Below are 121896 nucleotides of genomic sequence, written 5' to 3'. Positions count from 1 at the left end.
ATAAGGGGATTAGTGATGATAATACATCAATGTAGCCTAAAACACATTTATTTAGAAAACAAGACAAAAGAAGAGGATTAAACAAGTTACAAGTTAGAAAGGAGTTGATTTTGCTACTAAAATTATGCTTAGATAATGGTAAGAATTAGCATTATCACGCACGAACCTCGTGAAATTTATTGGAAAGGCACATGAACCTCGTGAAATTTGCTGGAAAGGCGCACAAACCTCGTGAAATTTGTGGGAGAGATGCACGAACCTCGTGAAATTTGATGGAGAGATGCACAAACCTCGTGAAATTTGTTGAAGAGGCGCACAAACCTCGTGAAATTTGCTGAAGAGGTGCACGAACCTCGTGAAACTTGCTGGAAAGGCGCACGAACCTCGTGAAATTTGCTGAAGAGGCGCAACCTCTTAAAATTTGCGAGAGAGGCGCATGAACCTCATGAAATTTGATGGAGAGATGCACGAACCTCGTGAAATTTGCTGGAGAATGTACAAACCTCGTGAAATTTGCTGAAGAGGCGCATGAACCTCGTGAAACTTGCTGGAGAGACGCACGAACCTCGTGAAACTTGCTGGAGAGGCGCACGAACCTTGTGAAACTTGCTGGAGAGATGCACGAACCTCATGAAACTTGCTGGAGAAGCGCACGAACCTTATGAAATTTGCTGGAGAGGCACACGAACCTCATGAAATTTGCTGGAGAAACGCACGAACCTCGTGAGATTTGCTGGAGAAACGCACGAACCTCGTGAGATTTGCTGGAGAAGCGCACAAACCTTGTGAGATTTGCTAGAGAGACGCACGAACCTCGTGAAATTTTAATTATTAGCATAATATTAATTCAAATAATTATCATATTAAACTAATATTTCAAAAATACTTTAAAGTTTGAAAATTACATACACATTTTTTTTAAGAAAATTTATTTTATTGTTTTCTTCTTCCACCATTAATTATTATTTTTTTATTCTTTATTTTTATTTATAATTATTATTTTCTTATTCTTTATTTTTATTTATTTACTTACCCGGACGAAATTGAATGTTTAGAACAATTATTATTATTATTATTGTTATAGAAATTAGAATTCTATTTTATTACATTCAAATATATTGAAATATACAAATTTATTGACTTAAATAAGTTCTATGAACTATGAAAATTTTACATTAAGCAAGACTTTTTTTAATTGTGTACTTAATAAATTAGAGAATTTAGTCTCTTAATTATATTATTTATGTCAGGTTTAGCATTCAACAATGGATTTGGTTAAAAGATGAATAAATTCATTTTTAGTAGTTAATTAAAATAAATTTAAGTTTAAATTATTTATTAATTTATTATACTGTATATTGTCCGATTTAAATGTACGTGTAAAAAAATAATTGTAATAAATACTAAACGAAATCACTAAATTAAGTTTTTAAAACTATTTTTATTGAAAAATATATTTTAAATCTAATTTAATTTTACAAAATTAAATTATAAAATAAATTTAAAATATCTAGCGAATATTTTATCCATAATCTTAGTCTATATCCAGGTGGATTTGGGTTCATTTACAGTATTTTATGTGTACCTTTTCCTCCATTCCTAAGCTTTCTTTCACTTTTGGGAGATTCTAAGTATTACCATCTCCTTTTTTCTTTTCCTTTTGTATTTGCATACTTCAAGTTCTAACAAACAAACACGGATGCTTTCTTACCTACTAAGTGATCAACATGCATGTTAAGAAGTAAAAGAAGTAAAATAGAAAAACTCGTAACTCTCTTTCAGTCATGAATATATACACTCAATTAATTAAATATTATTATTAAAAATGTTTATCAGTTCATAATTATGTCAATCAAATTATTTATAATTATGCTTATAAAATAATGTTTATAAATAAATTAAAAAATATATTTCTAATTAACGATAAATGATAAAGAATTATTTGGTTACCAACCGTGAGAGTATGGAAAATGAACAATTATTTGAATGAAGATACTGGTTCCATTTTAAAGTTTTTGGATATTGGTGAGGAGCAGGTACTTGATTTCTTGGTTAGCTAAGCCATGAAGAGAAGAGTATGAAGCAAGTTTCTGTTAATTCCTTACTACCATCAAACTTTAACTGTTTTCTCTGTTTAAGGTTCACAAGTTCGTTTAACAGTGCAGTACTAATTAAACATATTAGTTATCCTTTTGTTTAAGCAAGAAAAGAAATAGAGTAAGAAAAATTGACTAAACAAAAAAACAATTAGGTAAAAAATAGAAAAAAATAAAAATCATTTGGATAAAGAGAAAACAAATCATAAGTAATAAAAAAATACCGTTTTATATATATGAAACCAATGTAATCACACTTTTTTTTGCATAATTAATTAATATTTTTTAATCTTAATATTTATAAAAATTGTTTAATTTTTTGTTATTTAATATAGTTCCAATATTTATTAGAAGAATTGAATGTGTTCTTTTTTATTCTATCAACATTATAGGATAAGAGGTGTCTATATCATACTATAAAAAAGAGGTTAACATCGGAATTAATTTTCTATAACAAATATTGTGATTATTTTGAATAAAAATAAATAAATAAATAGTACAAATATTGAAACTAAAAGACAATACATCAGCGTATTGTCACATTATAATAAAAAAAGTTTTTTACATATGTTATTTTCGACATTTCACGTTCAATCCAGATTCAACATCTTATTGGAAGGTGTCGGATCTCCTCTCTGGACGTTAATTTGACGTCAGACCCCTCTTAATTGATGTCCATTTCTTTTCTTATTTTTTTTTTATAATATTACCACACCTGAAATACAAAAAAAAATTTCAGTACATCATAAAATTGAATATATTATGAGTTTCAAGCAATGGAGAATGACCACTCAATGCCATTGCGAAGATATGGGAACTCGTGCACAAAACTATGCATCATAAGCCAAAATTAATCGGTGCAAATGAAATTTAATTGGTGCAAACAAAATTTAATCAGTGCAAATGAAATTTGATCAGTGCAAACTAAAGTTAATCGGGACAAAATAAATTAACTTGAAGAAAATCAATCAAACATACCTGATAGCAGCTATTTTGAATGAGAACGAAACAAAAACCTAAACGAAAACGCGAAAAAAAGTTAAACTCACTTTTTGAGGTTTTGGGGTTTAAAAGGGCATTTAATGTCAGCCCCTTCCACCACCAACATCTAATTGCTAAAAAAATCTATTTTGGCGCTACTTTGGGGTATTTTCGCAGTTTATTGACGTCCGGGGAAGGGAATTCGACGTTTGTTGTGTATTAGGCATCGGCCCCTTCTATGAGCGACGCTTAATGTCTAAAAAAGTGACCTTTCAAATCTGATTTTGCAGAGGATTTGACTAATCTAGCGGGTCGATGTCTTAGTCTGAAAAAGTGACATTTCAAATATGATTTTGTAGAGGATTTGACATCTGATATGGGGAGCCAACATCTATGTTGTAAAAAAAATTAATATTGACACTTAAAATGAGATATTTTCGGACATTTTTAACGTTTGTGAAGGGGAGCCCACGTCTAATTTGAATTAGACGTCGGGGCCTGTAATTGACGTTTAAAGATAATAAAATAGTGACTTTTCGGTTCTGTAATCATTTTTAAATTAGATTTTTTTTCGTTAGCCATTAAATGCATGAGGTTATATACTATTTCTGCACAGTGTCATGTTCTAACTATGAATTATGTAATTAGATGAAAACCAAAAGGTGAGGCAATGAGTGGGTTTAATTAATGTTATTTCTCATAACAGGGTTAGTTATTTAGTCTGTTTCTTTTATTGCACATTGAACTAAGATTAATTGTACACTTAGCTTTTGTTGTGGTTGTACAGAGCAATGCAAGTTGGTATGATACTGGTTTGGTCTTTGTGGCCAATGTGCTCGGTGGGTTCGTGACTGGTGGGAGAGGGTTCATTTTTTCAAGTCAGAGAACTGGGAATATCTAATTATGTGTTATACAAACTATCATTGTTAGATTATACCGTATCTAAATTTTTATTTTAGCCAAAGATAAATTAATTTATAACATATCTAATAAAATAGTATAAATTTTTACAAAAAAGTTACCTATGTTTTAGTCCTTCAATGTAAAATTAGAATTTATTTTTATTTTAAACTTTAATATATTTTAATTCTTAAATTTTGAAAATAAATGAATATAACTATTTTAATTTTATGTTAAATTATTTTTAAGTGTTAAATGTAAGGGCCGCACGTTCTCAGTGGGAGGGGGGGCGACAGTCATCATGCTTAGAAGCACCAGCCGTCCCAATATCAGAAGTGGGCTTCTATTTTATTGCTAATGGGGAGCAGCACTCAGAGGGTCCCTTTCCTTCAACCTGCACCGTCCAAGAGCAACAAGGGAGCTGAGGCATGGCTTTAAAACTACAGAGAGGAGAAAATAGAGTTTTGGGCTGCAAAAATCTGAAAGGTGAGGTTGAGAGCTCTGGAATTGCAAGGAGACCGTGGGAGGGAGATTCAAAGATTTTGCAAAGGAAGTCTTCAAGAGGTAAGGGGAGCTAGATCCTTTTCTTTAGATTGTATGAATCATGTATGTGTTTAGGGAAATCTATAATATAGCTTCATTCATGAACAAATTTCGTACTCAGAGTGACCTGGTTGTATGTAAATCTGCATGAGTGGTTGTTAAATTGTGTTGTTGAAGAAAATCTGGGAAGAAGGGGATAAAAAATTGGAGTTTTCTGGGTTTCTGGACTCTGGTGCGTTTCTGCAGAATTTCTGCAGAAACGCGCGTACGTCCAATTTTGTGAATCAAAATTGCACGTTCGTCCCAACAGTGCTCGACCAAATAGTGGTCGGCCTAACGTTCGTCTGGTGAAACTAGACGTTCGCCCAAATTGTTGAGCGTTCGGTTCTTAACGAACGTCCGCGTTCGTTCATCTTAGTATGGGATGCTCGTCCAAACAATAGTCAATGAGTTATAACGTTCGGTTTTAGCGTTCCGTATTTTGGTATATTGAGTGTTCGGTTTTTGGCCATAAATGAGCGTTCGGTATTAAGTGTTCGGTGTGGATCTTGGACGTTTGTCCTTAAGATATATGTTGAACGTTCGTCCTTAAATGTTATAGGTAGGGTTCGTCCATAAATGTGATAGTGAGTGTTCGTCCAAGTGCTTTTGAGCGTTCGTCCAAACAGTGTTCGTCCAAGTGCTTTTGAGCGTTCGTCCAAACAGTGTTCGTCCAAGTGCTTTTGAGCGTTCGTCCAAACAGTGTTCGTCCAAGTGCTTTTGAGCGTTCGTTCAAACAGTGTTCGTTCAAGTGCTTTTGAGCGTTCGTCCAAACAGTGTTCGTCCAGATAGTATTCGTCCTGGTGATATTTTCTGTTATGTTTCCTCTCATCCAGTAAGTTATGTTATTTAAATATTTCGGTTACAATTTATGAATGCATGTTCATGTGATCCAGATTGGTTGAAAGGGTATGGTTATAAGTGGTTTATGATGTACATTGTTGATCCAAAAGAAATATCATGAGATTTAAAATGGTAGGATTTAATCGGAAATTAAGATCTCTCGGTGGAATCGGTTAGTGTATTGAATGAATGTAAGAGGCTTCCATATGGGGGGTTATCCCTAACACTCCAACGGTCTTTCATTCTCACTTAGAGAGGATTGACGCGTGTGGTGGGAGTAGTGGGAGGTCCTAGGGTAGACGCTATCACTGGAGGTCTATCCCGCGGTAACGGACTAACCTTGTGTATGGTCGGGTGGAACCCCTCGGCAATGGCTTTGCAAAGCAGTAGAGGCCATCACAAGTGCACAACCCGCCCCAGCTCTACATACATTCTATGTCCGGACGTGTCTAGAGTCCTAACTTGATAAGATGATTGTCTTGATGAGTTTTATGAAATAAATGCTAGATTGACTGAAAATGAATTGTATGATTGTTTGAGACCTAGCTCACCCTTGCATTTGTATGTGTCCGCTTTTCCCCCTCGCGATGATCATCCAATCCTTTGGATGTGAGCAGTAGGTGATGATGACCTTTGGAGCAAGCTTTGGAAGTTGAGGAAGACCCAGCTCCTAGTGCTTAGGATTTCTAATAGCTATTATGTTAAATAGCTCTTTATTTTGAAAGACTTCTAGCCTTCATTTTTTTTTTTAGCATAATCTGTGTTTTGGAGAATTGTGAACTTGTACTTAAGTTTTAAAAGTTTTCCAGCCAGACTTGGATAACTGTACTCCTTAATTCAATCTATTGTGTACTCTTAACTGCTTTCTATTATTATAATCGATGCATTCTATGTATATACATTGTTATATATTTTGGGATGTCACATTAAACGTGATTTTTAACCGATATTAAAAATAAGAACATGTGAAATTATATAAATGAAAAAAAAAAAACTTAATAATTGTGTTCGGCTGAAGAAGAGTATAGGCTGTGTTCAACAGTACATGTGTACGGGCTAGCACATGAAATAGAGAACCAATTATTTTCTTACTGGACCTCAAAACGGTGACATCAGGTGAAACTTAATAATTATTTGAGAATCTTTTTTAGAAAAATAACTACTTAACAAATTATTTTATTAATATAATAATAAAATTTTAAATTTATATACTATTATTATATTAATAAGAAGTTTGGTAAGTTGTAGTAGTAAAACTTAATGTCCATGGGTAAAGTAAGAAATTAAAATGTTATAGCAATTACAGTTCTTAAACCAACTATAGTTTTCATTCATGGAAGAAAATAAACAACAGATATGAGAATTTCATGACGAATTTTACAGTAAAGAAATAAAGCAAAACTGCAGTGTGACTAAAGGACACAGTCCCTGCAACTAAGGGAGGGAAGGCCTAAGTTTAGTCTTAAACTGGGCTTGGGCAGATGTTTCTTGCTACCTTATCAAATTTCTTTGGGTATTGTTTCATCCACCACCATACCTTTCTCCCTCCACCTCCTCTTTATTATTTTATTTCTTTGTAAAATTTTATTTTTAGGGTTATTATTTTTTAATTTTACTCATTCACAACATATTTCACTAATAACCTATTCTAGTCTCGTACATGAGTAAAATATTTTTCTTTCATTTTAACATTATATTTCTTCCTCTCTATCTTTCGTTGTGAGATACTACTATTATTTCTATAAGATTAGATAAAATCTTATAGAAATAATAGAAATTTACATTCAATTATGTCTTCACATATCAAATAGTTTCTTTTCATATCGATGTGTACGACATTTTTCCAGCAATTAATATATATGAGACAAAAACTTTCATTTACAGTTTTTTCTTTAGTATTTCATTTTTTTTAATAAATGCTATAATAAAAAGAAAAAACTGTAAATGAAATAGAAATTTAGAAAATCTATGAACCTACAGTAGTTTCCTAGACAAAATAGAAGTCAATTCACAACAAAAATGAAAGAATAAGTTTCTTTTATGAAAGGAGAGAAATATGTCTCAAGATCCGCTAGGTATAAGAAGTGAAAGAGGGGATCATTTGTTTCTTGAACAGTTCTGAAAAAAAATTTCTATCGAATTTTGGAGTCATAGCAGATTTTATGATTGATTACTTGGAAGATTTTTAAGAATAAATAAGGAATAAGTTGCAAAGGTTGGTGGTGGCGGAAAGAATTATCAAGCAGTCTCTTTCTCGTGGTGCAGTGTCGCTCTCGTGGTGCAGTACGTGGAGTGGTGCAGTGCGTGGAGTGGTGCAGTGCGTGGAGTGGTGCAGTGCGTGTCGTGCTTCCTCGTATTCGAATAAACCTTGAAATAAAAATCCTAAAATAAAAAACGTAACATTTAAACGGAGGTGACATCCTTCAACGGATGTCGACATCCTTCAACGGATTTCAACATCCGTTGAAGACGTCACCTCCGTTTAAAGGTTTCGTTTTTTATTTTAGAGTTTGTTTTATTAGGGGACATTCGTTGAAGGATGTCGCCTCTGTTGATGTATACTTTCTCACGTTGGTTGATGCTCTAGACACTCCTCGATGTTCCTCCAATCCACGGCGGCGACGCTCCTTCACACCAAGGCGGCAATGGAAGCTTTCAAACCAAAAAAAGAACTGGAAAGAAAAAGGAATGGAAGTGCGGGAGGTGGGGAGGTGAAACGAAAATGGGGAAAAGGAAAGATAGTTCTGTGGGTGGGTGTTAGGAAAGTAAAATTAGGGTTTCAAATTATTTAAAATAGGGTAAAAGTTAAAATCTTTTTAACTTAAGGATATAATTGTATTTAAAATAATAAGTATAGAGTGGTGATGGAGGGAGCAACACCCAATTTCTTTATGCATCTCGTCAAAATGCATTGCATCAGTTTTTTTTAGGTTTAATAGGTTCAGAGGTCCCTATATTTGTGTGTTCGTTTCAATTGGGTCCTCCAATTTTGGAAGTGATCAATTGGGTCCTTAATTTGGTAAAACTGAACCAATAATGCCTTTACCGTTAATTTTAGTGGACGGCGTTAAATTTAATGTATCGTGGCATGCTGAGGAATCAATTAATTATGACGTGGTGCATAGGGGTAGAATTTATTTTATTTTAAGTTTAAAATAAAATCCTTTCTAAGGTAAGAACCTGGCTCTCACACTCTTCTTCTTCCAGATCCCCTTTTGACTTCAAACCTTCCTCACCTTCTTCTTCTTTTCCATTCTAAACATATTATTTTTATTTTTCTCAAACCACTGTAAGACATTCCAACAAAACAACACCAACTCCTCCATTAATCGGTAACCTCCTACAGATCGATTCTCTTTAGTTTTTCACTTTTTGTTTTATTTATATATATATATATATATATATATATATATATATATATATATATATATATATATATATATATATATATATATATATATATATATATATATAAGCAAACCACACCATCTGAACAGAGATTGAGATTGTGACAATGGACGAAAGCGTGAGCGGAAATCAGCGAAGTGTCTCTGTGCAAAATGAGATGGGAGAGGAAAACAGCGAAGGAAAATTATATTTTCTTAAACCTCGTTTTGATGTTGCAGCCAAAAACCATGGTCATAGACAGTTTTCTTAAACATTGCAGCCAAAATCACGATACCACAATTTTTCGTAACCTTGCTTACCCACACAGGAAGATCACAGACCCAATTATCAAAAAAAAATTGAATCGAAATTATGACACTTTCTCTCCAAGTTTTCAGCTTTAGTGAGAGACAATGGAATTGAACTCCCTAGGAACGAGAAATTCCACTGCAAAAAGGGAAAGTGCAGAACTTTGAATTGGGAGAACCCAGAAACAAAATTTGAACAGGAATGGGACCTAATTGGGAACGAGAGAGTGGATTGAGAATTAATGGAAATTTGGGAGAGGAATGAGACAAATGATCGAAGGAAGAAGAAAGGAAATTGGATGAGGGTTCTGAACTGGAGATGAAAGGGTTATATATTAAGGGTATGGTGATTGATGAGTGAAATTTGATGAAGATGATGGGGACTGGATTTCATTACATGAGAGAGAGAGGTAACAGAGATTGAGAAAAGGCTCAAACGGTGCCACCAGGAAGCCTCAACTTGCCACCTATTAAAAAAGGTTAACGTCGTTAAATGTATTTAACGAGAAGGCTATTATTAAATTAAATTGACCAAATTAAGGACCCAATTGTTCAATTTTAAAATTGGAGGACCGAATTGAAACGAATACACAAATATAGGAACCTCCAAATCTATTAAACTTTTTTTTATAATTATCCACCCATCCTTCTCTCCAAAAGAGTTATATTCAAAGATTAAAATAACAGCATATCCTAAAAGATATAAACCTGGAATGCACTCGGAGAAGGTTATTAAACTTTATAGAATAAAAGATTAAATATATTTTTACTTTTTTATTTTTTAATAAAAATTAAAATTAATTTTTTTTAAAAAGTTTGACCTAATTCTAGAAACATGTAAATTTAGTTATTTTAATAAAATATTATTAAATTTATTGAATATTTTAAATACGTTTTATGTTAATATTTGAGTTATTTATTCTGTTAGATATATTTTCACTTTAATATAAACTAAAATATATGTTTAATACATAAAATAAATTTAATTTAAAAAATTAAATTTATGTATTTCTAGAATTAGAAAAAATGAATAAAATTTTAAAAATAAACTAATTTTAATTTTTTTTAAAAATTAAAAAATAAAATATATATTTAACCCTAAGATAAATCTTGTGAAAAAGAATACTCACTGCAAACTCATTCCAATCAAATAGAATGGAAACAATATTTTGAAATAACAATTAACTACATCCGAAACAATATTTTGGAATTTGTTTCCTACCTTCAATTATTATGGATAATGTTTTCGGAACAGTATTTCTAGACTGTGATTTCCAACAAATATACAAGAAAAAAATACTTGTGACAAAAATATTTGTGTTTACTGGGTAAAATTGGTGGTATTTATAGACATTTATTATTCCTGAAAGTAAGTATAAGATATTTTAATATCTATTTATAAATAAATCAGATATAACTATCATATTATTTGTATTTTCAGATATTTATTATTTATAAAAAATTGAAATAAATTTTAATTTATATTTTGTTAAATTAAATTTAAAATTAATTTATATTTTATTAAATTAATTTTAATTAAAATTAATTTATATATTATTAAGTTAAATTTAATTAACATGAATTTTTATTTTTATTATATTTTATATTTTATATTTTTTTATAATTTTATTTAAATTTTACTTTAAAAATTTATACAATATATTTTTTTTAATATCTACGATATCCACGTATACTTGCGATTTTAAAATATTTGCTGTTTTTTTTAAATGTGTATTCAACTAATAACGAAATGGGTAAGAAAATAATTTTTTTGTTAAACAAATAGATACCATCCATATTCAACCCAATCCATTATGATCCCTAATTACCATTCAAATTCATAGGAAAAAGCATACTCTATACCTCAATATTATCTTCTAAAAATTGCCCACCTCTTGGAATGACCAACACCAACACTCGTTGTAGCTCAACATTGTCAAAACACACCAGAAAATGGAACACCTCCATGAAGACACAACCACACAAAACTTTCACGATATCTCCTCCGTAGAGACAAATTTGTAAAAAAGCTCTCAAGTTTGTAACAGAACTTTCAAGGACAAAAATCGAAATTAAATAAAATGATGGGTGTAAAAAGAAAATGATAGGTGCAGAAAGCAATTGTTGTAATTGTTTGGCAGGTTATATCTGCACCTTCATATATTTTTTCCTGCAACTCTATATTAAATGAAATTCTTATTTTATACTTTCTAATGTATAACTTAAAATTTAATTTTAACATTAAAATTTTAAAATCTAAAATGAATAAAATTGAAAATTTATTAATATGAAAATGTAGAGAGAATTTTAAAAAATGCAGAGAGTCACTCCCTGCATCACCACAATCTTCTCCTTGCACCTCTCCATTTCCTATTTATCCTTGTTAAAAATTTATATCGTGTGGTTAAAAAAAATTAACTTTTCACCAACGGATATGAATATGCTTCTTCCTTCAACCACGTCAAACATATTCACAACAACTTACTTACCTAAATATACAAAACCTACTTAAATATACATATAAATCAAATTACCTAATGCAAACAAGCATATAAATTAAATGAAGAAAAGAAACTAACGTGGAATGGAGAATGGAAGAAAAGGAAATGGAATCAATGAAGGAACGGAGAAAAGAAAAGTCTGTGGGGGAGTGGGGAAGAGAAACGGATATGGAAAAGAAAATAAATAAGAAAGAGAGAAGTTTGTGTGGGGATGGGGTGTATGTGCGCCGTAAGGAAATTAGCTTTTAAGTAGAAGTATAAAAGCTAAGGATAAAAGTAATAAAATTTTAACTTAAGGGTATTTTTGAAAAACAAAATAAAATGAGGAGGTATAGGAAGAAAACTGTGGTGGTGTAGGGAGAAGGTCTCAAATTTATAGAAGGACAAGATAAAGCGGCCCAATTGTTTCACTATAATGCAACTTACAATATGTTTGAAAAAATATACTTTCATATCCTTAAAAAAAATCCCTCTTTATACTTCTTAGAAGTCTTTATATTCGAAATTTCGATAGCCTTTACAAAAGATATAGTATCAGAGAGAGATAATTGATGGTAAAGATTTGGAAGAGTGTGTGAATTGCAAAGAGGATTTGTGTTAAAAAGAGCATGAATAGGATATTTATACTTGTTTTAAAATGCTCTTTAAATGTTATAGTTAAATAAATAATAAATTTAAATTGTGAATTAATGACAGTGTAAGAAACTTTTCGGAATTAATGTTTTTTTTTTTTGAAATTTATTGCACTTTCAATTCATTTTATATCTTCTCTAGTCAAACCATTCAACTCAATTTCTCGTAAGTCTGAGCCCAAAATCCATTAATACAAAGCAATTAAGATGCGGGAGAAAAATTTATTGGAGAGGGAGGGACAAATGTAATACTTTCTTCCAAATAAAAATATTATATGTTAATAAAAGTTTTCATCCTCTTCTACAGTGTGTTCTTTTCTCCAATCATAATGAAAATTTCTCTTTCAAACGTTTTCTCAAACGCTAATAATTATAAAAACATTACATATTACATTTTTGTTTTCAAACATTTGTTTGTAAAAATACTTTAATGATATTGATAATTTATTTTATTTTAAGTTATACAAGTTAATTATCGGAGATAAAAAAATACATGTATGTAAGGGATTTTACTTATAGAAATGTATGTAAAGTATTTTTGTAAAAAGTTAATTTTTGTCATTTAAAAAAAAAACAGCGTCACATGTTTAATGGCTCACTAAAGTATTTAGTGATATAGCCCTCCATTGTAATTATATGGAGATATAGGCATATTAAAAACAATCAACCATAAGAACCTATTCAATAACATATGGAAAGTATAAAAGTTAAAAAAGTAATTTAACGGGAAAAAAATCTTTGCATTTCATTCAAGTTAAAGCACAAAAAATTGAAAGATAAAGGGACCCAAATTAATCCACAATTTCAGTGTTTGATTTAATCTTCTTTACCTCTCCTTTTTAGTTTTGGAAAGAACTTATTAAATCAACTACAATTTTAAAAAACTAATTAAAAATAAAATTAGAAATGAAAGGTTTGAAAGAAACCTATTCTTTTATTTGTCCCTTAATAATTTTGATCTCCAATTTGCATAGTGTTATTGTTTTTTTTTTTTTGCTTCGACAGATTTGTTAAATATTTAATTTTTTTGGGTGGGTGTCACGGTCCCCTGTCTGTCGCAATAGAGATTCGCGTGTGTTTTGAATAAGATTTATCTGTTTTAATGGCTATTTTTTTAAGTATAATTAAAGCTCTCACTTTATTTGATAATCTTCTGAATAAAAGAAGATCGGGCATGTAATCGTTGTTGTTTAAAGTAAAGAACCACTATTATCTATTAATGATGTCGTAGGGTCGTAGTTTGATTTTCTTTAAACACATTGTTAAGTTAAACTGTCAGTGGACATTACAAAATATGAAAAATAACTCTTTAATTAGATGGGAGTTAAGAGTAATAATTACAGTTGAATAAAACTAGTTACAGTTTAGATTCGTAAAATTTAACTCTTTCGATGCGTTTTCATCGACACTTGACAAAATCAACATGTTCTCCCGTTCGCAATTGGTAGTGTCTCCCCCACGTTACTACTTTTGTTCATACGTGAATGAGAATTGATGATCAATACTATAAAAAGACAAAAAAACAAAAAAAAAATAGAGAAAAAATTGAAGCAGATGGGCCCCTTGACCCAGTGGCCTATTTAGTGTAAAGGCACCAGATGGCCCAATAATAAACTGCCGGCCCATTATGCCCCCACCTCCTTCTCTCATTCCCTTCACAAAACTCAACTCTCTATTTCCCCCCACACGCACACCTCTTTCTCTCTCTCTCTCACGCACAACACAGCAAACTCCAACTCCATTATTATTACTGTAGTTATTGTTAGAATCATTAGCGACACAATGCACTCCTCCGCCGAGGACGACTCCGACAACCCTGCCACCACCGCGGGCTCGGAGTGGACGTTCTCCGCCAGGAACCACGCACCGTCGTCGGACCCCTGCTGGGAAGCCATAGAGCGCGGCGGCGGGACCCTGGGATTGGGTGACCTCCGGTTTGTGCAGCGAGTGGGGAGCGGCGATATCGGAAGCGTGTACTTGGTGGAGCTGAAGGGCTCGAACGGGTGCCTGTTCGCGGCAAAGGTGATGGACAAGAAGGAACTCGTGGCCAGGAACAAAGACACGAGGGCAAAGGTTGAGAGAGAGATTCTGCAAGCGGTGGATCACCCTTTTTTGCCAACTCTTTACGCGTCGCTCGATTCCCCGCGCTGGTCTTGCCTCCTGACCGAGTTCTGCCCCGGCGGTGACCTCCACGTCCTCCGCCAGCGGCAGCCCGATAAACGCTTCCACCACGCCGCCGTTAGGTCCGTCTGTCTCTCCTTTCTCTTCTTTAACTCTCCCTATTTAATCTGCATGTGATCCTGTTACACTTTGAAGCGGCGTGGGAACAAAAATGATCACATGTCGGTCGGAACTATTAATGGTTACATTACATGAGATGCAGAAATTAGTTGACACCTTAAATATGTTTAGTGTTGAATTATGCGATACTTTTTTTGTGTGTGTTTTTTATTGAACGCAAGAGATTGCAATTTTAGATGATGAATGAACACATGCATGCAGAGAATAATTTGGTCGAGTAATTTGTTTCTTTCATTTATACGTTGTTATAATATAAATCGGTGCGTAATAAATAGAAAGAAAAGTTAATAGGTAACAGTTACTGTTTGAGATGTCAGTGGGATTTGTAACTGAATTAACAATGGGTAACTGGGTTTGTTGATGTTTCATACATCAACGCTAATGTAAGGAAAATGAAAATTTATAATATAGTAGTGGAGAGGGTGGAGAGAGAGAGAGAGAGCGCGCATGTTTATTTGGCTTCTTTGGATGAGTTGGTGATGCAGTTTGTGATGGGAAAGTTGGGATAGGTCTTTGGGTTTGAGTTGAGTTGGTTTAATCTGCTCATAATTTCATTGGCTGTGGGCCATTAGATTCAATTCATGTCTCCTTTGATGCCTTTGATGGTGAGCCCACGAAGGCTTTTGGTGTGTCCGTCGTGCACCAAATAATAATTTAGTGCCTCCCCCACTTAACCAGTAACCATTATCGGATTGCCAAAGTAATACTAATAATAAACAAATTTTAGAGCATTCCTATCTCGTCGTTTCTGAGCTTGAACAGATTTAAATACTTTTAGGATGGAACCTCCATCTTAAACTATTGCATAAACAAGTAATTCAGCTTTTGGATGTAGTCAAAAGGTTTTATTTCTCTAAAAATTACAGATAGTGCTCGTACGTCTTCATCAAAATATATTTGAAAAATTATGCAAAAATAGAAGTTGATGACGTTTTGCATGGTCAAATTTTAAAATAATGGGTATGATTATTCAAAAGTGGACCCTGCATGATTTAATTATTGGAGAAATTGATGGTAATAAAATTATGATGCTGATATACCAAAATAATACATGCCGATAATAACAATTCCACCATGTTATGTTGACTTGAGGGTTGTGGTTACAGGTTCTACGCATCTGAGGTTGTGGTTGCGTTGGAGTACCTACACATGATGGGGATAATATACCGTGATTTGAAGCCTGAAAATGTGCTCATAAGATCGGACGGTCACGTAATGCTCACTGACTTTGACCTCTCACTGAAAGGCGACGACACAACATCAACGGCTCAGATCGTGTTCGATCAAGATCCACCCTGCAACACCTGTTCCAACGACCATTCCAAGAACCAATGCGCCCCCGCCATGTCATCCTGCATGCTGCCAAATTGCATTGTGCCATCTGTCCCATGCTTCCACCCGAAACGCGGTCGTAGCAAGAGGTCATCGCGGTGTGGGTCGGTGGAGATCGTGGCGGAGCCAATAGAAATTCGGTCGACGTCGTTCGTTGGGACCCATGAGTACTTGGCGCCGGAAGTGATTTCCGGGGAGGGTCACGGTAACGCCGTTGATTGGTGGACACTGGGAGTATTCATTTTTGAACTGTTCTACGGGATGACACCCTTCAAAGGGGTTGAGCATGAGCTAACCCTAGCGAACATAGTGGCACGTGCCCTTGAGTTCCCTAAGGAGCCAATGATCCCAGGAGCAGCTAGGGATTTGATCTCACAACTGTTGGTGAAGGACTCAACAATGAGACTGGGTTCAACAATGGGTGCCCTAGCAATCAAGCACCACCCCTTCTTCAATGGAGTTAATTGGGCATTGTTAAGGTGTGCTACCCCTCCATACATCCCTGCATCAGACAAGTGCAAGGAATTGGTTCGACTCTATAATTGCACAACCAATACCGTAGACTTCTATTAGAACTCTCTTTCTCCATATATATTCATATATATATATATAAAATCCCACTTTTATATATATATATATATATATATATATACATATGACCATCCATACAACTCAAACTGCTCATATACAACTTCAACTCAGACAACTGCTGTGGGATTTTACTAAAACTACAAAACCATGTTTGTGTAATTAACAGTTGCGTTGGTGTAATTAATTACAGTTATAAAACTGGAATTGGTGTAATTAACAATTTTATTTAATTTATAGAATGGGGAGGATAAATGATTTCCAGTTATTCATTGGATATATGCCATTTCGTCTTTGACCAAGGAATTAGATTCCATGTTATAAAAGTAAAAGACGTAGACATAATTATGGAATATAAAACCTATCATCATTAATATTTTACTTAGTTTGCTTTTTATAATGATGTGTCTGATAATATGAAAGGGAACATAAGAAGATTCGAATATAAGAAAGGCAATTCTTTCTCACTTCCTCTTGTTCGCTTGCCCACATCAATTATTGTTTCTCAACAGATGCTGTTGTTGGTTGGTGGGCCAACCATTTCAACCGCCAAATGTATTTTACTTAGTTTTTTTAATCTCGGTTTTTTTGTTTTGATTTAGATTCACGGTGTCTGTGGTGGTTGCAATTCTGGTAAGAAAAAAAAAAACTACGCAATGAAACTGCAAAGTACAAACTTTTCTGAGTTATTGGTTGAAATTGAATTAGGTATCGTATTCGAATTAGTTGAATGTATAATACTATATTTAGATATCAATGGTTTTCAATAGAAGAAAGTATTATTATTTTCCTAAATCACATTTCGAATAAAGTATTGTTTGGAAAGAAAAGAACTACTTTTCATAAAATTAGTTATATTGTTTACACAATAATTTATATAACATGCATTTTCTCTTTATATTTCGTAATATATATTAATAACTTCATCTATACAAATGTTATACGAAGAAATTGTATAAATTTAAGAATAGTAAAAATTCAGCAAAAAATAGCCATGGAAAGCACCATTTTTTTCTCAGCCTGTGATTGTCCTTCCAGAATCCTGCGGTTCTTCCATTGAAGACTGTAAATCATTCTTTTGTGACGTGAAAACCACTCCTCTCCATCAACCATAAAAGCTTTGTTTTATCACTCTTTTAAAATAAAAATAATTATGACCTATTCTATTATTGCGGTAAGTTAAAGGAAAAAGAACTAAAGTGAAGGACTAAAGAAATAAAGAACAGTAGTCGTTCCAGTTATCTAAATATTATAATTTCTCAAGAAATTTTTTAACAGTAGCTTATGATTTTATAGTCCTAAAACATCTTATACAAATTCTTGGATTATACTTTTTGGACGTAAAGCCTTACGAATTTCATTCTTGTCATAAGAGCTAAACATTCAATTTCATCCAGTATTCTGTTGTGTTATCTTACTGTGTTAAGGTATCTGTTGCTAAAAATAGTCAGTTTTTCTATATAAATTCGTGTTTCATTGCTAGAAACTCATCTTAAACTCTATTTTCTTTTGGCACATAATCAACCTTTCTAATTACTGTTCAGCCATTGCTATCTCTAAATGCGTTAGTCCAAGAGTGGAAGGCGAGTCCTTAAAATCTTGAAAAAAATAAACTGGTTTTAGTTGACAAGAAAATCAGCCAGCAAAATTTTTAATCTATTACCAATTTATCGCTTTATACATTAATTCTTGTAACATATATAGATTAACTGTTGTTTTAAAGAAATATTATATTTTTATAAGTTTCTCAAATGAATTTTTTTTCCAAAGCCAAAAAAAGTTTCGACAGATATTTTCCCAATAATTATCATTTCTGAAATTTGGTTGGCCGTTACATGCATGAAAACTTTACATAATTTAGTCGAATAATAGAAATTTGTTTCATTAGAGTTTTCCGTTGAGATTTATGTTTATTATGAAGCGTCTTTTCGTCTGTTAAAAGAAATAACAGGATAAGATAGACTTTGTAGTTGCATTATTTGTTCTTTTTTTTTTTTCTGAAATAGATCACTCTTAAATTTTATTGACCTGAATAAATTATCAGGAAGGTTTTTTTTTTTAAACTAGACCCAGTTACTGTTTAAAGAAAATTTCGTTTTTATTACTGTTTAAATCATAATTACAATATTTTATTATGATAATTTTTCTATTACCATATCTACAATATATGTAAATTATCTTATTTATTATAATCATTTTTAAAAAAAAATTATTCTCAATTAATATATAAGTTTTAAATTAAATATATTTTTTAAATTTATATTTATAAAAAGTTATACATGTCTACAAAAGTAATTTATTATAAATAAATATACAAATTTATAAAACTAGAAAAAATGTTACTATGAATTCGTTCTTGAGAAAACAGAATTCTATTAGTAAATAACCTGAATATATATATATATATGACGAAAATTTAGTCTTTCGAAAAAAAATATACTTAAACAATAAAAAGGTCTTTGGAAAAAAAATTCTTGATCTCAATTCAATAAAGTTCAAAATATGTCTCTGAGAAAAAAAAATAAAGTCTACAACATTTGCGTATGTTCATTGAGTCACCATAATAAAAGGAAATCTATTACTGTTCAACAGCACTACAAAAGAATAATATTTTTATTTTTTATTTAATTCTTCCTAAATTATTGTATATTTTAAAATAAAAGTATAGTTTTATAAGTGTTAAGTGCGAAACAAAAGTTGAAGTATTCTTACATTATCACTCCAACAACGATACTTGACAATATTTTTTTTATAATATTTTAATACCATTATTCTATAATTGGTTCATGATTATTATTATTATTATTGATTGTAAAGTAATTTTGAATCAATTATACGTAAATAATATTAATGTTGTCAAAATATCATTATCCTAATAAGAAATCATTGAATTTTTTCTGTACTCATGTTTGACATTAAAGCAAATATAAAACATCTTCCTTTACCTTTACACGTCGGCCCTTTGTGATCGAACCTCTCGATAATACTTTACATTTTTTTTTTCCAGTGGAATACGTATATAGGAGAGTTTAAGACCGGTTCAGTAGCTACTAGGACGTGAATGCATAAACTATTTCTGGATCTGGAGCTACAAGCATTATCATTTTTTCTGGTATTTTCCAATTGTATTGATAAATCAATTTAATATAAATTAAGTATAATTTTTTTTTCAGCAGTTCTGCTATTTTTTTACTGTTTTGCTTGAACATCCTCCATAAATCACACTCTGTTCGCGAGCTAGCATAATATGCAACTTAGGTAAGAAAATGGACCATAAAATGTTTTTAATTGCTTTTAAAGGAGAATATCAATGTGAAAAAAAAAACATAGTTCCACTGACGGATGACTTTGGAAATATTTGCGGTTTGTATTGATTGACAGAAAGAAGAAAATGAGTGGGAACGAAGACGAAGGAAGTTAAAACCACACTAATACAGTATCACAGATGAGAAAAACAGTAATATACAGCAGTCTGCTGTGACACGATGACGAGTTCATCGTTATTTCGAGTCCACCAAATAGTATTTCATTCACATAGCTACTTCGTTCTCACATAATAGAGCCAAGTGTTCTAGGAAGCAGTTACTGTGCTAGTTTCAGATGCTGGTGCTTCACCTTCCCAGAAGGTTGTCTTCTTCCCTGTTTTGGACACGGTCTCCAGAACTGTGTCTGGCTGGACATTTCCCTTCACTACCACCTTCTTTTCGTTCAAATCAATGTCATATGATTCCACACCTGCAAATAAGATCCCACTTATTATTCTACAACATTAGAAGAGGAACTATGACTGGTATGCTGTCATGACAATGACTTCAATCCATAATTACAATTCGTCTTCGCATGTATACTTCATATTCTTGTACCATGGGAAATCATAGAAACATGCAAGCTTTGAAACTAGCATTATATAGGGTCTGTTTGGATACGAGTTAACAGTGCCTTTAAGACCTTTTCTATCGGAAATATAGAACTTTTATTATGTTAGAGAAGGTGTTGATTTAAAAAATCAAAAGGCTTTCTTTTTGCTTGGTGAAATATTCAAACATGTTTCAAAAGTGGATTAAAGGATTATTAGATAAGTTGCCACTTGGCATGAAGAAGAGAAACAGCACATATCACCATGAAGGGAATTTCAAGAAAATCATTTCAAAGTGCTCCGAAGCTAAATCATAACACCCAAAACAAGTACATATGACGTACATAAAATAAGGCCAGAATATGAAAACTGTATTTTCAAGATCATAAATAGAATGAATTACGATAAAATATCGCCTAAACAAGGCTGCCAATGTTTCTATATGTAAACAACGTCAAATTCAGTGTTACATTCTAGTAATAGAATCACTAAAAACCTAAGCAAGGGACTATTGATGATTTCCATGAATTAATCACAAACACGAAACCCACATGATCAAACAATCAGAGTCTAACAGGACAGAGAAAATTAAGACAGAAGAGTATCAACAATAACTTTGAGTTATTTAACCTTATCCCTGAGCTAAAAGTATCATCCTAAATTGATCTAAAGGATAATAAAAAGCTTAATCGATATTAACAAGATTTATCATCATGTATTAATATGTTTTTGTATTTGATATGATCATGTAACTTTTTCCACTAACCCTGTTTATAATAGTAACAATCCAAGCAAATTAGGGGAACCAACAACAATTCATGATAATATAAGGATATATGGTAACCATTACAAAGAGATAATGAATTAAGAGGAAAACTAATCCAAGAGGATAGCTTAAGATACATTGATACGATACTTCATGTCATGCTGGCAACAGAATTGACACAAAATAACAAAAGGCACAGAACTACAAAGCAAAATGGTTGTGTAAGATAAACATTTTCAGGTCGATATTGAGAATACTAGAGAAAGTTTGCACAAACAGTTAATTAGAATGCAGCTAAGAAAAATATAAATGCATTTTCAATCCAACGTATTTGATTACCATCCAATTTTCCAAGAACTCTCTTCACTGCACCAACACATCCTTGGCATGACATATCAACTTTGAGGACGACGGTCTGTACTCATAGTGAAAAAGTTCAGATTAAGGGGGAGAGGAAAGAACAAATAACCATCTTAATTCTTAAACCCCCAACACCCCAACATAGAAGAAATACATTTATGCTTTGAATTTAAGAAACAAAATAACCAATTAAAAAGGAAAAACGGGAGTGGGGGCATGGAGGACGAGAGCAGAAAAGGAAATCAGATACAGATATAGCAAATTTCATCCATTTCATCTTTGCTGCTAAAGGTAAAAGTAGCTGCATAAATCACGTTTATTCAGGTTTAAAGCCTGAAAATACAAATTGAATGCTACGTTTACAAGCTTTAACAGAAAACAGAACGAAAAAGTTTGACCATGATTGCATCGGACAAAGACTTTTAAATGCGTGAGAAGATCCTTCATATATAGTAAAATCCCACATAAACTATGATAACATAGCTGACAGAAAACAAGAAAAACACGCTGAAAGCCAAAATTCTAAGCAAATAAGAAAGGGCCGATCATATATAGTATTAGATTTGAACTTTGGGCAAAATAACACATAATACTTCAATTCAGCTGTTCCCGAGATTAATTGATAGAGAATATAATCAGGAACGTAGAGTTCAAAAACAGATATAGAGATGAATGCAAAATTCTGCGATACTTGACAGGAAAAGCAGTGGTTGATGAACATCAAATGCATGTATAAACAATAATTCCAGATATCTGATAAATTTTGAGCTATAAAGTCTAGGTCAAATAAGGAGAAGGGAATCAGAAAAGGGGGGATTACAGAAGCAAAATTGAGGGAAAGAGAAGAGAAAGATAAAATTGAAATGGAGAAGGTGTAGATGTACCTGAGACATGATTAGAGATGAAGGACAAAAGAGGAAATGAAATAAATGAGAAGAGGGAAAATGATAGAACGGATAAAATGGGAAGAGAGGGGGGAGTGAGTTGCTTTTATAGGGAAATATGGAAGAAAGGTGAAAAGGGAAGGAAGAAAGTTGGGTGGTGTGGGTTAGGTTGGGTAAGGTTTAGTTCAATTGACCATAGCTCCTTCTTCTGTTGAGCAACGTCAACTCTTACGCATTACGTCTGTCGCCACGTAAACTCCCAATGCTACGCTTCTTTTTTTTTTTTTATCAAATTGGTGTAATTTTTATTTTTTAAATTTATTAAATGGATAACTTTTTAAAATATTCGAATGCGTTAAGGTGCTCAATTTCATTGTGAACACAACTTTAATTCAAGATATTTTTTAAGTTAATTAAGATTAATTTAACATGATTTTATTCAGAGTATTTTAAGTTGAAATTTTACTATTTTAACGTCATTTTTACAAAAATTAAACTAAAGTTATGTTATTTTATCACAATTTCAGTTTAAAATACACTGAACTAAAATCATTCTATATTTTTTAAGTGTTTTTCATTAAAGTCATGTTATTTTTATGCAACTGTTTCACAATCAAGTCATATAAAGATGACACAATTTATCTATATACGTGTAATTCCTTTTAAAATTGTCTATTTTGATAACTTTGACAAAAAAGAACATTAGTTTGGTAAAAACAACCTATGAGTCTGTAATTTTTTTTACAGAGGTGTCTTTTTCAAACTGAAAAAAGTAAAATAAAAATCTTTTATCAAATCCTTAATATAAACATTTTTAATATAATTATATTTATTAATAAAATTAATTAGTTTATTTTATTAAAATATATCAAAGTTATTAATTATCCATATTACTCTGTACTACACTGTTATATAAAGAGATTCATTTTTAGTGTTAATGTTTTTTTTTCAATTTTACTCTTTAGTAATCACTTTTTTAAATTAAGTTGTTACTCAATAAAAAAATATTTCTTTTTATTTTATCTTTTTAACCAGGCTTAGTTTCACTTTTGATATTTTAATTTGTTTTAAAAACTAAATTAGACCCATAATTCTTATTTGGTACAATTAAATATTTTAGTTTCTAAAATATATTCAATTAAGTCATTTTTATTAAGTTGAAGTTAAGGTTGTGTTTGTATATATTAGATCTAAGTTCATAGTATTTTTATTTTTATTTTATTTTTTGTCATATATCATCGTGCCACATGTTGGTATAGTATCAGGTATAAATGTTAGTGTCACAGACAATATTTTGTATTTAATTTAGTTTTTAATTTAGTTTTTAATTTAGTTTTCATATTTAAAATTTTGACTCAATTTAATTCAAATGATTTTTTTTCTAAAATAAAACTAAATTAATATTTAAACTTATTTAAATTTTATATATTTATGTTAAATTATACATGTTAAAAAAAGTTTATAAAATTTATACACAAACCACTCTATCTAAATATTGAAATTAATCTTATTTTATATCTTTAATTTTAATTTCTTTATTTTAAACTTATAATTTTTAAAACTATAACAAATATAAATATAAAATGACACTAGTAATTTTTTAATTTTAATATTTTAAATAATTTTAAAAATGTAGTTTTTTTGTTAACGTATTTATAAATTTAATAAATTTAATGTGACATAATTTAATGAAGGGTGAAAAAGGCCAAATTTAGTCACGGTAACCCCACAACACATTTTTCTTTTGTTACTTGTTATTTCATATTCATCTATTGCATCATTAACATAAAAAGTCAAATGCACACATGAAAGTTAAGTTATGATGCAAATGTGTGTTTTAATTTCAAATGTTATTTTTATTTTTTTTAATATAATGTATCTTACATCACTAATAGTTTTTATTTTCAGTGGAATTAATCATGTCATTGTCACATTGTTTACTTTGAATTTTTCTTAAGGTATTTAGTAATTTAGTTATATTATTAAAATTCTTTTGTTTTAGTTTTCTAATAAACTAATTTTGTTGGATTTTATAATTAGTGTTATAAGTAACGTGAAAGTTGTGAATGTAGTTATTATGTCATGCATTACGTGCGTATTATAGCATGTGTTAGTATTTTTTAATTTGTATTTCATATATTCTCAAAGAAAGATTAGTAAGAAATTAACACAATTGAAGAAATTTGATAATACGAAGTTATATTGAATATAGCCAACTTTTTTTAAATCACACATATTACATCAATTATGAACTATACCAATGAAAACATATTACTTTGGGTTAGAAGTGGACTTTAAGTCTAAGTCAACTCCACAAAACCGGATAGGTTCTAACCATGACTCTGATTCCATGTTAGAAATGGACTTTAAGCCTAACTCAACTCCACAAAATCGACTTGTAGGATGAGGTTTGCACTCACTTATAAACTATGAATTGGTCTTATCTCTAGTCGATGTGAGACTTCCAACACTTTGGTTTGTAGATACAACATATGTAATAATATGTTTCTCGTAAGGAGATATAATATCGATTGCAACACAGAACCAATGTAATGTTTTTTTTTTCTTAACTTACTTATACATCAGTTAAATAGGTTAAACTGAGTTAAAAATGATATTGTTATGCAATCAATGTAATAGTTTTTGTATAATTGATATAAAATGTATTGTTTGTAGTAATGTATAAATGGTATGATAAATTAAAACTTTATACAACTTTTTATATTACAAAAATAAATAATTAAATTATGAATTTTAGAAAATGTTTTGAGTGAAGTTTCTCTAAAGCAAAAACTCTATTCTTTGTCTCTATTTCAATGATTGAAACTAAATATGTTAGATACATTAGGTAGAAAACAAAATTACGAGAAAATTAAAAATTTTAGCTTAATGTAATCAAAACATCAAAGACTTACTTCTTAATTCATTCAAAATCAACAAGAATAAAATTTATTACCAAATCTAACTCTAAGCAGTCTCTCTCATGTTAGAGAAAATAAATGTTAATTCTATAATCAATCATGAAAAAAACGAATTAAATCAAATTTTGATAATTCGGGATAAAGTTTTAGAGGAATGGAATAAAAACGAAAGGTATCTGTCTAAATTGTTTTACTTTATTTTGGTTTGTCGATAAGGAAAAGATACGAATTAACTTATAGGACTTGCAGGTTAATAAGTTTGATTCAGATTTATAAGTCAACTCACATAAATTTGAAAGAAATAGAAATAGAAAGTCTTTAATGATCTTTCAATATCAACTTTGAGTATGTTGTAAAAATAAGAATATGCAAGTATAAAAAAATAAGACTAAAAATTATTATTAACTACAAGTAAGAAACAATAAAAATATATATTAAAACGAATATTTAGATTTATGCATATACATATATAATATTAATAAAATAAATAATCAATAAGAATATTTAATTATATTCAGCACATAAACAATATTATAAAATAAAAAAAAATTGAAGTTATATAATGAATCAGACTAATCCACACTTAATTCATCATGGAAAATAAACCTGTGTAAATTGACCTACTTATATATGTAACCTATTTTTACAATTTTTTACAGCAAACTTGCGGGTCAATCTACGACAATGTCATCCATAGCAAATATACGTTTTGAAAATATGTGTAGTAAATGCGCTTCTGTATAAAACATCTAATCCTAATACGTAACGCATATGTGCATTAAATGCGTCTCTATACATTATTTACTTCTTTAATAACTCCTTTTTGATTTATTCTTTTGTCTGCTTTAGCAAGCATAATCAATACTTCTCTTTCACCTCCATAAATTTTATTGTCTATTTTCTTCTTCTATTTTTTAATATTTTGAATGAATTTATTAAAAACTCACAAAATTCACATTTACATTAACGTCTTTTATCAAAAGTCACACTCACAAAATTATTAAAAACTTAATTTTCTTAACGTATGCAAATGTTTTTTGAGTTAAAAAAGAAAGGTTGAAAACAATGAAACGTATAATATTTTTAATTATTGATTATTATTACAAAAATTATTTTATTTGTTTATTATTGTTAAAACTTAAAAGGCATTAATTGTTTTGAATTGTATCACTATTTTAATTTAATCTACACTTATATATTGGTTGTGATATAAAAATGAAAAATAAGAGAAATTAGATGGATTGCAAGAGCAATTAAAGGAAGATTGGTTTTATTATTTACTCATTTGTTAATGGATTCTTGAAGAAATCCAGGCTAAGCTTAATTATTTTATTTAATATTTTTTTATTTTTAGTATTAAATTAATTATAATTAAGGGTTAAATATATTTACAGTCCTTAAATTTTAGTGAAAATTTAAATTAGTTCATTCTTAAAATTTTGACCTAATTTAGTCTCTTAACTTTAGAAATGCGTGAATTTAGTTATTTTAAATAAATTTTGTTAAATTTATTTAACATTTCAAATGCGTTTCATGATAATATTTGAATTGTTTAGTGCTTTCTAAAAATAAGAGACAAAATTGATTCAAAATTTCAAAGAGGAGAAACTAATTTCAATTTTTACTAAAAGTTGAGGGACAAAAAAAAGTTTAACACTATAATTAATTATAAGAAAAAGCTAAAAAGTAATATAAACTATTTGAAAGTAATAAATAATTTGAAAAGTATATACTAAAAACATATTTAAACTTTTATATGCTACTTTATCATTATCTCAATACCTAGGTGTAATGTTTGTACAAAGCTATGTTGGAATAATTTTCCAAGAACTTAGAGAAACAAAATGAACAACAATGTAGACTTGATACAATCTTCTAGGCGTGAATACACACTTTCCTAAAAACAATATTTTGTCTCTTATAAGAGTGAAGGGATCACAAAATCCGTTTTTGATATACAAAAAAGAAATACAACGATAATACTCACTCTTAGTATTAACGTCAAACAAGAATAAAATTATCACGAATTGATTTTTGAGTGTAGAGAAAAAGTCATATATATCAACAGAACACACAGTCCCTTTATATAGATGTTGATCAGTTTCAAATCCAAAAGATACAAATTCTGATTAGTTACATTTCTTCATAAATGATTGTAATTTTTCATGGTTGTAACTCTTCATAAATAATTGAAACTTTTCATTACTTGTATTGTAATTCTTCATTGGTTGTAACTCTTCATAAATAATTGTAAGTCTTACGTAAATTTGAAAACTCTATGTGATACTCTTAAATTCCAACAAGCTAAGGATAACATAACATAAATTCCTCAAAGATCAAAGTTTTGTCTCAATAAGGCTTCGGAGAGAAGAATACAAGATCGTATATACTCCGTACCAACCATTTTGAGAAAGGTGAGCTCCCTCCCAAAAGAATGAAAACTCTGGTTTTTCACACAAACCGTATTTCTTTTCTCCTTTCTCATCCACACTTCCACAGTAATATTCAGTGCTCACTCCTTCACAACATGGTTGAAGTGGATTCATCAATGTTGGGTCGTCTGAGTGATGGAGAAAAAACAAGTCACCATCAAGAGATTTTATTTTTCTTTTAAATAATAATGTAATAAAAAATGAACAGCTTCTGCAATAGTCATTTTCTTTGTCTTCTGTTTTCTGTAAGAAAAACAAGGTACTGCATGACAAAGTAAGTCGTCTGATGCCATCACAGTACACATTTCAAAACAAAAAACTCTAGGCAAAAGGTTTTAACAATTTAGCATTGCTAATTGAAACTTGCAAAACCTTTTGAAACAGAAGGAGAACTTACCAGAACGCCTTTTCTGCATGGTTGCAAGTACAGAGAGGAAAGAGTTGTATAGGTCCAGTGTCACAAAGACTGGTTTTCCCAATTCCTTGTTAAGTTCTTGAGCAATTTGGAGAAGCATTTGACTGTGATTTTGGGAGATGAAATTGAAAGGTTCAAGGCATTTGTTATAGGAAGATGCCGCAGTTAGCAAAGGCATGCACCCTATAGGCTCTAATAACCCCACTGCTATCTTATTTATTCCCACGCTGTGGATGCGTCTCAGATTTATAGACATTTGCTGGATAAGTGATGCAGTAAAAACTGGTATGTCCTGCCACACAGAGAAATGTGAGAAACATGCTTACAATTTTAAAAATGAATATATACATATAGCAGAAGGGTTATGCAGAATTCGGAAAACTGATACAAATTTAGTCAGTTGCAGCGATAAAAACTAGGATTGGATCACCAAACCGTGCAACAGAGGTTATGTATAAAAGAAATTAATTAGCTGAACCACTCACTTGCATGCTTCCTTGTTTTCTTTGTAGAAATGTAGCATAGTCGTTTCCAGCAGAATTGACTAGAGCAACTGAAGACTCAAGGTCGGCTTTAGTGTAGATTTTTTGTTGGATTAGCTTCTCAAACCAGTCAATTTGGACAGTCATGTTTGGTTCATTATCCAAAGTGTTGAAAATACCAGTTCCTCCATGAGCAAAGTTTATACCATATTGTAGGTTCGAGGAATTTCTAAATACATAAGGTGTCGGGGATTTTATATTCAAAAATGAAGCTGCACGTATCATGATATATGTATATATAACATATCAGTAGAATATAAGAAATGACCACATTAACATAAGTACAAATGATGCTCTAAAATTAGTTAGTAATCTATGACAGAAATGGAGGGAAGATGAAGTACCAATGTAATCTGTGAGGACACATCCATCAGAAAACCTTCCAGCAGGTGTACCAGGGAAAGTAATTCCACTAGGAGGCTTATAAGAAATTGAGTTCACCAAATTCCCCGTGTCAACATAAGAGTCTCCAAAAACAAACAGTTTTACCTCACCTAACGCTTCAGCTCCTTCGACTTCTACAACAATATAACAGTTATATATGTCAACAACCAGAAAAAATGAAACCCTCTTGATTGTGATGTGATGTGTACCTCTTAAAATGAAGAAGAAGAAGAAGAGAAGGAGCAGAGTGGTCACTGATGGAATTTGCTTCGCCATTGATGATATGTTGGCTGCCACGGACATGGCAAAGTATAAATGTTTACTCTGCAAAGATAACACCATAAATATATATAGTTGCATACATTCATATGGATTGCAGATTTATGAGATACTAACTTGAATCAGATTAATTAGGTGCCACCTCTATACTTTTGGTGCGAAAAGTGATTTGAGGCCTAGCTAGCTAGTCAATGTAATTTTACCCACAACTTACCATTTTTTGAAAAAGAAAGGAGTGGCAGATGAGGGAAAATTTATTGATCACTCTGAATACAAGTGCTTTTATACAAAATGTCAAATATCAAAGAACCCTTGCACCCTCAATCTTACTAAAACAATTAGGTTTTACTATAGTTCAAACGGTTGTTGAAACAAACTGGTCGGCCACCAGTACTCAACAATCTCAATCCACCATGTGCAGTAGCACTGGACAAGACCAAAGCTTCATGGACTAATGACTAACTGGTTTTGTCTGTTCATCAACAACTGCTAATTTGTCAGGAACAGTGGGGATTCTTGGATCTTCAAAAGAGTAGTTTGGAGATGAAAAATAGATGTGCAACAATTTTTTAGGGGCGAATAAAAATAGATGCCATTTGAGATTTTCTTTATATTTAATTTTTGTTAATACTATTTGGGAATTTTTATTTATTTTTATTGTTGCTAACACCTTGTAACCCCTAGAAATATTTTTAAAATTAAAAAATAAAGCTATAACTCTTTCATTGTTTATTCTTAAAACAATACTTTATTACAATCCACCAACGTACATTATTGGTATAGCTTTTTATGTACTTAAAAGACAATTGGAAGAAAAAATAATTACATCAATCATACGTTATGAGTTGTTTGATCTGATTTATTTGGTTAAGTTGAACAATGTCATGTCATCTTCAACCAAACAATATAAGATCATAAGTTTTCTCCTTTTTTTTCACTTTTTTTCTTCCCTTCCAAATGAAACATTAGTCCTAAAAAATGGTATATACATGGATTCCACTTTTAACGAGTACAAACTAATTTTGAAATCGTGATCCAAGCTTATAATTAGACATATAGGATAGGATGTGTATGAAAAAATTTATGTAAATACCATTTAAGATAAAAATTAAAAAAAGTAACTTCTTTATAAATTAAAATGAATTTATGAAATTTATTATTCATTAACTTCATCAAAATGTGGTTTATTTATAATATTATATATATATATATATATATATATATATATATATATATATATATATATATATATATATATATATATATATATATATATATATATATATATATATATATATGAGGTTTGCTAACATACCTAAGCTCTTTTTTCAGTTGATATATTTTAGCAAAGTGTATCAGATTTTAGTAGACAAAAATACTCTTGTATATTATGGATTCTAAGTTTTAAGGTGAAAGGTATTTGAATAATTTTAATTCTCAAAACTAAAAAAAAATTCAAGAAACCCAGAAACTCACTTCTCTCATCCCTTATTCCTCTTAACCCTTTCTCTTTCAACTTTAATAAGAAAATAATTGATGATGTTGATGTTGATTTTTGATTGAAGGGCTCTATTATATCTTTTCCTTCTTATTGTTATTAAATTTCTAAAAAACTAAAAGTCCACAATAATTTCAATAATTTCTTCAAAACTAAAAAAAAAAAAACAAGAAACCTACACAAAAACGTTAGCATCAACCCAAAATAGTTGCAAAGAATTTAGTTTCTTAATACCAATTTTGATAAAATCATAGAAATGAAAGCAGTAGAAGTTAAATTATGAGCGTGATGGTAACAAATTTATTAAGTTTAAATTCCAATTTGAAATTTAGTGTGTTTTGTTTTTCTTAATTTCACTTTTGTATCAATACAATTCTTCTTGAAAACTACATAATATTCTGCAATCTGCTCAAATCTAGAAGATCTGTAATTTGTTAGAATATTTTTATTCTTTTTACAAAAATGAAATGAAAATATGTTTATCAATATGAAACATTCGAAAGGGAATGAGCAATGATCTCTATTCTGAATAAGGGGACAAAGTCAACAACAACAATTTTCTTTGTTCATAACTCTCTTCAATAATTTGTTCTTGTTAAATCATTTAGTACGATGCGCAGAAACTTCATTTTTTGTTGTGTTTTGACGTTGGTTATATGCTGAAAAGTATATTCCCAAATATTATTTTCAGTGGAAAATATGTTTTTAAATTTATTTTTAAGAGCTAACTTCAGAAATCCATTTTCTAGACAATGACTTACCCTTCCTAAATCCCCTTTTCACATTACGATTTTTCTCTTAACACAACCCTCCAATAAAAAATCAACATCAATATCATCAATTATTTTGTTATTAAAGTGGAAAACAAATGAACTAACATAGTAAAACAACAAATTACGGTGTCGCGGGTTATTGTGTGTGGGGGAGAGAGGATGGTGATGAGAGAAAAACAAATTGGATAAGTGAGGAAGGTGAATTAGGGTTAGGTGAGTGTTTCTGATTTTTTCAGTTGGAACTACTATAAGGATGATAGAGAGAAGGTTATAGTGGGAGAGACGAAAGAAAAAGAGTTGAGAGGAATGAGGGATGAGAGAGAGGTGAGTAAGGGTTTGAGGGTTTCTTGTTTTTTTTAGTTTTGAGAATGAAAATTATTCAAATACATTTGACCTTAAAACTTAGAATCCATAATATATGAGGATATTTTTGTCTACTAAAACCCAATACACTTTGTTAAAATATACCAACTGAAAAAAAAACTTCACTTAGGTTAGCAAACCCATATATATATATATATATATATATATATATATATATATATATATATATATATATATATATATATATATATATATATATATATATATATATATATAATAAAAACTACCTATAATAAAATTAACAAAATAATTTATATTTTTATTTTATAATTATATTTTTAGAGTTTAATAGTACTTTTTATTTTAATTATTATTATAATAATAAATCTTTTATTTATTTTTTCATGGTAGAAAAGTGTTGGGAAATCCAAGTATATAAATTCATAAACTCATTTTCTTAAGATATTTAGTTAGAGTGATGTTAATTTACTGTGTGAGTTGAGTTCTGTTTCATTGATGTTATATCTCTTTTGTTGATATTCTTTTTTTCTCAAAAATTCATTAATTGTATTATACTCGAAGATTTGTCTTGATGGTCGAGAATCCCTATATTGAACGTCTCTATGATGGACAAGCATCTTTCATTGATGTTATATCTCTTTCTTTGATATTTTTTTCTCAAAAATTCATTAATTGTATTATACTCAAAGATTTGTCTTGATGGTCGGGAATCCCTGTAACGTCCCAAATTATATACGTCATATATATAATATAGGACGTCACTATGCATAATATGTGAAAGCAGTTAAGAATATTACGGATTACAGTCATCCTCAATTTTAGCTTGAAATTTTAAACTTAAACGTAATAGATTATTTTAACTTACCAATAATAAATATAATTCCCATTTCGACTAAGCGGCAACGTTAACTCCCTCCAATGCTGTCTCCAAATGAACCTCCTCGTCATCTGCTCACATCCAAGTGGATGATCATCGCAAAATAAAACGCATTTCTAGTTAAAACACATACACATATTATCAGAGTATACTAGATATACAAGATCATGTTATCCCAAGCACACCACATGCAAATACATACTGTTGAATCACACTATACACATAACTTGTTACTCTTTTCCCTTAACTTAATACACTTGATACTTGACTCGTCCGGACTGGAATGATTACCGAGCTATGGCGGGTCTTGCACTCGTGGTGGTTTTATGGAACTTGAGCACTACCGCTCTGGCACTACCGCCTGGTGAAACTTTGGGGCACTCCCGCCCGGCCACAATCACGAGGTTAATCCGTTATCACTCACCTTGGGTCATGTGGAAGCACCCAAGACTAGGACCTCCTGCTACTCCTCACCACATGGTTCAATCCTCTCTACATGAGAAGAAAGACCATTGGAGCTTCAGGATGACCCCCAAGACTGAGCTACCATGCAATCATTCCATACACAATAAGGGCACCACCATGTATCTTCTCCTTGAAGACCATGGAATTACGTCCAATAACATACACCACCATGACCTCACTAGAGATTCATGGAATTACGTCTAATAACCATACTTGTAAAACCATACTTTCCATTATTTTGAATCACATACGCTTTCACTTTATTACCCACATGATAATGCATACATACATCCTTAAAGCAACATAGAATAATTCATTCAAATAGTATAATAACATGAATAAAACATCAACCGAATACATAATGATCAAACCAACAACATCCATACTTGCAATTTATTGAATACTATAAACTTTATACGAACATTAGTGCATTACGTGTACTACAGAGATTAAGATTTGTATGTTGAGGAAACACTTAGATTTTTGGGAGGAAAGAACCTGACAAGGCATTGCCTTGCTCCTACGTATCTCCATTTACGGTGGAGAATCAAGGCTTACGTAGTTCTACCATAGATTCTTTAATTAAAATTTGATATATTTGGAACTTTCAGAATATTTTATATCTTTTATATTATTTATTATTATTATTTTTATTTTAATAACAGGCTCATGAAATGGCCTAAAAGAATGTACACTTGGAAAATGGAAAATTGGTGTTATAATACGAAATGGGCTAAGGCCCAACCTTTATTTCAATCATTGTAGCGTATGAATTTTAGGGTGCAGATAACAAGAGGCAATCTGCCTCAACCAAGTTAATAGGGTTTAAAGCCCAATTACCCTTTCACTTTCGGCAGAAGCTTCTCAGCATAAACAAGGGGTCTTCCCTTCATCATCTCTGCGGCAGCCATCTTCCTCCGAGGAGACCAACCGTCGCGCGTCCCATGGCCGGCCAAGAGCATCGCCGACGAAGATAGCAGTGGCAACGTCGAAGCCATCACCGGCCACAGTGCCAGGTTCGCTCCTCTCTTCTCCTTCTGCGCGCGAGAGGGAAAACACTCAAGTTCCACCATGACGCATCCTCGTCGCCGCTAGCTAGCCCAGCCGTTGCTGCCGGCGTCCGCGTCATGGGAACTCGCGCCGTTCGCGACGGCTTGAAGAAGAGGCGCGGAATAGAGATCGTTGATGGCGTCGGGTTCCAAGGCTGGTACACGATGGACGATAACAGCCGTGTGTATGATGATTTGGGTTCAGAGTTGATGGTGGTGGAGACCGGCGTTGAGGGTGGAGGAAGAAGATATTGATTCTTGAAAGATGTTAGATTTATGTTTCATGCCATGAATTGGTAACTCTCTGTGATATAAAATGAACTCTTTTCTTGATTATCATGTGATGAAATTATGATTTTGTTGAATGGAATAGAAAATGAGTGAACTGGAGTGGTGAAAGGAAATGTTGAGTAATGGTTACAGTAGAATGTGGATTAACAGGGATAGAAGAAATCAATAAAGTGATAACATGCACACAATAACAAAGCCAAAATATGATCCAGAGCATCAGCATGCATTTCACCCCATAATCACATCATAGTTACCTACCTTTTGAAGCTTCCTTAATTTCTTCCTTTATCCGCAGCCCCTCCTGGAAGCGTCTTGCTCTTTTGAGTAACCTCCTTTCTCAGCTACTCAACTTCCCTCTTCTCTATCTCTCTTCCTTCCCACTGAAGTTTTTTTCCTTTACCGTAAACCTCTCATTCTTTTATTATTCTTCATCCGTCCCCCCAAAAGTTCCACTACGATGTCTTTTCCATATAAGACAATAGTCCGTGATCTAAAGTGTTTAAATGATGATAATTGTTCATGAAATTGCACATTGGCTTCCACGACGAAAGTGGGTGGGATGTCGTTTGAAGAAGGGTTTGATAATCATCCAAAATCAATTTATTTTATTTTATTTACAATAAAGTTACAGAATTGGTTGTTGACAGTACTAGATTAACCCAAGCTTTTACAATCCCTATATTAAACGTCTTTCTGATGGACAAACATCTTTCATTGATGTTATATCTTTTTCGTTGATTTTTTTTCTCAAAAGTTCATTAATTATATTATACTCAAATATTTGTCTTGATGGTCGGGAACCCTATATTGAACGTCTCTCTCATGGACAAATATCTTTCTTTGATGTTATATCTCTTTCGTTGATATTTATTTTTCTCAAAAGTTCATTAATTATATTATACTCAAAGATTTGTCTTGATGGTTGGGAATCCCTATATTGAACATCTCTCTGATGGACAAACATATTCCATCAACGATCATACAAGTAAACAGTATTTCTAGTTTGAAATGTTTTTCTTGATGAGAAATTATCAATATGAAGAGCCTCGAACTTTAAGAAAAAATTAGCTATTGTCTAAAGATTTTAATTATTATTATAATAATAAATCTTTAGACAATAATAAATCTTTTATTTATTTTTTTATGATAGAAAAGTGATGGAAAATTCAAGTGAAATCTAAGTCTCACATTAGTAAAAGTGAAAAAGTTGTGCAATATATAAGAAAAAAATTTCGTTCTTTAAATTCATAAACTTATTTTTTTAAGATATTTGATTGGAGGTGATGTCAATTTATTGTGAGTTAAATTCTGTTTCATTAATATTATATATTTTTTGTTGTTTTTTTTTTCAAAAATTCATTAATGATATTATACTCGAAGATTTGTCGTGATAGTCGAAAATTCTTATATTAAACGTCTTTTTAATAGACAAACATGTTCCATTAACCATCATACAAATAAATAGTATTTCTGGTTTGAAATGTTTTTCTTGATAAATTATCAATACGATGAGACTCAAATTTTAAGAAAAATTACCTATTGTCTACATATTTTAGGTTAGAATGGTATAAAAAATAAATATAAGACATGTATTTTTTTAAAAAAAAAAGTGGAGTTCATAGAAGGTGAAAATGGTTTTCTTTTCATGATGATGGGAATTATAAAACTTACAGACTTTTCCAACATTCTCTTTTACAAATTTAAGTGTTTTTTAAATGAATATTTCATATTAAAAACTAGGACAAATTCATGGCTAAAAGTCGTTGATAATTATGAAAAAACGAGAGTATCTAAGAATTTCGGTCACAATCTTGTCGGTAGAAGCCTCATCTCTTAAAATAATAACAACCATTAATGTTTATGATCTATCACTCCATAATACAGACATGTAATTTAATGTTTTACTAAGCTCAGCATGCTAAAACACGTCACTATTAATTTTAAGTTCTCTATGTAAGTTGGGCAAGAGAAGGTTGCAACATTGTGTATACTGCAGACCAACCATTTTGAGAAGGGTGAACATTGTCCCAAAAGAAAGAAACTTTTGGGTTCTCACATAAACTATATTGCTTTTCTCCTTTGGCATTTACAGTTCCACATGAATCTCCCAAATTCTTTGCGTCACAGCATGGTTGCAATGGATTCATCAGCGTTGAGTTTTCTGCATAATTTAAAAAAAAGGAAGACGTCATCAAGACAATTTATTCCTATGTTAAGTAAATGCTTGCACAAAATCAATTAATGCTGTCTGTCATTATTAGTGTAACACGAAAACAAAGATCAGAGTAGCATCAAATTCTTGCTACATATTTATTAAGTACAAATTTGTTATAGTGTTCTTAACAACTAAGCGGATCTAACTTTGTGTTTCCCACATAACCAAATAATACAGAATGTGTTGTTAGCATTTCTTTAACAATAGAGAACTTTTAAAAGTAAATATTAAATTCTCTCCTGAAAGTGCTTTTGTGAAAAGAATGAGAACTGACCAGCACGCTTTTTCTGCATTGTTTCAATTGTAGAGAGGAAGGAGTTGTATAGGTCCAGTGTTATGAACACTGATTTTCCTGTTTGGTTGTTGAGTTTTTGTATGGCTTCGAGCAGCTTTTTGTTGTGATCTTGGGAGACTAAGTTGAAAAGGCCAATGCAATTGGTACGAAAAGATATCGCATTTAATGTAGGCAAACACCCAATTGGTATTAATGATCCAACTGCTACCTTATTTATCCCCAAGCTGTGAATTCGATTCAGATTTACTGACATTTGCTTCACAAGTGATTCCATGAAGGCTGGCAAATCCTGTAACACATTGCAAAATAATAACCATAATTATTTTATTGGAAACACATTGCAAAATGAAGAACAGGAACACCAAACTCTGTGCCAAAGTACAAACATAATTAACCACTTACTAAAAAGCGCCCAGTTTTTAGTGCATTTGTATAATCATTACCACCAGCATTGACGAGAGCAATTGAGGATTGAAGATCAATTTTGGTATAGATATTTTGTTGGATTAGTTTCTCAAGTGAGTCGATTTGGACAGTCATGTTTGGTCCATCAATGGAAGTGTTGAAAATACCAGTCCCTCCATAGGCAAAGTTTATACCATACTGCATATTAGACGAATTTCTCAACGCATATGGTGTAGGGGATTCAATTTTCAGATAGGAAGCTGCAACCAACATGATAACAATCAAAATAAACACAGCTCGAAATTAAAACATTTCATACAACAGCAATGCACATAGATTAAATTTATATAGCAGAGTTTGGTTTTATTGTAATGTTCTTTCGACATTTGGGCAGTCTAAGTGAAATGATCCATCTGACGAACACAACAAATAGCAAATGAATCAAAAAAACATCTGGGGTGCAAAATTTTAGAGAACAAGTCATGCAATTAACACTGAAATATCTCTGATTCAAATCCAAATATGCCCTGTTAACTCATTTTTGAGTGTTGTTTTTAATTTTAAAGTTATGCAGAGAGAGATGAAAAAGGAGTATTACCAATGTAATCAGTGATGATGCGACCGTCACAGAATCTCCCTGCAGGACTACCAGGAAAAGTCATTCCATTGGGAGGCTTGTATGATTCTGAATGCAAGAAATTCCCACTGTCAACGTAGGAATCCCCGAAAACAAACAGTTTCTTTGCAGTGTTGGTGTCGTATATCCCATATGACTTCTTAGCCCCTTTCACTTCTGCAACATTGACATGCATATATATATATAGATGTGATTACCAACCGATATTAAACTTAAAAGGGAATAGATTCTGATTGTGATGTTATGTTACCTACATACCTGAGAAAATCATGAAGGAAAAAAGGAGAACAGAGATTATGGACACAATTTGCTTTGCCATTGATTATCCTTAGCAGGTGAGGAATGTTAATACCTTCTATTTAGCTGGCAAGGCAAGGTAAAGTATAAATACTCAGAAGCTGAGACAGATTTAAGGTATGAACTGGGTTATTGGAATTTCTAACCTCTTTTATTTTATTAGTTTTAAGAAAAATGATACTTTTTTTATACATATAATATATTCATTTCACATTATCTTTTTTAATTTTTTCTTTTTTTTCTAATATAAAAATTCATTTTTTTTTTATAATCATTTTACTTTTATATTCATTTTACATTTATATTGTTTATCAACAAAAGTGTGTCATTCAACCGTTATTTTAATTTTAAATATTTTAAAATATATATATATATATATATATATATATATATTACTAGAATAATATATTTTGACACATATAAATTTTTACATTCATTTTATATTATTTTTCTTTTATCTTTTATTCTCTTATTTCTTAAAAAAATATAAAAATTTACTTTTTTATAATCACTTTATATTTTTATTATGTATTAAATAAATGTAAAAATAGGTCACTGTACCATTATTTATTATATCACTCTAAAGATAATAATATTTAACTGTAGTTTATCTATCTTAAGTATTACAGGTTATGAAATAAAATAAAAGTGATTGTATCTTAATAATTTACCTTTTCTGGTAACAAAAATTAGCATCTTAAAAATTTATATAAAATAACACTTACAAGTGTCTTTTTCATGATATTTTTCAATTGATAAGCTTTCCTACTCACAAAAAGTACGTTTTTCTTTCTTGGGAATACATAAACTTCCAATGGGTACACATTCATTATTATTCTAAATAACATTAATTGATTTATGAACATTAGTTATTTGCAATTATAGTTAATAATAGGGAAGTTTAAGATCTCCAAATCAATACGAACCACGGCTTTGTGACAGTGAGATTTGATACTTTGATTTTACATACTTTATACGAGGATGTCTTTCGGTTCTTCGTTTGATGTGTTTAGGTAAATCAACAAATTTGTCAATCACATGCTTAATACTTGAAAACAATATATATATATATATATATATATATATATATATATATATATATATATATATATATATATATATATATATATATATATATATTAAAAAAAACTATGAAAAATTAATATATTTGATCTTATCACTAGAAAAGTTTGGTTAAAGTTAAGGTTCGTTAAAGTTATGTTTTATATCTTACGTTATGTCTTATGTGAGTTAATTTCTAGCGTTACGTTTTATGTGATAGCTTCTTCCTGTTTACATTTTAAATAAAATTGTATATGAGAATGATATGTTATGTGATTGCTTAACATGAATATGGAAAACATGACGAGTGAGAATCTAATATGAAAGTTTTTTTTCTATTTTTTTTTTCAAAGTATTTGTTGAAAATCCAGACAAGAGATATAGATAGAAACGTCACTTTACAGGTTGATTTTATAAGGTTGAGTTAGATTTAAAAATTCACTTCTTAACACATGATATCAGAGTCTGGTTAGAGTTTATCGTAACGAGATTTGGGGTGTTGCTCCCTCCACCACCATACATTTCTCCCTCCACCTCCCCTTTATTATTTTGCCCTTCAGTAAAATTTTATTTTTAGACTTATTATTTTTTAATTTTACCCATTCAGAACCTATTTCACTAATAACATATTCTAGTCCCATACATGACTAAAATACTTTTCTTTCATTTTAACATTATATTTCTTTATCTCTTTCTTTCGTCGTTGTGAGATACTACAAGTTACAAAAGTTGGTGGTGGTAGAAAGAATTATCAAGCAGTCTCCCTCTCGTGGTGCATTCGCTCTCGTGGTGCAGTGCGTGTCGTGCTTCCTCCAAGTGCGTATTTGAATAAACCTTGAAAACAAACCCTAAAATAAAAAAAGTAACCTTTAAACGGAGGTGACATCCTTCAACGAATGTCAACATCCGTTTAAGGTAAAACAGATGTCGACATTCGTTTTTCCTTAAACGAATGTTGACATCCGTTGAAGGATGTTGACATCCGTTGAAGGATGTTGACATCCGTTGAAGGATGTTGACATCCGTTGAAGGATGTTGACATCCGTTTTTCCTTAAACGGATGTTGACATCCGTTTTTCCTTAAACGGATTTTGACATTCGTTTTTCTCTAAACGGATGTTGACATCCGTTTTTCCCTAAACGGATGTTGACATCCGTTGAAGGATGTCACCTCCGTTTAAAGGTTATGTTTTTTATTTTAGGGTTTGTTTTATTAGGGGACATCCGTTGATGTATACTTCCTCACATTGGTCGACGCTCTGGACGCTCCTCCACACCACGGCGGCGACACTCCTTCACACTATGGCAGCAATGGAAGCTTTCAAACCAAAAAAAAAAACTCGGAAGAAAAAGGAATGTAAGCGTGGGAGGTGGGGAAGTGAAACGGAAATGGGGAAAGGGGAAAAGAGTTCCGTGGGTGGGTGCTGGGAAAGTAAAATTAGGGTTTCAAATTATTTAAAATAGGGTAAAAGTAAAAATCTTTTTAACTTAAAGATATAATTGTATTTAAAATAATGTGGAGAGGTGGAGGAAGTACAGGGTGGTGGTGGTGGAGGGAGCAACATCCTGAGATTTGTATGGACAAATTATTCTACCCACTATCGGGCTACTATTAAACCATTCATTAATGTCTAGTCACACGCTCGAGATGTATATACTTTAGCGTGAGGGGTGTGTTGAAAGTCTCACATCAACTAAAGATATGAATGCAAACCTCGTTTTACAAGTTAATTTTATGAAGTTAAGTTAGACTTAAAATTCACTGCATAACAGGATTATAATATTTTTAATATCTTATTTTCAATGTATTTCTTAAATATAATTACTTGTTGTCATTTTAATGTCTGAATATATTTTTTTTCAACATTTTAATTGGTATACAAATTATTAATAAAAACGTTATCATCCACTTCTTAACAGTATTATAATATTTTTAATATCTTATTTTCAATGTATTTCTTAAATATAATTACTTGTCATTTTAATGTCTGAAATTCTTTTTCAACATAGGTATACAAATTATTAATAAAAACGTTATCATCTTTCCTTTTTTTTTCATATTTTCTATGTTGCTTTCACACAATTTATAATTCATATTAACTTTTGTATCATAATTTTTATATTAATTACCATTTAAAGTTTAACATACACAACATCAAGGTGTGTTGAGTCATTGCTTCTGCACTCAATATTGATTATGAAAAGTGCTAGCTTAGCAATTAGCAAATTAGTTAGTAATTAATAATGAAAAGTTATTGGTTAAGAAGTGTTGAGCCATGAGTGAATTAGAGTGGATCACAACAGTAATTTCAACATTTACATCCAACTATTTAATTTATTGTTAATATTAGTCATAGGTATTTATTGTTGAAAGCTAGTGAAACAAAACCTAACTTTTTTTTTCTTTCAATTCTCTCCCTTCAATTGGATTTTCTATCTTATCCTTTCTTATCTTCTAATTCTTTCTTAAGGAAAATAGATAAGCGTAATTCTTGATAAAAATATTTATGTTTAACTTAACCTTCCATATATGTTATAATTTTGCATCAATTTAGAATCACTAAAACACTTTCTTGCCTTTTAAAATGAACAAGTTGAATGTGAAATTAGATATTGATTTGAAAGAAGTCCAATAATATATTATAATATCTTTAATTTATCATAAAAATTTATGATATTTTCTAATAATAGTATGAGTTTATGCCTAACTAAACTAAAAAAATGATAACATTTATTCATATTTGTTATTACCTTGGTGAGTTTAGCTATCCAATAAAAAATATTAAAATATTAGTGAATGTGTCTCTTCTTATTTTCTAACGAACGATAGAGGGAACTGAAGAGGACCCAAATCCTTGTTAGCATGCAGAAATTAGTAGTTTATGTAAAATGTAATTCTAATTAATTTTTCTTCCATGTATAGATATTGTGGGTTAATGTTATTTGAAGCTTAAAATAGAACCCAACATCAGGCGCAACGTCCTAATAAGAACCATATTCCAACGCATATTTCAATTTTCCGACTTTTGATGTCAATATTTTGGGTAAGTAATTTATTAGATCCATTATAATTTAATTAAAGAAAAAAGAAATATAAATGATTTTTATGAGTTATTATTATTATTATTATATAATAATAATAATGATATCCTTAACCTTATAATTTAACATCCATAATATATCAGAGTATTTTTGTCTAAAATCCGATACACATTACTAAAATGTACCAACTGAATTATATGTTTATTTACGTGCAATAATATATATTTTATTAACCACATATATATTATTAACCACAATATTTATATGTATCCAATAATAATTATAAAGATTATCCAAACTACACATAAAAAGGCCTACTAAGGTTATAAATAATTTCATTTATAAATTTAACATCTTATTTACGTGCAATTTAAGTTGTTGAATAATTATTTTTGTTTTAAATTACCTTTAATTGATACAAAAATAATTAAATATGCTTATAAGTATGACCATAACATAAATAATAAAAAATATTTATAAATATGATTTTGTTTGAATAAATTAAAAAAAAATCATTAAAGTAGTATACCCATATATACTAATTCTGAATTTATTAATTAAGAAAATAAAATGAGCAAAATGACACAACTTAAGAAAATAAAATCATATTTACAAAAAGGCTTCACAGTAATTTCAAATATAAAATTATCCAAATATATAGTTTTTTTTTAAATATCAATTTGAGTAAATTAAAAAATAGAATATCATTTTTTTCAAATATAGAGTTAATTTGTTTAAATTTCACATTTTTTTTACATTTTAACTGGTGTTGAAAGTGGATTTCTTCCACGTTCGGTTTAATTGAAGTCTTAATCGAAGCATTAAAACATTGAGTGAATTTTTGGCACGATTAATTAACTGGTTAGAAATATTTTAGCACAGTTCCAGAGAGAACTTTCTTGGTTTTTACTTTTTATCAGGGACTATAGAGAAGAATGGGAGTTTCATTTTCTGAACTCTTATTTTGCATATATTTTTAGCATACCCTTCGTATAATTGGAGTAAGAAAGAGGATATTAAATTAAATAAAGTCAAGTTTTATTTTCTCCTTATAGAAGAAAGGGATTGGTCTCAAGAATAAAATTTGAGCATTAGAAGCCATTCAGAATAGTAAAAGTAATTAGTCTAACATGTATATAATTAAGATGGGTTTCTCAACTAAGTACTTGCAATAGGGACATTAAAATAACATTTCAAATCAAGCTAATATAGACAAAAGAGATCTTTTTACTTTGGTTCCTCATTTGTTAACTAAGTTTGCTTAACCGAATTAACAGTATTTGATTAACAAACTTATTTTAATAACATGATATTTTGTAATATACTATTTCAAATAGTGTTTTAGTATTAATCATTTAGCTTCTTGCATTTTGCCTTTTTTTCTTGCTTGCAGACCAAAGACAACTATATAATCAGAATGGAGGCAGATGTGAAGGATAAGCCATAGAGAAGTAACCTTTTCAGGGATGTTACTCTTGCTGCTCAAAACATCTTCCGGGGAAGTCTACTTGAATGAAGTATGCATTGCATTTATCTCCCTTATCTAGAAGTTATGAAAAGATGCAAGTTAACAACAGCACCGCCATGAGTGAGCACCGAAAACAGAATGCAAAATGCACTACATATAAGCTACATCCACTACCAATGCAGCCTTTTCTGTAGTAATTAGTGTAAGAGAGAATGAAGGCTCCAATTTATATGAAACTGGATTCATTTTATGTGAAGTAAAACAAAAATAACCAACATTTGTTCATACTAATGAATGAGTAGACCAAGTACTTCTATAGTATTACTAGCACAATTAAGAAAACAAAAATAATGATTCTTTACGCTAATCGTGCAAGGAAATAAATTGGAAAACATAAATAAAATTAAGAAACAACTCCTAAGATAGAGGACTAAGTAATTATATAAATATAGTATTTACAACATGACTGATTCTAGTTCACACTATCATGCCTTGAAAGCATAAAGATTGACAAACACAAACTTTCAAGGAAACTAACTTCATACAGCAGAGCTTTTAATAGTACAAAGCTTTTCACTTTTGTCAACTTGATGATTCAGCACGATTCCTGTTGTATCTTGGCGGGTTAGGCTTGGCAACATCTACCACTATCATCCAGCCATTAATAATCTGCACACAGATTAAAATTTCAAAAACCGCCAAGCTTATTTCATTTCTAAATTATTAACTCATTTTTATCCTTTCTCCATGACAGTTATGAAGCATAACTGATTCAAAAGCAAAAACAACTTTTTGAAGAAAGTGAGAAAGATGGATCACCTTGCCATTCATCTCTTTGAGCGCAGCACTGGCAGCTTCCTCTGTGGTGTATTCAACAAATGCATAACCCTTTGATCTTTTTGAAATCTTGTCAATAATAACTTTAACTGTCAAGAATTACATTTAAAAGAAAAATCTGGGATGAATTTGTTTCTGTTATGGAAGACTAAATATTGATGAGCAATGAAAATTAGTTACCTTCAACTAGCTCACCAAAGCCTTCAAATGCTGCACGCAAGGTTTTCTCAGATGTATAAAATGATAGCCCTGTTGAAGAGACAAACAATTCCTAGTATCATCTCTTACATGAACCAAAAATGACATTCCCATGAAATAAGTAAAGCTCCAACAAACTAAAGGATAGGTTGGCCAATTAAACTAGACATGGAACCATTTGACAGCTGATAATTTTTAAATAATTGCTTTTCACAAAAATACTTTTAAAAATTGACTTTTTTTAATATTTGTTTTGTACCATGCTTAGTATTTTGCAAAGTACATGCCAAATACTTGTTCTTGACAAAGTAATTCACATATAGTTCTTAGTTGAACAGCCAGAGGACGCGAGGATAAAACACAGGTGTATACATAGAATAAATGTTGTGGGCATACCTGTCACAAACAATTTCTTTGTTTTCAAGGGCGCTTCATGACTTGCTTCAGAAGAGTTGGAAATATTCCAACTATTTTCTAAGGTACTACCTGAATGTATAGTTTAGTAGAAAATCAGAGAGACAATGAACATTGATCAACACCGAAGTACAGGAAACCATGAATGGCATAATTGAACATCAGAGGAAACGAAACCAGATTTTCATCTATTACAGCAAGAATCTTAGTCTTGCAACAAGTTTTAACTTAGTTTTACTAAACATGCGTGAAACCAGTTTGACACTAATCACACTCACATAACTCTGAGAAGTTATGTTAAAGCAACACTATAATACTAACATGTTCCCGAGGAAAAAAATGTGGGGGAATCTACAAAACTGCTAACCTGCATAATCCTTATTTTCAGACTCAAAACTGTTATCTGGCTGAACTGATAAGACACCTGGCAAACCTGCACCACAACGAGCAACTTTGATGAGGTATTTCAAACTTTGACACATGGGTTAAGGTTCTACAAGGCTAACCAGCTAGCTCTTGAGCACAGTCCTCGTCAAGTTCACAGCAAAAACCGAAGTTGGTTTTCCAGGAGACATGATATATACACATTTGTGCATCCGTCTCACTGCAGACATTATTATCATTACTTTTAGGGAAAGGAGAAATCGAGTAACAATTGCAAAAGAACTAGAATTCACAGCTCTTACTTTCCCATGACCTTGGTCAAAATTTGAGCATAGTAATCGACAATCTGAGCCTTGGTAACAACCTCAACCCCAGGTTTATCCATTTTAACAAGCCAATGCTTAGAATTTCCCGAAGGAAACAACATATTGGTAATATTTTGTAATCCTGACGGGTTAACTACCTGGTCCCTTGATAAACTATAGTCCTTTCTCAAAGAATTGAAATCCGGGTCAGGCCTAACCAACAACACCCCAGGCAAACCTAGTAAGATGCATACATCAGAATCAAATTCATTTTAAAAATAACGTAAATGCAACATCATCTCCTCACGACTAAAACTCCAAACAAATACCTACTTTTGCATTAACAGTATAATACATTGGACGCAAAAGCATATATGAAATTGTAAACATACATTATCCTTACTCCTAAGACTATCCCGTCGCCAATGAATTGGATTAATCAAAGAAGAAGAAAAAACTAACTGGCCAGCTGGGAGGATATTTCTTCATCAACGTCACAACAAAACCCGAAGTGGGTGTCCCACGAAGCATCGTATATACTCATCTGAGCATCTTTCTCACTGTTGAGACCAAATTCAAAGCAATTTTCAGGTAAACAAAAGATAGTCCAAGAAAGGGCTGAAACCATTAAAGAAGTACCTGCCGATAACTGTTTGAAGAATGTTGACATAATAATCAATGACATGTGACTTTGAATTGAGCCCTTGAGGAGGTGTGTCCAGGACCACCATCCAATGGCGGTTCTGTGTGGTGGAAGAATTGAAGGAAGGGTATGTTGTTGCTGCTACCCTAGTAATAGAGCAATTACATGAAGAAGAAGAAGAAAGATTGGAATGGTTGATTGTGTCGGGTAATCTTACGTTTATTGGAAGTTCATGAATTTGGGATGTCTTTGGTTTCTGAAAGGAAAATGTTTGGCCTTTGCAGAGTGAGCCAGTCACAGAGAGAAGCTCCATGTTTGTGTCACGATCCTATATTCCTACGGTGTTGGGTCATGTGTGAAATTGAAACTACACACACTGCGAACAGTCGCTTATCTTCCCAAGCCGCTGTTGTTACTACTGAATAGTTCAAATTGTTAATCCCATGGATTAAGAGAAGAATATAGAAGCATAGGATATCTTTGATTTAAGGAATAATTATTTGTTTGCTAGAATTTCAAAAGAAAAAAGGAAAAGTCTTCAGTTAAGTTTTTATTTTATTTTTATTTTTTTAAATAACCATCACCTTAAACACTCAAAACTGTCTAAACAAATTTAAAGCTATGGAAGAAGATAACAATGAATCAGATTTTAAACTTATTTTTATCATCACTAAGTAACTAATGTTAAAAGAATATATTAAACTTTTATTTACAAATAAATTATATTTTTTTATTAATGATAAAGACTATACTAGATAGATACACGTTAATTTAATTTGAAAACAATATTTAATAAAAAAAAAATTTAAATTGACACATAAAAACCTAAAGATGAAAATAAATAAGTGGTATTCGTGTTAAATGTTTTTATTTAAAAATTAGAAAAAATATAAGTTCTATTTTTTAGTCATAATATTATATCGTTAAAGATTATTATAGTAGAAACAATGAATAATAGTATCTCAATTTAATAATATACAACTATTAAAAGAAATCTTTCACATTATTTCAAAATATAGTTATAATATAAAAAATGTACATATGCAAGATTACAACTAAAATATTATTATACTGAGTTAAAAACATAATAAAGTTTTCAAAAGAGAATATATACAGAAAGTTGGATCATTTAATCTACATTGCATTACCGCTATTTTCCTAGATTTGGTCAACCAGTGTATCATCATTTGCTCACCCTATTAAGGTGATTATTACAAACAAGAACAGTACATACACAAAAATAAATATAAAAGAAACAGTAAGTTAATATGCAAAAAAACAAAAACAGACATAGAAATTTTAACAAATATAAAACATTTATATCAATAGTCCTAACATATACTAATACTCATACTAGACTCAACTGTTTGGATACATGTATTGATATCAAACTTAACAAAAGTTTAATATTAAAAATAATAATAAAATAATATATATAAATGTTTGCTAACTTATGTAACCTCTTAAAGTATACCAAATTTTAATTGAAAAAAAATTGTATTCATAAATAAAACATACTTTAAACACATAGGTATATTAATAATTTTTATTTTTAATTTAAAATAAAAAAATAAAAAATTATTCAAATATCATTAACCTTAAAATTTATAGTTAATAACATATAAAGTATTTTTGTCAACTAAAATTGGATACACTTTAGGAAGTTACATAAGTTAGCAAACCTCATACATACATACATACATATATATATATATATATATATATATATATATATGTACATACATATATATATACATATATATATATATATATATATATGTATAATGTGTATCGGATTTTAGTAGACAAAATACCCTTATATATCATGGATTCTAAGTTTTAAGGTTAAGGGTATTTTATTAATTTTTATTCTCAAAACTTAAAAAAAAAAAACTCCCAAACCCTTACTCACCTCTCTCATTCCTCTCAACATGAATTCTCTTTCATCTCTCTCACTCCAACATTTTCTCTGTCATCAATTTGCCTTTATAAAGAGTTGAGTCATTGACATATTCACCTTCAGACAAAGGTTCATTCAAGATCTCTTCAATCTCACCATCTTCAGTAACCTCTCTAATTTCATCATCTGCATATGTTGAATCATCTCTAAAAAAACCTCTAGGCCAATTACCAATTCCTTCGAATGTCATTATGCTTGTGAAAATTAGATAAAATTATATACGACAAAAATTATAAAATGAAAACTCATTATAAAATCATTTTTTGTAAGAAATTGTTTAACAAGTGTTTTTGATTTTTTACCGGCCAATTACCAATTCATTTGATTTCATTATGCTTATGAAAATTAAATAAAATTAGATAAGACAAAAATTATAAAATGAAAACTCATTATATAATCATTTTTTGTAAGAAATTGTTTAACCGCGAGTATTTCTAATTTTTTCTTTATGCTTGTGAAAATTGGATAAAATTAGATAAGACAAAAATTATAAATGAAAACTCATTATAAAATAATGTTTCTGATTTTTTTCGATTGGAGCTACGATAGGATGACAGAGAAAATGTTGGAGTGGGAGAGATGAAAGAAAAAGAGTTGAGAGGAATAAGAGAGGTGAACAAGGGTATAGGGTTTGTTTTTTTAGTTTTGAGAATAAAAATTATTAAAATACCCTTAACCTTAAAACTTAGAATCCATGATATATAAAGGTTTTTGTCTACTAAAACCCGGTACACATTACTAAAATGTACCAACTGAAAAACAGGCGTACGTCGCGCCTTAGCAAATTCATATATATATATATATATATATATATATATATATTTGAAATAAATGTTAATGATTTAACAATGTATATAAAATTAAAACTCAAAGATAAAATTATTTTCAATTAATATGCAGAACATGTTAAACAACCGTGCATTAGATTAATATAACTAAAAGGTAAATATGAAAATAAACTGTATGAATTAATACTCATCCTCACCATTGACATATTATGCCAAAATTTAAAAATCAAGCTCAAAGAGCAATTGGATTAAATTACAGTATTCTTAGAATCTAATTTATCTGAGAAAAATGTATCAAAATTCAGATTTCACAAAAAGTAAAGTATCCAAATCCATTTAGATTTAGTTAACTTTAAATAATATAAATACAAAAAGAAGTACACTCTCATTTACATGTGACGTTACAAAGAAGAAAATAACTCATTGAAAAAGACTTTACCATAAGTAAGCAGACCTGATTTATATATAAGGATGAATTAGTTTTTGCTCATAATTGTAAAGAAAATTTCAGACTCTACTTAAACTCAACTTCGTTAAGTAGTATTTTAATTTTTTTTAACACAAGTAGAATATTATATTATCATGATTGGAAAAACACAAAATATTCCAGAATTGTTTTATCATCATAAATAAACATTGATCGAAAATTATAATCTCATAACAAACTCGTTCCACAGTTATATTATTATTTTATGGCAAAAAATTTACAGTGTTTCAGTGATGATTTTTTTGTCCTGTTTAAGTTCAACATAGCTTATGATGTCATCACTTTTTTCTTCTCAAACTTTCCCAATAGTTTTGCCAAATCCATAAATAAAAGGAAAAAAATAAAGAAAAAAGATAGCTATTGAAAATACTGAGACAAAATACGTTGTTTACAAAACTGGCCATGCATGTGTCCAATTGATACAATGACCTAGCTGTGATTCAGAAGAGGGGCTTCTATGCACCCCTCTATGTCATTACTCGAATTACTATCTGGCTTCAGCATGCAAACAAAACCGAGAGAGATTATCTGCAAAAATTGAAAGATCTCAAAGTTAGTAAGAGAAAGAGTGTGCAATACAAGAGAAGACAGAATTTAGAGAGCTTACCATGCATATGGACGCACATAAAATACTAAAACCTTTACATTCAAAGGGAGCATTGCTAGATAAAAACCATGCTGAAACAATATTTACGTATATTGTGAGCATTGAGAGTAGTCAAATGGACTAATAAGCATCTACCAAAAACAGTATTCACTCACAAGTCAATGGACTCATTGCAATAGGTGATAACAAATCAGATAAAGATTGTGCCCCAGCAATAAAAGTTTGTGCTTTTCCCTGCGGTGAAGTTAAAGCATAAAACCGGAGAAAGAAGATCATATAAATTATTCTATGGAAGATTGCAGAAATTATATCCTCAAAGAGCATATGTTTATAAACATTTTATGTAATAGGAAGGGAATACTATTGTCCTCCAGTGTTGTCTCTCTAGCTTGAAAAGTGTTCATCTATCACATTTTCCAAATAAGGAATAGTACATGCTACAATAATGTCTGTCTGAAAATGACATTATTTTCATTGTTCGCTAAATCGAGCTTATGACTGTTTGTAATTTTAGATCTAATTACATTCACGGAGAATTTAGCAGGAGATTACATATTAGTGAGAAGATTTTGCTTTAGTTCACTAATTTACTGCATGGCTGTATAGCTTTGATGAATATTAGTACATATTGGATGCATAAAAGGGAGAGCAAACCTGATTGGTTGAGCTAGTCGCATTCGAAATAATAGCATAAGTCTGCACGACAAGAAATTCATAGTCATTCGAGGATAATAGAGTTGATTGTGAAATAAAAGTGGGAACAACTTTGTCAAACTTGAGAAAACTAAATCTACTACTCACGGCAGGTTTCACAAGGACATAGATGATACCAAAAGAGGCGCTGAAGTATGATACCTGCATTGATGAATTAATTTCTTCGTATTACAGTCATTAAGTTACTGCAAATTGAAATTTTTAGCAAGACATATATATGAAGTGTGAATTTGTATGATATTGCAACAAATACCTGACACAAGGTACACTCCAGTTATACTTTTTTTTTATCTAAGTTATTTAAGAAGCTTATTGAAGATAAGGTGGTGAAGTTGAAGTACAAGAGTCAAAAAGATAAACAGAAAGATGTCAATTTTACGTACCCAAGGTGCCCATGCTAATCCATAGAGCCAAGCCTACACAGAAATAAAATATGAATAGCACAATGGTATCTGCAAGTTTGCTTTCAGGAAGCAAGGGAAAAGTAAAGTAACACGAGATAAATTACATATGCTATTGATGCAAGCAAGCCAGAGCAGAGGATAACTTTCTCTCCAACCAATGGATTGAGTATTGGAAGCAACAACATCTGGAAGCCAACTGAGAGTAAGCTCTTAAAAAAATCAACACTCTTGCATAATCAGCTTATCAAACACTCATAGAAGGCTGATTGAATATAACTAAGTCAAACAATTTTAGACATGCAGAATATTAATTGCGCAATAAAAATACAATTTTAGTACTGTGGTACTAAAAGAACAAAAATATTTGGGAAATATAATACCTGAGAGAAGATTGAACCGATTCCCACCATCATCAGAAGTTCTGAGAACTGATTTTTGTTAAAGCCGAAAGCAGCTTTCAAATAGTACTGCACAGGAATTGTGAGACTGTCAAACTATTGAATCAGAAAAAAGAAATTTGTTAATTATATACTAGCACTAAAAATAAGAATTGAAATGATAGAATGCATCATTTTTAATCAATATATATTGTTAAATATGTGATCTGCTACCCCTATTGTTTCGTTTGAACAAGTACTCCATGGTGACATTCCAAGAAGAAAGGTACTTGATTGATCAACAGAAATATACATACGAACAAAAACAATGCAGTTGTCAGTAGAAAATAATTGATACTGTCTCAATGAAAAAGCTGAGGGTAAAATTATGTTAGTTTAACACATGCAAGGAAAGCATAGTGTACTTTAGACACTATCTGTCAAGGAATTTTCAATATCCCAAAATCTTATGTTATTAGGAAATGGCCAAATATGGGTTTCAGCAAAATCTGGAACAAGCTCCCTTGCTTAAAATCTCTTTGGTATTGAAATGTGCACAAATCATGACACATTCAACCTTGCTCTCAAAGTATAGTTTAAATTGATAGTACAGAGATATCATTAATCACTCTCTTAACAACTTGGTAAAAAGAGCCCTATTTTTTGTTTTCTTGAGTAAAAAAACTACTATCCAAAAATAGTTAACCTAAAAGAAGAAGGTTCATCATGCCTAGAAAATCTCTAACACTGTCAAGATAACCAAAGACTCAGCATAAGGACTTCAAAAATAATAGATAAAATAGCTTGGCAATAAGTTAGGGCATTGAAACATACCAGCAAAACACTAGTTATGCCTGACATTCCCAGCTCATAAAAGAAGGAGACAAGAGCCATGCCCCTTAAAGTGGGACTGAAAATTGAAATATAGCAGAGTCTTTACGATTCATGCTTATATATATGTATATAATATAATATAATATTTTACAAAAGAAAACTATACAGATAATTAAATGTGACAATAAAGAAATAATGCTTAGCATCCAAAAAAGGGAACCTGAAAATTACTATTTCTGCAGCTGTCCTCATAGATTTGAATCTTTGTTGGGGAACATTAACAATTTTAGCCCAGAAACCTGACTCTTGATCATCTTTCGGAGCTAGTATCATCGTTTCAACAAGGAAGAATTTCATATAAACTGGACAAATGATCAACAGCACAATTGAAACCTGAAACCATTGAACAGTAAATCAGATTCATTCCCAAAGGACAAGTACAGAACATTTATGAATAATATGATGTAGCATTGATAACACAGACATACAGCAAAAATGTACTTTTCAGGAAGAAACCGAGCCAGTAAATCCCCTAGAACATGTGAAGCTGAAAGGAGACCACTAATCCAACTAAATACTGCTGCCCTTCTGCTTTCGCTGACAACATCTGCCTGACAGAAAAAGTATACAGGGTGCAAATAAAATCCTTTACCGAATTATGTTGATAATTAGTTAAGAAAAAAACCTCACCGCATATGCAACAGCAATGCAAAAAATACTGCCTTGACTTATTATGTTTGAAATTGTGCGTAGCGCATAGTAGGCATAGACAAATCCCTCGGACTGACGCCAGACAAGTAAAACTGCAATAAGCATATACACCGAAGAAAGTACATGAAAACCCATAAGCAAACACACCAACATGGAAATAGAGAAATCATCACAAGTTTCTATACGTTTACTGAGGAGGTCTGTTACAAAGTAATGAATAATTTGCTATAAATCAAGAGATGAAGAGATATTTGTGGTTACATGTTTTTGTAAAGGCTATATAACAGGCAAGCCTCTATGTAAGAGAGAAGAGGGTGGGGCACAAAAGATGAGTGACCAAAAGATTTCAACTAAAAACTCTCACTTTGATGGTCTATATTATAATAATTGGAATACGTTGATGGAAAGTCTTCTATGTGCCAGGGGTCTATAAAGCTTGGTTGAAACTAGTGTTGAGGAGCCTGTGAAGGGGCTATGTTGACTAATGGAATGTTGCAACTGTTGGAGAACACAAGCAAAGGATCATAAAGTTAAGCATTATCTTTTTCACCTTCTATCTTTTTTTGGATCTTTTGTTCAATCACTGTTTAGATTAATTAAATGGATGAAAATAACATTCACTTTTCCTGTCGATTTAAATTTTCTGTCCAATGCTTAAATTCTAGTTTGAAGTATAACAACTTGACATCACCAACATGTTATATTGAGCAAAATGTTGAGTTCACATATTTTTATGTATGTCTTTTGAATATGAGCAGGTGGAACTATACTTAGATCATTTGTGACCAAATCAACATTAAGCTGACAATACAGACTACAGAAGTCTACAACAATACAATGATAAAAAATAATTTTCAGTACTTTGACAGACAAAACTTGAGCAAAAAACATGATCCGAAATAAATGCCTCGTCAGTTCAATTTGGTACCAATTTTGTGAACACACTACAAAAGGAGATTGAAAGCAGAACATAATAAAGGGCTTCATCAACAACGAAATTTAAAGTTTTTGCAGATTAGTTTATATTGAGGCGGTAAATTTTCAAAGTCTTAATGCATTTGATACCAACGAGCATACCAAAGGGAAATATAGACGTGGAGATGGTAAAAAGGAGCAAGGGTTTGCGACCATGCTCGTCTGAAAGTTGACCCAACAGTGGAATTACCACCATCTTGAAAACTCCAACAATCTGCAGAAAAAATTACATCATTAAATTAAATCTAAAACTCATTAAAAATGAAATCAGACCTCCTCATTGTACTCCCCTCACACACACACCGAATATGTCAAGTAGGGCAGATGTACAGGGAAAATAAAGAATCAGTGAAATGAAATGGACCAATTATTAGTGAAACTGCCATAGTCAAAATGCGAAGCAGATGTCAGTTTGGTTCAACAAGAAAGATGGCAATAGATATAGGGTTGTGATGAGAGCTCAGAAAACTATCTCCCTTCTCCCCTTTCTTCATGTTGCCACTAAGGTAATGATTGATGACAATTTCAGCATAAATTTCCCAAAAACTGGGGATAAAATTATGCAGAGCTTCATCGGGCAAATTGCCCTTCACTAACATTTCAGCAAGCCAACCCTTGAAAACTTTAATGTAATACCAAATTTCTTCAATTGCATGATTCCAAGGCCTCGGAAGCTCATCCTTTCAATTCCCCACCAACCCAGAAGATGACAGAAGAAAAAGCAGAAAGAGCAAGGGTACATGCATGATGAGATTATATGAGTACCGTTTGTTGAAGGCCGTTGATATAAATAGCTTTGGAGCAAGTTGAGTCTCCAGGGCACAAAGCAGAGGTTGTGACATCAACAAGAACAGAAACTGTCATCTCCTCAGCCATCCAGTGGATGGTAAGTGGTAGCAGCAAGTGAAGCATAGGCCTCATTTCTCCGAGGCCTCTCAGCCATGGTATGTCTGTGCCCTGCAACATCAAACGTTGTACCGTGTTCTGGGACACCGCATCCAAGGAAGTGGATTGTTGTGTCAGAAACTTGTTCTCCGGCCTCTATCTATATTCTCAGATAATAATTTGTTTCTATTTTATAATTTTCAACAAGTTGTAGGAGAAAATTTTAAAAATTAAATCATTTTTTTAATATTCTAAAATCATTTAAGCTGTCACATTAACTTTTTTGAGAAGATAATTTAAAGTTATAAAGTAGTGTCGCGGCATCTTTGTAATTTCAAAAGTAGTGTTCGAAGTTTTACCAAAATATTAGTAAGATAAAACATATAAATTGTAAATCTTATCTTATCCATTGATTTTGAAATTACAGCGCGAATTCCACAAAGAAATTTGATAGTTGGGTGGCACCTGGCAAACAAAAATTTTGATTTCAAAGGTCTTTGTCGTGGTCATTCCAACGGAAAGACCCATCTAACTAACATTAAAAGCTAAATAAATCAAAATTAAAAAAATGTTTAATTAAAATCAATAAAATTTTGGAAATTTTGAAATATTGACCCAACATAATTTAAACTTAACACGTTTATTTTTATTTATAAATGTATGACGTGACTTATGTCAATAATTTTAATTTTCATAATGTATTACGTGACTCTAATTTTTATATATTTACGAAAAATATAGTTAATTAAATGTACTTTTCAGTAACTATTGTTCCAACTCTTCAAATTTAGACATACTAATAAATAAAATTTTAATATTTTCAAAGTATTTATTAAAAATATTAAATAAGAGCTTTAGCATTTCATTTATAATATTAATAAGTATTACTATTTACTAAGTTATTATACTTCTTCTGATAAATATAAGATTACTTGTTTGAAAAAAATAATAGTGGAGGATATTGACTTAGTCAATTAAGAATTATTTAGCGTTGACAAAACTGAATGTCACCCATTTGCATGCTGCACACAGCAAGAAACACCCTTTCATGCTGAAAACTATAATGCAAGTGGTTTTTTACTAAAATCTTGTTGCAGAGTATAATTTCCAAACACGAAGGATTCGTGTTTTTATATGCATACTGCACACCTTGTATTCATTTATTTTTGTAAGCAGTAACTTTTTTGTTCTCATTTTCATTGACTTTGCAGACTTCACTTACACGATTTATATGATATTACACTCAGATAAAATTAAAAAAGAAAGCTCTTTTTTTTTTCTTTTGAAAAAATGCAGCTTCTAAGACAAATCGTTTCTGAGAGGGTAAAAATGTTATTTTATTCAACTTATTGTGTTCTTGTGAAAGATTAAGAATAAAATTTGTAACAGCGACACTTGTTCTTTCCAAAATAAATGTCAAAATCAACTGAGTGTCTTTTAGAAAAGCAAAGGAAATAGTGTATACAGATTTTTTAGGGTCGAATGCGTCTCTTCTGACCTTTCATTTTCCCTCTCACTCCTTTTCTTTTAAAATTTAATTTCAATTTTCACCTCTTTAGCGTAGGAGTAGATTTGTTCAAATGATTCTTATCTCAACAATTTTTAATTTGAAGTAGAGTTTTTGTCTAAAATGTTTCTTAAATCCTTTTTCTATTAATATTGTAATTTTTCTTAAACGTGAATAAATGTTTATTAACTATTTTTATTTCTAATCTCGATTAATATGAAATTTATATATTGCTTCTATATTTTTTTAGATAATAGAGATATTCATCCATCTAAATATTGATTGAGTAATTATTTCAAAAATTAAAAGTCTATTTTGAAACATATATTTTATTTGAATAAAAATTTAAGTTGAGTTAAATTAGTTTGTATTCATCATGAGTTTAGTAGGATTGAGTTAGTCAGACCAGTCATATTAACTAAACTCCGATCCAAGTCAAGTTAAATCAAAGTTTTAACGTGAATTAAGCTAAAACGGGATCAAGAGAAAATGGTTATGTTTGGGCAAGTTAAATTGGATCAAAACATTATATTAGAGTAATGCCAAACTAAATTGGGTTAATCATATATCATAGTTAGTAAAGTTTATATGAACTTATGTCAATTCAAATTTTCACGATTATAATTTGATCTAAATTATAAATATCAAATGTTGAGTTTAAAAATATGAAAAATTTCAAATTTTCAGTTTAGATAAAATTTGAAATTCTTTAAAAATTTGAAATTCTTTAATTTTAAAAATGCAACTATTTAAATAAAATTATATAATTTCAATTGATTTCTAAAATTCTTACTCGAGATTAATCTTTACAATATTTTACTCACTTTAAGAATATGGAAAAATTATATCTCATCTCCAACACCTGTTACTAGGCATTTTTTTCTTTTTTAAAGTTTGGAGTGTGTCTTTCTTTGAAATTTTTATAAACTTTAATTTCTAAACTTTAAAAGTAAATGGAAAAATGTTTGACATGTTAATTTTTTTTAACATGAATTAAAATGACTATATCCATTTATTCTTAAAGTTTGAGATAAAAATGTATCAATTTTTAACATGATCAAATTTCAATTTTGTGTCGAAATTCAATGAGTAAAAACATATTTAATTATTTCAAATTTCAATTTCCAAAAATCTCATTTTTAGTTATTTATCCACTACGCACATGAAAATATATATCTCAACGCATGTGAAACAACTTATATCGATCCTACAAATCATCACTACCTCACTAACACCTTTAATCAAACTTGTCAAATGACTGAATATGTTAAAATGGATTATACCTCACTAACACCTTTAATCAAACTTCTCAAATGACTGAATATGTTAAAATGGATTATAACCCGTGAATTAATTTTGCTTACCATAAATTTGAGTTTGGTTGGATTAAAAAGGTTTAGTTTCTTTAAAGATTGATTGAAGTCAACTAAACTCACCTAAATTTAGGTATTTTAAATATTATATTATTATTCAATAACAATTAAATAATACTAGTTAGATATTATAACACTTTAATTCTTAACTATTCATCTTTAATGAAAAATAATGTAATTAAATTATAAAAATAAAAATAAATAATTTGTACAATTTAACTATAGATAATTTTGTTTAATTCTTATATAATTTATTATTGTAACATCCCCAAAATACAGTGATAAACCATACAATAGAAATAATTACAATTAATAATAAATCAGTTCAGTCTTACATTAAAGAAAACGTGCGGTTCTGACCGAACGACATAAACAGTAAGAGTTCAAAAATAAACTATACTATTAGAACGAAACTGACCGAACGGTTTACAAAAGGGATTTACCGAACGGTCATTCCTAATAAAGGAGAGGTGGTCGAACGACACCTTACACTAATTAGACTATACTATCAACCGAACACACTACGATTCGGCCTTAACTTCAACTTCCACGAGGTTCTCTTCCTCCAAATTTCCTTCTTCTAGCGCCTCTTCCAAAAGCGCGTCTCCTTCTGCTCACATCCACACGGATGATCATTGCAACGACAAGACGAACGTACAAGACGGACAACACAAGGAAAACACAGGGTAAGCTTACGTAATTTAATTCAGTTACAAATCATACAATTCATGCATCAACACACAGATAAAGTTAATAATACGCTTCAAGCAAGGCCTATTACTAGACCGACCGTCCGGACTGTATGAAATCTGTGTAGCTACGACGTTCGTGCATCGGGGTGATGTAGTAACTGGAATGCCCTCAACAGCTGCCACCCGAGGTTAGCCCTATCTGTCCAAAGTAACCCTAAGGACTAGGACCTCCTGTCGTTCCCACACATAACCTACTCTCCTCTACGTGAGGACGAGTACTCACGGAACATCAGGATGAATCGACAGCTTAGCATTACCACAGTCATACCTTACAACTTTCAAATATTCACTCATGAGTCGTTCCTCCCCGGAACGCTCGTTCAAAATCCACAACCTTTCATTCATCTTATATACTTTTCATCCTTTATAATTCTTCACTTTAATGCCATTTTTATCACAATTTCCAAGAACGTCAAATACCGAACATTCAGCCCTCTTCAGAACGAGGACGAACGTGAGGAACGAGACCATGAAATCTCTCATTCCAGAATAGAATAAGACTGAAGGGGTTACTTCCAAATTTAAGAATAAATCGAGTACAGCTATACAATATGTGACGAACGTTACTTAAAACATGAATCAGTTAAATGAACTGACTCTCGTGCACTACGATCAACACTAGAAGAATACATCAGGTACGGGGGACTCTAGGTCGGAGGCAACAAAGGTATACGTGCCAAGACTTTTAAAGAACCAAACATAGAGTAATTCATACATATATGTATATATATATATATATATATATATATATATATATATATATATATATATATATATATATATATATATATATATATATATATATATATATATATATATATATATATATATATATAGAGAGAGAGAGAGAGAGAGAGAGAGAGAGAGAGACTAAGTGTCGGTCAATGACTGAACATAGTAAAGGAGTTTCTACTGAATTTGGACGAACGTTGTTTCATCAAGATTAATAAATTGAAATGGTTATGAGCGTTCGGTATAAGACCGAACGCCACTCATTATGAGAGCGAGAGTTGAGACCTATCACTAATTTGAACTTATAATAGGAACATTAATAATCATTGTGATAAAACACATTGGAGACATTGTTGAAGAATAACTAAATATACAAATATCTGTTTACAAGATTTTCAGTTCCTCACGTAACGCTCAAGTACATCTATGTTTGGCCGAACGCTCAAACATAGTACTATTACAAGAAGGCACTCGTCCTCAACTAGAACTCTTCCCAAATGAAAGAATTCAATTTCAAAAGAGTTTACAAGAAACACCGAACGGTCAAGGACCGTTCAATGTCGAACGTTCAATATCATAGGGAAATTTCTTATTCAGAATTCACTTACATTCAAATTCATTTCTCAGCATACAACTTCATAATTTCATACTTTTCTATCATAGCATATTTCATATTACTCACACATCAACTCGTAATCATTTTCACATATCAAATAATCAACATCACATAGTCATGCTTCATACACTCAAAGAACGTCCATGCAACACAGTAAAAACGTAAGAATTAAATTGAATAAGCTTCCCTTACCTCTAGTGTGAACGGACGTCCTACGGACTGCAACTCGGTTTGCAAAAAAAAAAACTAAGATTCCTTCTACCCTCAACACTCAACTACTCTTCGAACCAAAATCAAATAACAAACCAAAAAGGATTCAGAATTAAACTAAGGACTCATGAAACCAGAACTTGGTTTGCATGTTTACAAGAATGAACGGTTAAGGAAGAGGAAACTTACCAGTTTCAGAACTCGGAAATGATCGGTTCAAAATGAAGCTTATGACGTCGGGAACACTTCTACGGTTTCTGAAATATGATCGGAGGAGTAAATAGATGAGTTTTGGTAGAGAAAATGGAAAGCTTTTAGAGAGAAGTAGGAGAAGATGAAAGGATCAGAATTTTGGGGAAGAAAGGGCGCATGCAGAGTGAGTGCAACGAGGTTTTCAAAAATTCAGTTTTGCTTCTCACTTTAGAACGAACGTCCGCTCACTCGCTGACACCTGCCTTCCACTATCTGATTTTCAAATCTTCGACGCTTGACACTTGACGTCCGCGCAGAGGGTTTTGGGTGCGTTTTAAATGACTCTGACGGGGTTTTTGGGTGCGTTTTCCGAGGTCTGACAATTATTTACTTTTAAAAAATGGTTAATCAAGAAAGGATTAAATTTAAAAAGTTGTTAAATTAGAAAAATGGTTAAATATTTTAAAAAGTTAAATTTAAAAGAAATGGTCAAATAAAATTGAAAAAAAATGTGAATACCAAATAGATGAATTTTTTTATATAATAGTATATAAATTTGGAGAAGTGGGTAAACATTTTGCTTATACTATTGTAGAAAAAATGAATAAGTGAATCAATTATACTGTCATAAATATATAAAATAAACTGAAAAAATAAAACATTGGAAAGTGAGACCATCAATGATAAGTCAATCCATGTTACAAAATTTTTGGATCACCAAAAAATGAGTTTTGTTGAACCATTTTTAGCTCAATTTATACGAGTCATGTAAACTTGCCTTAAAACCAGTACAAAGAACACACAAACATACAACACTATGTAATCATCACTATCTATACGAATGAGAAAACTTTCATGTAAAACAATAAAAGATGTTCTTATTGGATTTAGTTGAGATGTCTCTGAATTAGAGTTTGGGGCTTTCAAGAACCAATGTTTATCAACCAATCTTTATTTTTGATAAAATGGACAAAGTCTCATTGAGAAAGAGGGGAAGACCCACTTAAAAAAACTCTTAATAAATAATAATTTAAAGAATCTATATCCATGAGAATTATATAAATTTTTTATCATTGTGATAGATAATATATTTACATGTTTCTTAAGTTATGAATAAACAAATATAATAAAATTTGTTATTTGAAGATAATTATATAATGTTATATACAATAATATATTAAAGATAGAATATAATAACATATTTTTATATCATACACTGTTAATTGTATATATTATATCTTTGGTATAAAATAAAATATAATAATAGATTATTATATTATAATATGTATTTCTAAATATTTTGAAGATATTTATGTACAAAAATAAAAATGTGGACTTTTAAAAATGATGGGATGTAAATAGAAAGGTTAAAGAAGCAATTACATATTTTAGAATTATAAAACCGATTAGGTCCATTGAAATCAGGGAGTCTCATTAAGTTTTAAAAACTGCGATTCCATTTTAATAAGTGCTTTTCAATTATTATTGAGTTTGTGGTGATGTTGCATGTTGGGTGGGGCTATTATCCGTGAGATAGTGCATTTTTTAAAAAAAATATTAGTTAAAGTGTTGATAACTTTAAAAAATGATGAGAAAACAAAAAAAAAAGTATATATAACTATTTCTATTTAAAATTTAATTACCTGTCTCGTATAATCGGAAAATTTTTTATATATGGAATGAGTTGATTAGAAGAAAGTGTTTCTGATACATCGTTATTTTTATTTATTTTTTAATTCAAAAGTTCTAGATTCCCACCCACACTTATAAAATAAGTTTTATGAAGGAAAAGTCTAAAACATTCAGTTGAAAACAATGTCTGTTGATATTTTAAAAAATCGTTAATTTAATTTTTGTATATCATGTTTCATATCAGTCTTTTAAATTAAGAAAGATAACTAATGTTTTGAAAATTCTCAAAGTTTCATTTAATTTTAAAATTTAATTTCTATTTAATCTGGTCATCAAACATTATTATCACTTAAATCTCCAAATAAAATAAGCTAAAAATAATAACAGGAAGGTCCTATTGGAGGCATTTTGACTGATATTATTCGGCTTAAATATAATTCAATTTTTTTAAAGTAAAATAGCTTTTCTTTTCCTTACAACTTCATGTTTTTTTTATCCTTCTCACTTCTTAAATAATTTTTTTGAATTCTTATAACCTAACTAAATTTAACTTTGTATAAATATTTTTATATTTTTAATTTTAGAGTTATAGAATATAAAACCTTTCTCGTGATGACCAAATAAAATTTTGTTGACCAAAAATATATATTTTTATTTTATTAATAAAATCAATCTTATAATATTTTGTTAATTGTAGAAAACTCATGTTTAATGGATGAACTTAATAGTGTAGATAGAATTTGATTAGATATAAAATTTATTTATATGAATGATGAATGATGATAAATACGTAAAAAATAGCGTAGTATCAGAAGAGAGGGACACGTGGGAGGAAGGAGGGTGTATCCATCTATCGTCGTCGTCAAACTCTAACCCAAACCCTATCTAGCTTCGCTTTTGCCCCTTCTCGTTCACTCTGCCCCAATTCCAAAATTCCCAACCCTAACCCTAAAACCGAATCTTCTGATGAAACTCGACACGCCATACTCCACGGTTTCAGAATCAGGTTCGATTCCCTAACCCCTTAACAAACCCCTTTCATCTCTTCGCAGTTTCTCCATGGAGGGCTCTGCAGAGGATCTCGGAGCCCCCGAGTCATGGGAGGTCGCCGATTTGGACGAGTCCATGAACCGCTTGAACCTCATGCTCTCTTCCAGCAAGGATTCCAACCATCCTCACCAACGTCTCTCCGATGATGACGTTCCGCCGCCGCCACCGCCTCCTCCGCTCCCTTCGTCCAGTGGCGACAAGGTTTCCGATGACGTCGTCAATCAGGTCGATCAGTTCCTTCGCGAAGCCATTCAGAACCCTCGCGAACGACTCTCAAGTAGGTTTACCTTTACAGGCATCAATTAGTTGGGGGAAGGCATTTATAAGCTCTTGTTTCTTTCAACGTTCTCAGAGAAATTTTTACTTTGTTAATATTTCGTGAATTATATTAGACTCCGAAATCCTAGATTTTCTTTTGTTGGGTGTTATAATTGGTATCAGGGAGTTGATTTAGGTTCTGATTACTGTTAAAATTTTTGGGCTGTAATTAGCTACACTGCCAGTATAATTTTACGCTTGTGCGGTGTGGTGAGAGAAACAATTCCGGCATAGTTTCTGCATTTTTAAGTGTAGCCACCATATGAAAGGATTTGGGTTTTTGAAGTGAAAGATTCTTATTTGGAATGTTTTTCTCGTTCTCTACCACCTTCTCATCAGTAGATTTAATTCCTTATTCATCACGTCTATAGTGAATGTTTCATTTGAGAGGAGTCAAATCATATGAAAACTCAACCAAGCTGCTTCCTGACCTTAATTTTGAGTTTGAACTATCTAATTTGTCGATCGCAAGAGAATGTGTTTTATTTGACTGGATTTTTGCAGATGCCTTTTCTTGTGCCTTTCAGATTTAGAGTTTTCAGGGACTTTCTAGATATATTTTCTGGGGAGAGTGATGACCCCACGTTAAAAGAAAAAATGAGGATGCAAAAACATAGTTATTTATAATTAAAATTTTACATGTAAATGTTCTATCGATCTCACGTGATTCATTTGCTTGCTACTTTTCCAATTGTTTTCATAGAATATTATGTTGCGCCCCACTGATTAAGGCTTATAATTTGATATTCAGTCTTGAGGATGGAGCAAGATGTTGAAAACTTTATTCGTGATCCAACTCAACAGCAGCTTGAATTTAAGCAGCTTCCAACATCCTATTTGAGGCTTGCTGCGCATCGGGTGGCTCAGCACTACTCATTACAGTCAATGGTGTTACTAGATAATAGTTTACCAGACGGTTCTGGCTCAAGAATTATTGTTCGCAAAACCTCTGAATGTAGGCTTCCAGTTATCCGCCTTGCTGACATCCCAGTGAAATTATCATCAGAAAACAGTGCTGTCATGAAGGTTGCAATCAAACAGAGGCCACAGAAGGGGACACAGATACTTAGTAATGCAAATTCAAACTCAATGAAGAATAGTAACTCTAAAAGTGTGGAAGAGAGAAAAGAGGAATATAATCGGGCTCGAGCAAGGATATTTAGTTCAAGCAATAATGGTGGAACTGTAGTTGGGAAGCCAGAGTGTGACTCAAGACAGCAGGATAACTCATTGCACGTTTCATTGGGGGTTCCTCGGGTTGAAGACAAATCAGCTTCGGTATCTGATGTCACTTCTGGTAGGGGGATGGTTGAGTCTTCAAGTAATACCAATAGGGCTAGAAGTAGGACAGAGAAGGAAACAGTTGGTAGGTACAGGCAAAATAATAGGGTGGCTATATTTCGGGATCGTGAGGTTGACCGCAAAGATCCTGATTATGACAGGAGCTATGATAGGTATTTGTGCCTTTTACGTTCTTTATCACACTTTTGTTTGCTATGTTTTGTGATCTCGTTTCTTGTTCTTTGTAAAAATATAAATGGTTTGAGTTTGATGGCGTAAATCATTTCACGAAAAGTGATAATAAATTTCTGTACGTTTCTTCATAGTCAGACCACACTTTCATTTCTTATAGTTATGGAGTGTAGACAGAATATCTGATGTCAATTTATCATTTCTTCACAACAAATTAATAATTGATAACCAAGGCATTTGGATTTTGCAATTAGCACACATTAAGATATACTGTCCCATGCATACTAATATTTGATAGCACCTTCTTCGTATTGAAGATTTAGTTTAATGAATCTTTTGTTTGAACGAATATTTGATAATTGGCTTTATTCAACAAAATATTCAGTCTTCCCTGTTTGTTTGCAAATTCTCTTCAAACCCCTAGAAAGATTTGAATGATTGTTATGCGATTATTTTAATACTTAAATATTATAGCAGGAATCTGAAATATTTCTGCAGTTATTTTAGAATAATGTGGTGACTAATGAATATTCCGGGTGGGGGATTTCAGAACAGTTGGGTTAGTTGGATTGTCTGACTAATTTTTAAAGAATGGGTTATAGAAGGTTGTCCCTTCTACAAAAATGGCAAGAAAGTCTTATCTCATCAGGCCAGGTCTGCCATAAATTTAAAAATAGAAAAAAATATAAATCATCCAAACATAGCCCTTAATTATTTCATAAAAAACATCCTATTTCTTGAAGCATCACCAATGGCATTACAAGTTCAAAAATAGATATATGAATTCTATAGTTCATTAACACAATAAGTTCAATTGTCAAAAATAAGTCTCAATTCACCAATAAACCACAAAGCAAATACCAAAGGCCATACTCAACTAACATGAATTAATAATGGGTCACTGATCAGCCCAATTCAACCCCATCTCAAAACTATTTGTATGTGGGTTACACGGGGTGGGTTATAATGGGTCAGTGGGTTGAGTGATTCAACTCAGCCTGCCTTGTTTAACCAATGACTGATATTCATTAAATTATAACAGGCCAATCCAATGGGTCGAATTGAATCCATTTTTCCATTTCTAATTTCAGGACAATATGCTCGAGTCTATCACATATCATAATAATTAACCTTTTTGGAAGGCTGAAGTCCCAAGGAACTTGTCAGTTTCTTTGTTATTTAGCATGTGATTGTATGCAAGATAAACACTGAGTTATATTTAATGTATGAATTAGCCTAATAGTCTACTTATAACTTGTATAGCAGGTACATGCAAAGATTTGATCCTGGTTTTGGGTTCAATGGAGGATCATATGCTATACAGCCAATGTATACGGCAGTATTGAATTACAACACTGAGTTTCCACAACTTGGATCCACTCACAGACCCCAGCTTTCTGCTGAACACCAACCACGACCTCTTCCACAGCATATGCCTGGGCCATGGGCTGCACAATCAACACCTGCTGGAATTGGATATGGACATCCTGAGACCATGATGCCCCCATTTAATCCTAATCAAGTTGGTGCACACTCATCATCAACCATGTATCTGCATTCATCTCAGTATCCCTGTCAGCGCCCTGGAATGCCATTTATCCATCATGAACATGTTCACCAACCCTTTGCACAGGTATAATGACAACCATAACCTCCATATCTATGTGCAGTGTTTTATATGGTCCATAGTTTCCTTGTTAGTTGATTAATGTTTTGCTTCTAATATGTTTTGTTCTAACATGAACGAAAAAAAAACAATTCAAAATTGTTGTATAAAGCTTTAGTTACATAAACGTCCATGTTGTTAAAACCATTAAAGGATTTTGATGGCAGTTATATACAGATGTAGATCAGCATTCTAATAGAATAAATGAGTATCTTTAAAACCATGAGGTAAGTTATCTTTCATAGTCTGCCAATTTGATTGATATACATGTGTGGCCATAATTATACAATTTTTAATGTTCTATAAGATTTAAATAAAAACATTTGATCAGTTGTAGAGAAATAGAGCTCTATTGAAAAATAATACTGTATTTTCTAACTGAAAGCGTAACCTTAAGATGTTGATCTTACATTTCAATTGAGAATTTATTCGACTTAAACATGTAAACAGATTGAACCTTTTAAAATAAAAAGCAAATTTCATATACATATGCAGCACTTCAAAGTAACTATGCAAGTGCAACTTTTGTATATTACACAAAGATATCGATCACTAAATGACACTAGAATGATGAAATTAGCCATGTATCATGTTAGTAATTACAGAACATTCAGTACTAGCATATATAATTTCAATCACAATTGGCATCTTTAAACTTTGGAGGTGAGACCTGTCAAAGGCCTGCCTGTTCATGAAGTCGTGAAATAATAGGTGGTTATTGGCTATGAATGATTTGTTTTTCTTGTGTTTGCTAACAAAACTCAAACTAAGTAAAAAATATGTTCATAAATTTAGTCAAAACCCAACAAGAACTTGTTTGAATGTTCCCCCAAAACCGTGAGGATTTACAATGCAATTTAACTTATGTATTATCTTGCATTACAAAGCAAATTTGTGCTTTACCTTTTCTTGGATTACACTTGAAAATTGTCTGTTTAGTCTTCGTAGTTGGTGTCCTTTTAAGTAGTGTATTTTCAGTACCTCTCTGGCAGTTGTGGCTAGTAGATTTTTCTTATGTGTTGTAAATTCAATTTAATTCCATCTACGCTGCTTATCATAATGCCATGTGATTTTTTACTAATATGATGTATGTTTATGTTACACATCTAGTGTCCGTAGCTTAGAAATCTGTTGTTTTGCTTTGTTTTGGATATTAAAAATTGCACTCTTTCTTTTACTTGATACTGCAGTCTCATCAGCCCCCACCTGATGCAAGTTTTGGATTGGCCCGGCCCCGGTGAGGGGCATGGGCCATGCCTGCACCCAGTCAGCCAGAGGTACAAGATGTAAGATCTTGGGCTACTGAAGCTCCAATTTTCTTTTAGCTGATTGGAGTGCAGGCATATAGGCTGAGTTTGGTTGGAATGGATTTGCATATTTCCGAAAGATCATCCCACCAGCATTGATCTATCCTTCCAATCTCGGCTTTACAGGGATGCTTCCTGCATCTTCCACCAGTCCGTGAATGTGTCTCTTGTAGACAATTGAATTTTTTGAGGAGATTTTAGAGCGTCTACTGTTGATCATGAGGACTTCTTCACAGGAATCGGAGCCAAAAAAGTTTGTTCTTGACTTGGATGAAGGTATGTCTTAGTATATATAAAAATATTTTATCATATCTTTTAAATTCTTAGAGTTTTCTAAGTTTCGTTATTTCCTTGCCGTGCCATGATTTGCTTTTCTAAGTAATTAGCTAAGATTATGTGTAATGCAAGTAAAGGTTTGATTTTATGAACGCATCAATACATTTTAATACATCTCAATTAAACATCAATTAGTGTTTCATTCTTTCATCTTCCATACTCTCTTGTAGTTAACAGTGCACATCAAATTTTACATTAGCTTAGTGCTTGTCAATCAGAGGATGATTGCAAATGGAGCATTTGTTAAAACGACCTTTAAAGGAATTTGTTTAATTTTACATTTTGTGATTTTGTTGTTTTGGCTACAGCTCCTTCAACAAGCTTTAGGGGTTTCAGTTAAAGAGATCAGTACGTCATTTGCCTTGAGGTGCAGCAACTTTTGATGCTGAGATTTAACTGAATTTTCCAAGCTTTAGTCATTAGTCGCTATAATTTACAATATCGTCTGGTGAATTATCCTTGACCTCATGTATAATACATGACTAACTTGTATATTTCACTCAGTTCTAACATTTCTTTTTCTGGATTTCCTTATTATCTTACATATATTATCATTTTTTTAGAGTGATCGCCTATTTTCTTCATTCTTTCCCCTTGACTTTTTTTAAAGGTTAATGTTGCATTCAAGGAGAGAACCGATGCACGGTATTGGTGGAAGTGAGAAAGGTAGTGAATGGTGAACTGGGCGATGTCTCTTACAAATTATTTATTTACAATATAGTTTATGAAAAAAGCCCATTCATTGTTTTGGAGATTAATAGTTAGTACAATTAATGCACCTCTGCCTCTCCGTTGTTCTTCACCATCATCTCTATCACCCTATTCTTCCCTGCACGGGAGGAAAGGGTTTGTTTGAGGGGTAGAATTCCCACCATTCCTTCCATTCATCCAGTGCCAAACCCACCAAAAGAAACATCCAATTTCTCATCATCTTCAAAAGTAAATTAAAATAAAAGATAAAAGCGATGATGGAATGCAGAGTGTGTCCATAATACCCACAACCAGGTGTCAGAATTCCTCCGCGTGGCGGGATTAATACTAGTTTTTCAGAAGTGTCTTTTGGTGGTTTATTCTAATGTTTCACTTTACAGTACGACATGTCGAAGCCCGAACATCTGTGGTCTGAGTTTTGCGCAAAAGAAAGAATTCATGAAACTAAGTTTGTGTTTTATTAAAAAGTAAAAAACGAGAGCATACCAAAAACAAATTTTTAAAATTTATCGTTTTTATTTTACTAATTTCTCATATTTTTCTTCTCATCTTTCAAACAAAGAATAAGTGTTGTGGGTTGATTGCAAATAGTGACTAGTTTGTGAGGTAGCCAATGTTTAATGTTATTTTACCAATATGAAATGACAAACCACCAACTGTGTTTGGTCATGGTTTAATTTGAAAATTAAGTGTGATATCTAAAATTGATTTTAAGTACATATTTTAGAGTCCATTTGTTTGCTATTTGTCATAAAAGAACAATTTATTTTGAATCTGTTATCGTATTATGAAGTTCCAGATATTTGCGATTTTGAAAAGAAAGACATAATTTTTTAATTATTTTAAGTTATATGGAGTAATTTCTCAAAATAGAAATTCTAGACACCATTTACATCACTAACATTTCTACTTTTCTTTTAAGTTTATTTTAAGTTGAAATGAAACAGTTCCAAATTTTCACAAAAAAATTAAATCACTAACATTTTTACTTTCCTTTAAGTTTAAACAAACAAAGCCTTTAGCTTCTAATAACTTTTTACGTATTGGAAATCGGCGAAATATTGTTTTAAGAGATTTTTTCTGCTTTATTTTTTTATAAGTGCCCCCAATAAGTGTTCATGGACCAAAATTGTATCTGATGGGATTCAAAACAAAACAAAAAGGTGAAACTGAAAATACTAGTCTGTTAAGAAAATTTTCAAACTTAAAAATACCACATCAAATAACTTAATTATCCAAGCCAATGTGAGAGTACGTGACTCCTAAAATTGATCTAAGCAAGAAAAGTTAATAAAGGACAGACAATGACATTGTTAGGATTCTCCTATGTTTTATGAACGACTGAATGGGGTATGCATTTAATTGGGCATGAAATAAACCTATTTCAGAATAGTAGCTTCCAAAGTCGGTAAATCTTGGCATGCTCACATGTCAGTAACTCGGGATATCATGATATAATTACTTGAGTTATTAGGTTTAAATTGGAATCTCCATAATCAGTACCAATTTCAACGGATGAACTTCCGAACCAAGCTTGCTGCTAAGTGATTTAAATAATACATTATCTTTTCACTAGTGTGCCCCTTATCATACATTTCAACACAGCAGTTTATAGCTGCATTTCTTTAATGGTAAAGTATAAAACAGTGTAAAACAGCACTGAAGTATTGATTGCAGTTTCTATTCCATCCTAATCCTGGCACGGTGGCACGTGCCGATAATTAGTGTTAAATATGAAAATAGACTTTGAGATTTTATGGTGCTACTCTAACCATGTACTCCGACATTGTAAAAACCACTGACAAGAAAATCCATGCTTTAATTTAACATATTTACAAGTACCCTTTGGGCAATTAAAAAGAATTTCAAAATAAAAACCTGGCATAATGCATCTAAAAGTCTGGTAAGAAAGTTCATCTGCTTGAGTTCAAGGAGGAAAATCAAGTTTTGTGCTAAAGTTTGAAGCAGGTAAGCAAAGCCATCGTAAAATTTAGTGCTTAGCACTTACTCGGGAAACGTTACCATGGTACAAAACACAGCTCAGTTATCCACAGTCAGCATCTTGTCTACGCTTGAAAAGCTTTGATAGAAAGCTTTGAAATGTTTGTAAGCAATGTCGATATCTTCCTTCCCACACATTTCCCTTATACTGCAATCCAAGCAAAAGCAGACTCGACTCAATATTCATGTAGTGGGTCAGAGATGAATGGAACAAAAAAAATAGAACACTGGCTTCTATTTCCCTCCAGCATGACCTTTTGTTTATTTATTTGCAAAAGAAGGATTTCAATAAGAAGGCAAGAATATGACCACGATAACAGCTAATGTGCTCAGGAAGACAAAAAAAAAACGATTATAGAGGCAACATACCGACAACTTGCACTTTATTCTAAAAGAGAAATTAAAGCCTTAAATGTAAATACGGAATACCACAATTTGGTTCCTCTCCCCCTCTGTTTATAAATACTAACAAATCCTATGGTTTGTTGACTTTCATCTTTGCTCATTACATATGCAAGGTGTATTTGAACTGACTACCAGACTTATTCATATAACCTTTTTGGTAGCAAGGCCGACTGGCTAAGCATATGACATGGTGACAGGCTTTGATTGAATATAGGCATTATTTTATTGTCCCTCTAATCGAAGTTTTCATGCAAAAATCATTTGATACCTGTGCATTGAAAGTTGAGCAATTCCACAGTCAACAGTTCGGATGCCAACTCCAGAAGCAAGTATTGGACCTATGGTCGATCCGCACCCCATGTCATTTCTGACAGCAAAGTCCTACAATTTGAGTAAACAAAATTTATTTATATAGGTGCCTCAATTACGTAATGTGACGATCAACAAATCAGAGAAAAGAAGATACAACACTCTCCTAGTTTACACACTAATTTACATTTTCAATTATTCATGCGCTTTACTATCTGTTTTCCTGTAATGATTCAAAAGTTCCTTTTGTATAGATAGAGAGGTTCCTAAAGAAAAGTATACTAACACAGTAGCATTAGTAAGTTATCTCCAATGGTCTGTGATTAACAATATAACTTATAGTATAAAATAATTGCTGTAATGGAAACTGATACGCTAATTCATAAATGGATGGTAATCTCTTGCTAAGCTGTCGTGCACATAGAAAGTATCCACCAGAATGCTAGTCACAAGTGCAGGAGTTGATGTAGACATACAAATTTGTTCGTATTAGGAAGTTCTAGATCTAAAACAAATTAGAAGAGAGAAGTATATACTCTAGAGTCTTCTTATTTGTTGTTTTTATTTCTGTGCATTGTACATGTAGATGAATAAAATTACTTTAATTTCATGTAATTAAAAAGCAATTTTTTTTATTTTTTTTATGTTCTAGTTGTAAAAAATAAAATGATTCGTTTGGTGTTTGATATTGTTTAAAAATATTTGTTTACATTGTAGATATAAATAAATAATTGAGTAAAATCTATAATAAAATATATGTCTGTTTCTTGAATTTGTAATGGATGAACCTTTACGCTAATAATTCTAATCAACAATGAGCAAAGTACAAAGATTGTTAAGACGCAAAGTACTCTGATAATTTCATTGGATACTTGGTCTATAGTTCTTGGCGATGGAGTTAGGTTGTAATGTGAAAAGGTTTAATACAGTAATTCAAATAATTAAGATAACTTAAATCAAATTAATCCAAAGTAGTAACTCAAATAACTAAGGTTCAAGAGAAATTTAACTAACATTGAGAGAACTAATTCAGGAAAAATTACTCAATCGAGGAGAAGTTAATAGATTAACTTATTTTGATGCTCCTATATTTCATATTGTTGACATGTCAATAAAATAATCTGCATTTCAGAGTTCAGACTTTATAAATAGGTGTTTCATGAGTATAAATTAATGCAACCAAAAAGAAGAATAACCTGAGTAGGAAGGTTGTGGATTTTTCCAACTTCTTTAAAAAGAAAAGATGTGATTCCACTGGTAGCATAGCGCTGGTTTGCATTGTGCTTGATTACCAATCCTTTCTGCAGCTCTGGTCGGTGGAGTTCTTCATGCTTATCCATAAAATTTGGATGAACTCCATGGGCCATATCCGCAGACACTATTCAGGATGCAATCCAAAAGATACTTTAGTGATCCCCAATATAAAGCCAATAGATACATAATGAATAATATTACAAATCACATAAAATACAAATGGTACAGCAGTAGTCGCTGTCCTAGAGTAGCAGACTCTTACAGAGATGAGTTCCCAGTCCATACTTAAAAGATACACACAATTGACATAACTAACTCCCTATATATACATAACTAACTCCCTATATAACTACACACATCTCTCTCTCTCTCTCTCTCTCTCTCTCTCTCTCTCTCTCTATATATATATATATATATATATATATATATATATATATAACTGATTAACAGGAACTGTCAGTGGGGCATTAAGATGTCAGATGCCCTCTTCTGATATACACTTTGCAGATGGGTGATTTACTCCTTCGGACAGGATCTAACAATGGATCATTTCTGGCTTATTTGGATCTTGATTCCCATCAGTCCCTTTCAAAATATTACGTTAATCAATGAATCAGAGAACAAGGACATCAAATTTACTATTGCTTATTACTATTTTCCATTGAGTATGATCTTTTACCTAAATAGAAATATTATATTATTACTAGATTTAACATCTAACAAAAAAGGAAATTTTTAATGTTGCAGGACAGGATCTAACAATGGATCATTTCTGGCTTATTTGGATCTTGATTCCCATCAGTCCCTTTCAAAATATTACGTTAATCAATGAATCAGAGAACAAGGACATCAAATTTACTATTGCTTATTACTATTTTCCATTGAGTATGATCTTTTACCTAAATAGAAATATTATATTATTACTAGATTTAACATCTAACAAAAAGGGAAATTTTTAATGTTGCAGGACAAAATCATATGCACATATTCATCAAATCCAGAGAGAAGTCCATGCTTAACCTCTTTCCCTGTTTTTGCTTTCCAAAGTTAGGTTTGTACCCAAAAAATCAAATTAGCATTCTAATAGATCTAGCAACCAAATAAAGTTCCACAACACAGCATTCTTATTTTATATTTCAAATTATGAACTTTCCAGCCAAAGTCCATAATGTGACTTTCCAGATTCTATTGTAATTAGGTATTCTGGTCAATCTATAACACATGACGGACAACTGAAAGTTTGCAAAAGATCCATAACCACAATATTATAATCAAGTTGGTGTTGTCAACCCTTATGTATAATGCCTCAAATTTACTTTGGAATGAAGACAAGTGGATCATATACCAAGAAATGATTGACGAATAGTGCGCTCAAAAGAGCCTTCACCAACATAGTTATTTGCCAAGTCACCAACTATACGCCTCATGGCCTGAAACATGGTGGGTGCTCCAGCTCCTTGAATAGAACCTGAACCCACCTAAATAGAGGCAGTTAGACATATCCGAAAATCAATGGTGAAATGTCATATAACACTTCAGTAAGGTTGATGATATATGAAGCAATGCCATATAAGAAAACAATTCCACCTAATCTTGCACTTTAACAATATTTATTATTAAAAAAAGGGATCCTGGACGTAACAATTTATTGGATGCCTCGCCCCAAGTGGATGGATCGAATTAATAGAATAATTTACTATTTGCATTTATTCTGTAATTGCTTCTCAACATTGTCTCAGGGACAGAGCCCCAAAAGGGTTGAAATAATCTACCTCGTGTCTGGTGTGGAAGGTTAGTTAATTTAGTCCTTGCTTTTGGATTGAAGAGAAGCAGTTATGATCTTTCTGTTTGATACTTTATTCTAATGTTGTATCGATACTTGTAGCTGGGAGTGAAACTCTAAACTATGCCCTACGGGTATTTTTTTTTCTTCAATTAGAGACAATTATTTGGTGCTTTTGGTGAATCGCGGGTATTTTGATCTTAATTTGAGCAATTTTCAACATAATAAGCACGTAACCTATTGTTAGCAAGCAAAAGTGGAACAAAATCTGACATCTATAAGCATTAAGCATACAAATCAAGAAAAATAAATACCTCCTCATTGTCAAATAAAGCCACCATCCGAATTGCATGTTCACTTGCTAAGTTACCCGGAGATTCACATGAGTCAATAAGTGCCCTTAATGCACAATAACTTGAAGCCAGATTATCTAATCTTCCAGAAAATATAAATTCACTGTTTCCACCTCCAAGGCAGCTAGGTTGAGTGTCACAAACATTCAGTTCAATGTTCACTATGTCATCAACATCACAGTTCAATTCATCTGATAGTACCTGAGAATTAATATAAGGGCTACTGTAAAGAATAGTAGTCAAAGGATAGGCAATTCAGTAATTTATAGTTAAAAAACAAATAATTTAAGATCAGAACGGATAAACTACATCACAATTCCATTGGCAGAATAAAAGCATTTCATTTTACCCATATCAATTCTTAAAACAACTACAAATCAATCTAGTTTGACTGAGCAACCGATTCCAAAATCCAAGCTAACTCAGGCATTGAAATAAAAATCAGAGGCATCAAACCATTCCCATGTGAATTCATGTAGCGTCATTAGAAGTTAGGCTGTTGTTATCATTTTTACACAATGTTCCTTGTTGCCTCCTTTTTTCTTATTTACCAGCTACTCTAATTAACCCATTCAATCCTTCTCACATATTTTTGATTTGAGAACTAATATATGAAAGCAATAAGACATTTTGTTTTACAGTACTTAGTCTCAACGGAATAATTACTTTCTCTGACTTAAAATCTTCCCAATGTTCGCACATATTGCCATGCCTTTACATACCAAAATCTAATGATACCAATTGATTGACATATTGCTTTGTAATGGACTAAAGACTGTGTGTACAATTTTCTGTCACTAATAAAGTTCTACTACAATAGAAGAATGGTAATTTTAAAGGTCAAGTATATTTCTTATAATACTTCCTCAGTAAAACACATTTTTAGAAGAAATTGTTGGTCCTTTTCAGAAGGCCTTTTATAATTTGTATATAATTTTAGATTTCTTTTCCTCGTTTAAGCCTATTAAATTTTATGAGTATTTTGTGTTTTATATTAATGAATAGTGAGGAAACAATTTTAAAACTTATTAATAATGAATTTGGTACATTGATAAGATTTTAAAAAAGAATATCATCTAAATTAATTATCTTTATTGTCTGCAGGATTTTATTAGAAGTGTCTCAAACCAGAAAGAATAGTGAACAACAATTGAATTGGCATCGCCACTTGTATTTCTTTTCAAATCAAATCTTATCGACAAGGGTTTGAAATCAATATCCTTTTTCATTGGATATGCAGGGTTTTCTGTCACGTGACCGTTGCAATACATAATATTTAAAAGAAGTGCAGCTAGTTTGAATCGAACATGGCGTCTGTTCAAACTTTTGACAATACTTCACATTCAACTTGAAATAACCAAAGACAATAGTTACCTGCATTAGCAGCGAATGATGATAAGATTTGGATGACAATGCACTATTCTTCTCCTTGGATTCCAAAGAAGTGTCCTCAGATTTTATTGAGAGTAAAGGAAGAAGATGAGTCTCTAGATTTGGTTTAAAACCATCTTGGTTCACTGTTCTAAACAATAAAACAAACAAGAGAGGGTGATAGGATCTGCTGCTAGCTGCATGTTTCTGTTGCAGAACAGTGGCAGATGACAAAAAGTACAGGAAAAAAACAAGGGGCCAAATAGGAAAGGATAACGATACTTTGACAACATTCTTTTGACAACATTTTAACATCATCCACGTGTCATTTTGTGATTGGTCCAAAATTACTCTACAATAACCAGATAAATCCCCCCGAAGTTACCAGTAACAGTGATAGTTATTACACAATAGCCTACAATAATTGAACAACTTCAATTTTATAAAGCACAAGAAAGTTGTTTCAGCCTGGACAAGAATACCAGTACAAAGATAACCATAATCTTCAGTTTTGCACAACCAAACATTAAACTTTATTACCCGAAATATCAAATGAAAGTGATCATGGTCATTTCACTAAAAAAATCATTTTTTAACTCACCATCTAATTCTTTTGTATTTGAATAGACCAAAATAGAAAAACCCATCCGATATTCCCCATTCCATTCCAAGATGTCCACCAAATTGGAATCAATACTATGTGCTGAATGTTTTGGATCCAAGACAGTTCCGAATGAAGACGATAAAAGACTAGAGAACAGTGTTCCCACTACGTAGTCACAGGAAAACAAACAACAGAAAAAACCAACTTAACCGAGCAAAATAATTAACCAACTAGCTTAATAGAAGGCATAAAAGTTACAGTAATATATACCGGTCCAGATGAATGGCGAGTGTGGGAATGCGCAAAATGGGTCTATCGACTTTGACAAGCTTATGCATAAAAGAATTATCTCCATTTCTGAGAATGACCCTCCCAGCAACACTCAAATCCCTATCAAACCAAGTGTACCACAACCCAGCTCCATAAGTCTGAACGTTCACCATCGAATAGTTACACTTGCACGAAGCCGTTTTGGGCTTCAATTTCAGGCAGGGGCTGTCCGTGTGCGCCGCAATCACGTGAAAAGCATCGCCCACATTGTACCTTCGCAAAACGACGCCGTCAAAGAGAACCATAAAGAAGGACTACAGAGCGCAGAGAAAGCGAAGAAAGAAGCGAACTCACTTTTCTCCGACGGCGAAAGCGACCAAACAGGACATGTTGCGCGTGAAGAAGTAGCGTCCTCCGGGCTTGATGTCCCAGTCTTGATTCTCGTTGAGCATGTGGAAACCGGCGGCGAGTAATTGTCGTTTAGCTTCCGCTGCACAGGAATTGAAGGTTAATCGAATCTTGGTTTAGGATAGGGATATTGATTGTTGAGAGTTGTAAGAAGAAGACCTGTGGCGTGGAATTGAGTCCAGGAATGGTTCAGGTAATGGAGGAGGTCGGGGACGATGGAAGTGGAAGCGTGAGGCTTGGAATTGGAATTGATGGAGCAGAAGGCGCGACGCCGTGTGCATTTTGCGGAGAACGGTGGATTTGGGAAGAGGAGAAAGGCTGATGACGGTTTCAGTTTCAGCTTCAGCGACGGAGAACGAGAGTGCAGCAGAATCTGCGGTCCTGTTATCGACGCCATTTTGCTCCTTCCGTTCGCCAAATTCACCACATCAGATTTGATACATTTGATTTTGAAGCTCCCTATTGTATGAATATCCTCACTCTTTCACCCACTTCTTAATACATTTTATATTGTGAATTTCTTCAATTTTTTTTTTTAAATTACAACACTTTTATATGTAAATTAAAAGTTAATAATTTTAATAAACATTACTAATTATTTGAACGTTTTAATCCGAGTCTTGTATTTCACATATAAAACTCTTAATAAAAATTTCGTTTTGGAGTTATTAGAGTTATTTATAATTACAGGAGTTTATTAGAAATATTACAAACTACAGCAGTAACCAAGTTATTTAATAACCTCAGACAAAATAAACTTTCAGAGATTGTTTTTCCACTACAAGAAAAGACAAGATGGTGGGAAAAGGCTACAACCCATAGCTGATAAAAGTAAGAAAGACCTAATTAATTAGATAATCTAATCCAGTTTGATTTACTGGATTATATTTGCCATATTATTATTATTGCAAAAATTTAGGTATAGAAACTATAACTAGAGGCATCAACAGCGATATTCCTCAAGCCACCAATAGTTGATGCCAACATAATGCACACTCCTATGTATATTGCAGCCTGAAAGACACATAAACTGAGGGTCAATGCATGCAGGAAACATCTCTTAGATCCTCTGAATTTAGTATTCTATTTTAGAATGTTTCCTTCAGAATTGCTAATCATTACCCAATTGATGAACCAGTTGATGCTGAATCTTCTTGGCTTCTTGATTATCAGCCACATTATACTAGGAAGCTGAAAAGTTAACTTGCCGGATCATTGTTTTTCTACTTTTAATACAGTTCTTGAAGATTTCACAATTTAACATGAACATGGCATGAGGAAGTTAAGAAAGCAAAGAGCCTTACAAAATATGAAGTGGGAGCAAAACCAAATCCACCAAAGAACCCAAGAAGATCGCCAAAGAAAGGAAAAGTGACCCCAATGAATAACGTAAAAGCTGAAACATTTTTAAATTTCTTGTCACATTAAGACTTTTCATGGTAACAATCCCCTTGCTCTGTACTTAACAAATAAACAATTTTCTTTTGTGCAGTTTTAGCATGGATAAGTTTTCAATCTCACCAACATAAGCAGATCGAGAAACGAGTCTGAGTGCTAATCCTGAAGGGAAGTTCAATCTTCTGGTCATCAATCTCTCAATCAAGTCAAAAACAGGCATAGCATAGACCTACATTGATATTCTCCACAACAATTATTTAAGCAACATAAATAACTTGGAGTAGAAGCTCTTGGTTTTTGCATTCTGACCTGGTAGCTACCGACAACATGGACAAAGACCATCAAGTTAGCAGAGGCAATAAGCCATGCAGGCCTTTCTAGTGCCATAAGCACATTATCCTCAACAACTTGCCCAAATGCCCAGTATCCTATGAGTGCAACTGGGAAATAGCATATTGCATTAATAAAATAGGCACCGAGAGCACCGTGCCACATTGGTATCTTTGATGGTTTCTCAGGGGTCGATGGAATTGTAGCCTGAATCTCAAGGGCCACTGCATGGCCAGCAAATGCAAATGAGATTTGACCCAGCGCATTGAAGACCCGGAACACGAACTCAGTGTTGCTGCTTCTCTTGTAAGCATAGCTAACATTCTCAATCCGACCTCTAGTCAAGCAAGCCAACCAAGCTATCGTTGAATAGCTTCAACCAGAAACCTCATGAAAGTAAGTTATAGTGTTATTCAAATAATAATAATAAGGACAAAACGTAGATTCAGTTGCTTCTTAAGTGTTCTGGTCTTGCTTTTTTTTCAATAAAAATTAGAGTTTACTTTGGTGATCCATGTAATAAAAGTTTTCATTAAATGTCAATATAGATTATTGAAGTAAAACTCAAATTCTAATTGGAGGAAAACCATATAAAAACACACCGAGGTAAACTATATTTAAGTTTCGTTCTAATAGCAATCACTACTTGTAATCTGCAACTTGCTTTACTTTTACTTTCATCCTATCACGTGTTAATATGACATGGAAACTACACCACAACGTATCAACGAAAAGAACACATGGTTGGTGACTCTCATTCCTATCAAAGTAGTATAATTTGATACTGTGAGAAGAGTATCGCCTTCTAAAATTTACTTTGTAACATAAAAACAAGGATCAAGAGTTTGCAAAACTATGATATTATCTATCAAAAGCTCAGCTCACCAACTACTACCTTGAGTTTAAAGGCCACATACCTCTGCTTCTGTTTGGTTTCACTACAGAATCAAACACTTCGCATCTTTCATTTAACTATCTTTTTCAATCAATTTCTTAGTTTCAGAGATAGATCATTATCCTTATCTCATGTTTGTGTGTTTTATCTCTTCCTTGGGTCCTTGTATGGCAAGCTAGCACTTGGGATCGATAAATTATCAAGTTCAAAGGCTAGTTTATAATGAAATAATAGATATATGGGATCATGAACCACCTTAATGACATTAGTGCTGCAGCTAAAGAAACCCCAGCAACAGAATTGAAATTGGGAAGCTGAGAAAGAAAGAAATGGATGGACCCAAAGACCAGAATCCAGTAAGACTGTTTGAGTTGTGTGCAATCGATGCATGCTATCTCCATGAACTTCTTTAGGCACTTCCCCCCAGTAACCATGTAGACAATATCACACCCAACCTGGACTATTAGCTGCTGGGGGAGCACAATCCATGGCCCAAGTTTTGGTCCAAAAGCATGTCTACCAAGATCAAGGTAGCGATCAAAACGAGTTCCAGGAACACACTCATGCAACTGTATCATTTGCCACATTGTGTTTAAGGTCAGGCACCATGATAACAACAACATCAAGATCCCTGGGCCCCTGTACAGAAGAGAAGAGATAATAAACATTCAGCTACAACCCATGTTTAACAACTTACGCTGCATCTTACGTTTTTAGGCCTTGTTTGAATGAACTTCTCGTATAAGCGAAGAGCAATCTATGTGATTAACTTTCATAGAAACTGTGTTCTAAACTTCCCCGTAAGTCAGTTTTAGTTTACAAAGAAGTTCAGTCTACTTTATCTTTTTATTTTCTTTCCTTGATTAGTGTTCAAGAGAAACTTGTTCAAACATGTATTTCAGTTTACCATCCAAGATATGCCATGGCATTGGGCAGGCTGAGAACACCAGCACCTATCATGGCTGTCACAGTGTGGAAAGTTGAGTACCACCATTTGGCCCGGCGAGAGGGTCCATTGTCCATCCATTTTTGCTCTGATTGAACTTCCTGCAATAGTAGAAGACACAAAAGAATTAAGAGAACTAATGCAAGTCAAGAGATTACATATACACACTGTAACGTATTAGAAGGTAGAGAAGAAGCTACCATATTAGCTAAATCAAAAAGAGTGGAGAAAGAGACCCCCTTAGGATTTTGAAGTTAAAGTGATGCGTGGGCTATATATATATGTGTGTGGTGGTTGATGTGTAGCAAATACAGGTTCAGATAATGATAAAAACATAACAAATACGTATTTTTGGTGGTTGCAACACTTTGAGTTGTGAGATTAAAACAAGAGAAGGTGGAAGAATTCAAAGGACGTGTATGATATAGCATAGTAAGTCGTACTAGATAGTGGCTATATGAGGTAAACCCACTACACCCCAAAGGAAGACTTTGTGAGGAAATATTTTATAATGACAATGTGATTGTGGTTATATTTAATCTAACTCTTCCTCAAATTCTGGCCAGTTACAATGTAGGAACTTTAGAGTATAGAGTAATGTTTTTGTTTGTGGTCTTGTCAGTGAAAAGATAATTCGGAATAAAATTTATGATGGAACATCACTTCATTTGATCATTTTATGGTGGTGTTAAGGGCACCATGGAAGGTTCCCACTTTTTAAAGCGGGTTAGTTTGATATACCGGCCAAGAATCAGAATTCAGAACATCACATATTTTAATATAACGGGAAATCTTCAAAATCAATGCTGAAGCTAATCACAACTTTGAAATCTTTGTTTGATATATAGGGAATAATGAGAACGTTTTGACGGCGAGGGAAAGACATGTAACCTTTAATCATTACGCTTGGTAACATGGCCTTTCTTTTTTATGTTTGTTTTGTCCTTGTATGTCACCCACTAAATTCTTTGTTATTCCTTGAATTTTATAGCATAAACAAAGACGTCTTTGTTTGGTCAGAGTGTGATTGTTTGGACAGATGGAAAAAACAACTGAAAAAAAGGTTACGATTCAAATCTCTTTCAAAATTCCAATTATCATATTTTCATCTATAAATATGGTTAAAAATAGCATAGAAAATAAAATGAAAAATAGATCTTTAGCTAATGCTTAATTATTTATACTATTGTAGAAAACCATTACGATTCAAAATAACATCGGAATAAATAAGCAATATTATGATTCAGTTTTCTGGATTTGATGATCTGATCCAATACAAATCGAAGTGTACGGAAAGCAAAGATGCTATGTAAAATGAATTTAACTATTGTGACTAAAAGATAATGTAATTAACTATTTGAGCAGCCCACGATGAAGTTAAACCATGTCATAATTATTTACTCCTCAACTACAAAGTCTCTAATTAATTAAGAGATTGTTAAAAAGTGGATAAACATACAACTTTTTTTTTGTGTATTTTAAATACACTGATTTTAATATTTTAAAATATATTAAAAAGATTTAATATATATCAAAACCAATATATTTTAAGAATAGACAATATTAAATTTTCAGTAGAAAATTTCAACTCTATAAAAAATAATTTGTAATTTATAAGACGTGTTTTCCATAAAGTCGAGAAAATGCTTTCTTTATAAAATAAAATTAATTTAAACAGTAGAAATTTTCTCTTGTAAGTTTTATAATTGCTTTACAAACTAATCATTTTAATATACGAAAAACGTAATTTTTTCCCTATGTTTTTTTCTCTTTTAAAATTTGTTCCGATTAACTCTTGCATAATTTGACTAAATCATTAAGTCATTCTAACATAATGGTGTGGTCATATTATTTAATTTATTTGTTGGGTTTAATAATTATATTGAAGGTGTAATAAAGTATGGAATAATTGTCTCGGTTGAAACAGAATATGACATTGAAAATAGCCACTAAATTGGCACCCCAATGGCTAGTAGAAAGCATAATCATGATTCTTGGCTTTGCTGGAATGTTTACTTTAAGGACTTATCTCCAAAAGGAGTGATTCTGCAATAACTCAAATTAGTGAGAGGTAGCTTTGGTAATGATGCTTCTATTAATAATTGTTTTGATTAACATTTGGTTTAATCTGCCACACCATTTCAACTTTTTAGAGACTAAGATTGCCTTTGCCTCACTTCTCTAAATTCATGTTTATATAACTTTTAAAGAATAATAAAAAATAATTATTTATTTGCAACAAACTCATATAGTAATAAACTTATTTAGTAATTTTGTTTCATTTTTCATTTGTTTTGATTTTCATATTATTTATTCATTTGAGTCTAATTTTTAGATAAAAGTGATAATGTTGTTTTGACATCTTTTTGTCAAATTTACATTAATATCGTTCAAAAAGTGATAATGTTGTTTTATTAAAATAATATTTATATTTAAGTTTCTGAATCAATGTATTTTATATATGTTTTTTTTCCTCAATCGAATATTTATATCTTTTAAATAGAAACATGTTGTGTTTTTTATGAAATGAGAAATTTAAAATATTTTCTCTTTCTACTCCCTTTTTCTTCAGCAACATAATCCTATTGTTTTTTTCATATTCAATATCATCTACTTCAAATATAAGATCACATATAAAATTATATATAAAAGATTTTCATTTTTGTTTGTTTTCTTGGAGATGAACATTTAAACTCAATTATGACTTTTGAGTTTATTCCGAAAAATAGTTGAAAATGGATTAACAAAAAAAGATGTTACACTGTTTCAATGTCAAAAATATATAAACTTATTTGAGTCAAAAGAAAAATTTATTAATCAAATTATTAATTAAACTTTTTATTGGACTGGTACGTAATCACTTTATAAATTATATTAATGTTAATTTTAAAAAAATCATATTAACTTTATTTAAAAAATTGAATTCAATTTAGTAAAAAAATTATATGAACTAAAATGAATAAAAGACTTAAATACATTAATCAAATTAGTAATTAAGTTTAATACATTATTATAAAGATAAATTATTTATTTTGTAAACCCTACCATATAATGTATTTTATTTTATTTTTGCAAAAAATGGCCCAAATTTTAAGTGGTTTACATAAAAACTAATCTTAATATTAAAGTTGTTAGGCTGATCATAACTTCTAATTGATTTTATTAATATTTAAAAGAATGTGTAACTCTCCATCTAATGTGTCTTTCTCCCCAAATGAACTAGCTTGGTTCTTGTCTCATTTCAGTTGAAATGTATTGGTAAGTGAAATAAGTGAGCTTGAAGGAATACTTAACTACTGGATAATTCATCAAGGATTCAATTTAGTTACTAGTTACACCCCTCCTTGCCACAAAACGCCCACAAACAAAGAAAAATAGGCCCATAATGATAATGGGTCATCCAAAAGCTAGAACAATTTTTTTTACCACTCTTATCTTCTTCTTTTTCTTGAAATTTTATAAATGTCAAAAAGTTCAAATTTTCGAATCATATAATTTTAAATTTTTTTTCGAATTATGTAATTTAAAATATATTTTCAAATCTAAGAACATATTTTAGGTGTAATCTAGAAATATATTTCAATTATATATTTTAAATATATTTTAAAATTACACAATCTAAAAATGTATTTTGAATTTTATAATATTGTGCAATATAAATATTTAAAATGTACTTTTACAGCTAAGAAAACATTTTTGAAATATGTAATTTTGAATATATCTATGGATTGCATAATAATTTTTTTTTCAAACTCCATAGTTAAAATTCTAAATCATGAACGATTTTTCCACCTCTCTATAGAGGTACATAAAGAAAATCATGGGGGTGTGAAAAGATATAGTTGAAAATTTCATATACTTACTGGACCAAAGGGAAGCCCTGTCAACAGCGTTTACTTTTTGAGTCCTCACAAGTTCTTTGCGCACCTCCGCCAAATTTTTTAAAAGGATTATTTTACCGTTTATAGAAGTAATTTTCAGATTATATGTCCTGAAAAAATTTTGGAACAAAATTTCCGAAATACATGAAATATATTCTGAAAAAAGAAATTAAAGGAACAAATTTTTTGAAACACATAAAATGTTTTTCTTGGAATTTTTTTTTAGAACAACTCACATGAAATACATTCCGGAACATATAAAATGTTTTTGAAATTTTTGGAACAATATTTTTTCTTGTGTTTCTCTCTTCTTTTTCATTTGTAACGTTTTTTCTCTGCAGGAGCAACAGTCATGGAAGCGGCAACTAAACAGTGACAGAGGGCAACAGTATGGTGCAGTGGTGAAAGGTAGCTTATATTTTTCTATTAGAATGAGAATGCAGTTGATAATTTTGGAGGTGCAGGAAGCAATAGCCCTAGCCCTCACTTGTCTCAGAAAAGAATTCCTGCACCCTCACTCGTCTAATTTAAGTATTTATTATTATCACTATTTATATAGTTTTTATTTTTGCATGATATAAATATTTATTGCAATAATTTAGAAATTAATTTGATTGAATCAACATTTTATTCATCTAATGACAAATGCTAGCCAAGAAAAACACTGATTTAAGAAATAAAAATAATAATAATTGAGACGTTAACACATTTACTATATAGCCTTGATTACTTTATATCATGTTTAATAATTAAAAAATAAATAAATTTAATATATTGCAACAACTTTAATATAAAAAGAACTACTTTCTTATATTTTCCTAAGAAAATGTATAGTTGATTAGTTTACAAGTTGAACACTTTCATGTCATGAGTGAATTTTCGTTTTTTTTTTATTTTAAATATTTGGTGTGTCAAAATCTATAGGATCTTGTATAAAGGTGGTAGCTCTCAACCACCTGATAATTTGGTTGGTGTGAGCATGCAGAGATGTGAAGATTTAAGATTTGGTGCATTTGAAGTTGGTGTTAAAAGGGGGACTGAACTCAATCTTGCCTTTGAAATTAATCAAACAAAATCTTTTACTTTATTTCCTTTGTCAAAATTTCTACGTTGCTATTCATACTATGCAATTTACCTTATTTACCTCCCAAATCTGCGTCAACCACGACAGTGAAACTTCAACTTATTTTACAACAACTCAATGATCACCGATGCCTTCATCTTTGAAAGCACATGGCACACGCTACAACAATAATAATCATGTGATCACAACACTACCAGATTCATGATAGAAAAGATACTTAATCTCATGCCTTTTATAGGACAAAACATTATTAACGAGGAGTATGTGGGGTTTAATCAACCTTTACCGACTAATTATTAGTTCTGCAAAAAGGAAATCACCCCATTCTCTTCTATTCACCTTTTCTGTCTCAGTTTGACAAAGTACACCTTTTCTTAAAATCACTTGCTTATATGCAACCATTTCTCTTTCTGTCCCTCCTTTACTTTCTCCTTCCTTTTACACTACAAACTGTGTCTTCATTTTATATAACATTTTTTTTTTTAAAAAAAGGAGATAACACTAAATTTATTTTAAAGAAGAATGCATGGACAGTAGAAGATTTCACGTTAACCATAGATAAAACATTTTTTTATTATATAAACAAAATTAAGTTTTATTTTGGTAATTCAAAATTAAGTTAGATTTTAAATTCATCTTTTAACGTGATATCAAATTTATAAGTTTGATTCTATTATAATGATATGTTTTTTATTTGTTATCGTATCAACCACTAACGATTGTTATTAGATCAATAATTAGAATTTAGTCTCATATTAAAAAAAAGAAAATCTCACATCGATTAAGATAAAACAATGTTATATATATAAATAAATTCAAAACTCGTTTTATAAATTTATTTTATAAAATTGAATTAGATTTAAAGTTTATTTCTTAATAATAAATATTTTTTTAAATTATATGCGTATTATTATTATTGAGAAATATAAGTATATTAATTAAATCATGAATTAGAAAGATGATACTCAAAGACTTCCATAAAGAATGTATGGAGAGTGAACATCTTTTGTTTATGCATGTATTATAACTTATAAATATAAGTATATTAAATAAATAAAGATATATTAAATGAATTATGAATTAGAAAAATAATAAATATACATTTTCACCGAAAACACATATATTCTACACTTTGACGTTGTTTAAACTATTGTAATGTTTTGATAAAATTAGTATAATTGTTAATTAACTTCATATATGAATCTATATATCAATTATGACACATCCAAATATTACACAAGTATCAAAGGCTATTCAAAACTCTCATAATCACCACCAACCTTGTGATAATATTAAAAATAAATTCTTACTTAATTATAATAGAAACACATGACATTTTAGGTTATTTTAAGATCATAACACTTTGGTAGTGAAATGTTTTGATTAAATTAGTACAATTATGAGTTAAAATCTATATAAGTGGTGTTAAGTTGGTATAAACAGTTTTAGTGATGTGCATCTATCAGCACTCGATGAATTAATATCAGATGCAAATGAAATTTACCTTTCAATGAATCATGAAAAGGAAAAATGCTAAAATGTGCGTAATTAAGAAACGCAAGTTCAACTTAAGGAACAGATTAAAGTGAGTTGTCGTGAAATTGACGCTAGGCATTCGAACTTAAGAAACCGAACAAAGGTTTTGTTTGCATTTGTTTATTTAATGATAAGGTTGGAGGAATATTCGTTGTGATAATTACGAAGGGAAAGGTTAATTAATATTTAGAAAGAATCCATGAAAGAGTATATGTTGTTTTTGGTATTTTGGAAAGAGCATTAGGGTCACTTGGCCTTAGATACACTGAAGGGACAGATTTAGCCTGTCTCTTTTCCAACTCTACTCTTGCCTAAAACAGAAAATCTCCTATGCTCCAACTCATACAATCAACAATATTCATAAAATTATAATATATAGCATCCTCTTATCAAACATATTAATATTTTTTTAGTCAAACTACACGTACTTCAACCATTCACGTCTTCACCCAATTTAAATCATTCAGATCTCCCATATAATCTCAACCTATATCTACACCAAATGGCTGTCACTTTTTTCAATTTCTGTAAGATTTTTTCTGCGGATTTTTATGAAATTTCATAAGAAATGAGTTTTATGTAGATTTTATAAAATCTCAGGAAATATTAACAAAAAATATATGAAATAAAAATTGTTATATTAGGTTAGGAAGAAAAGAATATGGTTTGATTTGTGAGGCTGACCTAAAAGAAGATAATATAATTAAAAGGGAGAATATACCATGACATTGAATGAATGGATATTGATAATAATTTAAAATAATATTCCTCTCTTTGTCCTCGAATATTCGTGATGGGGACCATTAATAGGTGACTTTGACGACAATCCTCATGTATACATGTTTCTTTTCTCCCTTCAACTTCTAAATCAAACCATGTTTGCGTTTAAGCAATAAACTATACAAAGAAGGCTCCAATTGCAGCTTCTGTTGTCGATTTAATTTTTGTTTGTTTATGAGACTAGCTTCGTAATTAATATATAATTTAATTGACTCGTGTTGGTGTATCAATATTTAATTCTCACACTTTATGCAAATAATAACAACATTAAATTACTCAATACAGAGAGTATAGATTACTTTAAAGTCTTATAGTTCTCAAAAGTCATTGAATTCGTACTCTTTTGGATACTAATCAAGTTATGTTTAGGATTTATGTCAATCATTTCGTGAACATTTATGTATTACAGATTTTACTTCAATATTATTTTCGTCGTGTTGTAAAATTTAACGTTCTTTTAATTTATAAATTTGCAAATTGCCTGTTTTGTTTTTATCGTTTGCAAAATTTGACCATTTTGTAGATTATTGAAACAATTAATCCCGTATGTACCTAAACTTGTATTTGGTATTGGTATCTACATGTAATACGTAGGTCTAACATATTGTTATACGCAGAGTTTTGGAATTGAATAAATAATAAAATGCTTTAAGAGATGAAATTTGCTAATCATATCACACTAAATTAATTGAAAAATATTATGTATGTGTAAATATAATTATGATCCGTTTGACGTGTAAGAAATTACATATAAAAATGTAATTTGTATAATAATTTTAAATAAAACTATTTTTAAGTTTAATAAATATTTTTTTTTAAGACCGTCACATTTGAACTAGAGCTGTCAAAACGGATAATCCGAATCGATCCGGACCAGCTCACCACGGGTTGGTCACTTAGTGAGTCAACCCAACCTGACTCACTTATTAGCGAGTTGAAAAAATTTCTGGTCCGCTCCATCACAGGTTGGGGAATTAAATGGGTTGGCTCACTGACTCATTTAATAATAAAAAGTTTTTCTTAAAATAAAAAAAGTTACATTTTTTTTAATTCAAATTTAAATAAATTTCACACTAAAATAATGGTAAACTACATAGACAATTCAAAAAAAAAAAGTATTATACAATCCAAGCGTAATAAAAAAAACATGTACAAAAGACTAACAATTAAGTTTTTAATATTAATAATTTTTGTATTACTTGTCCTTATAATATAAGAGTCTTAAATAGATCAATTTATAATATTTTTCTCTCTTGAAACATCTTCTTTATCACCATCTACCATATAATAAAAAAAATGTTAACTAATAATATTAAAACACAAAATAATAAATAATTTAATTAAATTAGGTGGGTTGGTGAGCCAACTTAGGTTCAACCCGGATGAACCGGGTTGAAAACTAACCTACATAAAAAAATTACATTTTTTTCAAACCCAATTCTGCTCAAACCCATGATAAAACAGGTTGACTCACAGATCACAACCTATTTTTACAGCACTAGTTTGAACCACAATATCACATATTTAATATGCACCTTTCTTATAATGGAATTCCATTACTCAGAATATAACGAGATAACGTGACACTGAAATTAGTAGTACTTTAAATAATGCCTCCATTACATATAACATCTAGCCACATTTTTTTATCATTCACTCCTTTGGAGCTGCAAAAGCTAAATCTAGCAATCAAGGGACCCACTGAGGTTAAAAAGGTCATGAAAAATCTTTTACATATTGTAAAATTACCTCTTCCTACTTACACCCATTTTTTTTTCAAATAGAAGTTTTTAAAGAGCAAAACACTGATAACTGCAATATAAAATTTGACCTTCGTATTTGACATAATCCTAAGAGGAGTTGGCTGATTGGGAAAAAAATACAAACGATACGTAAATTGTTTTTTTTTATCTATATGTATAATTCAACCATTTAAGCATAGTATAATAATTAATTTGTGTTGACCCAGTATAAAAAATGCATAAAAAAAGATGATACTGAAAGAGATTAGTATTCACTTGTTCAACAGAGATTATCCGTAACACATGAAAATACATGATAATATAAACTGGGTAACAAAGTTATCTAAGTTTGACTGATAAAATAGATCATGGTTTTGGTTAATCTCTCTTTGTACTATATTCGAAATTAACTTTAATTAATCGATAAACCGAATAGAAAAATCGATGGATTACTTTTATCCATGTGATGAAAAGGAATATTATTGAGTATCCACACCTAACTCGCAATATAATTAGAAAGATTGGCTGATTGAAAGCTTTGACTTTTTGTTTGTGTTTGTGCATGTACATTTCTTGTGCTTTTAAGGTCATTTTGCAAAAAGCAATGTGTGTCGGGTGATTACAGAGGCAATGCAAAGGGTGTTAGGATAGAAAAAGTGGGAAAAAAGAGGAGGGTAAATGAATATCATTTACTATTCAGGGGCAAGTAATCTTGTGAAAGATTCTAGTGATCTTCAATGGAGTTCCACTTTCAAATGGAACTAGTTTACCAGCTAATTAATTCAAAAAACTAAAGTATTTCTTTATCAGACCTAATAATGTACTGCAACTTTTTGTTTGTTCATATTATGCTTGAGTTATTCTTGATCTAATAACAAATTTTAGTGGTATATCATGAATTAAATAAAAACTGCTAGAGTCAATTAATTGTAGTGATCTGAATAGTAAGCATGGTACTATAGGCTGTCATTTCAGTATTACTATTATGTAAAGCAAAATTATGAATTGCCTTGAAAGTGTAATTTATTATATGGATTGATTTTTATTACATAATGAGAAAGAGATTCATCGGAAAAACATAAACATCACATTTAAATCTAATTCTGTAAGAGATTGATATCACCTTTTATCTAAACCTTAAATCTTAAGACAATAAATTAATGAAATTTTTACCTTTATATAATATTTTATTTTTCTATTTTTATCTAATGTGACTTAGACTGAATTAGATTTTCAATCCATAATATACGCAAAGTAACCATATCAAACTCATGCATAGCTTCCACTCTAGAAAATGGCGCTGCTGCTAACACGTTCAGTGGATTTTTTAAAAATTTTATCTTTTGGTGAGAACCGTTTAGTGGGTGATTGTCTCATTTTCTTTGTTTCTGTTAGGCTTGTGGCCCCTACAAACAACTCTTCCAAAGGTCAAGAGAATTAACTTTATTTGAAAAATTATAAATTTAAAGAAAAAAATGAAAAGTCGGTGAAAATTAAAAAAAGAAAGGAAATTAAGTTAACCCGTCCTTAGTTATGAAGGCTTGTCTCTAGCCATATTTTGCCAAGTAAAGACAAAAATAGTAGTTCAATGAGAATCAAATTTAGAAGATTCGAGAGCAGAATCCTGCAGTGCAAATGGCTTGAATATTTGTGCAAACTTTGAGTAGTACCTTTGCTTATTTGGCAATCTCTTGTCCAACTCGCAAGGTTACTTTGGCTCACTCCAAAAGAAGAAACAAGGGCCAAAATAATTAATGAGGACTATCCGGCAGAACCTAACCATTGCTGTAATCTTTAATATTCCTCAATAGTATTTGGTCACAATCCAATTAATATCGTAACAAACCGTTTTTTAAAAATCAAGGAAGGTCTTTAGCAATATTGTAATTCAGAGATGCTGAATTTGGCACTTTCACAACTGACACATGTCTGCATCTCCTTTTGTTCTATGTAGATAATATCATTGCATATTCCATTGGATATTCTTAGATCCTCCTTAAGAAAAATCGTGCTGCAACTATAACCCATTAATTCTAACCACAACCAATCAACCAAATCAATTTAGATGCTTAGGTGGACCACTAAAATAACGCATCAACAACACAAGTACATAGGTGTGATTAAGAATTTGCTCAATGTGGAAGGAGTATGACTAAGTCAGACTAGTAACTTTTAATTAGTCACAATCTCAAGAAGTACCAATTGAAACATTGATCATGCTTCCAAATTTAAAATTTGAAATTTCAGTTCACCTTCTGTGCAAGGAGATAACATGGTAGCCAGCTATGAGGGTGGGGTGGACTTATTTAACATCAAAACTGTCACTGTGTATTTTACCTCTGATTTAAATCCCATATAACAGGAGTAAAGATAATTTTAGTACAAAAAAAACGTCAGAAGGAAATATCAAAGGACTTTCTACAGCAATTTGGTAACAAAACTTGTGCAACATTTTAAACTTAATAACCAGGGGAAGCAGAGGTGTGTGTAGAGGAGGATGAGGTAGGGGAATTTGAATGAACGGCTCCTTCACTGTGATGACCCCTTTCATTTGAATTTGAATGTTCAGAATGCTTAAATTTCTTAAACTGTGGCTTCTTAATTGAATCGGCTGATGGTTGTGAAACAGGCTTAGGATGTGTGGCCACTGGTGCATAAACTCCAGCAGGTGCTGTAACTGTGGTCACTTCTCTTGATGCTGTTGAGGTAGCTACAGCAGCATATTCTGGTGACTGAACAAAAATGTTCCCTACAAGGACAAAAGGCGCTGCTTGTGGACTGGAATTGTTGTGAACCAAGGGACTTGGCCTTCTGGTGTGCAAACGGTATTTCTGTCCAAAACACAGAAAAATTTAGACTATGATTCAGAATATGGAACGGCTGGATCTCAAGAATATTTACTATACCTTCTGAAACAAAAAAACTTAATTAGTTTGGACCCCCTTAAAACTGGAGGGGAGGGTTAAGGAAACAAGAACAAACAGTTAACGATTCCACACCGGGGAGACTAGACTAGACAATGGAAATTACAATAGCAAAGACCCCGATTGTGATTCTACCAGCTTAAGTTAATTTTGTTAACCAATCTTTGTGAATTTGGATACAAACAGCATATATATATACCTAACATACCTGTAAATGGCTTTTCACTTCATCATTTGTGAGTCCATCAACATTCATTAGCTCTCGGATTTGTTTTGGTGTGGCAGCTGCAGAAACCACGAAAATAGGCAATTATAGTGACATCCCAAGCACATGACAAAACAATCAAAACCGATTAAGATACTCACAATCTGCACCCCCAAGCTGCTGAAGGGCATGCAAGAAGCGCTTGTGTAAGTCCTGAGACCAGCATCTGCGCTGCTTTCTCTGTCCCTCATTCTGATTTTTTTCTGGGGTGAGTTCTCCGGCGCTAGAACTCGCAGCAGGTACCCGAGTTGAAGAGGGTGCTTTATACAATGTTTCAGTTTCCTTTGTAGCTCTTTCTTCCCTGTGGAATGGCTGGAAAGCACCACCACCACTCCCACTTCTCTTCAATTCCATCCCAGGAACTTTCTTAGTCGCATCCTGAACAATTTGCCAAGGAAATTGCATACACACAAAAAGGAAAAATAGTCAATTAACAAACATCGTCTACAAAAAGCACAAAACTTATTCAAACAATGGAAAATTCACAATTAAGCTTTGGTCTTTTTACCTCCTCAGCTGGGGGATCTGGATTCCACAGCTGAACAGATCTGAGCCAGTCGGATTTCCTCTTATCACTGTTATTATTATTCTCATTTAAAACCGTTTGCCTGAGAGAATGCTGTTCATAGTCTTCGTCATCTTCATCGCAACAGGGGGATGATGATGCCCTTTTCTTGATCGGAATGAACTCCTCCAAGACTGGTCCCTCCGATGATGTTGTCCGCTCCGAACACTCCGATTGACCATTCAAATTATACTCGCTAGTGGTGCCAGACAACTGTTGTCTGCAAGCTTCAATTGCTGCAAACATAATAAAAACAACAAAACCAAGAAAACAAAAACCTTTCAGTAAACAAACCCAGAAAATAAAGGAGGAAACTTTATGATCTTCTAGAAAGCAACAAAAGGATATGGTTTGTTTGTTTGTTTGTTGGGTTACCTTGAGTAACTAGCTCGAAGGAAAGAGGAAGCTCTTTGCAGAAGACCTGAATCTTACGGCGTTCTTCTTCCAATGCCTGGATGTAGTCAGGAAACCCCAGCTTCAAACGCTGCATTTTCTCAGTGAAAAAATACATTTATGGAAGCCAAGGTGGTGGAGTAAAGTAGAAAAACAGAAAGAAGAGGGAAAAGAGATATACAAGGAAATGGCGTTTTATGGAAGCAGAAAGGAGCGAGGAGAGAGCTTCTCATTGAAGAATATGGGATCTTGGAATCAAATTTTGGAATAATAAAATAGTCTTGTAAACCAAGCAAGGAAAACAATTGGAAAAACTAAAAAGAAAAAAGAAAATTCCCAACAAAAGAGGAACAGAGAGAGATGGGTCGAGAAAACGAGACATTGAATTGAAACCAACAGCTCGGGAAAATATCGCGGTCGGGGCGTCGCATACAGAATCTTTGATGCTTTTTATATTGTTTTTTCATTTGTTTTGCTCTCCTCTGGGTAGGGGATAAATTGTTTCTAGTTTTGAAAAAAGAACGAGAAAATAAAACTGCTGGGTATAAAATAAAATAAAATAAATATATAAATTTTCTAAAATAAAACCAAAATATTTTAGTTAATTTTATAACTCTTAAGTTCAACTTAATCGTTTTGTTTTTAATTCTTAAACTATACAAGAATTCCTGAATTCATTTTAAGTAAAATAAAATGGTTAAATAAACATTTTCAAAAAAATATATTTTCAATTACTTAAAATTTAACTCTCAAACAACTAAAATCAATAAATACTATTTATGTTGGCAATTTCTATTAAGAGAGAGAGGTATTTCATGGGCGTTTGCTCTGTTGCTTTTTCAAATCTTTTGTCTCTGTCTCTTCACCAATCACTGTTGTGGTTTAAGGATAAGATCAACAACTCTCTCTTCTATCCTTTATTTTTTTCTGCTAACCTTTATATTTTAATATTAGATGGATTATCTTATAAAGTTTGTGTCAAATGATATTAGGTTTTTATTATCTAAACATCCAATCATAAATCATTATACACAACAAACTAGTTAAATTTTGTAATAATTGTTTAAAAATATATAATCAATAATATAAAATTATACTTTCCGTTCGTAATTATTAAATACATAAATTGAACATCCTAAATATGACATTTTAGAAGAAAAATTAGTTGATGCCAATAATTAAATTAGATGTTTATTAATATTTAAAAATGAAAGATGTAATTTGTGGAATTGCAATAGGAAGAGATGTGAAAAGAAATGGAGATTGAAAGAAAAAAATGAAAAAAGGTTGGAAAGAGAAGAGATTGAAATTGGCCTTTGAGGCAGTTGAATGGACAACCTTAGTTATGATTATTCAATCCTTAAATTGTTGTGTTGAGTGTTGTGTTGTATTATACAGTTTCTTCTACAACATCTCATTCATTCTATCTCTATCTCTATCTCGCGCACCACTAGTACCAGCTGTTCCTGACTTTTCCTGCGTGTGACTTTCATAAAATATTTAAGAATCATCTCAATCATTTCACATGATTTTCTTTATCTTTTTCCTCTAACTCACTTCCTATTATCTTAAACTTGCCACGTACCACCTATAATCCAGATTATCTTTTAACACATGTTTCCTTCCCACATGAAATCGACACATCTTATCTCTCTGTCTTTCCTTCTTCTTTTTCTCTTTTTCCAACTAAACTACTTCATTTTCATTTAATTTCTCATCTATTCATATTATATTAATTTACTTTTTTTATTTCCTTTCTTTCTATATATGAGAACTAGGAATAAAAAAATTCGCGTCCATAAATATCTACAGATAAAATTCACGATCGATAATTGGTACCAGCGGATATTTACTATCCGCGGGTTACGGGTGGATTTTTTAATATCTGTTTATAAACGGGTCGGATGCGGATATTATATTATCTGTACTCACGAATATCCGTTACTCGTAAAAAAAAATTAATTTATATTTTATTAAGTTAAATTTAATTAAAATTAACATTAATTTATATTTTATAAGGTTAAATATAATTAAAATTAAATTTTAATTTATATTTAATTTGATATATATTATATTTTATATATTTTTTGTAATTTTATTTAAGTTTTATTATAATATTTTATAAAAATATTTTTTTAAAAAATATTTACGTGTATCCGCGGGTATCCACGAATATCCGCGGGTTTTAAAATATTCGCTGGTATTTTTTAAGCGGGTATCCATGCGGGTAACGGATCGGGTAGCGAATGATTTTTTTTTTGTCAGATCGGATTACGGGTAAGCACTATCCATGCCCGACCCGACCCGACCCGTTGTCATCCCTAATCACAACAAATATATTCAATTACGTCTTTAATCCATAATCTACATATCCAATAATTCACTTCAAAAATTAATAGTAAAAGTAATTTTTAGTATTATATATATATATATATATATATTATCCCATCCAATAAACATGCTAAAAATACTATCCAACAAAGTCTATTAAGTTTTTTTTAAGATCGGTCCAAACTTAAATATATTAGAACAATATTCATATATATAACTAATCTAAACATTTTTATATTATAGTAATTATTTATAATGAGATATTATTATATTATTATTTTAACTATAATATAATTATGTAGTATAATTTTAATTGAATCATAACTTCATAACTTATATTAATTAAAAAATATATTCACTTCTCTTTGTACTTACTATATTCATAAAGATAAAAAGTTTCATTTCCATTAACAAACACTCTTGAAGTCACTCTTAAGATATTGTTAACTGTATGTAAATCGATGCTCAAGATTTCGATAAAATTATATATAATTCTTGAATGATAAAAATGAAAAAAAAATTAAAGTAACCTCATTATAATTCTTATTAACAAATTTCAATTGTAAGATAATTTAAACCTACCTAAATAAATAAATAAAAACATAATTTTAACAATGACAATAGTAAAACAATCTTTATTAAGATAAATTAAAATTTGTTTAACTTAAAATTTTGTTGAAGTCACCAAAAATATATGATTAGCGTATACTAAGAAATAGTATATCAATATTGGTTGATAAAATTTTAGTTAATACTATTTAAAAAATAAATTAAACTTACGCCCTCATCAACGTTAGTAAAAAAAAAAATCTAGCAACCATAAACTGATCTTACTTGATGTAAAAAAAGTTGAGCTAAATATAAAAGAATAAAACGTTGATAACATAAGTTAGTATTTAAAAAGAAAAATCTTAACTATCACCATATGAGAAATAACACTGACATATATAAAAAAAAAAAAAAATTTTGGTAATGATGATCAATTTTTGATTATTTTAATACGAAAGAAAATACCGTCAACATTAAAAACATAAATGTCAACTAATATATTGTTTGAATTGAGTTAATAACATCCTGATCTAAGTATAATCAACGATATTTCTCAACTAGAGTTGTAACGAAAAGACAAAATGAAGAAAAGATACACACATAAGAGCTGAAAATATATAAAGAATTTATTTATTTTTAAAAAAAATTGAAACAATATAAGATTAAATAATCAAATTATATTTAATAACCTTTTAAACTTTAATTTGTTTTTAAATTTCTCATTCCAACCACCTATTTCATCTTAAAGAAATATTTAAATTTTTTTATTAAAAATATTATAGTAGCAGCACCAACTAGTGGCCACCAATACAGAATCAGCGTTTCAATTGTGACTGGCACACATTGAGGAGGGAATATGAATCTTAAAATTTTGAGTATTGGCTAATGCATTTATTCCTTTGTCACCTTCAATTTGTAAAGAATCTGCCTTCTTTGGGAAATGAATAAGAACAAATTAACTATCACTGCTTTTTTCCGTATGCAACAAATTACTTTTATTCTATTCCATTGTTTCTTAAATAAATACAAAAGAATAGCTAGCTAGGTTAATTTTGTATTTAAATTTTAGAAATTAAAATTATATTTAAATACAGATTTGTAGTGAAGAAAAAAAGAGTGTTTGATTATTGTAGTCTTTTCAAAAATGAAAGAAGATTAAAGAACTAAAATTATGCTTATTAGAAGAAGGAAAAAAGTAGGATAAAACACATAGGTTGCTTGAGTAATGATGAAAAATGTTCTTTGTGGCTCAGAAGCAACATGTTTCCATTAAAGGTCTATTCCTAGCTATCACTTATTACTTGCAACAATGGATCTATGATCGAGGGTTACTCCCTACATTACCTCACATTGCTCCCTGCATCATCACGTTTTTTTTTTAATTTCAAAATTATCTTTTATATTTAAAATATCTTACACCCTCGCCTCTTTTATTTGATGTACATATTCTTTAATGCATGTACATCTATTGAGTTTTTTATTTATTAATTTATTATATTTTAAATTAATGTATAAATATTATTTAATTTTTTTAAAAATTTATTATGTAATTATATATAAATTAGTTTTATTTTATTTAATAAAATAATAATTATTAATTTAATTTATATATCATTATTTAATTGATTATTATAAAATTTTTTATGTTATTAAGTAAACGGTAAGGTTTTTTTTTAGTTTATTTAATTTATTATATTTTAAATTAATATATAAATATTATTTAATTTTTAAAAAAATTTATTACATAATTATAAATAAATTAGTTTTATTTTATTTAGTAAAATAATAATTATTAATTTAATTTATATATTATTATTTAATTAATTATTATAATACTTTTATATTGTTATTAGTTAAACGGATATCTCACATTTGTTATGTTTTTTTTTTAGTTTATAGGTTATAGATGTAGTCATATTCGTTGACGGATATCAACATCCGTTAAAGGTGAAACGGATGTTGACATTCGTTGAAGGCGAAATTGGAAGGACAAATTACGTATGGGGTGGTGCACAAAAAAAATTGGTGGTAATGAAGGGAGCAGCACTCTCTATGATTTGGATAAGGCCCATCTTTATATTTGAGCCCAATAATGATAACATATTGAGGACTTGTTCATGCATTCCACTGTTTTCTTCCTGCACCCCCAAAATATAAGATATAGGAATTGAGTTTGGGATATATTAATTAGTAATTGTCCTTTTTGGTTTAAATTTATTGTAAGAGAGAGCATAAAGGAGGCATTTATTATAAGAGAGATGAATGATGATGACAGTGTAAGGTTAGTGGAGAAAGAAGAAAATGGCAAAGTTATCTTGGGCTTTCCCACAATGAAGTGTGTGATGAACTAAATTCACAAAGCATAGTGATGCAGCAGCAACAGTGCTTCTGTCTGTACTCTTTCAATCCATGGATTTTCTTCCCTTCTTAAAACCTCTTCAATGCCTTTAAGCCATTCATCTTCCCTCCTCCATGGATTTAAAGCTATTAACTAACTACCTCCGTCTATTAGATTTTCCCGACATGTTTTCCAACTGGAATATCAGCCTCTCAAAAATTAAACTGTTATCTCTTGGTAAGAAAATTCAAAATTTTGAAAAAAAGGAATATTCTTAAGAAAAAAATAACTTTTTGTTTAATAAAAACTTAGTTAAAATTGACTACACATCATTAAACAAAATTGACTATTGAGCCATTTATTTAAAAAGAAATATTTCTATAAATATAACTTTAATAGAATTATGATTTTACTTTTAACTTATTTCGATCAAATCTTTAGTTATAAATACTAACTTAAATGTTAAATTTTTTTCTATAAATACAAAAGTCATTTTGTGAAGGACAAGTACCGAAAATATAAGAAAGATGAGTAGATAAAAGACCATATATATTCTTTATTCATAACTTTTCTTATTTATTTTACAATTTATAGAAATATAAGTTAAAGGTGAGAAGAAAGATCCCAAAACATAAAAAGTTATATATATATATATATATATATATATATATATATATATATATATATATATATATATATATATATATATATATATATATATATATATATATATATATATATATATATATATATATATATATATATATATGTAATATTAGGTATAGGGATGGCAACGGGTCGGGTCGGACACGAGTAGTGTCTACCCGCAATCCGACCTGCCGGATAAAATTTTATCCGCTACCCGACCTGTTACTTGTCGGGTATCCGTTTAAAAAATACCTGCGGGTATTTTAAAACCCGCGAGTACTTACAGAAAAAAAATTTAATACATATTTAAAATAAAATTTAAATAAAATTACAAAAAAATAGATATAATATAATATAAATTAAATTAAATATAAATTAAAATTTAATTTTAATTAAATTTAACCTAATAAAATATAATTTTATTTTATTTTAAATTAATTTAATTAAAAAATATATAAATTATTTTTTTTTAATTTTTTGCGGATAATGAATACCCGCGGAGCGAGTAGTATATTACCCGTATCTGACCCATTTAGAAGCGGGTATTAAAATACCCACTACCCACGAGTAATAAATATTCACAAATAATTATTACTCGTCGTGAATTTTACCTGCGAATATTCATACTCGCGGATAAAATTATTATCCCTAAGTCCTAATTAAATGAATTTGATAGAAGGGAAAAAAATTATCAACGGATGATTAATTTTGTATTGAGATGTGAATTGTGGAATTGTGTGCATTTGTCTAGTTGACATTACATGAGGTCTAGTACATGGTTTGATGGGTTGACATGTAACTTGAGGGTGCTAGGTAGACTGACAGCCTAGTATTGGGGATTTCGGTGTGTAACAAAAATTAACCTATCAAATAAATGAGTGGGCACATCCCTGTAAATGTAAGTATGGTAAACCACTATTGAAAAATGTATATTTCCTGCCAATTTTTCTTAAAAAATTTGTACTAAGGAGATACCTATAAATTTTGCTATAGATATTAATTTACAAAAACTTATTACCAATTTTTTTTTGCAAAAATATTTTGCATAAAATTCTTGCCAAATTTGCTGGAGTTTTGCTTATTATTTATTTTATTTGATTTCGCTAAAATTTGCGAGAAAAGTCGCAGATTTTTAAAGTTTTTCATGTATATTTTCTTGGAAAAAGAATTTGGCAAATAAAGGTTAGAATATTTTTAATTTGGCAGGAAATCTAGTTTCTTATAGATATTTTTACGCATGAAAATACACAATTTTCGAACATGAAATTCATTTGGTTTTTCCTATAAAATGTATTTTGCAGGAAATATTTAGGAATTTAATAGTGATTTATTTTCATGAAATATTCCTAAATTTTTTTTATGTAAATTTATTCGCAGATATATTATAATCTCATGGAAATTTATTTATATATGTTAATTATATAATATTTTCTTGCTAACAAAAATTTGGAGCAAACATTAAGAGTTATTTATTGAAGATTTTCTTGTAAAAATTAATTAACAATGGATAATGATGCAATATAAGATAAAATTTTACATTTAAAAAAACATTTATAATTAGATTTTGTATGTCTTTGTTGGTTCGTCAGGTCTCTCAAGATCCCGCCGTCGAGCACCTCCTCCGGTAGGCGAGTGGCTCCAGTCCGACAAGATCTGGACGAGGTTGTTGCAAGATTAGCCTTAAAGATTAGAATTTGGGTGACCTCTTCGTCGCGTGCTTCATGTACTCTGGTCAGTGCGAGAGTGCAATAAGTCGGCCCTCGGTTCATCGCGCTATTTCGTCCTTCAGATTGAGGACAGTCGCGGAAAGCATGCCTTCATCGGACTAGAGTTCAATGAGAGGAACGAGGCCTTCGACTTCAACGTCGCGCTCTCCTACCACGGAATGTAGGTCCGCCACGAGCACGAGAAGGAATCCAGTGACTCTGCAACCGTCGAAGAGTCTCGGATCGACATTCACCCTGCCGTAACCACATGCTCAAGGTATACCGATCACAATTTCTACAGTTGGCTTGTTTCGATTCTGTAATTGAACAAAAATTTGAGGTCGTGATCATCACGAATTTTTTTATTTTGAGATAGATACACGAGATGTAGTGTTTTTATTGGTCTACCTGTTCAGTTTGTGTGAATGAAGCATGATTCATATTCGGTATCTACCAAAAAATGGTCTTTAGTAACTTTGCTGAAATATCAACGTTGAATTGAATCACTGACTCAACTTTAATCAACTGTGTTTTGCATATACTAACAATAATAAGTTAGAACTATGATCTATTTTGGAAGAACTTTCTGATTGATTTTCTTAAATCAATGAGAAAACATACAACATCAAACACTTTCTTCTTTTAGTGGTTCCTGCAGTAATGCCTGCTTTTGGAAAAAATCTTCTTTTTAGTGGCAAAGATATCTCACTTTGGAGCTTTATATTTACTGCTAATTATTGGGATTTCTTCAGGCAATTCAAACACAACAAAATCTTCTCTTACATATTGATAAGATATTTTTCCTGATATATTTGGAGCCATATTTTCTACTTAATAATTTATAGGATTGAAGTTAATGTTCAGTATGTTAAGGTATGGTTTACATATACATACATTTTGTACTGTCATGTAACTCCATAAATTCTTAATCAAAAAACCCTATGTCATTATTATACTTTGAAGTATAGATGGATTATATTGATGGATCTTTTACTCCAACGTGCTAATTATATGTAATAGACAAGATTTCTTTCTTGCTAAGTTCACCGTCCTAAAATATCAATTATATTGAAAAAATTTGTCATATATGCCTGCTGGAATTTGTCATTTATGCAAGCTGAAATTTGTTAGTAATTGAGTATAGTTGAATATGGTGGTGATGTGAGGATATTCCTTTGACTATTTTTCCTTCTTCCAGGAATGTTCGTAAGCAATGGTTGACTGAAGTTCACTTTCTTGGCATTCTGGAACACCCAAATCTCGTCAAGCTTATTTGATACTGTGCTTTGGATGACGAAAGAGGCATCCAGAGAGATTACTCGTGTATGAATACGTGCCGAACAAAATCTTAGAGTTTCATGTTTTCAATAAAGCTTATGATCCTCTTCTTTGGAAAACTAGACATGAAATAGCCCTTGGAGTAGCTCAACGGTTAACTTATCTTCATGAAGAATTAGAACTTCAGGTTTGATTTTGGAAACCATATTTTCCTTTGCATATTTGTGGCAACTCAACGGAATAATACCATAATCTTGGATTTCACATTATTCACATTATTAGTTACCATTTTGCCTATCATTGAGTTGCTTTTCTCACTGAGAGAGTTTTAATTTATATTTATATCTCCTGAACTTTTCTCTGCTTTTAACAATTTCTATGCTAATTCTGTAGGTATTACTGGATGAAGATGTGCCAAAGCTTTTTTATTTTGGACTTGCTAGGGAGGGGCCAGCAGCCGGTGATACTAATGTTTATCTTATATTTTTTATATGTACAGGGTATAAAAGGATACTACAATAATTTTATTAAACCTCAGGCGTGTATCCCAAACATTATTCTACTATGGAATTTGTAATTAACTTAGCTCTTTGACAATTTGAAAAATTGTGTCTAACAGAGGAAACATGTACAATAATTAATATTTTGAATTTACTTAATTATTTAATTTAAATATCCATGAATGGTTTTAAATTAATCTTTAATTTATGCAATGCTTTCCATATGATTACTAATTGCTTTTGGACATTGATGTTGAAAATATTTTAAGTTATTAAAATATTTGGCTATTTTCAATACTGTATTTATTTATCTATTTTAAGTAGTAATAGTAAAATAAATAAATTCTTTATGAGTTATTTTGTCATCTAAAAAAATATAAAAATAAAATTATATATTTTTAAAATTTTTATTAATTTTTTTTTGCAAAAGTAATAGTAGAAAAAATATACTTACAAATTTATTTTCGCTGTAAAAATTAGTTGGAAATATTTTTTGTAAAAAAATTACTTGTGAATTTAAATTAATTTTTTCACAGGAAAAATTTGCTGCAAATATTTTCATAAAAAAAATGTAAAAAAATTTCTGTGAATTTTAAATTCCACTCTTACTAATTATCCACAAAAATATTACCGATCAAAATTCATAGGAAAAATGATAGGAAACACATTTCCAACAAATTTTTATAAAAAATCTGCATAAAAAATTCTATAAAATATGAAAAATTCTAATAATGACCCTTACAAAGACACTTATTTTTTTATTTTCTAAAATAAACACACTTCTTCCATGGGATCCACTGTAGATCTTCCTTCAATGATCTGCAACTACAACTTTGTTTATTAATATTGGTTATAGAAATTTATATCATAAAGTGGGATGTCATAAAAAAAAAATTAAGAACGAGAAAGTCAAGATTTATATTGGACTTTCTGAAGCCAAGTTCCATAAAATTGAAGTCACCCACTTCACAATTCGCTAAGGCTCAAAATCTTCGAAATAAAGTGTATCTGTTTTTTTTGGAACTTGTTTCTTCTTCTTTTACTTTGATAGAAACCTTCAGTTTCAACATGAAATGTCCAAAGGATTTCATTAAAAGAGGAAGTAAACTGTATTAAAATATCGGACATTTACGAATTTGAAGTTTGTGTTATTGTTTAAAAATTAAAAATATATTTAACTCAATAATTAAAGAGGATTTTGTTTACTCAGTCATTATAAATTTACATAAGTTTATTTTCTCCCCCACAACAGTGTTGTTAAGAATTTGTACTTGAGAAAATGAGATTTCTTTTGAATTTTTGTATGAAGTAAATGAATTGAAACAGTGAAGTGTTGTGCAGTAGGGTAGGGTGGAGAAATTTTGTTATGAATATGTGTTTGTTGTTGTGATGAAGGTAGAGTAAAGGAGAAGAAGAACCCAGAGGCTAGGAGATATTATTGTATAGGCATGCAGTGGGTATACTTAAAGGAGAGTAGATCGGCAAAATTGGAACTTCCACCTGACCCTTTTTTAGTTGTGGTGGATCACCCCTGAATTAATGAACCCAATGTCAATCCTCCATTCATGAGATGCTTCAACAGTTACACAAAGATTCCAAGTTTTAGGGCTATGTCCAATCAACCACAGGGCCCTACCACCACCCCCTTTTTTTTCAGCCCATCAATGCTTCACTCTCTCAATTTTCTCCACCTTCCAAGCATGGAATGGAAGAACGTACTACACTGTTCACCACATTCACCATTTTATCCTCAAAATTATGTTTATCCACGCCATGCATGCACCTATACACACAAATTATGATCACCATTTACATTAAAATGAATATCATTAAGATGGTGTACACATGCAGTAAAGATTTGATACTGGTAGGAATTGGAATAGTTAAAAGTTGAAAGAGTCGAGTTTCATTACATGCAGTACTTTTACATCGCCATCACAATCTCTTTGGTAATAACTAAGTGGGAGAGAGGAACACACGCCTCGCTTCTACAGTTCTCCATGTCTACTTGCTCTGTTCATATTACCACTCTCACTTATAGTTTTGTGTGTTTACTGTCTCAGTCTGATATGGAAAGAGACTGTACCATCGCACACTCACTCTCACTTTTCGGTCTCTGTGTCTCTGCAGATGAATTTCTTATAAAAAAGAGAGAGAAAGTTGATTAAACATGCCGAAAGAAGACCAATGAATCATACAGATGCTATGCTACCCAAGAAAAAATTGTCATCATGTCCAAACAAATCTAAAGCTTTTTCTACAGTTAACTTTTAACTCAATAATTGAATGACTTACACACACTATCAATGGTGGTATTAAAATTCTTAATTTTTTTTAAATATTTTTCAGATTCAATAAACATTGGCCGAGAAATATTCTTTCTTTATAATTTTTTAAAACCTTTTTTAAGCAACTAAGAAAGGGGTGACAAGAAAATTTGCTATGTATTGATTTGGTAATTGATGCAGAGTGCATGAGGAGGGAGAGATGAAAATCAATATTGAACTGAGAGGTTGTTCCATTATTATATGATATACTTTTGCTTTATCTCTAATGCGATTTTTCAACGGTGACAGAGGCACTGTGAGCAGCAATCTAGTAGATTCCTTTGCAGTTTGATGTCAAACCCTTTTGCGTGTTTAACATTATTACTGTGTAAAAGTTTATTATTATAATCTTTTAATTATGATGAAAACAGCAATTAATGAGTTAGTTTTAATTATGTGAGGTCGGGTGATACAAAGACAGATGGTACTGTAAGTGATACCGTGAAAGAAAATTAACTTGCACATGCGACTGTGACTCATGAAATTAAATTTGTACCCAAACACTATTTCAGTTCACTATTCTATGCTTTGCCTCCTCCTACTCTGTTCTCCCTTTCCTTCTTCTGTCTCTACTCCATTTCCAAACATGTCAAGATCCACATTTCGTTATCATCCTTATACTTTCCTTCATTCCACGTGCGCCTACACACGCCACACGTGCCTCCTCATACTTCTACTCTACCTTCCTCCTTTCTCTATTCTACCGACCACACTATAACTTCCAAACAAAATCAAAAGCTATTTCAAATCTCAGCCAACTTCTTTCTTTCATGTCATTTTATTTTCTATTTGTATTTTTTTTCTGTTCATAAAAACCACCGTTAGATAGAAAAACAACCACACAAAACTCTTTTTACTGTTTTTTAACCGATAGGTATCTTAATGGTACTAATTACTCTAAACTTAAGTATAATAATGTAATAAGAAAAGAAAATTGGGTTGAATTTCGTTCAATCATTATTAATTAACAAATAAAAGCAAAACACAGACGCATACAAAATTTGTTTATTTATGGCCTTTTCTTGTCCCTTCACTTACAATTTCTGAATAGAAAACTCAACCCTTTCCCTCACTTCTTTCTCTCTCTCTCTCTCTTTCTCGTCTTATAATATTATCTCCATTGTCCATATCCATGAACCATATCTCCATGCAGAAAACATACTCTTTTTCCTGCATATCCTCGTGTGGCAGTGATAGTGCCTGCGTAGAAGCTGACGAGGTTGGCAATGAAGATTCTATTTCCCTCTCCCTTGGCCTTCCTTGCCACCACAGATCTGAAGTCCTTAACCCAAAACGCACTTCTGCTGTGCGTGGTCATCAGAGAAACCCTACCTCTGATGACCCCAGTGGTGTAACAGTTGCCCTCCACATCGGCCTTCCCACAACCGCTACCAAAACTTCTTCCACTCCGACTCATGTCCGATATTGGATCCCTACTACTCAACAAATCCTTATTGGACCCACTCAATTCTCTTGCACAGTCTGCAACAAAACGTTCACCCGTTTCAACAACATGCAGGTCAGTCCGTAACAGCTCAAACTGAACTATTTTTCTAAATTCATTCTAACTATTTATTAAACTAAGATTAATAATCTTAAAACAGTACTTTCCCATCGTTAAAATCTTATATATATATATATATATATATATATATATATATATATATATATATATATATATATATATATATATATATATATATATATATATATATATATATATATATATATATATATATATATATATATATATTTATACGAACACTGCAGAGGCCTTTAGACCCTCTTGCTAATAAAATACACGCAGTAAGAAAGTTAAACCCTTGCTTTTCTGTTGAAAGTGGAATTTAAAATCATGTCATTTGAAAAATCCAAGAAGTCTTTCGTTGCATATCAACCACCAGCATTCAAGCTAGATAGAAGTTGTAACAATGTTAGTTAATTAGCGTAAAAGTTGGAGTAATTATCATACGAACTTACGATTAAATAACATTAAAAAATCTTTAAATTTTCCATGTCGAGTGTCTTTATATATATTATATTTTAAAAATTCACCCAATGCAAAGCAGAACTGGGGTGTTTTGCTGCGCGTTATTTTGGTCTCAAGAAAGACTTATTCTTATATATTAACATTATGATGTAACTAATATGAGATGAAGTGGTGTAAATATAGATGCATATGTGGGGACATGGATCAGAGTATAGGAAAGGGTCGGAGTCATTGAGAGGGTCAAAAGCAGGTTCTTCAATGCTGAGGCTGCCCTGCTACTGCTGTGAAGAGGGTTGCAGAAACAACATAAACTATCCAAGGTCAAGGCCACTGAAGGATTTCAGGACCCTCCAAACACACTACAAGAGGAAGCACGGAGGGAAGCCATTCGAGTGCAGGAAATGTAAGAAGGCATTTGCAGTGAGAGGTGATTGGAGAACACACGAGAAGAATTGTGGGAGGCTTTGGTTCTGCATCTGTGGTTCTGATTTCAAGCACAAGCGGTCCCTGAAAGACCATGTCCGTGCATTTGGCAATGGGCATGCTCCACACAGCTTGGGTGAAGAAAGAGGCAGTGATGAGAGTGAAATGGTGTTTTTAGTTTGAAATAATACAAGGTCTGTGTATGGTAGGCTTTTATTTTTGGTTGTAACTAGGACTTGGATTGATCCATTAAAAGATTGTACGTTGTCTGTGGTACGTGGAAGAAAAGGAGTGCGAGACAAACAGTGAAATGAAAGCTAAGGTTCTTGCATTAAAGGTTTCAAGTTGCAGTCTTATCAACTCAAAAGGACGTTTTCTTTCGATGCTACTTTTGCTGAGATATTCAGAGATAGAGAGAGAGAGTGTAACTTAACGGGGGTACTCGAGACTGGAGTGTAATCAGTGAGTCTGAGTGCAGACGAGATGAGAAAAAGGACATGCAGACTAGAGCAGACACAGACTCCATTGTTCTTTACTTTACATTTTCATACACCCTAACCATTTTATTGCATAAATTATATTACGCTAAGTCAAAAATATGTGACAAATATCTATATAATAATCTATATAAAAGAATCAGAATAAATACAAAGTTCCTCGTGTGAAAATTATAAGAGAAAAATATTAAAAAAAAGTGTTTTTTTACATTGAAGAATAAAATAAAAAAATGTAAAGTGTATGATAAATTTTGTTGAGTGTTAAAATAATAGTAACAAAAAATAAAACAACTATTTGAAAAAATATATAAAAAGGAGAAGGGATATTATTCGTTACTTAAATGGATCATTCTATGTTTATACTCTCCATCAATATTGTAGTTTTAATCCATATCTATCTATGTAATATATATTTAAATCTTATAACTTACAAAAATAATTAATAACACGTACTTATTTATCATAATATTATTAGATAGAACTATGCTATTATAATAAACCAAATGCTTTCTTTTATAAATTTTAATGTAAAATATTGTTATGAATAGTCGAGTATAACAAAAGGGAAAAAAAATTGTCTGATACCACCTTTATTTCTACGTCAATTTCACTCTGGGTTCTAATAATAAAATATTAGATTAACATGATAAAAATAAATATAAATAAAATATTATAATAAAATATTATAATAAAATAATATTACAATGTGAAATTATCACTGCCTAACAAAAGGGAGGATTGTCGCAAATTACTTCAATCACACATTTTAAAGAATTTACATAACAAATAAATTTTAGAATAGAACTATTTTGACATCTAATAAAATTTTACACACATTTTAAATTTATTATTTTATCTTTTAATGTTTTTCTTACAAATAAAAAATCTAATTTTTTATTAACTAAAATACCTTGAAAAATAATCTGTCAAGTGGTATATTTAGTATAAAAAAACGTTTTTCTATTTTTTACACTTTAAAAAAAGCAGTAAAAGTGGTAGGCCTAACAGTAAAAATTGAAGGACACATTTGAAAATACTATACGAAAATCGGAGGACAAATTAATTATCATAGGGGTAACAAAAAAGAATTTTGAATAATGTGTTTTTCACTGACGATATATTTTTTCTGACAGGAATAAATTATGTTGGTGTGAAACAAGAGATAGTCGGTTCTCAAGTGAATTAATCCATTGACGAAAATATTTTTATTTTATTTTATTTATATTTTTTTTTCCTGTGTTTTTGAACTGAAACACTTTCTGGAAAGTTAAAGTGTTATTGATTTTATTGTGTAGACGTTGATTTATGATATTATTGTAAAGTAGAAGTAGGGGTGAGGAATAAGAGGATAGAAAGAGGTTGGAGTGAGTGGGAATTACGATGGAGGCACACTGATACCTGCTGCTGCTGCTGCTGCTGCTTCTGGGGTTTCACCCAAAGGCCTTTCTTTTGCCTTTTCAGACCAAATACAAACTCATACTACCAAACATTTTTCAGACCCTCTGTTTTTACCATCATTACCTCCCTCTTTTACCTTTTACCCCCCCTATCTACTATTTTTCACACATTCTATTCTACCCTTTAAACTAAAATATTAAATATCTCATCTTATACAAATATCACTAATTATTATATTCTAAATTTAAAGCACCAATTGATGCTTGCATCTTTACGAATTTCCATATCAAGGAGTGCAACAATAATTAAAGAATTTGTATTATTTTTTAAAAAATATTTTTAGCATGGTTATTCTCAGCAGTGTTCTTTGGTCGAGGTTCTTATGCCTCTTGCCTTGAAGCCTTTTCCTTTTTCTTCCCCTCTTTTATTTTTATTTTTACATCAAAAGTTGATTGAAAACGAAGCATAAAGAAAGGTTGCAAAAACCTAGGTAAGATGATTAAATGCTGTATGTGTATATGCACCGTGCATGCTCGATGCTTGCATCTTGAAATTGAAAGTGCGCCTTTTTCCTTTAATGCGTTTAACTTCCATTCATCAATGTTTGAAAATAAGGCTATTTCCTTGCATTTTATTTCACATTTTCAAACGTCATTGTCGTATAATGAAAAAAAAAAGAATACAGGTTTTATTACAGTGTTTTATTTTTCAGTTAAAACAATAGGATGTTATGTTTATTTGAAAAATACACTTGGGCTCTTGTAGGGATATTTTTGGAATACGAAAACTATTAGGTAAACTGGTACATGGTATTAAAAAAAGAGAATGGTTATAGTACATTATTTTTGTTAACCTAACACGCAACAATGTGTTAGGTTAGGGATAAGACAAGTCAGGTTAAGGAACGTTAAGAGGATGTCATGCATGCAGTTAGCATAATGGACAGTTTTGCAGAACTTCTTATCCTGCCATTCCGTAACCACGTTTCGGGTCTCTCCAATTACTTGTTCTCGTTTAAATCATAAAGCGGACAATATTAACAATCTTTTAACTATATTATCTCAAAAATGTTAATATCTGAATATTACTATCATTTATAAAAATAAAAAAGTGATTTTAAATAAATGTATTTATATTTTATTATGAAATTTTGCTTAAATATATTTTAAACTAAAAACTATCTGATTTTATATTTCAAATAATCTTATTTAATTAACAAAATTCGTAAGCATATATAAAAATAAATCTTTGTAAATTTTTTATGTGAATACATGTAATTATTACTAAAGAATCTTTAACACCAAGTCAAATTTAAGTACATGTAATGTCTGCTCGCTGTTTGATATGTAACTGAAATTTTGATTCGTTACTTGTAACATTTTATTTCATTAATAAAACAAAACATTTATTAATAATATTGGAATCAGAAAATTCACAATTAAAATAATTATTATTATAGTTATTTTAAAGTATAATTGCACTGATATGAGATACAAATATATACTTTCATATAAACTATAGTACAATAAGAATAAGAAAGATAAAAATATTCTATATGATTCTAGAAAGAAAAGATGAGGACAACACATATCCTTGTAGATTAACTCAAGTTTCTTCATCTTCTCACACTAATATAAGTGATCATTGCAAAAGGAAAAAAAACAACACAAATAGAATAACCCAGAATAAAGGGTAAGCTAATATGCAAAAACAATTTGCTTAATATAATCATAAAATACCAATTATAAACTAAACATGTATAACGTATAACAAATCATATATTTACACAAACAATTGACACTAAACTCAATTATCCAGATACATGCTTTTGACATAGGACTTCAACCTATTTTAATTTAATTATTTATTACTTTGTGTTTCGATATTATTAGTTAACATTTTTTTTACTATATTGCAAATGAGGATAAAGAAGTAGATGTTTTAAGAGAGTAAATATATTATAGATTTATCCATTAAAGACTCTGATCTTAATATTATAAATGGACAAGTGACACAAAAATTATCAATATTAAAAACTTATTTGTTTGGTTTTTAAGCTTTCTTTTGGATTACATTTGAATTGTATGTTACTTTTTTTTATTGAATTGTGTTTGGAGTTTAACATCATGGAGTGAAATTTATTTCAATTTAAATTACAAAAACATTGTAAATTTTTGGATTAAAAAAAACTTTAAATAGGTAAGCTAGTGAGCCAACCCGTTTAACTCACCAACCCGTGGTAGGCCGGGCTAAGTTCAAATTTTTTCAGCTCACTAATAAGTGAGTCGGATTGGATTAGTTCACTAAGTAACTAACCCGTGGTGGGTCGGGTCAGGTAGAGCCACGTGTGATCCGTTTTGACAACACTAATAAAAAGAACATAAATACAATTAAGGCATACCATTAAAATCATTGATCAATAGAGACCGAAACATATGACTTAAAAGACACTTATAAGTGGAAAAAGTCTCACCTCATAACAAAAAGAGGCCAAGAAAAATGGCTAGAACTCAATTTTTTCAAACAAATAAACTAATTGATTCAAATTGAAGAACTCAATTCAACAAACAATCCTACGATATCAGTTCTTCAATCAAACAAACAAAGAGAGAATCCTTAAGTGAGAGAACTCATTCATAATAAAATTATTTATATTAAAATATTTTAATATTAAAATAGTTTAGTCTTATTTTATTTAAACCAGTTCTAAAATGTGATTTTGTGAGTCTTTATGTTACTCACCAAATACACATTTAAAAGATATTTGGGAATTTATAAAACTCATGGATTATTTAAATAAATAATTTATAATTTTTTAAAATAAAATCTAAAAAAAATTATAAAATTATATAAGATGTAATATAAATCAAAATAAATATAAATTAAATTTTAACTTTTTTACTAATAATAAATACTTGCGAGTTCATGTAAATAATTCTCACACCAAATTCATTTATAAGCCGTACCAATTCATCCATTATTCATTATTCATAGGAACCTAGTTGAAGTATCCACTTGCTATGAATTTTATCCGCGACTGCCAACTTACATGCATATAAATCTTTAACATTGCATCTAACACATATAAATGTTTATAGATTGTTTATGTTATGGTACTTGATATCATTTATTGAAATTTAATGAAATGAAAAGGGACTAAAATTAAGGGGACAATGATATAAAAAGACGAAAAGACTCTCTGGATAGGGAAAAGGACCAAAAAGAGTCAGCCTTGTGAAGCTGAGACCACGTTTCTAATTTTCCTTTACATAGCATGTTACACTATTAATATTTTCTTATAAAATGTATTCTTTTACCGGTTTAATATTTAGATGTACATTGATAATTGTATCAAACTTTTTTTATAATAAGATAATAATAAAATATTTTAGATTTATTTATTGAGTGAATATGATATAAATTTTAATGTATATAGATGGAATCTTACATAGTTAGATTTTTATAAAATTTAGTAAACAAGATTTAACCTAAAAAAAAAAGCTTTGAATATAATGGCTAATTTGAAAATAAATACAGCAATTAAAATTTATTAAAGGGTGTAATAGTTTGTGAAAGTTGAACACCTATTATATATATATATATATATATATATATATATATATATATATATATATATATATTTTCTATTTTCAAAACGTTTAATTATATGAAAAAGTTAAGTTCATAAATCAGTTTTTAATATTAACTAACTGGTAGAAAAATTTTATGTAACTCTTTAAATTTTTTGTTTTACAACTTATACATACACTAATTTTAGTTTGCGGAAAACTAAGAAAATAACTTTTTATTTTTTCGAGGCTGATGAATCCCAAGGCCCAAACAATATCAGGCCTATCATCAAGTTTTGGCACAATGGCTATATTGTTGAGTTATCCAGAAAAAAATAGTTTTAATCTCGATAAGAAACAACAACAGAGGTTAAAATCAATAATCATAGTTTAAGATTTAGATAAATGGAATTTAATTGTGGCCGAAGGATATTTTTCCTTACTACATTTTTTTTTTTGTTTCTTTATTGTTACGTGATCTAAGTATATATATTTGTTTTCTTAATATCAAAGTATGTTTTTTCTGCACTGTTAAATTATTATATATTAATATCAACTTTTATGCCGTTATTGGATTAAAATAGATCATAAAGTTAACAAAAACAAAACGACAAGCATATCTAGCTGTTAGTGTCTCCATATGGTAAAGATAAAAGATTAATAATGTCAGTTGTATAACAACAAGCACATCGAATTAGAAAGTCAAATCTACACTAGTTTCCCTTATATAAAAATTAATTTATTTTGGTCTTCGTTTATGTTTTAAGTAGGAAATTTATTTATCATCATTCTCAATAGCGGTTAAACTCGTGATCATACTTCGTTAAATATAGAGCTGGACATAATTAATTTAATTGTAATAAATTATAAATTATTTATACTATATTATACAATAAAAACTAAACTATTTTTATTAAAAACTGAATTATATTATTTTGTAGTTCAATTTAAAAAAACTGAACTTATCTATTAGTAGTTCAGTTAACTCGGTTAGAAAAATACAACTTGATTAAGCTCTACCCAAACGGAAACATACTATTTATTTTTTTACGAAAACATACTATTTATATTTTTACGAAAACATACTATTTATTTTTTTTATCAAATAACTTATTGAAAAGTGATTTTAAATAAACAAATATCCTAAATTAAATTTATAAAAGAACAATTTTAAGTGTTAGTTTAAAAAAAAATTCTAAGAATTTAGATAAACTTTTCAAACTTGTTCCGAAATAGTTTTAAGACAAAAAAATTAGTATGAATTATTTTTTTCTTGTAAAACATGTAACTTAGTTATTTATATTTGTATATCTTACTTTTCATAATTATATATCATATTCGTTTATTATTATTTTTATTTTTACTAAAAATTATTATACTATTGAAATTTATAAATGAATAGATTTTGACTAAGGTTTTTCTTATCAATTTTTTTAATGTAATCTATGCAATTAAATTTTATTTAAGTTAAGAATTTAAATAAATTTTACAAACTTATTCTGAAATAGTTTTAAGATAAAAAAAGACACATTTAATAATATTTACAAATTGGTATGAATTATTTTTTTTCATAAAACATGTAACTTAGTTATTTGTATTAATTTATATTTGTATATCCTACTTTTTCATAATTATATATCATACTCGTTTATTATTTTTTTATTTTTACTAAAAATTATTATACTGTTGAAATTTACAAATGAATAAATTTTGACCAAGGTTTTTCTTATCAATTTTTTTTAATGTAATCAATGCAATTAAATATTGTTTAAGTTAAGAATTTAAATAAACATTTTAACATAAACATGCAGTTTCTGTATGTTTGCGATGCCAAAGACGAATTGCAGTTTACTTTGATTACAATTGTACGGTTTACCATTTGAAATAGTTAACTGCTAATAGAAAAGTCTAGTTTTTTTTTTTTAAATTGAACTGCAAAACAGTATAGTTCAATTTTAATAAAAATAGTTTAGTACATTTGAAATAGTTAACTGCTAATAGAAAATTAATTAATTTATTCTCAGAACTATAATTGCCTATAATTGAGAACTTTTTTCATCTTGCTATGTATCTTTTAGGCTTTAGCTTTAATTCTGAACTGTTTTCACAATTTAGAATCATGTATATTCAGTGAACTCTGAACTACATAATGTAGTTAACTGAATTGTGAATTAAAAAACAGTTAACTGAACTAAAAAATAGTTCAGTTCAGATTTTTTGAACTATTTTTTAGTTCAGTCCAGTTTATTTGACTATTTTATAGTTAACTATAATTAGTTTATATTACAATGCAAACAGTACAATTTACCCATCCCTAGTTAAACATAATCTTAAATATTAATTAAATAATTTTTTTAAAAATAAATTTAATGTTAATACAAATTTGAACGCTCAAATGAATAGTAACATATTTTATATAATACATACATATATATATATATATATATATATATATATATATATATATATATATATATATATATATATATATATATATATATATATATATAAGTATTTAAAGGAAAGGTATTAATAACACATATTTTACAAAAAAAAGAAGTTAATTTGATAGATTTGATATTTAAGTTATTTAAATATGTACCTAAGGTTGTGATGAAAACAAAAAGAATACCTTAAAAATTTTAGTGAATTTGTTTGATACCAAATAATAAAAATATCTAAGAGATTAAATAAAAAAATTAAAAGAAAATAAGAGTTTTTCAAATAGGACCAAACAAAAAAATTTAAGAAAATTATAAAGGATCTTTTAGAAATTTAAAACAGAATGAGAAAGATAATGAAGTAAATATAAATTCTTCCTTATTTCTATATGCAACTTAAAAAAAATTAAATATTGCTTATATCCATATCATATCGTCTTAATGTTTGGATTTTACATAAAAAAATGGGACAAATTAAAATAATACCTACCACTATAGATGTATTTGTATTCCTAGTTTAAAAATCATGAGAGAATAATGCAAAAAGAGGAGGAAATATACAAAAGCACACAAACTGAATAAAACAGGAGGCGTAATATACACCAAAAGCCCAAAATGCATGAAAGATTTCGGGCTTGATCTTCTTTATATAATAAAATAAAAGCTTGAATACGTTTTCTATTTTCTTAAATTTGGCTTTTGGTCATATAAACTTAAAATTTTCTTTTAATCCTAAGAATTTAAAAATTACTTTTTTAATCTCTCTATCTCAAGTACTATTAAAAATAGAATTAGACTGTTAGGAATATACTTATAATTTTGTTCATATCATTAAAGACCTTATCACGTGGTTATTTTGCTTTAAAAATATTCCTTTAGTACTCTAAATTTAACTTATAAAAAATACGTTAAAATTACAATTTGTTACTTTTCTGATTGAGAGAAAGGAATCATCATAATCTTAACATTTTACTTTACCATTGTATAATAATATATATGATACCTCTGGTTTTTGTACGAAAAAAAATAAACGTGAGAAATATGTTAGTCTTAATTATAAGAAAAAAAGTAAAGTTTTAATTGTTATTTTTCATTTCGTAAATTACTCGGAAGATTTACTCCGTAAAATTCCTGACACTAATAATTTTTGTTTTGATATTTTTTATATTTCTTTAGAAAAATTTTTTAAGAAAAAAAAAACATAAGAAATGTATTTGATCTCCTTTTCCTCAAAATTTTGTAATTCCATAAAATATTAATAGAAAAAGTCATTGTTGTAATGTAACCATATAAATCGCACTCAGGATTGGAAATTTATATCTTGAGTTATCATCGTAAAATATTATTACTTTTTTTCTAATTTTATAAAAAAATTAAAAAGATTGCGAGATAATCAATTAAAAAAATATTAATTCAACTAATCTTAATGTAAAGGATAAGAAGGTAGTGAGTAATAATATTTTTGTGCTTGATGTTCACAGATACATTGATGGAATGAGTAAAATTGTTAATTCATGACATGATTAGCATCGCATAAACAAGTTAAAGTCAACAGAAATTTAATGTTTGTAATTACTTGAAATAATTAAAATGTTTAGCAGGAAAATATGGAGAACAAGCTAGTTTAGTCAAATGTTTCAGCAAACAAACATTTTAGAGTGTAGGAAACATCTAAGGGAAACAAAGACAAAGAAGAAACAACGTTGGAGACGAAAATGAAAAAAAAAAGACTATAAACCAAAAGACTCCTGTGAGTGTAGGAAACGTTCATCTCTGCAGCTGTCACATTTCCTGTATCTATCACAAACCCTTCTTCTTTATGGTCTTCTTCCTCTTGCGTCATAAGGAAAATTTCAAATTTTGTCATCATTAATTACAGCAGGTAGAACAGGTTTGATGAAAAGGGGTATTTGTTCAAATCAAAATTACCATAAAAGTCTTCCTAAAAGAAACACCAAATATGATTATTTAAACCATTACATACATATCTTATGGCGACAGAAACATAATTTAGAATAGTGAATAAGTAGAGTGTGATGTGAAGATGTATTAATTTAGTGGATATCAGACTTAACTCCGAACCTAAATTAAATTGACACTTGTGTCCGATACGTCGTAATAAGTAGCATGCATGTAGTTGAAGATTAAAACATTTAACGAATAAAATGTCGAAGGTTTTCTGCACAGGAAATCATATATATATATATATACATTTGGCTCTTTACGCAGACTAGATGGAACATGAAGACGATTATTAGAAGTGTTAAAATATATATATATTTTTATTCCAAAGTGCCTGGATTATTAATTCTCTGGTTAGAAGATTCAAATCCACTGTTTCAAAACCAGACTAAGACTTCTGCCAAGTAATGTTCCTCAACATCATTGAAACATTTGGAAGAAGAATAACATTATGTTTCGGTTTGAATTTTCTCATGTCCAAGGAAAGACTAATTAATAACTTCTCTATGCTTATTTATTCCACAACTACCAATTCTTTAAAATAATATTATTTCACTTTCAGAGGATATCCATAAAATCACTATAAATTTAGTCAAATTTTTAATTTATACTATATAAAAGTAAGCCAAAAATTTGGAGCCTATGGCAATCTTTTTCTTCCTTCCCTTCTTCTCACTCTTTGTTTTGTTTCTGTATTTTCTCTATAAAAAAATAGTTTCCTTTTTTCACTGATTGTGCTTCCCCTATGAGTTTGTTTTGGTTTTTAATATAACTTCAAATCAATAATAATATTTAATTTATGAATTTAGTAATTTCCCCAATAATATGTTTAAAATTTTTTATTGTTAACATTTTTCGTATCCATGAATAACAAAATTATATTTTTGGTAACAGCAACAAATATAATACTAATCATTTAATCTTTACTTATTAGATAATAATGTCAAATACTTTTTAAACCTATGTCTCTGGGAAAATGAAGATGTCCTAAATGTTTTTTTAAATAAAAAAATTGGTGATATTCCTTATTGGCTTGCCAATTATTCTTCCCTTTTTGTTAAGCTTTGGCGTTTATTATAGTTCGACTAATTTTATTAGGCTTCAATGTTCAACCTTTCATATTAAATTCGGTGAGAGAAGAAAACAGAAAAGAAAAACATAGACAATGGTTTTATTTATTTTTATATGGTTGAAAGAGAAAATAAAAAATAAAAGTGTTTTTTTAGAAATATTTTTCAGCTTTAGCAAAATTTATTCGTAAAAGTTTTCTCTTACTTTTCTTTTTTCTAAACAGTTGAGCGTGAATGTGACTCAAATGTCACAGATAAGGAATAGACTATTTTTCCTATAATTATTTATGCATAGTTGTATAAGGATATTATCTGCAACTTGCAATTTGAAATTGTATTTTTAATTATTATTTCTGATCAACAATAACTAATATATAAATAAATAAAAATTAAACATTAAGGATGCCTCCAGTACAATACTAATAAAAACACAGAAAATGAGAAAATAAAACCTATACATTCATTGATCAATTTTTCAATATACCAAATCTACAAACAACACCCAATCTCCCGAAAGACAAATCACATAAAATACATCTTACGATTTCTACAGACGTAAGAAAAAATATATTTATACAATTATATCCTATGAAAAAATATTTTCAATTATATTTAAACACTTGTTTTTAATCGAAGTCAAAAGAAAAACCAATTCTTCAAAATACTGATTATTTTAATGCTAAGCATTTTCTGCAACACAACACATGTATTTTCATACACACCCCTGAAATTGAATATTGAACTGTGTAGTTAAAGAATAGTCTATTTGTAATCATTTTGCGCTCTAATGGTGGCAGTTGCATATGAAATTTAACGTGTGGAACAAAATGAACCTATATGGTTTTTTATGTATCTTGTTATGCAATGAAGAATTAACTGAAAATGAAAACACTGAATATTTGAGAAAGAAAATTGAAATGGCGAACATTATGATTAGTAAAATATAGAAGGAAAAAGAAGTGAAGATGGTTTAAAGAAAAATGGGAGTTTGAGATTTGCAGGGTGTTTTTTCTAGGAACGAGTTGGAAATTGTTTAAGTGGTAGAGAAAGAATGGAAACAATGGTAGATTCATGGAAAGTTGACTATTCCAAAAACAAGGTACTGATATGAGGTCCATGATTTTTTAAGAATGTTAGAAAAACCTATGGGCATGCACAGTACGCCATGCCCACTTGCCAAGTAGCTCTTTCTCACTTTCTTTCTTTATTGGACAAATGTCTAATTATCAACTTGTTCACACTTTCCTAGGTCATGCCATGGACCCCCTCTTCAATGTCTCTATTAACTTTCTCAATTTTTGCCAATTTTTTTTCCACAGTAAAAACTTTCGTATCTCATTTCGCAATCATATAACAATGAAATCATCAAATCCAAAAATCAAATATCATCTTCTACATCATAAAAGTTAAGCATCAATTTAATTCTGTTAATTTTGAGAAAATAATTATTTAATTGGTTGAATATAATTTCTCAATTCTTTCCATTTTTATGGATAAGTAAAACAGTGATTCACCGACAAACATTAACCTAACCTAAGTTGAAATAATTTTTTTTGCCTAATTGGGTAAAGAATACTTTTCTGTATATGTACACAAGGTTTTCAGCCATAATCTCCTGCTATAATTAGTTCACACAAATGATTAAAAAATTAATTGAAAAAAGAATTATGAAAATTGTTTTCTTCAAAATTTTAGATTTAAGACAAGTAAATATCTAAATCTTATACTCAATCCTACAAGTTAAACTAGAATCAGTTTACGCGATGATGGTAAAGCAAGCCGAAATCATGAAATGGAGAACACCGCACATGCAAAATACATGCACGAGTTACAATATGCAGTTGATTTATCTTAAGAATATGAATGAGTTATGATTTCTGGAGCAGGAAATAGCTGTTCACAGTTAGTGTGCCTGTGTCTAAAAGATAAGAAGTACTCTTATAGAAAAATAAGCAGTTGTACTTC

At 30.6% G+C, this 121896-nt stretch overlaps 11 protein-coding genes and 3 long non-coding RNA genes across 28 annotated transcripts; 6 read left to right on the top strand and 8 right to left on the bottom strand.

Moving 5' to 3' along the window:
* Positions 1–13929: 13929 nt before the first annotated feature.
* LOC108325471 (serine/threonine-protein kinase D6PKL2) lies at positions 13930–16719 on the top strand. The gene is made up of 2 exons (XM_017558550.2): positions 13930–14473; positions 15638–16719. The coding sequence occupies exons 1-2, from the start codon at positions 14013–14015 to the stop codon at positions 16434–16436; spliced, it is 1260 nt and encodes a 419-aa protein (XP_017414039.1). The 5' UTR covers positions 13930–14012; the 3' UTR covers positions 16437–16719.
* A 3045-nt stretch (positions 16720–19764) lies between these two features.
* On the bottom strand, positions 19765–22510 carry LOC108324177 (copper transport protein ATX1). The gene is made up of 3 exons (XM_017557037.2): positions 22318–22510; positions 21413–21488; positions 19765–20186 (listed from the first exon to the last, which is right to left on the bottom strand). The coding sequence occupies exons 1-3, from the start codon at positions 22324–22326 to the stop codon at positions 20023–20025; spliced, it is 249 nt and encodes an 82-aa protein (XP_017412526.1). The 5' UTR covers positions 22327–22510; the 3' UTR covers positions 19765–20022.
* A 4990-nt stretch (positions 22511–27500) lies between these two features.
* LOC108325701 (GDSL esterase/lipase At5g03610-like) lies at positions 27501–32893 on the bottom strand. Of its 5 annotated transcripts, none has more exons than XM_052874035.1 (6): positions 32772–32893; positions 29221–29335; positions 28972–29145; positions 28571–28839; positions 28068–28377; positions 27501–27798 (listed from the first exon to the last, which is right to left on the bottom strand). In XM_052874035.1, exons 2-6 carry the CDS (start codon positions 29312–29314, stop codon positions 27575–27577), a joined length of 1071 nt encoding a protein of 356 aa, XP_052729995.1. In that variant the 5' UTR covers positions 29315–29335; positions 32772–32893; the 3' UTR covers positions 27501–27574. The 5 variants fall into 5 exon arrangements, with proteins under 5 accessions (XP_052729995.1, XP_052729993.1, XP_052729994.1 ...); XM_052874033.1 differs by lacking the exon at positions 32772–32893 and adding an exon at positions 29505–29854; XM_052874034.1 differs by lacking the exon at positions 32772–32893 and adding an exon at positions 29505–29854 and having other exon boundaries at positions 28972–29142.
* Positions 32894–36388: 3495 nt separating this feature from the next.
* On the bottom strand, positions 36389–38566 carry LOC108325498 (GDSL esterase/lipase At5g03610). The gene is made up of 5 exons (XM_017558579.2): positions 38399–38566; positions 38102–38296; positions 37501–37763; positions 37078–37387; positions 36389–36749 (listed from the first exon to the last, which is right to left on the bottom strand). Exons 1-5 carry the CDS (start codon positions 38457–38459, stop codon positions 36538–36540), a joined length of 1041 nt encoding a protein of 346 aa, XP_017414068.1. The 5' UTR covers positions 38460–38566; the 3' UTR covers positions 36389–36537.
* Positions 38567–43660: 5094 nt separating this feature from the next.
* LOC108325160 (organelle RRM domain-containing protein 1, chloroplastic) lies at positions 43661–47232 on the bottom strand. Of its 4 annotated transcripts, none has more exons than XM_017558180.2 (10): positions 46787–47230; positions 46610–46707; positions 46145–46385; positions 45965–46062; positions 45826–45891; positions 45441–45530; positions 45027–45095; positions 44829–44935; positions 44555–44678; positions 43661–44084 (listed from the first exon to the last, which is right to left on the bottom strand). In XM_017558180.2, the coding sequence occupies exons 1-9, from the start codon at positions 47101–47103 to the stop codon at positions 44592–44594; spliced, it is 1173 nt and encodes a 390-aa protein (XP_017413669.1). In that variant the 5' UTR covers positions 47104–47230; the 3' UTR covers positions 43661–44084; positions 44555–44591. The 4 variants fall into 4 exon arrangements, 3 of the variants coding, with proteins under 3 accessions (XP_017413669.1, XP_017413666.1, XP_017413667.1); XM_017558177.2 differs by having other exon boundaries at positions 43662–44084; positions 44548–44678; XR_001831812.2 differs by lacking the exon at positions 43661–44084 and having other exon boundaries at positions 44433–44678; positions 44829–44915; positions 46787–47232.
* A 3134-nt stretch (positions 47233–50366) lies between these two features.
* LOC108318697 (uncharacterized) lies at positions 50367–55704 on the bottom strand. The gene is made up of 14 exons (XM_052875347.1): positions 55413–55704; positions 54750–54861; positions 53652–53764; positions 53450–53572; positions 53182–53354; positions 52962–53037; positions 52131–52217; positions 51855–51935; positions 51730–51762; positions 51434–51487; positions 51287–51328; positions 50788–50866; positions 50633–50703; positions 50367–50553 (listed from the first exon to the last, which is right to left on the bottom strand). The coding sequence occupies exons 1-14, from the start codon at positions 55611–55613 to the stop codon at positions 50455–50457; spliced, it is 1344 nt and encodes a 447-aa protein (XP_052731307.1). The 5' UTR covers positions 55614–55704; the 3' UTR covers positions 50367–50454.
* A 7648-nt stretch (positions 55705–63352) lies between these two features.
* Positions 63353–69496, top strand: LOC108326278 (uncharacterized). 7 transcript variants are annotated; one of them, XR_008247575.1, is made up of 6 exons: positions 63353–63873; positions 64666–65368; positions 66654–67020; positions 68244–68636; positions 69005–69063; positions 69307–69496. XR_008247575.1 is itself a non-coding variant. In XM_052874186.1 (4 exons), exons 1-4 carry the CDS (start codon positions 63606–63608, stop codon positions 68292–68294), a joined length of 1389 nt encoding a protein of 462 aa, XP_052730146.1. In that variant the 5' UTR covers positions 63353–63605; the 3' UTR covers positions 68295–69258. The 7 variants fall into 7 exon arrangements, 1 of the variants encoding a protein (XP_052730146.1); XR_008247572.1 differs by having other exon boundaries at positions 66651–67020; XR_008247576.1 differs by lacking the exon at positions 69005–69063.
* Positions 69497–71056: 1560 nt separating this feature from the next.
* On the bottom strand, positions 71057–78646 carry LOC108326093 (probable aspartyl aminopeptidase). The gene is made up of 9 exons (XM_017559363.2): positions 78325–78646; positions 78112–78247; positions 77758–78030; positions 76887–77034; positions 75474–75713; positions 74722–74854; positions 73319–73500; positions 72082–72194; positions 71057–71556 (listed from the first exon to the last, which is right to left on the bottom strand). Exons 1-9 carry the CDS (start codon positions 78560–78562, stop codon positions 71448–71450), a joined length of 1572 nt encoding a protein of 523 aa, XP_017414852.1. The 5' UTR covers positions 78563–78646; the 3' UTR covers positions 71057–71447.
* On the top strand, positions 73623–74743 carry LOC128195887 (uncharacterized). Its single transcript, XR_008247695.1, has 3 exons — positions 73623–74041; positions 74124–74261; positions 74344–74743. It is a non-coding gene; the product is annotated as an uncharacterized LOC128195887 (long non-coding RNA).
* LOC128195886 (uncharacterized) lies at positions 78489–79878 on the top strand. Of its 2 annotated transcripts, none has more exons than XR_008247693.1 (3): positions 78489–78629; positions 79304–79554; positions 79658–79878. It is a non-coding gene; the product is annotated as an uncharacterized LOC128195886 (long non-coding RNA). The 2 variants fall into 2 exon arrangements; XR_008247694.1 differs by having other exon boundaries at positions 78520–78629; positions 79404–79554.
* LOC108326094 (lysine histidine transporter-like 6) lies at positions 78919–82241 on the bottom strand. Its single transcript, XM_017559364.2, has 8 exons — positions 81935–82241; positions 81696–81835; positions 81044–81427; positions 79873–80266; positions 79687–79792; positions 79470–79561; positions 79288–79356; positions 78919–79179 (listed from the first exon to the last, which is right to left on the bottom strand). The coding sequence occupies exons 1-8, from the start codon at positions 81935–81937 to the stop codon at positions 79081–79083; spliced, it is 1287 nt and encodes a 428-aa protein (XP_017414853.1). The 5' UTR covers positions 81938–82241; the 3' UTR covers positions 78919–79080.
* A 10824-nt stretch (positions 82242–93065) lies between these two features.
* On the bottom strand, positions 93066–95335 carry LOC108324242 (transcription factor HHO3). The gene is made up of 5 exons (XM_017557123.2): positions 94887–95335; positions 94455–94747; positions 94048–94324; positions 93890–93966; positions 93066–93588 (listed from the first exon to the last, which is right to left on the bottom strand). Exons 1-5 carry the CDS (start codon positions 95020–95022, stop codon positions 93217–93219), a joined length of 1155 nt encoding a protein of 384 aa, XP_017412612.1. The 5' UTR covers positions 95023–95335; the 3' UTR covers positions 93066–93216.
* Positions 95336–102364: 7029 nt separating this feature from the next.
* LOC128196017 (uncharacterized) lies at positions 102365–104330 on the top strand. The gene is made up of 3 exons (XR_008248070.1): positions 102365–102753; positions 103675–103941; positions 104148–104330. It is a non-coding gene; the product is annotated as an uncharacterized LOC128196017 (long non-coding RNA).
* Positions 104331–107642: 3312 nt separating this feature from the next.
* LOC108325731 (zinc finger protein WIP6) lies at positions 107643–109426 on the top strand. The gene is made up of 2 exons (XM_017558825.2): positions 107643–108100; positions 108755–109426. Exons 1-2 carry the CDS (start codon positions 107714–107716, stop codon positions 109175–109177), a joined length of 810 nt encoding a protein of 269 aa, XP_017414314.1. The 5' UTR covers positions 107643–107713; the 3' UTR covers positions 109178–109426.
* The last annotated feature ends 12470 nt before the right edge of the window (positions 109427–121896 follow it).

This window comes from Vigna angularis, chromosome 3 (genome assembly GCF_016808095.1).
Source record: "Vigna angularis cultivar LongXiaoDou No.4 chromosome 3, ASM1680809v1, whole genome shotgun sequence".
NCBI classification, from domain to species: domain Eukaryota; kingdom Viridiplantae; phylum Streptophyta; class Magnoliopsida; order Fabales; family Fabaceae; genus Vigna; species Vigna angularis.
The sequence above is the reverse complement of the archived record's forward strand: the minus strand, read 5'-3'. Positions and strand labels throughout refer to the sequence as shown.

Excerpts from the sequence above, each read along its gene's own strand:
- LOC108326094 (XM_017559364.2), bottom strand. Across the intron at positions 80,267-81,043 it reads GCAGCACTAATGTCATTAAG|CTATTCAACGATAGCTTGGT; the intron begins GTGGTTCATGAT and ends TTCTGGTTGAAG. Across the intron at positions 79,357-79,469 it reads TTGCTCCCACTTCATATTTT|CTTCCTAGTATAATGTGGCT; the intron begins GTAAGGCTCTTT and ends TTAACTTTTCAG.
- LOC108324242 (XM_017557123.2), bottom strand. The coding sequence starts at position 95,022 with ATGTATTTTTTCACTGAGAAAATGCAGCGTTTGAAGCTGGGGTTTCCT. Across the intron at positions 94,325-94,454 it reads CAGATCCCCCAGCTGAGGAG|GATGCGACTAAGAAAGTTCC; the intron begins GTAAAAAGACCA and ends CAAATTGTTCAG. Across the intron at positions 93,967-94,047 it reads GCAGCTTGGGGGTGCAGATT|CTGCCACACCAAAACAAATC; the intron begins GTGAGTATCTTA and ends TGGTTTCTGCAG.
- LOC108325701 (XM_052874033.1), bottom strand. Across the intron at positions 28,378-28,570 it reads GAAAACAAGGAAGCATGCAA|GACATACCAGTTTTTACTGC; the intron begins GTGAGTGGTTCA and ends TCTGTGTGGCAG. Across the intron at positions 27,799-28,067 it reads CATGCAGAAAAGGCGTTCTG|ACGACCCAACATTGATGAAT; the intron begins GTAAGTTCTCCT and ends TCCATCACTCAG.
- LOC108318697 (XM_052875347.1), bottom strand. The coding sequence starts at position 55,613 with ATGTTGCAGGGCACAGACATACCATGGCTGAGAGGCCTCGGAGAAATG. Across the intron at positions 53,573-53,651 it reads GCATTGCTGTTGCATATGCG|GCAGATGTTGTCAGCGAAAG; the intron begins GTGAGGTTTTTT and ends TTTTTCTGTCAG. Across the intron at positions 51,936-52,130 it reads TCGGTTCAATCTTCTCTCAG|ATGTTGTTGCTTCCAATACT; the intron begins GTATTATATTTC and ends GTTGGCTTCCAG.
- LOC108325160 (XM_017558180.2), bottom strand. The coding sequence starts at position 47,103 with ATGGAGCTTCTCTCTGTGACTGGCTCACTCTGCAAAGGCCAAACATTT. Across the intron at positions 46,708-46,786 it reads CTTCAAACAGTTATCGGCAG|TGAGAAAGATGCTCAGATGA; the intron begins GTACTTCTTTAA and ends TGGTCTCAACAG. Across the intron at positions 46,386-46,609 it reads AATATCCTCCCAGCTGGCCA|GTTTGCCTGGGGTGTTGTTG; the intron begins GTTAGTTTTTTC and ends GCATCTTACTAG.
- LOC108324177 (XM_017557037.2), bottom strand. Across the intron at positions 20,187-21,412 it reads AGTTCTTGGAAAATTGGATG|GTGTGGAATCATATGACATT; the intron begins GTAATCAAATAC and ends TCTTATTTGCAG.
- LOC108325731 (XM_017558825.2), top strand. The coding sequence starts at position 107,714 with ATGAACCATATCTCCATGCAGAAAACATACTCTTTTTCCTGCATATCC. Across the intron at positions 108,101-108,754 it reads CCCGTTTCAACAACATGCAG|ATGCATATGTGGGGACATGG; the intron begins GTCAGTCCGTAA and ends GTGTAAATATAG.
- LOC108325471 (XM_017558550.2), top strand. The coding sequence starts at position 14,013 with ATGCACTCCTCCGCCGAGGACGACTCCGACAACCCTGCCACCACCGCG. Across the intron at positions 14,474-15,637 it reads TTCCACCACGCCGCCGTTAG|GTTCTACGCATCTGAGGTTG; the intron begins GTCCGTCTGTCT and ends TTGTGGTTACAG.
- LOC108325498 (XM_017558579.2), bottom strand. The coding sequence starts at position 38,459 with ATGGCAAAGCAAATTGTGTCCATAATCTCTGTTCTCCTTTTTTCCTTC. Across the intron at positions 38,297-38,398 it reads TTCCTTCATGATTTTCTCAG|AAGTGAAAGGGGCTAAGAAG; the intron begins GTATGTAGGTAA and ends TCAATGTTGCAG. Across the intron at positions 37,388-37,500 it reads TAAAAACTGGGCGCTTTTTA|GATTTGCCAGCCTTCATGGA; the intron begins GTAAGTGGTTAA and ends AATGTGTTACAG.
- LOC108326278 (XM_052874186.1), top strand. The coding sequence starts at position 63,606 with ATGGAGGGCTCTGCAGAGGATCTCGGAGCCCCCGAGTCATGGGAGGTC. Across the intron at positions 65,369-66,653 it reads TATGACAGGAGCTATGATAG|GTACATGCAAAGATTTGATC; the intron begins GTATTTGTGCCT and ends CTTGTATAGCAG. Across the intron at positions 67,021-68,243 it reads TTCACCAACCCTTTGCACAG|TCTCATCAGCCCCCACCTGA; the intron begins GTATAATGACAA and ends TTGATACTGCAG.
- LOC108326093 (XM_017559363.2), bottom strand. The coding sequence starts at position 78,562 with ATGGCGTCGATAACAGGACCGCAGATTCTGCTGCACTCTCGTTCTCCG. Across the intron at positions 74,855-75,473 it reads CTTTATTTGACAATGAGGAG|GTGGGTTCAGGTTCTATTCA; the intron begins GTATTTATTTTT and ends GCCTCTATTTAG. Across the intron at positions 71,557-72,081 it reads GCTCAACTTTCAATGCACAG|TATAAGGGAAATGTGTGGGA; the intron begins GTATCAAATGAT and ends CTTGGATTGCAG.